We start from the raw sequence: 144,179 nt of genomic DNA, 5'->3' as shown, positions 1-144,179 counted from the left end.
TATACCATGCCACTTCCAGCGAACTTGCCACACATTCGAACAGTATAATATTGTGCCTTACTTCATACAGAAAGACTGCTCACCGGTGATTATTATTATTATTATTAACGAATTTTGTACCGCGCACAGTTACCCAGGGGCATCCCAGCGCTTATAGAGACCTAGAGCGAGCTGCACATGCAGTGCAAAAGAGCTTAAGTTATACCGGGAATAGATAGGTTTTTAAATGTTTGCGGAACCTGAGAAGATTTGGTTCAGAACGTAATGAGAGTGGGAGGGAGTTCCAGGCCCGCGCTGTATGGATGGAAAAGCTCCTGCCGCCTGAGCGAGCTCTCCTAACTCTCTTTGTCTGAAGGAGGTGTTTGTTGTCAGAGCGTAGGGCTATTGTAGGCGGATGAAAGCTGAAACGCATCAGATAATCACCCGCCACTTTTTATGTTGCCTTTTAAAAAAAGCGCCTGCTGTTCTTGGAATCCAGGTGTGCAGTGCGACTTCCTTTGAAGTTCAAGTGGCGGGATGATCCCATTACATATTTGTCAACACTGCTCTGCAGGGTCCTGGGTTTCCTTAAACAGTGCAAATTTCCTCTCTTTCTCTCTCTCCCTCCCTCTCTCTCTCTCTCTCTCTCTCTCTCTCTATATATATATATATATATATATATATATATATATATATATTTAAAAGTAACTTTAAAGCATAACAGGTATACAAGTGCAGCGTATTTACAAGTGAAGTGACCTGCAGCTGACTTTTAGATGATGTCCATGTGGGATGCAGTGGCCCCTGTTGCTTGTGGATGAGGAGTCCCTGTAAGGGGCAAACATCAGCTTCTCTCTGAAGGGGGGGGGGGGGCTAGGCTGCTGCCTGAGTCTTGAAGGTGACCCTTCTCTTGACGTCAAAGGGAATTAACAGTTTCTGAGAGATGATAGGGAGCTTATCGCTCTCATCAGTATTTTTTTGACAGTTCCCTAAGCTTTCGAACTTGTGATGAGGATCCTCTGACATGGGCCTTCTGACCTAACTTGAACTAATCATTGAAATTAGTTAGTCTGAAAGAATAATGTGAATATTTTTTTTTCACTAAAACATATTAAACACTGGTCTTGGCGTACAAAAGAGAGCTAGCTTGGAGCAGTGGCGCTGCCCCAACCATATGAATGACTGGAGTGAGATTGACATTTCACCATGAAATATATGTTTATGGCAAAACACAATCGGTAACTGGTCACTGGCACCATTATTACATATAGTATGTGTGTGTCCAAAACTGCTTAAAATATGTTGCATACTATTGAAACACTTAGGGGCATATTACCAAGGGTGGCGATAGGCAATTATCGCCGATTTAGCGGCCGTTTTCGGCAGGGCCGGACTGGCTACCGGGCAGTTGTGTGTGCTGCCGAGCAGGGGGATGATTTCTCCGTGGTATGGGCGTATTTCGTTGATGGGGACCTGCGTGCGCTTTGAAAAAAAAAAAGCAAAACGAATTTCGTTTTGCACACATAGGTCCCCATCAACGAAAGCATCCCCTTGCTCGGCAGCACACACAACTGCCCGGTAGCCTGTCCAGCCCTGGTTTTCGGCCTCTAAGTGGCGATAATTCTATTGCTCTATTAGCAAGCTGTCGCTAACTGATGTTAGCGACAGCTTTTAGGCGATAGCGAGCGGATTGGGGCCCGCTTTGCATGTCAGCGATATTTATCGCTAATGACATGCAAAGTGGGCGTACCCAACCAGTTAGCGACTGAAAGCAGTCACTAACGTCGCTATCGCCTATTAGCAAGGCAGGCGTAGCGATGGAAATATTCCCGCTATCGCCAAAAACCAACGCCTGCTCAGACCAGTTCTTAGCCATGTTATCCAATGGGAGGTGGATAACATGGCTAAGAGCATTTTGTCGCTAATGCGGGAATATCGCTGTATTCTCAGCGATATTCACGCATTTCGCCGCTATCGCTGGATATTTTAGAACAATGGAGAAAAACGTTGCTAATAGCATGTTTTCTCAGCTAACATATCCAGCGATAGACAGCGATAAAAAAAATCGTCGCTAAGCCTATTTAGCGATAAATATCGCTATTTGTTGGTAATATGCCCGTTATTTCTTAATGCTGGGGTAAGATCGACTCGTCATGCTCCTATTCTTTGTTTAGCAGGCAAGTCGATTCCACTGCTATGGTAACGGACAATGGGGCATAATATCAAGCCCCTCATCGCTGCGTCATCGGCACTTTTCTGCCGATAACGCAGCGATATTTGCATCGCCCTATTATCAAGGTAGCGTTAAGTCAATTAACGTGACTTAAAGCCATGTTAATTGACTTAACGCTCCCTTGGTAATGGGGCCCCTTTCACGATAAACTCATCGTGAAAGGGGGCGTGCAGTGGGTGTTGCGGTGGGCGTTCCACCGCAACACCCATTCACTTCGACGCTGCCACATATTATCAGGAGAGGCGATAATAGGTGTCATCGCCGAATTTAAGAACAGGAAAGACCTGTTCTTAAGGTGGCGAAACGAGGAGAAATGCTTCATTTCTCCTCGTTTTTGCTTTTTCCATGTGTGCTGCCTTGTGCAGCACACATGGAAAAAGTAAAATTCCAAGGCTTGTTTATGTACAGGAAGGTGTCTCTTCCTGTACATAAACAAACCTCTTTTGAAAAATGCCAATTTGTAACTTACATGTGTGCTGCATGAAGCAGCACACATGTAAGTTACAAAATGGCATTGAAGATTTGTTTATGTGCAGGGAGGAACACCTTCCTGTACATAAACAAACCTTCCCTGCCTGCGCTAGCGTTAAGTTGTAAAACATATTGCCATCACAGGGGGAAACGCTAGGCTGCACCATATCCTTGGTAATATGGTGCAGCCGAGCATTTCCGAAGTGGCGAAGAGAGGCTTTAAGCCAAGGCGGCTAACACCTCTCTTCGCCACTTTGTTGGTAATATGCCCCAATGTTTCTAGCTATTGCGTAAAAACTCTTGATATCGGCTAAATAATGGTTACTTTAAAGAATCATGATTCAACACGTTGTGCTACGGTAGCTGACATTTACACGATTTAGTGCATACGCTGCAATGTCAATGGGTCCTGAGAGGAATTATGAAAATACTGATATATACACACAGCTTATTTACACACTACGGTCATTATGAAAGGTTTAGGGGCAGATTTACAAGCCCCTTGCGACACTTTTGCGCCGCCGTTGAGTCACTTATGTGACGCAGCAGCGGTGTAAACAATGCGCCATGTTGTGACTTATTTACAACGTGACGCATCTAGGCAGATGCGTCACGTTGTAAAGCCCTGCGCCACATGAAACCTGCGTCAGGTTTCATGTGGGCGTTCTGTCGCAGGGTGGGCGTTCCCTCGCAGGAAAGCCCTGTAAAACTGGCGCAGTGAAATCTACAAGATTTCACTGAGTCAGTTTTACGACGCTGCTGCGTCCACACGCACCACATTGACAATGGGTGGCCCCTGTGCATTGCAGGAGTCGCGTCGCGCTTGCAACGTGACTAGAGCAATGCGCCTCTCATACACCACAAGATGCGTCACACATCTTCCCTTCTTTGCACCATGGTGTGCCGCATTGTAAATGCGACGCATCTGTGGTGGCGGAAGGAGGGAATTGCATGACGCATCTGTTCTGGCGCATCCCTGCTGATTTGCAGAGATGCGCCAGAACATGTAAATATGCCCCTTATTGTCTATGCTGCTATGGTAATTTAATAGAAATAGAAACTACGATAACACTGATACACTTTCATAGTGTGTCTGAACAATGAATTAATTTTGTGTCAATTTTATGAATTATGATTCAGCCCTAGATAAGAGGTTTTAAAAATATATTGAGATACCTTACCACACATTTGCACTTTGAAATGTAATTATCTAGCTTATGTTTATATGTATTCCACAGTCTAATTGCACAATGTTGTTTAAGGTAGCTGGTTTTAATATATGGTTCTGAATATAACTGTCATTTATTACAGATATTATTGCTACTGTATGAATCAGAAGTTTTCAAGAGGCTTCAAAGTTTCGATATGGCATCCAATCATGGACATGTTCATTTGTATAGGAGTTTACTGTCTAAAAGAAATGGGCTAGTGCCTTTTATATACTGATTTGTTTTTTAAAGTTCTGATTGCAATGATTTTTGTTAATCAAGCAAAAAATAATCAGTTCATTCAGTAGTCACGGGCACCAAGAGCAAGGCATTAGTACTGCCAAAACAGAGGAAGTGTGCTATGCAGGCTGAGGATTGTCACTAGTAACCAAGCCCTTCTTCTGTGCACAATCGTGTTTCACAATGTCACAATTAGTGATTAGAGCACTCGAATTGAACAAGAGAACGGAACACAACCAATGATGCTGAAATACCCCCGTCAGCCACATCGCAACAGGCTTGGTTGTTTGGTGTATTGTCATCCACTGTCCACACGCACTGTCTAATCACGTGCAGTGATCACCAGTGACTTTCCTTTTGTCTGTCCTCAGTCACTGTGTAATATCCTGCTGTGGAGCAAAGGCACTTAGATTCAGTCGTACAAAGCACAAAGGCACATAAACACACGTGCACATGCAATTACATACCCATGTAATAAACACATAAGCTACCCACAAATAATCACACATGTAAAAGACATACACAGGTGGCTTGGAGGCCAAAATAGAAGAGATATGTTCATGCACACACTTTTGCTCGGATTGCTTATAACGTTGACTTGAGCAAAATCGTTTTCTTTATCAAAATTTGCGGAGCTGACAAACTACACAAGATCGCACACATGCACATTTAAATGCCCTCACAAAAATGAATATCCGGACAAAAAAATCGTGTAAATACATTTTAGTGAAGTAATTTGTAGCAGACCTTTGTTTGTCAGGTACTTCTATTACAAAACAAAACTGTTTTTTTTGTTTTGCTTGGTTTGTTTTCAGCGATTTTCATTTGTAAATGTTTGTGAACTTCACAACGTGTGCACGTTTGCACACTCCTCCATAGCCTGCTGTGTTCTTAGCGGAATGCACATGTTGATTTGTGTTCCTCCTGCTCCTAATGCCTCAAGATCTCCCCAGCATTAGCCGTACTGCCATTGGCCAACACATCTCCAATCAGCAAGGCGTACTTTGTGTCACATAATACTCCCAGTGAAAACATATTGCCATATTATAATGTCCCTGACTCATACCTCCTGAAATATATCTTTGTTTAGGGGGATCATAAAAGTTTTATTTATATTACATTTTAATCATTTACATAAAATTGAAAGAAGAAGAGAGAGAAATTTAGAAGTTATGACATACTAATTTACAAGAGTTGCTGGAAAACAGCAGTTTGTTTGCAAGATCCAGGGTCAGACACTGGGATATTTTTAATAAAGTTATTCTCACGTGTGGCAGGCGATGGCAGCTGGGCGCTCCCGGAAGGTGGTTTCAGGATACACCTTCTGCACATGGACAGGGAAGGTGGCTCCGATCAGGAGATCCCCAGACCTTGAGTATCCTGCCGCCTTAGGAGCATGAAGGTGGCAGCCGCGCGGCGGCGGCGCGGTTAGCGCAGCGCACACTGCCAGATAGCAGAGAGTAAGACCGCATCGCAGCAGCATCTGGTTGACAACAAGGCTCGAGACAACAAGGCTTCAGAGGGTCTGTCAAAGGTCCAAGTGGAGAAGAAGACACTTTGAGAAGCTCAGAATCGACGTCAGTTCTTTGGATGGAAGGAGTTGCACTAAAGTGCAAAGATCACACCGTTTGCTTTCTTCACCCACATCAAGCAGAGCCCTGAAAATTCAGAACCAGCTGCCTCCTCTTACACGATAGTGACACTACCACATGGATCACAATTTGACGCCAGTCACTGGTGCTCAGCGAGCTACTGCTTTATAGGCCTCCTGCCTGGATGCTGCAGGCCAGTGGGGAGGTGCAGAAGTTCGACTAATTGTCCCCTTTGGGAGGCTCTAAAAAGCACAGTGGTTGGAGGATCTCCTGAGGTGGATATGTTTAGAAGGCGGGGGGGCGGAGGGGGGGGGGAGAGGAGTGTGAGTGGAGGGCATTCGACTCCCATGTCAGCAGCTGCCCAGCGGTGGAGGGTGGTGCTAAGGGATGCAATTGACTAAATTAAACTAGCAGAATTGTGCTCCACGTTTAAATTGCCTTTTTTTTCCATATACCAAACAGGCATAGCATATACACAAAAATCAACAGTAACTGCATGCAACTGGTGGGCAGATTCCACGAACCGAGAACAGCACTAAGCAGTGTATCTCAAGGCACAAACAAGTCACCTTCCTCGTAAACATTTGGTGATGCAGTTTCACAATTTTTTATTTTTGCAAATGTCGTGGCTCACACGTACTCACATATATTTCGTGTTTGGATTGACCATAATTAGTGATTTTTACATTAATAGTTACACAGAGCCAGAACATGTTCTCATTATGTTAGCCATAGTCATCGTAGGCCTCAATTTAAAAGCTTCATATTAAATGAAATGCTGTGGTTTGGCTTGCTGTGCACAATCCTCTTATTTCAGGAGTCAGGTTTCAGTCCCATACTTATTAAAGTTTATTGTTGTTTTTAAGTTTCGCATGAAGGCCATCCTAAGTATCGTTTTAATGAGTAGAACAGTAAGTCTCCCAGAAGTGGGTCTCCTGCACGCTGTGTCACTGGAACCAAGATGTACCTGGCTGATGACCCCATAACTAGGGCGAAACCATACCAGGGTTGCTTGATGATTTTTGGGTCAAGGAGGACCTGTTTTAGCAGTTTGGCTGCACTGTTTATATTGGAGCAGGGTCAAGAATGATTTGTATTTAGTTGTATCGAAATACAATGCAACACATTTTCCTTGTTAGCCACACCGGCCACACATTTCAAACGGTGCACTTTGGTGCTAAGAAGGAGAGTGCATTGTATTAGATTGATTGCGCTGCTCCGAGGGCAGCCTCGAACTTGTGCTTCCCTGGGGTCAGGGCATTTAAGTGAAATACAGAGCAGCTTTGAAGAGGCCTTCACCTTCAAGAGTGGTGAGAGATCCCTTTGCAGGTGGGTGCAGTGAGTATTTGCACCCACCTGCAAGGGGATGTCTAGGTCACCTCCTCCAGTCGGCTGCCATCAGGGGGCGCACTGACATTGTGCTACTTTTTAGGTGGTACACTGTCAGCACGCCTCCTGACAGCTTCTTCACCTTTGTGCCCATGTCTATAATATGGTGCAAATGCTAAGAGATCCCCCATGCAAATGAGGAACTCCCTCTGATGATAGCACTGGTGCTATATGTGCACCAACGCTATCTGTGTTACAGAAGGGCCCGCACAAGCGTCTGCAGCCTCGTCTGTAATACCAAAGTGCCCCGGGGTCACACAAAGCTGACACAAATGCCTGTTGTGTCCCCTGGGCACTTCTTATAATACAGCCCATGATGTGCAAAATAAAAATGGATTGGGATGTAGCCCAACTTTACCGGTGACTGAGATTGACTCCAGCATTCCTTCCATCACTTTTTTATACTTGAAAAGCTTTGTTTGTCCTCAGTCTTTCGCTGAAGTCTGTGGAGAAAAAATCCTGCCTTGTATGACATCTATGAAGGGCATGGGACTGAAATGTAATATTATGTCATGAGAGGATGGATAACACCGAGCGCTTTGCTAATGTTTAATTTTGATTGGTTCATTATTTATGAAACTGTGCTGAGTATCTCATTTTTTTAATTTCATGTTTTAGGCGTGTACCAATGACTCTAGTTTACTTGCTTCTGTCCACCCTTGGAGTTGAATATCCCATTCACACTATTGAGACCCTAATCTTCTTTTATGTTTGCTCATAGAGTTAGTTTATCAAGCAAGCACATATCTTTTTTTTCCTGACTGGAACCTTCACTTAGTTCTGTCTTTGAAGCTATATTTGCTGACAACTGCTGCGCATGAATTTCTCTGAATTTACCCCAAACTTTAGTTGAACATGAGGGAGTTTCCTTCACTGGAACCAAATCTTTTGTCATAACTTGACTTCACATTTGTCACATTATAATAGTTTATGCTGAAATCAAATACATATTGATTTGTTACTAAACCGATTGATTTGCGTTTGTAACTTTACTCATTAGCTAATAAAACCTTTGTGGTTTGCAAATTCACTACTCTGTCGACAGTGTGGGGGCAAAATGTGCTTCACTTGCATTGATATATTATTGAACTGTTGATGTTCAAGTCAAAGATCCAGCCTTCTATCATAGCTAAAGTCTAAGGATTTGCTCTATACTTTGCAAGGTTCAAACTCTGTCCTTTGCCCTCTGTCACATTCCCCTTCCTATTCCTCACTATTTGCAAATTGAGGCACCACTTCAGGGAAGACACTCAGAGCAAGGAACCTTCTCTCTCTTTTTTTCTTGACCTCTATATAGAAAACATTACCTATTAAATATGAAGCTACTCACAATTCACTCAGGTTTCATTTACTTTTTGCCAGCAATGCTCTGTTCCATGATGCAAGGCCTATTGTTTTTTTAAAAAATGTGGGTTTCTTTTCTTTGGCTATTCCAAAGTAACTGGATATTAATGATCATATAAGGGAGAGAAATGTTGCGGGGTCCCACATTGACCATTTCTCTTGGAGGTCCCTTTGAGAGTGTATTTGGCCTTAAGGTAGTTGGGGGTGTCTGGCTATTTTGGAAGGAAGGAAGGAAGAATGAGGCCTGGAGGAGAGTGGTGCTGAGTCTTGATTACTCCTTGTGCACTGTGTGAGCAGAAGGCTAATGACACTGTCTATAAAAAAGAAGTTAGAGGGGCATATTTGCTAATATTTCACTTGACGCAGGCCAGCAAGCAAAGTTGCCCTGCATGGCGTGAAAGGGATACAGCAAGGGAGATATCTACTAAGATATGGTGAATTTCTGCTTTCTCCTAGAACTGGGTCACTGTCTGCTGCCTATCGCCAATGAAGGTACCTTTGCATTATAATGCAAGGGTGACAACGTGACAGGAAATATTGTTTTTGTTTAGAATAAACACTTCCTTCACAAAAACAATACTTAGAGGCGTATTCCTCTTTCTATGTGTGCTGCAGATTTCAGTATGCTGAGAAAGAGGTATTAACAAGGAGAAATAATCATATTTTTCCTTGTTACACCTGCTCCAGCGAGGGGTAGCTTCTTGGCCTAATCTCAAATTTACTGATCTTAGTGAATCTGGAACTCCATCTCAAAACATGAGTTTGATGCATGGTAACACGCATGTTCCACCCAGGAAACACCTCCTGATGCAAAGTAACACAAGGCAGCGCTACGCGATGCCTTGATAACTTAGTACTTACAAAACTTCACCATCATTGGGGGCAGTGTTAGCCTCAATAGTACATGAGGCAATATACCCCCAAATTGCACCCAAACTCATAAGAAATAATCAACATTTTAAAATAATTAGCTCGCCGAGGTCAGCAGCAAATTGCAGACCATGCCAGTTTATTAAAATACTAAAAAGACATTACAGAAGGCACAATTATAGTTAGCCTCACTGAAGGCAAAATGATAATAGGGAATTAGCATAAAGCTCAGCCAAGTACAGCAGGAGGTCTGACATGAGATCAGCCTCTAAGGAAAATCTCAAAATTATTGAAACCAACAGATGTTCAATCTTTAGAGTCCGGGAAAGTAGCGGCTGTATCACCTTCAATATGTACCATCTTTTATAGGAAAATGTATAGCTAAAAACTTATTGTCAGCAGAAAAGGAGCTACATGTTTTACAGCACTAGCCAATCAAAATGCAGAAAAAATGTAACATTGCTCAGCACTGTCTCCCCAAATAATATAGTACTAAATGCACTTTTGACATCAGGTCAACAGATGTGACAGTGCAAATTTTGCTAAGCACAAAACAATGAAAACCTCAATCATGAATAGGTTTACATAGCCACATTTTGAGGAACCAGAAATGCCCTTGAATGTTGCAGTTTGATAGAAAGTTCAGATTTTGCTACAAAAAGCAGTTTCACTTGCATAGATTTTGAATGTGTGAGGACAAGGAGAAACAAACCACAGTCATATGCTGAAATCCAAGATGGAGCTGAGGCCTAGTTATGGACTAGTATAGCGATGGTAAAAAACGCCTTACTATAGTGTGCAAAACTACTCTAAAACATATGCAAATGTTAATTAATTAAAATCAACTCTAGCAATGCAGTGACGATGGCTCACATTTTGGTGGTGTGGAGGCCTACTGGAAGATGCTGGATTTTGGATTGTTCTTGCAGAAGCCTTCTAACGTTGCAGAAGCCCAGATCAAACTGCCAGTGTGAGGGTAAGTATTGGACCTGGCCATCTCTGTGTGTTCATGCTCAAAAATGTTTGCCTTCGCTCCTCTTATTTCTGCTCAGTTTGTTTTTCTGCCTTAGAACTCTGTGGACTTTACCGCTGCTAACCAGTGCTAAAGTGCTTGTGCTCACTCCCCTAAACATGGATTGATTGGCATACACATAATTTGCATATTTAATCTACTTGTAAGTCCCTTGTAAAGTGTTATACCATATAACCAGGGCCTGTAAATTAAATGCTACCAGTGGGCCTGAAGCACATATTGTGCCACCCACTTAAGTAGCAACTTAAAATATGTCACAGACCTGGCCTTGCAGCCTGAATGCAGAGCCACCCTACCATGTTGACTTTGCATTTAAATCCCCTTGCCAGGCCTTACATCCCCTTTTAATTACATTAGTCATCCCTAAGGTAGGCCCCAAGTAGTCAAAGTGGAAGGGTGGTGTACCATTAAAAGGTTGGATATGTGCTTATATGTTTTGCATGTCTTGGAACCGAAAAATGGCTAATTTCTTTTTCACCACAGTGAGGCCTATCCCTCCCATAGGACAGCATAGGGGACTCCTTATTACATTTAATGAGCTGTAATTTCTGATTTAGAGGCGGTGGATATGTCATGTTTGGTACCTATGGAGTAGTAATGATAAACCCTTGTTAATGGTAAATGTTTTGAAAATACCACTTTTACAAAGATGTCATTTTCATTCCCTTATCTCTTTTTGCCTGCAGCCTGTCTTGGGTCACATGACTGTGAAGGACTGGACTTTTAAGAACCAGCGGTGCCAGGGAACAACACCTGAAACCTTCGTAGGATACCTGTTCGGCGCACAAGTGACAGAGACACGGGACACTTCCTACGGCGTCAAAGATCAGCGTTTATTACTGCAGGGATGCAAAAGTCATGGGAAGTACAACAGTGTGTAGGTTCCAAGAGTCTGCTTCAAATTGCAAACGTGGATCGCTCCTTTTATACACATTTTCAGCATTCAATAACGTAACGAACAAAAGGTTACAACTCAGTTCCCACAATAAACTTAAAAGGGCTTCATTCATGGTGTCGGAAACCCGGAACATAATCACAGTAACATTTGTCGGTTCCCAACTGTAAAAGCACATTATCCTGCTGCTATGCACATTCCACTCTAGTTGTAAAAGGACGAGAGTAAGAGACAGGAACAGGTGCAAGGAAGTCAGACAACAGAAGAAGAAGGAGTGTGGAGGTAATATCGGAAGCGCAATCCCAGGATCAAAGGATTCGAGCCGAGCGCATGCAAGGCTGAAACAATAGGCCAACGTGGGAAGATTACCCAGCTGCGGAGCCATCTGTCTCTGCCGTGTAATCCCCCAGTCTTGGGAATCACAGGGTCATGAGGCGGACATTTGCCTGTTCGCTGACTACGCGAGGGCAAGAAACAAAATGGATGCCGTATCTAAAATGGAACCCGAGGGTTCAAATGAAGAAACCTGTAAATAAGACGAACCCTTCTAAGTAGCGTAGCGAAAATGCGTACACCTATTAATCTCGTCATTTACGGTTCATAGATACCACCCTCGCTAGCATCGTAACGGTTCTCATTGGTCCTCAGATGCTCCTTTTGCCCTCATGTAGGCAAGCACTAGTCGGAATCATAATCAATTTCGATATTCATCAGATCATTCAAGTGTTGCTGGAACATCATCTTATTCATCAATGTCTCGCCGGTAACAGATGGCCTTCTTATACACGTTGTAGCACAAAGGCCACATAAGGCAGGACCACACTGCACACAAAGACAACACGTGAACAGAAACGTCACAACAACCCCTATAATCATCAGAATTTTCCAACCCCAAGTTGACATCAGACCCCAAAACCATCCTAGAAGCGTCCAATCTCCCTCGTCCACGTGTATGGACTCTGAGATTTTATGCAACTTCGAGATGGCTTGATAAACCGTTGGAGCGTTATCAGGTATAAAAATGCAGCAGCTCGAATGGATGACCTTACACACACCACCTCTGTCTGCTAGTACTACGTCTAGAACCATACGGTTCTGTAGCGTCATAAGCCTATCCGCTTGAAGCTCTGCTGTCAGATTACCAAGGGCGCTTGCAGTTATGTTAGCAGTTGCTTCCACTACACGAGTTAACTGTCTCAGATTCCTGCTATTGACCATAGGGCCCCAAAATGGTAGGAAACCCTTAAAGAAATCTCCTGCTTCTTGACCGGCAGTATCTTCTTTACTAATGACACCTCTCACAACTCTAGTTTTGTGATAATCTGAGGCAACAGTGAAAGTCAGAGGCAAAAGATTCGCGATATAGCAGGTACCCGAGAAGTCATGAGGTAACCACGTATATGCGCGATCATAACATACAAAATAGGTACCCTTGGCAGTCAGAAAGACAGGGGAAGAGAGCATTGGTAAAACGTAAGTATCAACACAAGCACTCTTCCCAAGCTGAGCTCTCGGATTGCGACCAAGACCTTGCAGACAGAAATGACCGAGATGAGGTACGATCCAGATTGGAGATGAGCTCTTAAACTGCCTATCATTCACTGATGTACTATACTCGACCTCACTCAGATCCTTATAAGCTCGCACCTCTTCCTCTGGGATAAGTGTTGCGTCAAAAATATCTCTATTTAAATCTGCAATTGCTATCGCCAAAGACTTGTGGTACGGGCCAGGACCAAGGTCTGCAGAGCGAGGCTTTCGATGGGGGTAGGAATCTAGTGCACTACGGAACATGGTCTGGAATGCTCGAGCTGACCCCTGGGGGCTATAAGGAAGAACAAAATACGGAATACCCTTATCCATGGTATGTGGCATTAACCCACATACCCAACAAATGGTAGTGTTCATCACCAACTGATGCTGATGTAGAAGTTGAACAAAAGAATTGTTCATAAATTCCGCACGTCTGACCTGTTCATGTTGGGGCAGGAGATGAAAGGAATGTGGAGACATAGTGGAAACAGAACTCAAATCATGGGAAGGAGGAGTAGGTAAAGTAGAAGGCAGCAATGATTGAAAACCAAAATATACTCCACCCACCAGCAGCATAGAAACAGTTAGGAACAACATAAAAACCTGTAACAAAAAACATTTTTTTCGAAATGTCTTTGTGAGGGGGTGGGCGGTGGAGCCTGGTCTGACACAGGTACAACTAGTGGGCCCAAGAGGGTATCAAGGGAAGCAGAGTCGGCATAGGCAGGAATCCTTTTCAAAGAGGGTTTTATTTTAATTGGCACAGTATATGTTTTCCGTTGGCGGCTGGTTAGCCTTTCCCTCGCGAAGGCGGCAGGGTCGTAGGTGGTCCGGGCAGGATCCAGGGTGTCAGGGCCGGTGGTCCGGTCGTCCCCAGAAGGCAGCTCCGGCCGCAGCGAGGAAGGAAAGGAAACCGGAGGTTAGTGGCTGCTTTCTCTATGCTATGCAAGGACCAGGGGTGAGGGACACCAGTGCACTCGTGTGTTATATACAAAGGCAGACAAGTGCTCAGTCGGTGCTCGTGAGGTCGGGGCTAGGGGATGCGGTAACAGGGACACGCGTGCAGGATGCTTTACGTGCTAGGGGGTAGCGGACTTTGTCCCAACCAACCCGCCATACGCCCCCGTACCTGTTTGAGCCACACTCCTCCCGTGGGCGTGTGGCAGGGCGGAACGTGTCTCCTCGGCTCTCCTGGCCGCTGGCTTGCTTCTCCTGGGCTCCTCGAGGACTCTTCTTGTGGGCTCGTCAGGGAAGGTACAGCTGGGCTCGTCCGTGGTTCTCCTCCGCCGGGGTTACTCCTGGGAAACGCCTCGCGTCCTCTCGACTCGGGGCTCGCGTTCTCCGCCTCTTCCTCCGTCCAGGGCTCTTTTGAAGTTGCCTCTTCCTGTGCAGGGGGCGGGGCTACCGCGCCGGTCTCCCAGGCCTTAAAGGAGACGTGCTCAGCCTCCGGGTTCATAGGCCACCAGTATTCCGGGTCACCCGTCCTCCATTCCTCGGGGTCCGGATCGTCCTGGGGCTGCATGGGGGCAAGGGAAGAACGTAAACCAGGTGCGGTGGTCCACCAAGGGGTCATCGGCTCACCGTCCACGGGGTCAGTTGCCCCCGCCCCGTGACACACCTCCCCCCCTGGACTCTCCCGATCGGGGAGAGGCTGAACCCTTGACAAGAAGTCCGCATTCCCATTGTCCGTCCCCTTGCGGTGTACCACTGTAAAAGCATAGGGCTGGAGGGAGAGGAACCATCTCAGGACCCTGGGGTTGTGACTACCTTGTTGGTGCATCCAACGGAGAGGGGCATGGTCAGTATAAAGGATGAATGGCCGGCCCTCAAGGTAATATCTTAGCTTCTCTATCGCCCACTTGATGGCGAGACATTCCCTTTCAATGGTGGAATATTTTGTCTCCCTGGGGAATAGCTTGCGGCTGATGTACACTACCGGATGTTCCCTCCCGTCGGCCCCTGTTTGTGACAATACTGCTCCCACTCCGGTGTTAGAGGCATCAGTGGCCAATGAAAAAGGTTTGTCGAACTTAGGGGATATCAAGAGGGGGGCCGTGGTCATGGATCTTTTGAGCATGTGGAAGGCCTGTTGAGCCTCAGGGGAGGGAGAGGCTATGTCCCTGGGCCGGACGTCCTTCCTTAGCAAATCGGTAAGCGGAGCGGCCACTTCCGCGAAGTTGGGTATGAACCGCCTGTAATACCCTATGAGCCCTAAAAAGGCTCTCAGCTCCCTTTTTGTGGTTGGGTAGGTCACCGCTCTTATGGCTTGTACCTTGGCATCTTGGGGGGCTATCTGGCCGTCACCCAGAACGTATCCCAGATAATTCACCTTTGTGAACGCCACTCTGGATTTCCGGGAGTTGACATGTAGTCCGGCTTTATGTAGAGCCGCTAGCACTGCTCCTAGATGTTCAAGGTGCTCTTCCCAACTACCACTGAATATCACTATATCATCCAGATAGGCGGAACAGTAACGAAGGTGGGGCCTTAGGACTTGGTTCATCAGGCGCTGGAAGGTTGCGGGGGCCCCGTGGAGGCCGAAGGGTAGGACGGTGAACTCATACAACCCTTGATCCGTTACGAACGCCGTCTTCTTCCGGTCTTCCTCACGGAGGGGCACCTGCCAATACCCCTTCGTGAGGTCCAGGGTGGTTATGTAGACGGCGTCCCCGATCTTCTCGATCAGTTCGTCCACCCTTGGTATGGGGTATGTGTCAAAGGTGGATATGGTGTTCAATGCCCGAAAGTCCATGCAGAACCTCTTCGTCCCGTCAGGTTTGGGTATCATCACGATGGGCGAGGACCACTCGCTGGTCGAAGGCCGAATCACCCCCAAGTCCAGCATGGCTTGGATTTCCTTGTTCACCGCGGTTCTTCTTGCCTCGGGGATCCTGTAGGGTCTCTGTTTTACAGTCTTCCCGGGTTCAGTATTGATGTGATGCTCTACCAGCGAGGTTTTACCGGGGAGGTCCGAAAATATGTCCGAATAAGAACGTAGGGCTTGCCTCAGCGAGACTTCCTCTTCTTTGGTCAATGCGGGGTTCACTACCAGTTGGGGAATGGTCGACGTCTCCGCATGGAGGACTCCCCGGGGAGCCGGTCCCAACCACTCCTTCAGCATGTTGATGTGGTAGCTCTGGGTCTTCCTGGGGGTCAGTTGTAGGCGATACGTGGTGTCGCCGAGGGCTTCCACCACTTTGTAGGGACCCTGCCACTCCCCCTTGGATTTCCCGCTCATGGAGGGCATCAGGACCAGGGCCCATTTCCCCACCGCTATGCTTCTCAGTCTTTTTCCCCGATCGTAGTACCTTTTTTGTTCATGTTGTTTCTGTTCGAGGTTCGAGGAGGCGAGACCGCGTAGTTTCCCCAGTCTGCTCTTTAGGTGCCTGGTGTATTCGAGGACGGATTGCTGTTCCTGTATTTCCTCGGCTTCCCAAAGGTCCTTTGTGATCTCCAATAAGGTTCTGGGGTGCCTTCCATTCAACAGTTCAAACGAAGAACACCCCAAACTGCTCTGTTTTTGGGACCGTAAGACATAAAGGGCCAGGGGTAGCAGGCGATCCCAATCCGGTCCTTCTGCTGTCATCATCTTCTTTAAGACGTTCTTTAGGGACTGGTTATATCGCTCCACCAGTCCGTCGGTCTGGGGGTGATAAACCGACGTTTTCAGATGTTTAATGTTTAAGGCCTTGCAGACTTCCCTCATAAGCTTGGAGGTGAAGGGTGTCCCTTGGTCGGTCAGCACCTCTTTCGGGAAACCCACTCTAGCAAACAACTCCACAAACCGATCCGAGATGGCTGCGGTGGTGGGTGCCCTCAGGGGAAATGCCTCCACGAACCTAGTGGCATAATCCACGATGACCAAGGCGTAGACGTGTCCTTTTGCTGTTTTGGGCAGGGGCCCTATGAGGTCCATGCCGACTCTCTCAAAGGGAGTGCCCACGATGGGCAAGGGTCTAAGGGGCGCGGCACTCGGCCGGTTGGTGTTCCTTCGCTGACACACTTCGCAGTGGGAGCAGTATTCCTGGACCTCTTTGTATATGCCGGGCCAGAAGAAATACCTCAGGATGGTCTCTGTGGTTTTCTCCTTGCCCGTGTGTCCTGCAGTGAGGTGGGTGTGCGCATAAAAAAGTACTTGTTCCCGGAAGGAGCGGGGTACGACCAACTGGGGTTGGCAGTCCTCCCGGGGAAGTCGGTACAGGAGCCCGTTCCGTATGCTGAAAGTCGGGTACTCGGGGCGGTCTGGGCTTTGGGGAGCGTGAGCGCTTTCCCAGGCGTTAAACAGGGTCCTGTCTTCGGCTTGCGCGAAACGGAAACTGTGGTCCGTGGTCCAGGGCTCAGGAGCAATGTAATGCGAAAGGGGGTTAGTCCCTGACCCAGGGGACCGGTTTAGAGAGTCCCTGAACATCGAGAGGAAGTCGGGGTTATCCACTCCCACAATCACGTCTTCGGGTAGGGTGTCCACTACTCCCACCCTTACTGTGCAGGGGGCTTTCCCCTTGGGGGTGAGGGTGATGGTGGCCAGGGGGTAGGGCTTGACGTCGCCGTGAACACACCTGATGTGGACTACGGCGTCGGGGATGTACTGCCGTGGAGTGACCAGATGTTTCTGCACTACGGACTGTCTGCACCCTGAGTCTAACAGGGCCCTTATGCGCAAGCCATTCATCCACATACTCACATAAAATGAGGAGCCCATCTCCGAGGAATAGAGCACCGCTCTGGGCAAGTATCCGACCTCCATCGGTTCTTCCGGGGGCGGACGTTTCCGGGGACACAGCCTAGCGATATGGCCCCACTCGCCGCAGTCGTAACACTGAGGTCCTCTCATCAGGGGGGCTATCGGCCCCGGTGGTTTCATCCGACCGTAATCCCCACCGGTTTTCGGTTTCTTCTCCGTCTTTCCCGCCAAGGGTGTTTTCAGGGCCTTCTCGTGTTCCCACAGTAGAGCCTTGGGTTGGGCTCTAGCGAAGTTGGCGGCCATGTTGATGGCCTGTTCTATCCCCAGTCCGGAATGTTGCCTCAGCCACCTTTGTGAGGCATATGGAAGAGCTTCCATGAACTGCTCCAAGTACACCTTGTGTAGGATCTCCTCTTTGGTGCAAGTGTCTGGGGTGAGCCACTTGTCTGCGGCCATCTTGAGGCGGTAGAACAGGGTCTTTGGGTTTTCTCCCGGGATGCCACGCTCTTTCCTGAATTTGACTCGGTAGGCCTCCTGGTCCAGCCCCAAGTGGTCCAAGATCACCCCCTTTATAGCCGCATAGGGAGTGTTCCCCAAGGGATTCGCGGCCTGGTAGGCGGACTGTGCCTCCCCAGTCAGCAAAGGTGCCAGGAAAAACGGCCATTTGTCTTCGGGCCATCCCAACGCCCTCGCGGCCCTTTCAAAATTCATTAGAAATGCATCAGGGTCTTCCCCCTGCAGGTATTTCTGTAGGGCGATACCTGAGGGGTGGGGACTATGGATCCTTGGTTCGCTCGTAGGGGTCAAAGAAGGGGGGGGCCCGCTCTTCATGCTCTCCAGCTGGGTGGAGAAGGTGGACTTAAACAGGTCTCTGTCTGCCTGTGCGGAGGTCAGCTGCCTCTCCACTGCCCATTCCAGTTTTTCTTGTCCCTTGATGAGATGCTGGATGAGGGCGTCCATCTCAGTGTCACAGATGGACTGGTCTACCGATCCCACTTCTGACACCACTTGTGAGGGGGTGGGCGGTGGAGCCTGGTCTGACACAGGTACAACTAGTGGGCCCAAGAGGGTATCAAGGGAAGCAGAGTCGGCATAGGCAGGAATCCTTTTCAAAGAGGGTTTTATTTTAATTGGCACAGTATATGTTTTCCGTTGGCGGCTGGTTAGCCTTTCCCTCGCGAACGCGGCAGGGTCGTAGGTGGTCCGGGCAGGATCCAGGGTGTCAGGGCCGGTGGTCCGGTCGTCCCCAGAAGGCAGCTCCGGCCGCAGCGAGGAAGGAAAGGAAACCGGAGGTTAGTGGCTGCTTTCTCTATGCTATGCAAGGACCAGGGGTGAGGGACACCAGTGCACTCGTGTGTTATATACAAAGGCAGACAAGTGCTCAGTCGGTGCTCGTGAGGTCGGGGCTAGGGGATGCGGTAACAGGGACACGCGTGCAGGATGCTTTACGTGCTAGGGGGTAGCGGACTTTGTCCCAACCAACCCGCCATACGCCCCCGTACCTGTTTGAGCCACACTCCTCCCGTGGGCGTGTGGCAGGGCGGAACGTGTCTCCTCGGCTCTCCTGGCCGCTGGCTTGCTTCTCCTGGGCTCCTCGAGGACTCGTCTTGTGGGCTCGTCAGGGAAGGTACAGCTGGGCTCGTCCGTGGTTCTCCTCCGCCGGGGTTACTCCTGGGAAACGCCTCGCGTCCTCTCGACTCGGGGCTCGCGTTCTCCGCCTCTTCCTCCGTCCAGGGCTCTTTTGAAGTTGCCTCTTCCTGTGCAGGGGGCGGGGCTACCGCGCCGGTCTCCCAGGCCTTAAAGGAGACGTGCTCAGCCTCCGGGTTCATAGGCCACCAGTATTCCGGGTCACCCGTCCTCCATTCCTCGGGGTCCGGATCGTCCTGGGGCTGCATGGGGGCAAGGGAAGAACGTAAACCAGGTGCGGTGGTCCACCAAGGGGTCATCGGCTCACCGTCCATGGGGTCAGTTGCTCCCGCCCCGTGACAGTCTTGTACAATTTTGATCTTTGCGCCACCATTTTCTCAATTTCCAACAGCTTAGAAGACTTCATCTTCTAAAAACCGTCCGTGACGTTCTTGACGCACTTCGTTCTGAGTAGCGATTATCAATCCCCAGGAGTTCCCAGAAATTGACAAAAGTAATCGACCTAGTGTCAGATACCTGCTAAACAGGAGGAAGTACCCGCACGGCCCTACCGTTAACCCAGATGAAAAGGTTTTTAATCAAGAGTTCATTGAATTCAATATACGCCTCCTAGCTGTAAGGAAAAAAAAAGTACACAATATATATATATATATGTATATGTAATGTCCACAATTTTTATGGCAACAATAGAGGTGATGTAGATTCAAAAAATAAAAAACAGAATTTATTAGTCTGTTAGCGCGGTCGAAGAAAGTATCGACTTCTTCCGGGGCGAGTCTGCTCTTCAAACAGTGGATCAGACGGCAAAAGAGTGTTCGATTGTCCACGCAATTGTTCAGAACTTGAATTCTCCAATGCTGCTGAAAGAGGGTTAACCTCGGATGGTTCAACAGGGGTGTCGGGTTACTGTGTTATCTCCTACAAGCTGCGCGTCACTAAACGGCACGTAACTTAGAGGGACGTAAGTTTCAGACGAGCCGAATCCTTTTCTGATCCAACTATCTGCTGGCAATGGGAGCGGAATTTTCTTGGTGTGGGTGGCATGTACCCAATGTTTTCTCCCTTCCAGCCGAACCGCAGTCCTCGTTGCCAGCAACACCTTGGGAGAGGGGTTGGCCTAACGGCTAAGGCGCTCGACCTCGGACCTGAGGATCTGGGTTCGAGTCTCGGTAACGACGCCAAAAACACCCAGTGATTCTGGGCAAATCACTTAATCTTCCCGTGCCTAAAAAAAAAAAAAAAAAAAAAAAAATGAAAGTGTGTCCTCATGTAACGTAACTGGTGCTATGTAAAGCGCTCTGATAACTGATTCGGTTCTAGTTCGCGCTATATAAAACTCTGCAAAAAAAATAAAAAACACCTGGTAAGGTCCCACGAACCTTGGCTCAAGATTTCGTTTTCGGCCAAAGTTGCGGGTAAGAACCCAATCACCTGGTTGGAGCCGATGACCAGGACCCTCTGTTTGTGCCGGTAGAGCCTCAAAGACCTGTTGATGAATCAAACTCAATTTAGCAGTCAGATCATAGAGATAGTCAATTAACATTGGATATTCAAGTCTGTCAAATTCTTTAGGCCTCGGAACTCCCCAAATGTTCGCAGGACGGCCGAACACAATCTCATATGGGCTGAGCCCTACTCGAGAGTGCACAGTCGCCCTGGTCGATAAGAGAGCTAAAGGCAAAGCGTCGGGCCATGATAGACCAGTCGTTGCCTGGATTTTGGCAAGTTTCAGTTTCAGAGTGCCATTATATCTTTCCACTAAACCCGCAGACTGAGGATGATTAGCACTATGAAACTTCTGATTTATGGCAAGACCACGACATACACTCTTCATTACACTTCCCACAAACTCAATTCCGTTATCTGACCATACAATCCGTGGCATTCCATACCTGGGGAAATATTCTTTGAGTAGAACCTTTGCTGTGGACAGGGCAGTATTATCCTTTAGGGGGTAAGCCTCAATCCATCTGGAGAAAGCACAAACTACAACCAAGACGAACTTCAAATTATTGCATCTCTCCATGTGGATAAAGTCTAACTGAATAATTTCAAAGGGACATGTGGGAGGAGCAAAATGACCACGTGGAGTGGGGGTGCCCTTGCCAGGATATACATCAAACATACCATGCAATTTTTAACCACTCTCTCCGCACATTTAGTAATTCCATCATTCTTCCATACGGGCGACAGCAACTTACATATGCCTTTCGTATTAATGTGTGATGTACCATGAGCCATAGTAACAACAGCAAGCACGTATGCATCTGGTAACATCCATCTCTGCTTTTCCGACAAATCAACCCAACATCCATTCTCGTCTAACTTTCCCGTACTTTCTTTCCACTGAGTTTTTTCCATCTCGGTAGCTTCATTCTGTATCTTCTTCACACTCTCAACTGTGTCCTCACACCTACTAGTCTCCGCTGGCCATCTTACTGAACTCGCAACGTACATTCGATTTGTCAGATCTCTAGCCGTCTCCTTCGCAATCTCATCCGCAAACGCATTACCACGACCAACATCATCCGTCACCTTCCGATGCGCACTACATTTGATTATTGCCACCTCTTTAGGCAATGTAAGTGCGTCCAAAAGGTCATTCACAAGCTGTCCGTGCTGAATCTTCGTACCATGCGACGTCAAAAATCCTCTTTCTCTCCACAATCGACCAAAACTATGCGCCACACCAAAAGCATACTGGCTGTCTGTAAACACATTCACCCGCTTCCCTCTGGACAACACACACGCTCTCGTCAAGGCGATCAACTCAGCCGCTTGGGCCGAATTCTGACTCAATCTCGCAGATTCCACAACCGTACTCAATGTTACTACAGCATACGCAGTCGTCACATCACCATTTGGTAACTTAAAACATGAACCATCCACATACAAAGTACCATCGGGATCCACCAATGGAGTGTTTTTCAGGTCAATACGACCCTTCGTCTCCTCTTCAGTTCTCAAATAGCAATCATGTGGTGTTGCATCACTTAATTCCATGTCGATCGGCAACAATGTTGCTGGATTCAACACATTACACCGTTTTATCCGTATGTGACTTGCCAATAACGTCAACTCATATCCAGACAACCTTGCGCTCGTCAAATGTTGAGTTTTCGTTCGGTTCAAGAGAGTGTCGACTGCATGCGGGACCATCACCGTGAGCATATTATCCATGACCAGACCTGCGGACTGTCGAACGGACGCCGCAGCTGCCGCTGTTGCTCTCAAACAACTCGGCAAGGCTCTAGCTACTGGGTCTAAGGTCGAAGAAAAATATGCGCATGGACGCTGTTTGTCGCCAAATTGTTGTGTCAGAACACTCAACGCACAACCGTCCCTCTCGTGAACATAAAGTGTGAACGGCTTATTGTAATCAGGAGTACCCAACACAGGAGCCGAACACAACGCATCACGCAATTCAGAAAAACTTTTCTGACACTCTTCAGTCCATGGCAAAGGAGATGAAACATCCTTGCACGTAAGGGCTATCAATGGTTTCGCCGACAATGAAAAATTTGGAATCCATTGTCTGCAGTATGACGTAATACCTAGAAAGGCACGTACATCTCTCTGAGTCTTTGGCACAGTCATTCGAGCAATCGCTGCAATTCTCTCTGGGGTCAACCTTCTCCCATCCTTTGACAGTAAGTGACCTAAGTAGGTTACTTCTTGACAACAATATTGTAGCTTAGAAGGTGACACCTTGTGATGTAAGTCACATAGGTGCTGCAACAATGATACTGTAGCGGTTTTGCAAATAGCCTCTGTATCAGCTGCCACTAATAGGTCGTCAACGTATTGAACTAAGGCTGCGCCTGTCGGCAACACAAATGCATCAAGCTGACTTTTAAGTGCTTGGCTATAGATCGATGGACTCTCACAGTAGCCCTGTGGTGCGCGTTTAAATCTAAAACTGCGACCACCCAGTGAAAATCCGAATAGGTCTCTGCTTTCCTCAGCGATCGGAATACTAAAGAAAGCATTCTTTAGATCGATTACCGTGAACCAGGAGGCAGAAGCCGGAATCAGGGTCAACAAAGCTGTGATGTCAGGCACCACAGGAAACTGGGGAATCACGATTTTATTTACTTCTCGTAAATCAATTACAAAGCGGTACACAGGAGGTTTAGTTGGATCTGTGCGTTTCAAAATCGGTAACACAGGACTATTACACACATTGCCTCGAGTTTCTTCAATGACATCCTTTTCGATCAGGTCATGAATGATCGCTAATAGTGCTCGCTCACCCTCAAAAGAGATACGATACTGTGGTATACGTGGGAAACGCACATTCGATTTCAACTGAACCACATAAGGTGGGATGTTCAATAAGCCTACATCATTGGGACCAGTAGCCCATAACGACGCAGGAAGGGAACTCAATTCCGGTGGGAACTTATCGATTGATAAGTACATAGGAGAGATCGCTCTCTGACCTAATGTAAGCTCCACTCCCGCAGGAGAGCAGTACAAAGTCGCATATAACCGTTTTAACAAATCCAAGCCCAAAAGATTCTCACCACAACCAGTAGATAAAATCAATGGGGCCTCTAGCTCATGAGGACCAATCGTAAGGGACAAAGGGCTAGAGACAGGATTGCTAACAGGGGCGCCAGAGAATCCAATGGAAACATTTGTTAAGCCGGACAAAGGTGCGCCAGGGAGTTTCGAATGCATGATGGAACTTTTCGTCGCACCAGTGTCTAACAGAAAAGGCTCAACTACGCCAGATGTAGCAACTGCGATGTAAGGCCCACTCTGATCAACCGGAACTGATACTACTCCCTCTCTCTGTCGGTGGCTGTCCTAGTAGTGGTTACCTGCATCAATCTCATGTTCGACGTAATAATCGTCCACATGATACTGTGCTGATTTATCGGACCTCACATTTCGTTGGTCAAAAGAATTATTCGCGTCTGATGGGGTATGAGGGGGTTCATGATTTTGATTTTGAGGGGCACCGCGGCCTCTACCTCGGGGTGCTTGTTGAGGACCCCCACGACCCCCTCGTGCCGACACACCGTTAAGCCGGTCACGCAAAGCTGGACAATCATATTTTATATGGCCCTCTCTTCTACAATATGCACACTGATTATACCCAAGCGTAGATCTAAAGTCGGAGAAGTCAGATCGGGACTGCATCCTGGAAGATTGTAATTGTGGTCGATATTGCTGTTGCGAATCATTTTGATTTGAACGTGGAGGATACGCTTGCTGTAACAAAACCTTCGTTTTAAGCTCCTTCGTTTTCTTGTCTGAACGATCACTTTCTTCCTTTTCCCTATTCTTTTGAGATATATTATATTGAGCCGTCGCTAATATTTGAGCAGTAGTTGAAACCGCCCAAGCACTTTCTGAATTTTTCAATTTGTTGCATAGCTCAGGCAACAAATTCAATAGAAATTTATCAACAAATAACCGTTGGCCTCCCTCGGTGCCCATATCCTGACCACTATGATCGACAAATGCCTCTTCGAATCTGGTAAAGAAATCGGAGACACTCTCGTCCTTCTTTTGCTTACAAGCTGCTAATTTATCCCAATTTACCTTCATCGCTGGCATGAGCGTTTTCATAAGTGTAATAATTTCCTGAGGCAGATCCGTAATTAACTGCTCAGGCTTAGCCCCACCAACTTGTCGTCCATCTGCCGCTACTAGTGTAGCCCAGTCACCACCCAACTCAACTAAATGATTCTCTTGGCGAATTTTCGCCCAAATCGGTTGTGGTACGACATTGCCAAACAGCATGTCGATGTCCGCAAGATTCATAATAGTAGCGTCTACCAGTTGAGACAACTCCTTATAATAACCTGCCGGATTCTTGCGTGGATCAGGTAAAGATTGTTTCACCTGCAAAACTTCTGATCGCTTCCATGGGAGGTGTATCCAAACTCTCTGAAAGTATGGCAGAATCACAGGATTAGCTTGCGGAACACCTGGCATGTATACTGGCGGAATCTCTCTCACAGGATACTGACCAGAGTTCGCTTTCTGAGTATCGGAATCGTCATCAAACGACACTCGAGAAAACACTGTGCACCGTAAGGCTAATAATCGCTCTAATGCACGTCGTACATCTCCACCTACAATCATGCCGTTCGAAAATTGACTCTGAAGTTCAGTCATATCGGGCGGTACATTATCTAAATCATCATTATACCATTCTTCTCTCAAAAAGTTACACATTTCTTCAAACACAAATCTCTGAGTGGGCTCATTAAACTGAGAAAACGTATCAAAGACCACGCGCGGAGGGTAGTTAGCAGGGTGTCTTATCCATCTACGCGCCATAGTTATCAACGTGGCACTCTCCCTTCCACCAGGGATTTGACTGCGCCTCTGAGGAGTTTCAGAGACATCGGGTCGAAATAACGATCCAGAAAGTGGGGAGTAAAGAGTAGCGACAGTATTAGGGATACGATTACGAACAGAAGGAAAAAAAAGAACAGGAGCAACAACATTAGAAGTGAACGTAGGGACAGCAGAGGTAGCCGGGACGGCTGAGGTAACAGGAACAATTGACTGAGGAGGTACAGGCAAAGGAGCAGTAGGAATAGGACCAGGTGGTAGGACAAGCGCAGGACCAACAACAGGCTGACCAGCAGCCGCTGGAACTACAGGAGGAACTACAGGAGGAACTATAGGGGCTGTAGCACCCTGTGCATAAGGAGGTGGCGATTTCATCAAATACGCTAACAGAGGATCCTCCTTCGAGTCCTCTTCTGTCTTATCAAGACTAGTTGATAATACCGGATAACATTTGTCTATCCTCATGTGATGTAGTCTAGTGGAAACTTCTATTTCTTTTTCTTCTTTATCTCGCTGACATTGTTGTACAACTTGCATTATCAGGACGATACCTTCTTTACGATTCTTTTTAAGCTGTTTGATTTCTTTCTGTTTGGCCTCTTTACGCCACAACCGAAAGGAATCAAACATAGCTGGCCTAGCTTTCTTCTTAAATAATTTAGTTTCTAGATTATCTAAAATCTCCATTTCAAAACTTCCGTGTGGTGGCCAACTAAGGACACCATCCTTTCTCGTATAACGGACCCAACAGTCATTATATATAATAGGGCCCACACCATGTCGACTATAGAGCTCATATATCGGAGTTCCAACTGGAGGTATCGGACACGAGTCCTCCAACCGGGAATCCTTGTTGCAACATTTGAAGAAACCAATGAAACCATTACGGCTAGGCATCATGCACACTAACCAAGTATCAAACTTCAAGGGTTACCAAAGTACTAAATCTTCGTGAAAGACAAAACCCTCGGTTTTTGGCAATTGCAACTGTCAAATAACAACTAAGGACCAACAACTAAGCACCACAAATGCAATGGAACCATGCAAACAACTAAGCACCAACAACTAAGGACTGGGAGCGACCCACAAATACTTAACTGAGAGCTCGATGGCGTCACCAGGAAGGCCCCTCTATCGTCTCGCCATACAAAGGACTACGCCAGGCACCAAAACAGGTCGACAGTCAGGGCATCGATCCGTTGCAGCCGTCAGGAGGTGGGAATCTTCGCAGGAAAAATCTTTGGACCACTTATTTCGACAACAGGATCGATGAAGCGGGGTGCACCTTTTCCTCTGAGATTTCACACGAAGTTCCTCGCAATCGTCAGGATTTGGACCGGTACCGCTGATGTCGCCGAACGTTGGGCGCCAACTGAAGGACTGGACTTTTAAGAACCAGCGGTGCCAGGGAACAACACCTGAAACCTTCGTAGGATACCTGTTCGGCGCACAAGTGACAGAGACACGGGACACTTCCTTCGGCGTCAAAGATCAGCGTTTATTACTGCAGGGATGCAAAAGTCATGGGAAGTACAACAGTGTGTAGGTTCCAAGAATCTGCTTCAAATTGCAAACGTGGATCGCTCCTTTTATACACATTTTCAGCATTCAATAACGTAACGAACAAAAGGTTACAACTCAGTTCCCACAATAAACTTAAAAGGGCTTCATTCATGGTGTCGGAAACCCGGAACATAATCACAGTAACATTTGTCGGTTCCCAACTGTAAAAGCACATTATCCTGCTGCTATGCACATTCCACTCTAGTTGTAAAAGGACGAGAGTAAGAGACAGGAACAGGTGCAAGGAAGTCAGACAACAGAAGAAGAAGGAGTGTGGAGGTAATATCGGAAGCACAATCCCAGGATCAAAGGATTCGAGCCGAGCGCATGCAAGGCTGAAACAATAGGCCAACGTGGGACGATTACCCAGCTGCGGAGCCATCTGTCTCTGCCGTGTCATCCCCCAGTCTTGGGAATCACAGGGTCATGAGGCGGACATTTGCCTGTTCGCTGACTACGTGAGGGCAAGAAACAAAATGGATGCCGTATCTAAAATGGAACCCGAGGGTTCAAATGAAGAAACCTGTAAATAAGACGAACCCTTCTAAGTAGCGTAGCGAAAATGCGTACACCTATTAATCTCGTCATTTACGGTTCATAGATACCACCCTCGCTAGCATCGTAACGGTTCTCATTGGTCCTCAGACGCTCCTTTTGCCCTCATGTAGGCAAGCACTAGTCGGAATCATAATCAATTTCGATATTCATCAGATCATTCAAGTGTTACTGGAACATCATCTTATTCATCAATGTCTCGCCGGTAACAGATGGCCTTCTTATACACGTTGTAGCACAAAGGCCACATAAGGCAGGACCACACTGCACACAAAGACAACACGTGAACAGAAACGTCACAACAACCCCTATAATCATCAGAATTTTCCAACCCCAAGTTGACATCAGACCCCAAAACCATCCTAGAAGCGTCCAATCTCCCTCGTCCACGTGTATGGACTCTGAGATTTTATGCAACTTCGAGATGGCTTGATAAACCATTGGAGCGTTATCAGGTATAAAAATGCAGCAGCTCGAATTGATGACCTTACACACACCACCTCTGTCTGCTAGTACTACGTCTAGAACCATACGGTTCTGTAGCGTCATAAGCCTATCCGCTTGAAGCTCTGCTGTCAGATTACCAAGGGCGCTTGCAGTTATGTTAGCAGTTGCTTCCACTACACGAGTTAACTGTCTCAGATTCCTGCTATTGACCATAGGGCCCCAAAATGGTAGGAAACCCTTAAAGAAATCTCCTGCTTCTTGACCGGCAGTATCTTCTTTACTAATGACACCTCTCACAACTCTAGTATTGTGATAATCTGAGGCAACAGTGAAAGTCGGAGGCAAAAGATTTGCGATATAGCAGGTACCCGAGAAGTCATGAGGTAACCACGTATATGCGCGATCATAACATACAAAATAGGTACCCTTGGCAGTCAGAAAGACAGGGGAAGAGAGCATTGGTAAAACATAAGTATCAACACAAGCACTCTTCCCAAGCTGAGCTCTCGGATTGCGACCAAGACCTTGCAGACAGAAATGACCGAGATGAGGTACGATCCAGATTGGAGATGAGCTCTTAAACTGCCTATCATTCACTGATGTACTATACTCGACCTCACTCAGATCCTTATACGCTCGCACCTCTTTCTCTGGGATAAGTGTTGCGTCAAAAATATCTCTATTTAAATCTGCAATTGCTATCGCCAAAGACTTGTGGTACGGGCCAGGACCAAGGTCTGCAGAGCGAGGCTTTCGATGGGGGTAGGAATCTAGTGCACTACGGAACATGGTCTGGAATGCCTGAGCTGACCCCTGGGGGCTATAAGGAAGAACAAAATACGGAATACCCTTATCCATGGTATGTGGCATTAACCCACATACCCAACAATTGGTAGTGTTCATCACCAACTGATGCTGATGTAGAAGTTGAACAAAAGAATTGTTCATAAATTCCGCACGTCTGACCTGTTCATGTTGGGGCAGGAGATGAAAGGAATGTGGAGACATAGTGGAAACAGAACTCAAATCATGGGAAGGAGGAGTAGGTAAAGTAGAAGGCAGCAATGATTGAAAACCAAAATATACTCCACCCACCAGCAGCATAGAAACAGTTAGGAACAACATAAAAACCTGTAACAAAAAACATTTTTTTCGAAATGTCTTGTACAATTTTGATCTTTGCGCCACCATTTTCTCAATTTCCAACAGCTTAGAAGACTTCATCTTCTAAAAACCGTCCGTGACGTTCTTGACGCACTTCGTTCTGAGTAGCGATTATCAATCCCCAGGAGTTCCCAGAAATCGACAAAAGTAATCGACCTAGTGTCAAATACCTGCTAAACAGGAGGAAGTACCCGCACGGCCCTACGGTTAACCCAGATGAAAAGGTTTTTAATAAAGAGTTCATTGAATTCAAAATACGCCTCCTAGCTGTAAGGGAAAAAAAAGTACACAATATATATATATATGTATATGTAATGTCCACAATTTTTATGGCAACAATAGAGGTGATGTAGATTCAAAAAATAAAAAACAGAATTTATTAGTCTGTTAGCGCGGTCGAAGAAAGTATCGACTTCTTCCGGGGCGAGTCTGCTCTTCAAACAGTGGATCAGATGGCAAAAGAGTGTTCGATTGTCCACGCAATTGTTTAGAACTTGAATTCTCCAATGCTGCTGAAAGAGGGTTAACCTCGGATGGTTCAACAGGGGTGTCGGATCTTACTGTGTTATCTCCTACAAGATGCGCGTCACTAAACGGCACGTAACTTAGAGGGACGTATGTTTCAGACGAGCCGAATCCTTTTCTGATCCAACTATCTGCTGGCAATGGGAGCGGAACTTTCTTGGTATGGGTGGCATGTACCCAATGTTTTCTCCCTTCCAGCCGAACCGCAGTCCTCGTTGCCAGAAACACCTGGTAAGGTCCCACGAACCTTGGCTCAAGATTTCGTTTTCGTCCAAAGTTGCGGGTAAGAACCCAATCACCTGGTTGGAGCCGATGACCAGGACCCTCTGTTTGTGCCGGTAGAGCCTCAAAGACCTGTTGATGAATCAAACTCAATTTAGCAGTCAGATCATAGAGATAGTCAATTAACATTGGATATTCAAGTCTGTCAAATTCTTTAGGCCTCGGAACTCCCCAAATGTTCGCAGGACGGCCGAACACAATATCATATGGGCTGAGCCCTACTCGAGAGTGCACAGTCGCCCTGGTCGATAAGAGAGCTAAAGGCAAAGCGTCGGGCCATGATAGACCAGTCGTTGCCTGGATTTTGGCAAGTTTCAGTTTCAGAGTGCCATTATATCTTTCCACTAAACCCGCAGACTGAGGATGATTAGCACTATGAAACTTCTGATTTATGCCAAGACCACGACATACACTCTTCATTACACTTCCCACAAACTCACTTCCGTTATCTGACCATACAATCCGTGGCATTCCATACCTGGGGAAATATTCTTTGAGTAGAACCTTTGCTGTGGACAGGGCAGTGTTATCCTTTAGGGGGTAAGCCTCAATCCATCTGGAGAACGCACAAACTACAACCAAGACGAACTTCAAATTATTGCATCTCTCCATGTGGATAAAGTCTAACTGAATAATTTCAAAGGGACATGTGGGAGGAGCAAAATGACCACGTGGAGTGGGGGTGCCCTTGCCAGGATTATACATCAAACATACCATGCAATTTTTAACCACTCTCTCCGCACATTTAGTAATTCCATCATTCTTCCATACGGGCGACAGCAACTTACATATGCCTTTCGTATTAATGTGTGATGTACCATGAGCCATAGTAACAACAGCAAGCACGTATGCATCTGGTAACATCCATCTCTGCTTTTCCGACAAATCAACCCAACATCCATTCTCGTCTAACTTTCCCGTACTCTCTTTTCACTGAGTCTTTTCCATCTCGGTAGCTTCATTCTGTATCTTCTTCACACTCTCAACTGTGTCCTCACACATACTAGTCTCCGCTGGCCATCTTACTGAACTCGCAACGTACATTCGATTTGTCAGATCTCTAGCCGTCTCCTTCGCAATCTCATCCGCAAACGCATTACCGCGACCAACATCATCCGTCACCTTCCGATGCGCACTACATTTGATTATTGCCACCTCTTTAGGCAATGTAAGTGCGTCCAAAAGGTCATTCACAAGCTGTCCATGCTTAATCTTTGTACCATGCGACGTCAAAAATCCTCTTTCTCTCCACAATCGACCAAAACTATGCGCCACACCAAAAGCATACTGGCTGTCTGTAAACACATTCACCCGCTTCCCTCTGGACAACACACACGCTCTCGTCAAGGCGATCAACTCAGCCGCTTGGGCCGAATTCTGACTCAATCTCGCAGATTCCACAACCGTACTCAATGTTACTACAGCATACGCAGTCGTCACATCACCATTTGGTAACTTAAAACATGAACCATCCACATACAAAGTACCACCGGGATCCACCAATGGAGTGTTTTTCAGGTCAATACGACCCTTCGTCTCCTCTTCAGTTCTCAAATAGCAATCATGTGGTGTTACATCACTTAATTCCATGTCGATCGGCAACAATGTTGCTGGATTCAACACATTACACCGTTTTATCCGTATGTGACTTGCCAATAACGTCAACTCATATCCAGACAAAATAGCGCTCGTCAAATGTTGAGTTTTCGTTCGGTTCAAGAGAGTGTCGACTGCATGCGGGACCATCACCGTGAGCATATTATCCATGACCAGACCTGCGGACTGTCGAATGGACGCCGCAGCTGCCGCTGTTGCTCTCAAACAACTCGGCAAGGCTCTAGCTACTGGGTCTAAGGTCGAAGAAAAATATGCGCATGGACGCTGTTTGTCGCCAAATTGTTGTGTCAGAACACTCAATGCACAACCGTCCCTCTCGTGAACATAAAGTGTGAACGGCTTATTGTAATCAGGAGTACCCAACACAGGAGCCGAACACAACGCATCACGTAATTCAGAAAAACTTTTCTGACACTCTTCAGTCCATGGCAAAGGAGATGAAACATCCTTGCACGTAAGGGCTATCAATGGTTTCGCCGACAATGAAAAATTTGGAATCCATTGTCTGCAGTATGACGTAATACCTAGAAAGGCACGTACATCTCTCTGAGTCTTTGGCACAGTCATTCGAGCAATCGCTGCAATTCTCTCTGGGGTCAACCTTCTCCCATCCTTTGACAGTAAGTGACCTAAGTAGGTTACTTCTTGACAACAATATTGTAGCTTAGAAGGTGACACCTTGTGATGTAAGTCACATAGGTGCTGCAACAATGATACTGTAGCGGTTTTGCAAATAGCCTCTGTATCAGCTGCCACTAATAGGTCGTCAACGTATTGAACTAAGGCTGCGCCTGTCGGCAACACAAATGCATCAAGCTGACTTTTAAGTGCTTGGCTATAGATCGATGGACTCTCACAGTAGCCCTGTGGTGCGCGTTTAAATCTAAAACTGCGACCACCCAGTGAAAATCCGAATAGGTCTCTGCTTTCCTCAGCGATCGGAATACTAAAGAAAGCATTCTTTAGATCGATTACCGTGAACCAGGAGGCAGAAGCCGGAATCAGGGTCAACAAAGCTGTGATGTCAGGCACCACAGGAAACTGGGAAATCACGATTTTATTTACTTCTCGTAAATCAATTACAAAGCGGTACACAGGAGGTTTAGTTGGATCTGTGCGTTTCAAAATCGGTAACACAGGACTATTACACACATTGCCTCGAGTTTCTTCAATGACATCCTTTTCGATCAGGTCATAAATGATCGCTAATAGTGCTCGCTCACCCTCAAAAGAGATACGATACTGTGGTATACGTGGGAAACGCACATTCGATTTCAACTGAACCACATAAGCTGGGATGTTCAATAAGCCTACATCATTGGGACCAGTAGCCCATAACGACGCAGGAAGGGAACTCAATTCCGGTGGGAACTTATCGATTGATAAGTACATAGGAGAGATCGCTCTCTGACCTAATGTAAGCTCCACTCCCGCAGGAGAGCAGTACAAAGTCGCATATAACCGTTTTAACAAATCCAAGCCCATAAGATTCTCACCACAACCAGTAGATAAAATCAATGGGGCCTCTAGCTCATGAGGACCAATCGTAAGGGACAAAGGGCTAGAGACAGGATTGCTAACAGGGGCGCCAGAGAATCCAATGGAAACATTTGTTAAGCCGGACAAAGGTGCGCCAGGGAGTTTCGAATGCATGATGGAACTTTTCGTTGCACCAGTGTCTAACAGAAAAGGCTCAACTACGCCAGATGTAGCAACTGCGACGTAAGGCCCACTCTGATCAACCGGAACTGATACTTCTCCCTCTCTCTGTCGGTGGCTGTCCTAGTAGTGGTTACCTGCATCAATCTCATGTTCGACGTAATAATCGTCCACATGATACTGTGCTGATTTATCGGACCTCACATTTCGTTGGTCAAAATAATTATTCGCGTCTGATGGGGTATGAGGGCGTTCATGATTTTGATTTTGAGGGGCACCACGTCCTCTACCTCGGGGTGCTTGTTGAGGACCCCCACGACCCCCTCGTGCCGACACACCGTTAAGCCGGTCACGCAAAGCTGGACAATCATATTTTATATGGCCCTCTCTTCTACAATATGCACACTGATTATACCCAAGCGTAGATCTAAAGTCGGAGAAGTCAGATCGGGACTGCATCCTGGAAGATTGTAATTGTGGTCGATATTGCTGTTGCGAATCATTTTGATTTGAACGTGGAGGATACGCTTGCTGTAACAAAACCTTCGTTTTAAGCTCCTTCGTTTTCTTGTCTGAACGATCACTTTCTTCCTTTTCCCTATTCTCATAGTATTGAGCCGTCGCTAATATTTGAGCAGTAGTTGAAACCGCCCAAGCACTTTCTGAATTTTTCAATTTGTTGCATAGCTCAGGCAACAAATTCAATAGAAATTTATCAACAAATAACCGTTGGCCTCCCTCGGTGCCCATATCCTGACCACTATGATCGACAAATGCCTCTTCGAATCTGGTAAAGAAATCGGAGACACTCTCGTCCTTCTTTTGCTTACAAGCTGCTAATTTATTCTAATTTACCTTCATCGCTGGCATGAGCGTTTTCATAAGTGTAATAATTTTCTGAGGCAGATCCGTAATTAACTGCTCAGGCTTAGCCCCACCAACTTGTCGTCCATCTGCCGCTACTAGTGTAGCCCAGTCACCACCCAACTCAACTAAATGATTCTCTTGGCGAATTTTCGCCCAAATCGGTTGTGGTACGACATTGCCAAACAGCATGTCGATGTCCGCAAGATTCATAATAGTAGCGTCTACCAGTTGAGACAACTCCTTATAATAACCTGCCGGATTCTTGCGTGGATCAGGTAAAGATTGTTTCACCTGCAAAACTTCTGATCGCTTCCATGGGAGGTGTATCCAAACTCTCTGAAAGTATGGCAGAATCACAGGATTAGCTTGCGGATCACCTGGCATGTATACTGGCGGAACCTCTCTCATAGGATACTGACCAGAGTTCGCTTTCTGAGTATCGGAATCGTCATCAAACGACACTCGAGAAAACACTGTGCACCGTAAGGCTAATAATCGCTCTAATGCACGTCGTACATCTCCACCTACAATCATGCCGTTCGAAAATTGACTCTGAAGTTCAGTCATATCGGGCGGTACATTATCTAAATCATCATTATACCATTCTTCTCTCAAAAAGTTACACATTTCTTCAAACACAAATCTCTGAGTGGGCTCATTAAACTGAGAAAACGTATCAAAGACCACGCGCGGCGGGTAGTTAGCAGGGTGTCTTATCCATCTACGCGCCATAGTTACCAACGTGGCACTCTCCCTTCCACCAGGGATTTGACTGCGCCTCTGAGGAGTTTCAGAGACATCGGGTCGAAATAACGATCCAGAAAGTGGGGAGTAAAGAGTAGCGACAGTATTAGGGATACGATTACGAACAGAAGGAGAAAAAAGAACAGGAGCAACAACATTAGAAGTGAACGTAGGGACAGCAAAGGTAGCCGGGACGGCTGAGGTAACAGGAACAATTGACTGAGGAGGTACAGGCAAAGGAGCAGTAGGAATAGGACCAGGTGGTAGGACAAGCGCAGGACCAACAACAGGCTGACCAGCAGCCGCTGGAACTACAGGAGGAACTACGGAAGGAACTATAGGGGCTGTAGCACCCTGTGCATAAGGAGGTGGCGATTTCATCAAATACGCTAACAGAGGATCCTCCTTCGAGTCCTCTTCTGTCTTATCAAGACTAGTTGATAATACCGGATAACATTTGTCTATCCTCATGTGATGTAGTCTAGTGGAAACTTCTATTTCTTTTTCTTCTTTATCTGGCTGACATTGTTGTACAACTTGCATTATCGGGACGATACCTTCTTTACGATTCTTTTTAAGCTGTTTGATTTCTTTCTGTTTGGCCTCTTTACGCCACAACCGAAGGGAATCAAACATAGCTGGCCTAGCTTTCTTCTTAAATAATTTAGTTTCTAGATTATCTAAAATCTCCATTTCAAAACTTCCGTGTGGTGGCCAACTAAGGACACCATCCTTTCTCGTATAACGGACCCAACAGTCATTATATATAATAGGGCCCACACCCTGTCGACTATAGAGCTCATATATCGGAGTTCCAACTGGAGGTATCGGACACGAGTCCTCCAACCGGGAATCCTTGTTGCAACATTTGAAGAAACCAATGAAACCACTACGGCTAGGCATCATGCACACTAACCAAGTATCAAACTTCAAGGGTTACCAAAGTACTAAATCTTCGTGAAAGACAAAACCCTCGGTTTTTGGCAATTGCAACTGTCAAATAACAACTAAGGACCAACAACTAAGCACCACAAATGCAATGGAACCATGCAAACAACTAAGCACCAACAACTAAGGACTGGGAGCGACCCACAAATACTTAACTGAGAGCTCGATGGCGTCACCAGGAAGGCCCGTCTATCGTCTCGCCATACAAAGGACTCCGCCAGGCACCAAAACAGGTCGACAGTCAGGGCATCGATCCGTTGCAGCCGTCAGGAGGCGGGAATCTTCGCGGGAAAAATCTTTGGACCACTTATTTCGACAACAGGATCGATGAAGCGGGGTGCACCTTTTCCTCTGAGATTTCACACAAAGTTCCTCGCAATCGTCAGGATTTGGACCGGTACCGCTGATGTCGCCCCACGTTGGGCGCCAACTGAAGGACTGGACTTTTAAGAACCAGCGGTGCCAGGGAACAACACCTGAAACCTTCGTAGGATACCTGTTCGGCGCACAAGTGACAGAGACATGGGACACTTCCTTCGGTGTCAAAGATCAGCGTTTATTACTGCAGGGATGCAAAAGTCATGGGAAGTACAACAGTGTGTAGGTTCCAAGAGTCTGCTTCAAATTGCAAACGTGGATCGCTCCTTTTATACACATTTTCAGCATTCAATAACGTAACGAACAAAAGGTTACAACTCAGTTCCCACAATAAACTTAAAAGGGCTTCATTCATGGTGTCGGAAACCCGGAACATAATCACAGTAACATTTGTCGGTTCCCAACTGTAAAAGCACATTATCCTGCTGCTATGCACATTCCACTCTAGTTGTAAAAGGACGAGAGTAAGAGACAGGAACAGGTGCAAGGAAGTCAGACAACAGAAGAAGAAGGAGTGTGGAGGTAATATCGGAAGCGCAAACCCAGGATCAAAGGATTCGAGCCGAGCGCATGCAAGGCTGAAACAATAGGCCAACGTGGGAAGATTACCCAGCTGCGGAGCCATCTGTCTCTGCCGTGTCATCCCCCAGTCTTGGGAATCACAGGGTCATGAGGCGGACATTTGCCTGTTCGCTGACTACGTGAGGGCAAGAAACAAAATGGATGCCGTATCTAAAATGGAACCCGAGGGTTCAAATGAAGAAACCTGTAAATAAGACGAACCCTTCTAAGTAGCGTAGCGAAAATGCGTACACCTATTAATCTCGTCATTTACGGTTCATAGATACCACCCTCGCTAGCATCGTAACGGTTCTCATTGGTCCTCAACTGGGTGCAGATGACAGTTAGACTTGGTGAATTCCTCCCAGAATCACACAATAGAGGTATTAGGTGTGCCTTAATGGGCCATCACTGGCAGGATAGAGGACGGAGCCGAGAACAGCCTCACTTGCACCTGAGGAGGCTGTGTCCCTATCTACTCACAATAGGCCTAACAACCCTGTATTGTCACTGCAGCCAGCTTGGAGCCAGGGTAGGGGAGTCACAAAATTCTAACAACTTCAGAGAACCTTTCCAGGAATTTCTCCTACCTTCCAGAAGAAGAGCACTGGGGTATAAAATAGGATCTTCAGTTCACTATTTGACAAGTGGAAAGGCTCCTAGAGGGCTGCTTGTTGCTGTGACCTGCTGTGCATTTTGCCAGACTGATTCTGTAATTAGAAGGACTGCGTTGTTGCCTGGAGCCTGACTTGATTACTCAGAGGCCAGCCCTGCAGTTGAGCCCTGATTTTTCACCTGCACGAAGGATTGGCAGAAGTGACTCCAAGTTCCTGTTTAATGATCTCCTGTTTAGAGCCACTGGGATATAACAGGCTTCACCATCCTGAACCTGCACCACTCCTCTCCTGGACCCTTAGTTATGGTGCTAAAGGTGCTAAAGGTGCCAATTTCCAAACCTAGGGACTTAGACAAAATTAGGCCTAAAAGTGCTTCGAGAACCAAGAGAAGACTGCAACCAACCTGCTCCCCTAACTACCCAAGGTGCATTGCCGGTCCAATTGGCTTCACGGCTTCTCCTGCTACGTTCTACTCTGCATCAGCAAAACCCTTTCAGAGGTCCTTCCTCAAAGGGGTATCTGACCTCATGGCACTGTGTTTGGCTACGGCCTTCTGCCTCATCCTGATGGAGAGTTTCGACTTCCATTTTGAGGACTAAGTTCAAAGGTAAAAATCTTCACCCTGGCACGTTCCATGGCCATCCAACAACGGCACTCCCTCCTGTGACCCTCCTGCAGCCTTGACCCACTGAACTTCTACCTTGACAGACATTTTTCTTCAGAAAAAGTTCTAAGTCGGATGGCTCTGTCCGGGCCCAATCCACTTCTTGTATCCGAGCCACGCTCAATCATGGGTAGCCTCAACTTTTGACTTTGACCTGGGCTTGCTCAAACGGATGTCTGCAGTTGACACTTTGATCTTTTTGGCACTAGATTTTACTAAAAACGTTTCAAATTCATAACTCCTCCTCTCACGATTTGATTTTTTTGGTTTTGGATTCAAATAATTTATTATAATGTACTCTATTCTTCTGAATTGGTATTTGTTTTGTCATGTGTTTTCACTTTATTACTGTTCGTGAGCTGCATAAATCTTGACACATTGCCTCTAAGATAACCTGACTGCTTTTTCTGCCCTATTCATCCACAAATAATTGTGGCTGTTGCTTGACAAGGGCTTGTACCCCAGTCATCCAACTACCCAATTTCTCACATTGGTATTCTATGGTGCGGATCAGGACTTGTGTTTGTGCAGTGGCACACTGTGGTTTGTGTTTCACAGAAATCCCATATAAATAATTTCAGAGTGATCCCTTTTCTAAATGTAAGTGCCCTATCTTCTTTTTGCACCATTGATATGGATTCTTGAAACATTTACACCCGCAGCAGGGCTGATCTGCTGAAACTCTGCAAACAGATGGGACAGAAAGCAGACAAGGATGTTACCAAGCTGGATATCAATGAAACTTCATGGCCTTCGAGGAGGTATACAGATTGCAGGCCACCTCAGAGGAGGATAAGGTGGATGGCAATGAGGAGGAGGGAGCCCAAACAAAGGATGAAAAGAGAGAGGATAAAGCTCAGGGTCTTGAGCTGCCAGGAGAGACCAAATTAGCTCCAGCAGATGACAGGACACCCTGAGTGCCCATGTTGGAGCTAGGCGCAGTGTTTTTGACAGGGGCCTGACCCCAGAGGAACTGGAGTATAGGAGGGAAGAGATGAAGTTCGAGCTGGAGCTGGCCAAGCTAAGGATGGAGGAGAAAAGAATGGCACATTAACTCAAATTCAAGGAGCTGGACTAAAATAAATGGTGGCAGCATACCAGCAGTGCCCCCATGAGAGGTGAGGGTCTACCTATCCAAATACCAGAAGCCCAGTTATGTGCTGGGAGATGTTATAGATAAATGGTTCTGAGCTTATGGGGTAGCTCCGAGGGAACAAAAGGTCCCACTGGAGTAACAAGGCGGGCAGTTTATGGAGGTACATGCCCCAGGTGGAGAGGGACATATTCCTAAAATTAGAGGTGGAGTACTAGACCAAGTATACGCCCATGAAGGCTATTCTTCTTACCAAATTTGGCCTGAACCCTTAGAATCATAAACAGAAGTTTTGGGGCACCCAGAAACTCAAAACCAGTCCTGGGTGGACTTCCTTGACTATTGCAGCAAGGCACTAAAGGGCTCAGTGAGGGACAGCAAGGTGGATCATTTCACCTGGTGTACAATTTAATCTTGAGGGAGCACTTGCTCAGTAACTGTAGCTACTCCAACACCTGTTATATAGGAAGCTTGCTGAGGAGGCGGACCTCTGGATCAGCAGCAAAGTGCCTATAAATGTACCTGTGGGTGAACCACAAGTTTTACGTTTTTTAAGTTTATTTTTTACTTTGCATAGTTATTTAAAAACATTGAAACATTACTTAAAAAAGAAAGCAAAAATATGTTAAGGTTGTTATTTTACAATCGTAAAAACCATGAACCAGGGACCACAATTACTATACAGGAAAATTTAGCTATACAGGCTATGACAAGGTTCATTTGTGCACAAGATAAAGTGCAGTGCATTCGCTGTTCCTAGCTGGTACTGGACGTGGGCGTGTTAATCAAGCCCTTTAGTCTGTATTGTTCTTTTTGTTTGTTCCTGCTCAGTACATTTTTGTTCCAGAAAAGGGCTAATGCTCTATCCTTTAATGGGGGCCAGTTCTGGATTATAAATTAGTTAGTTGCATCACTAAAGTTTCTTCCTTGTTTGGCTTACTTATATGGCGATTTCAATATTAAGTGTTTTTCGTTCGGCAAGGAAGGTGAATCCGGTACCCCCCAATAGAGTGAGGTAGAAAGGTCTCATGGTAAGGGGGAAGGAAAGGGTTCCCATGTCCCCTATAAAAAGTAGGAAGGAGGGTCTAGTGGGCGGTGCCCAGGGATTCCCATTTCCAACATCACTGCTTTCATTGTTTTAAGCTGGGACACAAGCAGGGGGACTCTGGCTGTCCAAAGAAACAGGGGTGGACGTTGCGACCTTAGGGCTAGATGATAGATTATCCCCTAATCTCACTAACTTCAGGGTGAACTCAGAGATTAGACAGGAGATCCCTGACAGTGGAAATCGCCAATTCCACCAGGTCAAGGTGAATGGGGTCCTTGTCACTGCTTTGAGGGACACAGAAGCAAGCCAGACCATGGTAGTGGAGAGGCTGGTTTGCCCAGAACAAAACACAGATCAGGTGTGTAGTATAACTCAGGCCCAGTGGCAGGTCTTTGTTCACCTATGGCCCTGGTATCCCTGGAGTGGGTTGGGGGGTGACCCAGAGAAGGGTCATAGTTAGTCCTCAGACACCCATTGAATGTATTCTGGGGAAGGAGTTGCCACAGGTGAGAGAAGAGCTAGGCGGCCACCTAGGGCAACCTGAAAGCTTATGTATTTGGGCACAGAGGCTCAGATGGAGGCTCAGATGGAGGAGCAGGGGGAGGAAGGACTCACCCCTGGCTCCTGTGCAGCCTAAGGATACAGATCCTGGGCTGAGTGACCAGTCTCAAGCTACTATCCTTGGACTGGTAGGAGGGAGCGTGGAAAAAGGGTTCCTAACACTGGGGCTGTTGCCCCCACTCTGCAAAACCTCAGAAGAGAGAGATAATGAGGTGGACTGAGGCCTGGCTCTTGACACTGAGAGCTGTCAGTGACCTCTGTTGGTTGCTGTCCTTATGGGCATAATTTTCCTTGGGCTGGGACAGAAGCCTGATCCAAGGGGTGACATGGGCCACATCACTTTTTGGCCACAGTGGTACTGTCTGCGTAGTGGGATGCATCTGTGAGCAAATTAAGGTTAAATACTGCATATATGGGGTCCACCACTGAGGAGAAGGGTTCCCCATGGGTCATTTCAGTGGCTCAGGAGAGTGTGGGCATAGAACTGGCACAGGCCTCTGCAGTAGGGGGCTTGTGTCCATGTTCTATCATCTAAACTAAGCATGGGCTGAAAATTTGTTCCACTCGCGGAATTTGCGGATTTTCCGCGATTTCGCGATCCGCGAATCTCTCGAAATCGCAATAAAATCCGCGAATCAGCGGGGACGAATCTTCAGCCAAGCACTTACAGGGTTACAGCAGCAGGTGCAAAAGTTGAACCTAATTTCTTTGTAACCTTTTACAAAAGGGTTACAAAGAAATTAACTTCAACTTGGGCACCTGCTGCTAAGTGCTTCCTGGCGCCTCGTTGCCTACTTGCAACTATTCTCTGACCCTGCTCTGACCCTTGAAGCAGGGTCAGAGAATAGTTACAAGTAGGCAATGAGGCGCCTGTCACGAAAATTAAACCTCAACAGGAAGCACTGACAGATATAAAAACAAGCATTTGCAATGCAATAGGTCTCGCATTAGGAACGTTTGAGCTATTGGTCTGGTAAATGACATTTTTTTTAATTTATGTGTTGGTTTTGAAAATAGCTAAATTAATAGCTTTGTCATTTACAATGCCAATAGTTTCGCAAATGTGACACCTATAGCATTTGTAATGCAACATGTTTTGTATTTACGTGACTTAGCTGTATTGATATTACAAATTACAATGGCTTTTAATTTTTTTAAATAACTAATACTTAAATAAAAGTGATTTTAGTTATAATGGCAATAGCTTAAACTTTTGTAAATAACTTTTGTGAAGAATATGTTCAGTGTATTTTATTGTGACGAAAATCCAAGAACAGAAGTGAAATATTAACATCTTTTTGTGACATTTGTAATAAAGTTTGAAACATTGAGAGAACATATTTGAACCAGTTGTTGTTGAATAGTTGCGCAGATTGATGCTGGGGTGGCGCTGAGTGGTGCTGTGGTGGTGCTGAGTGGTGCTGTGGTGATGCTGAGTGGTGCTGTGGTGGTGCTGAGTGGTGCTGTGGTGGTGCTGAGTGATACTGGGATGGTGCTGAGTGATGCTGGGGTGGTGCTGAGTGGTGCTGTGGTGGTGCTGAGTGAGGCTGTGGTGGTGCTGAGTGATGCTGTGGTGGTGCTGAGTGGTGCTGTGGTGGTGCTGAGTGATAATGTGGTGGTGCTGAGTGATGCTGTGAAGGTGCTGAGTGATGCTGTGGTGGCGCTGAGTGGTGCTGTGGTGGTGCTGATTGGTGCTGTGGTGGTGCTGAGTGATGCTGTGGTGGTGCTGAGTGATGCTGTGGTGGTGCTGAGTGGTGCTGTGGTGGTGCTGAGTGATAATGTGGTGGCGCTGAGTGATGCTGTAGTGGCGCTGAGTGATGCTGTGGTGGCGCTGAGTGGTGCTGTGGTGGTGCTGAGTGATAATGTGGTGGTGCTGAGTGATGCTGGGGTAGCGCTGAGTGATGATGCGGTGATGCAGAGGGCAGAAAGGCACAAAAAGCAGTCTAACAGAGGACAGAAGGGCAGAATAACAAGGGAAAAACAAGTCTAACAGAGGGCAGAAGAGCACAAAAAAACTAGTCTAACGGGGCAGAAAGGCACAAAAACGAGTCTAACAGAGGGCATAAGGGCACAAAAAACGAGTCTAACAGAGGGCAGAAGGGCACAAAAACAAGGGAATAACAGAGGGCAGAAGGGCACAAAAAACTAGTCTAACAGAGGACAGAAGGGCAGAAAAACAAGGGAAAATGAGTCTAACAGAGGGCAGAAGGGCACAAAAAACAAGGGCAAAACAAATCTAACAGAGGGCAGAAGGGCAGAAAAACAAGGGAAAAACGAGTCTAACAGAGGGCAGAAGGGCACAAAAAACGAGTCTAACAGGGGGCGGAATGAATCCCGCCCGGCGTGTTTGTCCACGAAGATGCCACCTTTTTGTGCAATACCTCTTCTCAACTGGAGTACGTTCTACTGTCTAATCAGTAAGTGCTCCCTCGTTGGCTAAATGTATAGGGGCAGATTTACAATAACTGGCGCATCCCCAGGGATGCGCCAGTTATTGTGCGCCGCAGCTCCACCACCCATGGTGCGCCGCATTTACAATGCGGCGCACCATGTGGCAAAAACGGCAAAGATGCATCACGCATCTGTACCGTAAAAGCAGCGCATTGCTGGAGCTGCGTCGCGCTTGCGACGCAGCTCCAGCAATGCTCTGGGGGGCCCTATCTCCCCAATGCCGACCGACGTGGTTGAACGATATCCGGCAAACGAAAGAAGCGAGGGGACACGGCGGAAAGTATTCCTATTCAGAATGGTGTCCGTTGTGGAAGTAATAAAGTGCCCCAGCGTCAATATACCATAAAAACTGAAGAATTTGAATAGAAAAAGAAGTAAGAATACCGGTTTTGAAAATAGTGGCAACTTGAAGGACCACTAAGTCTTAGAACAGTCTGGAAACAACATTAGCGCATCCTCATAGGTGCACACCCGGCTGTTCTCCGTGCCCCCCTACAAAAATAAGATTGTGAATGGCCCCTGGAAAGCCCATGTCCTGATGAGGCCCATAGTCAGAGGGCTGAAACGCGTCGACAGTTCTACAATGACACCCGATATGAAATTATAAAAGTGTTGGTAGAATAAACAAAAGAGAGTACACTAAAATACTGAGGTGGAAGTATTGCACCTTGTGCACTCCATTGGTTTACGGGTGATCTGTGTTTAAAGGAATGCCATTTATAATTTTACAAAGCATCCTTTCCCTGTGAATGTATAGGGCAAAAAGGTCCAATAGGTGATTTGACCTACAATGTATAATATGTGTATATATGTATAATATGTGTTTTGTGTGTATATATTTATGTAATTTTCTGTATATTTGTTTGTGGATGGACAAAAAGAGATAGCACTTTAAGCATAAAAAATGAAAAAATAAAATTGATATATGCTTTAAAGAAGAATTGCTTGGTTAAGCGTGCTGGACTACACTAGGGTATAGGCTGTCTTTGTAAAATAGATGCATTGATTGTTCTTTATGAGTTATTGAAGGTAGGACTAATTCATGTTTTTCCTGCTACAAATTGAGTGAGTATTGATCCCCTGGTATCACAGTTTTTTTCTATAGTTTTGTATTTTTACCCAGTTGCCATTGGGTTATTTTGGGTTCCCCCCCCTATATTGTATGACTATCTCCCCAATGCTGCATCAAGCCTTGCGCCTGCTTCAATTCTTGTAGATCTCACTCAGCCACTTTTAGGAGGCGTTCTTGCACAGGAACGCCCTCCCCTGCGCCAGAACACCTCCTGATGGCGCAGGGCTTTACAACCTGACGCATCTCTCAGATGCGCACGTTGTTAATACCCAGCACCATGGCGCATCTTTTGTGCTGCCACTGCATCACAAAAGGTCTCGGTAGAGGGTGGCAGTGGTGAACCAGAGGGTGGCAGTGATGAACTAGAGGGTGACAGTGATGAACCAGAGGGTGGCAGGGGTGAACCAGTGGGTGACAGTGCTGAACCAGATGGTGGCAGTGCTGAACCAGAGGGTGGCAGGGGTGAACCAGAGGGTGGCAGTGATGAACCAGAGGGTGGCAGTGGTGAACCAGAGGGTGGCAGTGGTGAACCAGAGGGTGGCATGGGTGAACCAGAGGGTGGCAGTGGTGAATCAGAGAGTGGCAGTGGTGAACCAGAGGGTGGGAGTGGTGAACCAGAGGGTGGCAGTGGTGAACCAGAGGGTGACAGTTCTGTACCAGAGGGTGGCAGGGGCGAACCAGAGGGTGCTGTGATGAACAAGAGGGTGGCCGTGGTGAACCAGAGGGTGGCAGGGGTGAACCAGAGGGTGGCAGTGGTGAACCAGAGGGTGGCAGTGGTGAACCAGAAGGTGGCAGTGCTGAACCAGAGGGTGACAGTGGTTAACCAGAGGGTGGCAGTGGTGAACCAGAGGTGCTGTGATGAACCAGAGGGTGGCAGTCGTGAACCAGAGGGTGGCGTGGTGAACCAGAGGGTGACAGTGCTGTACCAGAGGGTGGCAGGGGTGAACCAGAGGTGCTGTGATGAACCAGAGGGTGGCAGTCGAGAACCAGAGGGTGGCAGTGGTGAACCAGAGAGTGACAGTGCTGTACCAGAGGGTGGCAGGGGTGAACCAGAGGGTGCTGTGATGAATCAGAGGGTGGCAGTGGTGAACCAGAGGGTGGCAGGGGTGAACCAGAGGGTGGCAGTGGTGAACCAGAGGGTGGCACTGCTGAACCAGAGGGTGACAGTGGTTATCCAGAGGGTGGCAGTGGTGAACCAGAGGTGCTGTGATGAACCAGAGGGTGGCTGTCGTGAACCAGAGGGTGGCAGTGGTGAACAAGAGGGTGACAGTGCTGAACCAGAGGGTGGCAGGGGTGAACCAGAGAGTGGCAGTGCTGAACCAGAGGGTGGCAGTGGTGAAACAGAGGATGGCAGGGGTGAACCAGAGGGTGGCAGGGATGAACCAGAGGGTGGCAGTGGTGAACCAGAGGGCGGCAGTGATGAACCAGAGGGTGGCAGTGGTGAACCAGAGGGTGCTGGGCCCATACACGACCGCATGGGTAACTTCGCCATGTAAGCGGCCCGCAAACACGCAAAAAGCCCCGCAAACAATGAAAAAACCCCGCAAACACGCAAAAAACTCTGCGAACACGCAAAAAAACAAAAATCCGCTAATTCACACGAATTCGCGGATTTTGCGGATTGCAAATTCGATTTCGCGCGAATTCGCGGTACGCGAATTTGCAAATGTCGCCCATACTTAATCTAAACAGGCAGGTCCATCAAGTTATTGATTAGTCTTTCCTTGCTTTAGGCTGGAGGAGGGACATGCTACACCCGGTTGTCTCTGCAATGTCATCCCAAACGTTTTGCATTTCCTCTTCCTATTCCTGCTAAATTAATTTTTGCAGGCCTTAGGACTCTGTGCACATTACCACTGCTAACCAGTGCTAAAGGGCTTGTGCTCACTCCCTTAAAAATGATTTGACTGGCATATACCTAATTGAGATCTTTAATTTACTTGTAAGTCGCTTGTAGAGTGGTATACCATATACCCAGGGCCTGTAAATTAAGTGCTACCAGTGGGCCTAGAGCACCTATTGTGCCCTTACTTCAGTAGCACCCTTAAACATGACCCAGGACGGCCACTGTAGCCTGAAAGCAGTGTTTCATTGCCATGTCATCTTCGCATTTAAACCCCTTTGCCAGGAATTACAATCCCCTCTTATTACATGTAAGCCACCCCTAAGATAGGCCCTATGTAGATGAAAGGGCACGGTGCTTAGTAATTAAAAGGTTGGGCATGTACCTTTAAGTTTTACATGTCATGTTAGTGAAACACACTTGCATTTGTTTTTCACTACTCTGAGTCCTACCCCTGCAATAGGATAACATTGGGGACTCAATATTACATTTAATAAGATGTAATTCCTAATTAAGAGTAGGTAGATATGTCATGCTTGGTACCTATGGGATCATAATGATTAACCTTCTAATGGTAAAGTCAGATTTTTCATGAAAATTTGGAATGACACTTTTTGAAAGTGTTTAAACACTGGGTTACGTCCAGTATGGGTAGCCAGAATGGACGTAGGAATCGTTTTAAAAAAAATATGATCCGGTCACCTTATTTAGAGTACTGCTATTTATTTTAACAGATTACGGACCAATAGATGTACTTTATCTTAGTCCTGGCTATTTCTTTGCCATTTATTCAAACTTCTTTTTTAAATATTTTCTAACATTTAGATGCATGCCAGAACATAAATCGATACATTTGTTAATCCTACCAGATGAATACATAAAATGAAAATGAATATTTGTGGAAACGAATAGAATGAATCTCATTATTAAACCAATTAATCAACAAATACAATAAATCTCATTAATCAAAAGTGCAAAAGTCACATTACACCAACAATTTGTCAAAGTTCATATTTTATAGGAACTCTCTTTTAGCACCTATTTTAATGATGTTTTTGGAGTTCTCTCTAAAAGCACTCAGAAAAATGGGGGGAAGATGGAGAAAGCATTAAATAAATTAGACAAAAACAGGAAACAGCACTCAGAAAAATGGGGGGAAACGACGGCAGTAGAAAACAGTAAAAAATAAGGCACAAGCAGGAGAAAGCACTCAGAAAGACCGGGGAAAAGAAAGAGAAAACAGGAAAAAAGAGAAGAAAGCAGGAGAAAGCTCTCAAAAAACAAGGAGTAAGCAGGAACAAATGAGTCAAAAGCAGGAGCAAGCACTCCAAAAAATGGGGGAAATGAAGGAGAAAACAGGAAAAAATAAGGCAAAAGCAGAAGAATGCACTCAAAAAAATGGGGGAAGGTAGGAGAAAGCAGTGAAAAGTGAGACAAAAGCAGGAGAAAGCACTCAGAGAAACACGGAGGAAGCAGAGTGGTGCAGCTGGGTCTAGGATCTGTTCAATGGGGTTGTGCTTCAGCCACCTTTAAGTAAGTCCTTGGGGTGATTATCAAGATTAGTGGTGGATGCCCTGGAGAATGATGGAGCTAGTGACACTTAATGGTTGGAGTATGAAGTCACAGTTTGTAATGTCACCTTGGGCTGTGTATCTGAGAGGAACGGTTCCTTGAAAATGGAGAAATATGTGTCTTTGAAAGCTGTGTGTGAAGCCATATGGGACAGGAAGAAAGTGTTGAGTGCTGATGAGAAAGTGGGAGGATACGTGAAATTATCAAATTAACTTTTTGTCAACAATAATTTGCTTCTTGAGGTGTAAGACTTTTCCTCCTGTTGGGGTAAGAGAGCAATTAGTAAATCTTGCTCACAAAGTTCACCAAAGAATTTGAAAAAATAAGGTTACCCTGCTATTATTGGTGGCCATACATGGATGTGATAGTTGAGAGAATGGCAAGTCACTCTTGGGAGAATAGGCTGAGTTATAAATCATTGAAAGGAAGGAGCTAAACGAGGAAGTTTAGGAAGAGGTGGGCTTTGATATTGTGGGACCTGTTGGTGTGAGGAGCTCAACAAGGTATTCACTAGTACTGATGAGATGCTCTCTATATGGCTGGAAGTGGGGGTTTCTCTGAATACTACTTCATCAACGGTGATGAAGTTTTTGACTGATGTATATTCTAGAGAGGTACATTCTAGGTGTATACTGGAGTGCAGTTGACATCTAAAGAGGTGGAGAGGTTTCTGGTTGAGGGAGGTATACTTTATAAAAGGTGTGCCATGGTCAACCACTGATACTTAAACATCCTCCCATAGACAATAATGGATCATAGAGATCTCCCTATGGTATAGTGTAGGGAAAATTAAAAATGTCCATTAAACATGCCTTTTTGCTAAATATTGATGTAAGTTATTGTTTGCATTGGAGGGTAGAAGAAAAACAATTCAGAGCACTATCAGCTGAATTTTTTATTAAAAATGAAATCAATTTAAATATATTAAAATACATTAAAATAATATTTGAACAGAAAGTCCCACTTTAATATTATGTATTGACAAATAATAAAAGTGATGTACAGAATTCGTTAAAACTGATTTAATTATATTTTAATTAAAATTCTTTTTTACATTTAAAACGGATATTAGAGTATAATAAATAAAAGCTTTTTATCATTACATTATGTGTATCAGTATTATCAACTATTGTAAATAACTTCATTATTTAAAATAAAAAATAAAAAATTATAAAATATTATTACCTATGAGGTTTTATTTTAGAACCCTCCTGCCAATATTTTCTATATGAGGCTGTTGCAGTATTTGGCCATGTGTGGTTCTCGACTTACTCCATCTTTCAGCTGAAGTACTTTCAATACTGTTTAGGGTCCTTTTGGCTGTGGTAACTTTTAAAATGCAGCCTGTAAATAGGAATGGTGTCAATGTTTTTGCAGGTGGGGGTCAGTGCCACCTTAAAACCCTCCTTAACCCCCTTAACCTCTCCATAATTCTCCTCAAATCCTACCCATTTTGTAGTAGGTAGAGCCGATTTGTTAACGACTCCCGTGGTTCTTCACACATTTGGGGCCAGATGTACAAAGCTTTTTTTAGGTCGCAAATGGCCTGATTCACAGACTCAGGACATTTGCGACAGATAAAAAACTTTTTTTCATGTAAATAGTCCTATTTCGCGATTTGGTAACTTATTACCGATTCACAAAATGGGTTGTCAATTCGGTATTAGGCAGGGGTATGTTAAGGGCGTTCTTTTCTAATACTGACTTGCAATGGTATGTGTGAGTATTTTGCAACTGAAATGTGGTTGCAAAACATTTAGCGTTTTACCACCTACCTCAAGTAGGTGGTAACCCATGTGCAAATGAGAAGGGACCCCTTCCCCTTTGAGAACGTTTGTGCAAACTTCTTTTTAAGAGCAGACAATTTCCCATGAACCACTGCCTACTCTTAAAAAATAAAAGAAAACTTATCATTTTTCTTTTTGAAACGCGGCCCATTTTCCTTTAAGCAAAATGGCTGCATTTAAAAGAACCAATAAAAATGCTTTATTTAAAAGCAATCACAGACATGGTGGTCAGCTGACCCCAAAAGACCACCATCGCTGTGATTTTAGCGGTGCACAATGGGTCACAAACAAGACCTACCTCATGAATATTAATGAGGTAGGTCTTTTGTGACCTATTAGGAATCACAAAATATATTAAAGACACATCAATACATGTGTATTTGTGGTTACCAAATAGCGAATCACGAAAAAATCGATATTTGGTAATTGCTAAGCCAAACCTAAAATGTATCTGGCCCTTAGTACTATGTAGTAAACATATGTTTGAGGACCTCCCATAGAAAAGATGTGTGAGGTGGAGATGGAAATTTGCAATTGTAAATTTGTGAGTAGCATTTTGTAGTGCTTTACGACTAATATTGTAGTACTGCTAACGTACTACAAAATGCAGCTTGTAAATAGATGTAAGATATGTTACATAATGTGTAAGGGTAAATAGAACTTATAGATCATTGACGAAATTCTTGAACATTTGGTATGTTTTGCTATTTTGAAATATTTGTGATATATCATTTACCTGTCAATTACTTACTGGCACCATGTTCAATTTTCTCCTTGAGCCATGCTAGAGCCATGGTGGCCTCTGCCTCAATATATTTTGACTTTCTTTTTTCATCATTGTGGAAGCAACCAGTGCTTAATTTTTCATGGTGGTAGACACTTGCATTCATGTTTGGGGATAATGACTTACTTTTCATCATCAGAAATTCACATAGAGCAAGAAAGAGGAATGTAGAAATGGAAGAAAGATGTGAAAGATGGGATAACAGTGACAAAAGAGCGAAAGCACAGCTCGAAAAGAACCTACAAAGGTGAGATAAAGAAAAATGGAGTACATGGCGATGGAAGAAAGAGTAATGAGATGGAATCAAAGTTATGGCACCTTAGCTTTCGACAACTTGCGTAATCGGTAGCCTGGTTCAAGGACTCCTAAGAAAACCTTTGAGTTTCTACATTTATGTTTATTTGTTACAACATAAAAACCAGAAATACCTGTCTGCTTGTACTGAAGCTACTCCCACTGCTTCTGGAGAGAAGACCTTGCGCCACTGCCCAGCGGCTCTTCCTAAGCTCCAGGGCGGCATGAGTCCAGCAGCTTCCCTCGCACTCTTCCCGTGGCAATTGCCCCTCCTCAGAGCCTACGGTACCACAAAGACAACCGAGAACAACTCGGTAAGACACATGAGAGTTGGGGAGGGGGCGGTTCTTAATTCACTAAGGTGGCGGTGAGCTCAGGGGGACCTAGCGATCAGCATGACTAGCAGCCCCCATGTTCTCCAACAAACTTCCTGATCGCTCTTATTACATTTCACTTTTATTTTTACAGGAAGATCAGATCATTTGACAGTAAACTAAAATGAAATTGTTTGAGTTTCTGTGTTTCAATGTACAAATATAGAGCATAGTTACAATGAGATTATATGTCTATGAATAGAATGATTTGATGTATAGTTTTGTACAACAGCACATGTGTTGTGAATATTTATATTTATATTTCACAACTCGATTCCTCGTAAGGATGTAGACGGCACTTGAGGTATGATTTCACCAAGCTATTGTTTATTTCACATTTTCATGTAAATTAATAGATCATCCATGCGTTCTGGCTGCCTTTCACAGCCTTGTTCATGATGATATGTGCCATTAATTAGATTCATTATATACATTTCATTTAGAACAGAGATAGAAAGGGGGAGAGCAGCAGGTGGAAGTGCATACCAAAGAGACAGTAAAGTTTTGCGCCATCTTTAAACATGCAAATGCAGTAACATTTTAAATGTAATTCACAGCCAATGGTAAACAATAAAAGACAATATTTGTCTAGAAAGTTTAGAAAAATAATAAAAATTGCCTTGTTTACACTACATTTAATGAATTTACACAAGGAATAAATGTCCATAAGGAGAGACATTACATTTATTTGATGCTTGTAATTACATATAGTCATACAGTCTAAAGTGCTCTAATAAAGGTGCTGTGCACAAATTTAATTTAGCAAGTGCCAATAATAAGAAAAGAAACGAAAAAACATCATTTAAAGTGCTCCATGCTATTTATAAAATACATCTTAAGCCTTGCCCAAATATACCTATTACTGTGGGCCTTTAAATATACTCTACATTCCACCAATGATCTAAAGAGGAATATCATGTTCAATAAAATCTCTACAACCTATCTAGGTTGTGAGTAGTGACCTTAATGGATGCTTACAAGTGTCCAATTACACGCATCTCTAAAGCATTCTTTTTAAAAGAACACTATGGTCCTAGGTCCTAGATTGGTCAGGCTGTTCGCCTATATTCAAACTATATTTTCTCTAATAATAGATCAGATAATGTATTTGGTTATCCAATTGCATGTATAATGCACATAAAATGAGTAGAGATAAAAAAGGGGATAACTGTATAAAAGGGATTCAGTAAGGCTTCTTAGGTCTTATTGTGTTCAAAATGACTAATGCTACCCTCTCAAAAATAACCTACAATTACAGAAAACAAGATTATGGTCTTCTTCGTGTAAGAAGAGTTTATCAGGATGGGGCTAGTATAGGCACCAGTATTCCTCATCAATATTGAAGCCATTTTGCTCCATACTATCTAGTTCCAGTATGTAGCTGTGATTATATATATATTTATATGATGTTTCCTACTGTCTCGAGGGTGTACCTTGCTTCAATCAAACTGTTTTATAGTCACAAAGGTCTATAGCTTTAGTGAATAATGCCAGAATATATAATAATATTTCTGTTCCTTGTTGTCAAATGTAAAGGAGATCCTCTGCAGGGCAGTTTAGCATTTGTTATGAATGTTATCCTCATCGCTACTAAATACAATCAGTTCAGTAAAATCAAGGAGAAAACAGCGATGTATTATTAACCCTATGAAAAAGTGCTATGAGGAAAAGACCTGTTCAATCTGTTCTCTGAACTACATCAAACAGGCCAAACTACTGCACAATCAAGAAAGGGTAGTTTAGGCATGGCAGCAATAAAAAAGGGAGGCTAAGTGAGGGATAGAAAAGTAAGAGAGGAATGCCAGTTATAAAAGCCAACAAGATAAAGGAAAGTTGAAAGAAGGGATCGTTGTTAGGGGTGGTAGGAAGAGGCTTTGAGATTACGAGGGGACACTGAGGGTAAGTAAGGTTGGATTATTAGAGGAAGTTTGGGAAGGAAAATGGTGGTAAAATAAGAAATTTTGATTAAAGGAGTAGATGGTGTAGTGGCACAAAAGAAGAGGACAGAGGCAATAGGTAAGGTGTGATGAGGTAAAATGGGGTTAGGGTTTAGATAGGGTAGGAAACGTTGGGGAATATATCGGTGACAGAATGGATACGGAAGGGTAAAGAAATAGAAAGAGTACATAGAAAGTGAAATATTGCTAGAAAGGCTTGTAGGGGGGTAACTTGAAAAAGGTAGGTGGAGTGTGGCAAAGTATGCCAAGATGAAGCTTAGACATGGCATGAGAATGTACATAGGTTATAGGGAATGAACAGTTAGTAGGACACAGTAGATTAGCAGAGAGGGCAAGGTAGGGTGAGATGGAGTACAATGAAGTGGTGAGGCAGGATAGATTCGTTGAAGTGGTGAGAGGAAGGTCAGTCGAGGAATGGAATCATTGAACAAGTCAGGTTTTCTACAGAATAAGCATTGCTGTTCTACAGTAAATGCATGTTCATTCTACACCATAGCGAAGCAGAATATGAACACAAGAAAATTACATCTAAATTAATGAGGATTGTATATTGCCAGAATTCTCTCAATAAAGCCTATTCTGCTTATAGTACTTTGAAATACCTTAAAGTAAATTAAATGATGAGCACAGAACATCAATCTACATTTCTGGTTGCTTTCCTCCCCATTAAATGTCCCTTTGTATTCAAATCTGGTCTTATCAGGATGATGTAGCACTTTGGAAAAAATATGCATAAAAGCATAGTGAGAGTTGATGACTGGATAGCAAAAACTTCCATTGCCACTGTGTACTTTCCCTTTGTGCTGAGATAGGCTGGGATAAAAGAGAACCAGATGCTGAGGAAGGCAAGCATGCTGAACGTGATAAACTGAGCCTCGTTGAAACTGTCTGGCAATTTTCTAGCTAGGAAGGCCACAATGAAACTGATGAGTGCCAGTAAACCAAGATATCCCAGCATGCACCAGAAAGCAAAAGGAGACCCCTCATTACATTCAATAATTATTTTTCCAAGTTCAGAGTGGATGTTGTGTTCTGAGAAAGGGGGTGACAGAAATAGCCAGCAAACACAAAGAAGTATCTGAATAAGCGTGCCAACACATAAGGCCAAGTAAGATAGTTTATTGTCAGTCAACTTCTTTAAGCTACTGTTGGGAGTACTTGCACTGAAGGCTATGACGACCATGATGGTTTTGGCCAAAATGCAAGAAACACAAAGAGCAAATGTGATTCCAAAGGCTGCTTGTCGTAGAAAGCATTTCACTGGAGTTGGATAGCCAATAAAAACCAATGAACAGAGAAAGCACAGAAAGAGGGACAACAGCAAGAGGTAGCTGAGGGAGCGGTTATTTGCTTTGACAACAGGTGTATTTCTGAAATGGATGAAGACTCCCAAGATGCTTAATGGAATCAATGATAAGAAAATGCCAGCTACGGAGAGCATAGACCCCAAAATGTCTTCAAAAGTCAGGAACTCTACGGATTTTGCAATACAGAGATTTTGTTTCTGATTAGGCCAAAGGCTTAATGGGCACTTAATGCATTCTGTGGAATCTGCAAAATAAAATAATTAAACTTTTAGGAAAATTTGTTCCAAATGGTATAACCTTTGCATGGTTTAAAGCACTCATCATTTTATGTTGTACTTACTCTACCTGTTTGATTGGAAATTTCCCCTGCAGCACATGGGACACACTGGAAACAACAGACAGGTTCTCCACGCCTTGTAACTTTTCGAAAACCAGAAAGGCAGCTAGGACTGCATATAGAGTCAGGAACCTAAACACAGAAATCAGATAATATAATGACTGTCATCTGACATATTTGTTTTATAGACATTCAGGTCATGCAACTCTTACAATTCCTTCCCATTATACATCTGTCATAAATGTGTATGTAGCTATTGTGATTCTTATGTAACATTATTATATATAGGTGCGCGTGATGCAAAAAAAAGTATATTTTCCAACATATAAGGACAACCTAAGTCAATATGATCTATAGTGAACCTACATTACCTTTGCAAACCTTACCAAAAATTGGAAAATAAAACCTGCCCACATTTAACCAAAGTAGCTCCACCTTTTAAATCATGTCAGTGACAGTCAATCTATCCCAATATGTATTGATCAAGCAATTAAAGATTACAGGGAACAAATGGTTCCAGGTGACTGTACCTGAGTGTATCCTGGAGCCCAATGGATAGCACTTTCCTTTATGATGAGGGTCTCTCCCAATGGGGCTGCAGAATCGTAGCTTCCTACCTTCACAAAGGCAATTGTGCCATCAGCATCCATTTGCCAATTTACAACATCGTACTGAGCATGGGGGTTGCCACTCTTATCAAAATTCAATGTGTCACCTGCTTTCGTCTTAACAACTACATTCTTTACATAGTGGAGAACCTGCATTACAGAAAGGATGGAAATGCATAGCATAGTCAAACCTAAGTATAATTAAGGCGTTATTGTTTTCAGATATGAGGATAGTGTCAGAATTCTGATCATTGACATTACACATTTGCCAAAGTTGGAGATGAAGAGCTTCTTCCATCATTGAAGATACCCTCCTGAGTGAGGTGAACGCTATGGAAATACGCATAACATAAAGACATGATATAAAAAAGACATGACATGACATAACATAACATTAATGAAAGTGATTGTTAATACACATTACAAAGTATATCACAACGTCCATTCTACATGCTACAAGACAAAGCTATGAGGTACGCAGGAGGCAGTATCCTGTATCATGTTTTATGTTAAGGGCAGTAGCAGTCGGTCGTCCCGCGAAGTGGTGGGGTGGAGCAGGGGCGTAGCTAGAGCTTGTGGTGCCCGGGGCTATCCTTCAGATTGCCGCCCCCTGGGGGGGTGCTGGGGAAAAAGGACGGTGAGCACCTGAAAGAGGTCCGAGAGACACGTAGTATCTTCGCTAATAGTTACCTTGAAAATAATTCCTGCGGTGTGAGGCACGCTCATTGCCCCTGGGTCCTCCCCAACTTAAGTCTTACTCAGGCACTGCAGACACCTGTTGATGCCGCATCGGGCAGCAGCAGGAAGTCACATGACGTGCGGTGCTTCTGCGCAGCACTGGCCTGTTGCGACGGCCTTTATAATTTATTTGGGTACACTGTCAGTAGCATGGCCCTTCACGGTGGGCCCCTGCAGCTTGCACCACCCATTGCCCCACCAGTGCTGTCAGTGACAGTACCAGCACAACTAATAACCCTCTCACTTCTACAAGCGTGAACATTCTGAATACGCCAGGCCACCCAAAGGTATACGAATGACACTAGTGGCAGACATTATTCATTTTTAATATATGTTCAACTATTAAACACTGTTTGCTTATCTCAACATTTGATAAACAGCACCACCACTGTTAGAGCCGGTATTGAGAATAAAGTGCAGTGCAGTGCACCTGAAATCTCCGGCTCAAATTAAGCACTGTGTTAGCAAGAATGAATGACGGGCAGAGGGGAGAAACAGGGATGGTGAGGTGGGGGTGGGGTTGGAGGAGCAGACAGGCAGGGAAACAGGGAGAAGGAGGCCTACAGATATGGGGAGAGGGACGTAGATGGGGAGAGACAGATGGAGGTTGAAAGACAGACATGAGAAAAGACAAGCAAAGAGGGGGCAGACTGGCAGGGAGAGGCAAACAGTGGAATCAGATAAAGTTGGACAGAGGTTGAAGATATATACCGGGGACATATACAGATGAACTGAGAGGGAGAGGCAGGCAGAGTAGGAAAGAGTGGTCAGAGAGGAGGCAAAGAGAGTGAAGCGAATGACAGACAGAGGGGAAGAGGCAGATAGAGATTATGAAGTCAGGTTTAAGTTAAGTAGGGAGATAGAAAAAAAAGGCAGATAGAAAGACAAAAGAAGAACTCAGGCATAAACAGAGAGAGAAAAATAAAAAGGGTTAAAGAAAGTAAGACAGGCTGTAGAGGAGACACAGACAAAGAAAGGTAGAGAAAAGACAGTGAAGGATAGAGGCAGTCAGCTATGGGGAGTGATAGATGGAGTTAGAGAAACTCGATGATGCAGATGGGGGCAACACATGCAGACACGGAGAATGGTGGAGTGGACAGGCAGAAAGACAGACAAAGAAGACTGACAGTGCGAATGAGAATGAAAGACAGAAAGAGATAGACACATTTAGAGGGAAAGAAATGGACAGAAAGACAATCAGAAACAGTGACAGACAGAACTAGAGAGGGGGAGACAGGTAGAAAGGAAGTCAGAAACAAAGGGGCATAAACAAAGACAGATAGGGAGTCAGACAGGTGGAAAGTAAGCAGACAGAGGGAAAGAGATAGGCAGGTACTTATATCAGCGGATATGGCAGACAGGCAGTCAACAGTAGAAGAAGAAGAAAGGCAACTAGGAAAAAATACAAACAGTGAGACAGAGATGAAAGATAGACAGAAAGGGGGAAACGGAGAAGCATAGAGGTAGGCTGGCATACAGACAGAAAAAGAGAGCTTGGGACAGATGTCAAGGGATAGGCAGGTAGGAAATCATGCTGTCATGAGAGATACACATACTAATTTATTTATTTTATCTATACTAATATAATAAAGAGAGAGCCCAAACCTTTGAGGCGGGTAATCTCAGGAACCACAGCACCAATCACAACACCCAATACAGCGTTGGAAAGGGCAGTTGCAGCAGAAGGACATAGGCTATGCAGACGCCCACCATATACATTTAAAAGGTAAAAGAACCGTGACAGCAAAGTAGTCCCTTGTGGGCGTGTCTGCTTTGTGCTGTGGGCGTGTGCTGGGGGCGTGACAAACGCTGGGGGCGTGTGGTACGTTCCGCCCTTCATGCCATGTCTCATATCGTGTGCTGTGCGCGTGTGCTGGGGGCGTGGGCGTGTGCGGGGCGCGGGGTTACGGAATAAAAAAAGCGAGCGTTGTGCCCAATATTTCATTGTTTTTTCTTCCCAGGTTCTGTACATTCCAGCTCCAGGTGTCCACCCAGCTCCCTTTAAATACTCCTGCACCCCTTAATCATAACCCACCCTTACTCCTTAAAATACCTCAACACCCTTAAACACTAACCCATCATAACCCCATAAATATACCCTGTACCCCAAAACCCAAACCTATCCCTAAACCCTAAAAATACCCCTGTACACCAAAACCCAAACCTAGCATTGAACGCTATAAATACCCCTGTACCTCAAAACCCAAACATACCCCTGAACCCTAAAAATACCCCTGTACCCCAAAACACAAACCTAGCCCTGAACCCTAAAAATACCCCTGTACCCCAAATCCCAAACCTACCCCTGAACCCTAAAATACCCCTGTACCCCAAAACCCAAACCTACCCAGGAACCTTAAAAATACCCCTGTACCCCAAAACCCAAACCTAGCCCTGAACCATAAAAAAACCCTGTACCCCAAAACCCAAACCTACCCCTGAACACTAAAGTACCCCTGTACCCCAAAACCCAAACCTAGCCCTGAACCCTAAAAATACCCCTGTACCCCAATACCCAAACCTAGCCCTGAACCCTTAAAATACCCCTGTACCCCAAAACCCAAACCTACCCCTGAACCCTAAAAATACCCCTATACCCCAAAACCCAAACCTAGCCCTGAACCCTAAAAATACCCCTGTACCCCAAAACCCATACCTATCCCTAAACACTAAATTACCCCTGTACCCCATAACCCAAAACTATATCTGAACCCTTAAAATACCCAAACACTCCAAAACATATACCTCAGTACCCCTAAACTGATACCCCTATACCCATACTTACCTATCCAAACATAAAAAAAAAACATTCTTATACCATTCATGCATTTACAACGAATTTCGTTGTAAATGAATGCGTGGTAAAAGCATATAAAATGTAATACCATGCTTCATAATGGCATTGCGGAGTCATGGTACTTTCGTAATGAAAGTATGCGGAGTGATGGTATGCAGAAAGGAAGTTGCGGAATAATGGGTGTTTACCCTCCCCCGGTAAGTACATTGGTGGCACGGCGGCCCACATCTCCAGCAACATACTCATATTTTTTCACCACCCATTTGAAAAATGCACAGGTCTCTCTCATTGATGGCCAGCACCGACATACACTTTTAGACACACCACCCGCCACAAGTTCTAGAATTGCGAACTTTAGAGCTGGGGAGCTACGTACGAATCTCGGCATCAGCTCAACATCCTGTGATTCCAGGCAAATCGCTTTGTCTCCCCGTGCCTACCACAAATGAATGTGTTCTTCTGTCATGTAAATTGTGCTCATGCCATGTTGTCGAGTTTGCGCTCTATAACGTTGCAAGGAAAAATCAAGTAAAAAAACTCGAGTTCACACACTACTGAACGCGCACTCTTAAGTGCATCTGCAGTGCACTGTGAATCGGAGCGTTTCACAGGCCTGTCACAGATAAGAAATGCTATCAAAACAAAATCCTACAAAACAATGTACTACTGGCCGGCAGCAATTCATACCCGGACAACGTCGGGACGGGCTGCTAGTTTTATTTATAAAGTTTTATATAGCGCGAACAAGATCCCGAAGGATATCAGAGCGCTTTAAATAAAGGATGGAAGCTTGCCCCACAGTCCTACCCCAATAACCCCACATGTCATGGTACAGGGTTGAAAGGCGTTTAGGGCTCCCACTGTTTTGTTTACTACCAAGGAGCAGTGGTAGCGCCCGCCACAACGTTTTGTGATTCGACTCTCGAGTGTCTTGTGACTTCGCTTTACATCACACTTTGTGCTAACGGTGTCTAACAGTGCAAATAAAAGTTAAATCTTTCCCTACATGCGTCAAGTTAAGGGACATTTTGTGTTACTTTGCTTGAGTTAAACACCCGCTGCTGACATCCGTGGTCCACTCACACCAGAAGTTGAGATCGAACCCCAGCAAAGCTGGCTCAGCCTATCTTCCTTCTGGGGGAGGTAAATATAGTACCAGTAAATAAGATATTAGCAGCGTCGGATTTGTATATTGCTAATCCACGGCAGACACTCTACAGCAAGAGTTCGTTAGTGTTCATCCGTCTCTTTTCATTGGCATGACAACTGCAGGGAAACAGTTAATGTTCATGTCTGGAGTGCAGGGGTCTGGAAAGAGGGGTGTCATTCCCTCTGGGATCCTGCAACCCGAGGCCGGCAGGTGCGCCTGAAACGCCTGAAACACCTCAAACTGCGCACGGACATTTGATATGTTAAGTCTGGAACAGTCCGTTCATCACGACGTGGACAGGGTTGTGCCTGTGCCCACCTCGTGCGGGGCGCATCACGGCCATTAATGTATGTATGTAGTATGTAGTATACTTGTAAAGCGCACAGCTGCCCCAGCAACGGGGCGTCCCGGCGCTGTATAACTCTGGGGAACCCGTCCTGGCTTTCCCTGTGGGATGGTCCCTTGCTGGGAGTCCCCAAGGTGGAGCCAGGCATTCCCAGAATTGGTGGGGCCGTTGTGGAGATTAGGCAAGCTAATGCCCAGAGTTGCCGAGTGGAACCCCTGATTAGAGTAAGCACCAAAGCGAGAATTATCAAGTCCGCTGACCAAGGTCCACGACCCTGCCGCGTCGGGAATTGAACCCTGGTCCCAGGCTGACTTCTGCTCTCGGGCCTGCCGCCTCTAACCAGTGAGCCACACTACTCCACGATGGAGCAGTGGGTTAATTGTACGCAGGCACAAGACATGAATGCAGAGTTAATTCCCCGTATGGGCAGGTGTTCATTTTGGCACCGGGCGATTTTCTCTGTCGCAGCAGCCTTAGTACCTCGACACGTTTGGGAATGTTTTCAAACCCCACATGTTATGTTTGAGTTCTGGCTAAAGTCATTCTCGATAACACAGGTTTTACAAACAGAGGACCCTTCCCTCTGACCTCACAATTGAAACACGACTAAATATCACACAGAAAAGCCGCCCAATCAGGGGCGTAACACAGCCCCCTCAGAGCTACTGATTTAGGAGGTATGCCACTGCCCTCAATTCAACTACAGCCGGCTTGCTTGTTGGAGCCATTATATAGCTTTTGGGGAATCAGTGTAAATTACACACCACCGAAGGTGGAACAGGCTGCCAAGAAAAGAAAATGATTTGCAAGCTTCGGAATATAGGGCTTGGGAATGTAAGCAGAATAACATTTTACCGATACACAACATCACACCACTTTGATAGGCTTGTGGGTGATTTTTATTAATGAGATCAGTGATGGCGCTGTTTTAAAAAAAGTCAATCTTTTATTCCTCGTAATATCCTCTGGTCTAGATGACCGCACTGCCATTCATTCTGATCGTCCAGGATTATGTGATGATGTCATTTTGGGCCTACCATCTTATAAACATCCATCAATTTACCTCCATGGTCTTCGAAATCCAGTTTGCTGGCCCTGCCCTCGCACGTAACCTAGGCTTCATCCTGGACTCCTCCCTCTCGATGACCAGACAAGTCAACGCCGTCTCAACATCTTGCTTCAACATCCTACGCATGCTCAAAAAAATCTTCCGTTGGATCCCCACCGAAACAAGAAAGACGGTCACTCACGCACTGGTCACAAGCCGACTAGACTACGGAAGCGCCCTTTACGCCGGAACCACAGCCAAACTACAGAAAAAACTCCATCGCATCCAAAACGCCTCAGCCAGACTCATATTGGACATCCCTCGGCAAGCTTACATTTCCGGCCACCTGAAAGACCTCCACTGGCTCCCCGTCAACAAGAGAATAATGTTCCGTCTCCGCACCCACGCACACAAAGCCCTCTACGACCTAGGACCAGAATGCCTCAACACGCGAATGTCCTTCTACACCCCCTCCCGCCAACTACGATCGTCCAATCAAGCCCTCGCCGCAATTCCGCGCATCCATAGATCCACCATGGGGGGAAGATCCTTCTCCTACTTAGCGGCCAAAACCTGGAATTCTCTCCCCACCCACCTCCGCCTTACACAGAACCACTTCTCCTTCAGAAAGTAAAGCACCCCCCTCCCTCAAGCGCCTTGAGACCCTCTGGGTGAGTAGTGCGCTATACAAATTCTGGAACTTGAACTCCTTTCACACACACCCTAAATTTTCCCCCGACGTTCTGCTTCCTGCAGTGATGATCCCACCCCCTCTGTTTCCTGGGAAGGAAAGCCACAGCCTTTCAGGGCAATGATTCAGATGGAAGGTATGCGCGTCCTCATGACATGCGCTGCTGCCTGCTGCCCAGCGCTTGACTTGCTCTTCAAACGGCGGGTGGCCGCACTGCACTGGCCTGTTGTTGCGGCCTTTATATTTTATTTGGGTACACTGACTGACAGTAGTGTCAGTGAGTGTCCTCAAATAAATGATAAAGGCCGCCGCAACGGGCTAGTGCAGCGATGCCACCGTGAGTGACCGCCCTCACAATAGTGCCGCCTGGGGCGGACCGCCACCCCCCCTAGCTACGCCGCTGGGGTGGAGAGCACTTACTTGCTCTGACGGCTGCCGGCTTGCTCCCAATCCTCGCCGTCCAGACTTCCAGGATCTGCTGCACACTGTGCAGGCTCCCAAGTGCTAATCGCAGTGCTTCTCTTTTGCTGGGAATAATATTAACAGCAGAAGAGCAGCGCTGGGATTGATCTGAGCTGTTTCAGTGCTCCGACAGTGCCTGGAAGCCTAGGTTGGCTCTCACCCAGCTGTAAAACACAGCTCAGGTGGGAGAAATGCTAAGGGCACATGACCGTTGTGCCCGGCCCCTGAGGGCTGGCCAAACAGTTATGCACACTTTGCAATGCCTACCACTCTCCCCTCCTCCCTGGTGCTGCAGCTACAACATCAGTGTGCATGGCCCTACGCCTCCCTCGGTCTGCAGGTGGAAAAATAAAATGATAATAAAAATGTTTTATTAGCATTTTAGTTTTGTCGGTTGTCTCTGCAGGGGGGTGACTTTCCTACACTATAACGAAGGTGCCTCCCCAGGTTAAGGACCAAATAATTACCTTCAAAACAAGCTAGAACACTATGGTTTTCAGGGCAATTCTATATCAAACAGTAATACATTTTGGAATTGGAACAAAAATGTTGCATGCATGTGGGTTGTCACATTTCATTGTTTGAAACCAAATTGCGCTATGTGTGCCCCAAAATCTAGTACTTTAATATCATGAATTAATCTCTAAAGAGCTGCACAAAGCAAAAAACTGCGTAAATCTGAAGATGTTATAAAACATCTGTTTCTCTACTCAGAAGGAAGATGCTACTAAAGTGAAGAATGTGTTGAGAATACAGAGTAGCTCTTGTATTGTTGTCAGAAAATGTGTTTTTGACAATTTTATCACCTATGCTCATGTGTTATTTAGATCTAGATTGTTATAGTATGTGTGATGTTAGCGTGGTATATTTTTGGATTTATGGCTTGTTGAATTATATTATATACAAAGGCAACTGCAATGCAGACTGTTGTGATTGTGTATCAGGAAGGAGAAACTCTCACTGATCTAAAGCAGGGGAAGGCAGGGGCATAGAGGATAGAAGTTGATGTTTGAAAGCTGGCGGAAGGGCGATTGTTGAATATGGTAAGCATTTCATTGTTCTTGGGTCTGTATGCTCACTCACATGGCCTAGCTCCAGCCAATGAAAGCATTTGAGAGGGAGGTGTACAAACATATCTGTTTATAGCATTCTTGGTCAGAGGTAGAAATTGATGGTTATTTCAGGGTATGCTACTCTGCCACATACACTCGTTGACACCCTGCTTTATATGTGCAGTCTTCTGACCCCAGTGCTGATGGTTGCTGTGATGCTGTGAGCCAAGTCTTACCTCAGTGGCTAAGTGTTCGAATGGCTTTGGAACACATACAGGGCCGATTTATCAAGGGCTTGTGTTGCCCTTGTGTCAAGCAAGGTTTTGCAAGGATAACGAAAGCCTGTAAATGAGGTTCACTATGCCACTCAGAGCCACCTTGTATAGCATAGTAAATCTAGAGTAAAGCAAGACAGTGCAAGTTGCTGCCTTGCGTTACTCTGCCCTGGGAAGGTGTTCCATGGGTAGATATGTGGGGTTTTTGTGCATTCCCAGATTGACTAATACTAGTAAACATGGGAATGTATCAAAATGGTATGCTGTCCCAAGGAAGGTATAACGTTTTTCCTCCTTGCACAACACACATAGAAAGAGTAAAAAGTCTCAGAGGATTGTTTTGTGCAGGAAGGTGTCCTTTTTGCACAAAAACAAACCTGACTGTAGCAGAGGCATGGTGCAAGCTTGCTTACATTGGTGTTTGGCACTCACAACTGTGCAAGTGCAGAGGGAGAGCAGGAATGTGCCATATTTTTGGAGATATGGCACATTCCACCATTTTCAAGTTTTCTTGCTGTGTTACATTGCGCCAAATATTGGTGTATCTGCCCCTGAGAGTCTAAGAGAGACAGATTCCAGCATTTGATGGAGAATGTGGGAATCCTACAACCATCCTGTTGACTGTATCACTGCGTTCTTTACTCAAGATTTTGAGATAAACCTGTTTCTTCTCTACTTTGTAACTCTCCTGTATACATGACCATGTAGGTCAAATCTAGTATTTTTCCACATCTTTGTGAATGACAAATTGGAATAAAGTGCCAAACCTGTATCTGTATTGAGTACTGTTAAACCACCTTTATGTTTTCTCTTACATGCACCTCCAACATTGTCTACTCCTTTCACTGTGATAGTCCTACACCTTTACACGCTATTCCATTCTTGATTATTGCCACATAATCTCTCTCTTTATATCTTAGAATTCAATTTGAAAGCATTAATTTTACATTTTCTTTCCTTGATTTTGACTAGTTTCCCTGCACACAAGCATCATCTACTTTCAAATAAATTTAAATTGTGTACAGTTTAGCAATTGTTTGTCTTGTGTTTTCTGATTAAAGGCAGCATTTTTTTTAAATAGTCCATTAAATTTAATTAGAAATAAAAAATAAATGAACAGTTGCTTTATCAATAGGAAAGAATCTGGTGGAGAGGCATGTTGATCCAGACAATCAAGGCAATGAAATATTCAATTTTAGATCACAGAAAATGAAGACGGTGTAGTGTACCAGACGAAGAAACAGACTCCAAGCACTGGTATGAGAACTTGATTCTTTATTGCCTAGTTCTCTTAAGTAGTAAGTGAGTCCCCTCTAATGCCTTTCTCAATCCTCCCAATTCCTCCCCTAGGTCCTTCCTACAATGTTTTGGCCCACCCCATGGAGGGACCATATGGCCACTGGTTCATCCAGCAGGGCCCTAGTGCCCTGTCCTGACCCTTTGCCTGGTACAATTCTATATCTCTTCTCCCCCCCCCAATTTAATGAGAATAATCGGTCACTGGTTTCTGGTGCTTAGCACCGGCACTTAATTGGCAACACTAGCACTTATGCAATCTGCCACTTGGTGGCATTATTTTCCAAATTTAGAGATGAGCACAACTACTGTTGTTGATTAATTCAATATACATTTAAAATGACTAATTCCTGCTGCACAACCAATTCTTATGGCTTTGGGGGCCTGGAATAGTCTAAAATGTCACACTTGCAGGTTTGTGATGATTAGTTCTGTTGGTACGGTAATTGGCAGCACTGGCAGGGTAATGGATAGTGAAAGCAGCAGTGGTCTCCTGACGAGGGCCCTGCCACTTATTTTTTTACAAATTAGGCATGGTATAAGCCATGTTGGTTTGTGGGGAATTCTCCATGACCATTGCAGTGCAACTTCTCCAGCGCATGTCGTATCCATGTGAGGTGTGTGAGGTCTGACACTGTCACTATTTCCTCTGATGTGTAATTTTCTTCCGGTTCACCCAGTACCACCTTTTCTGGGACATATATTTTGAAATGGGATATGTTGAAAGTTACTGTCTTGGCATCTTCTGCAGAGGTGACCACAGTTTCTTTTCTTTCTATTATCTGGAGAGGTTTGCTGGCAAATCGTGTGTCCATTTTTCTTCTTCTTCTCCTGTTTGATAAGCCCTAGTCTCCTTCCCTGAGGTTTGAGTTTTGAGCCCTACCATAAGTATATGTGTATTTCTTCATGCTTTCATTTGATGCTTCGCTTTGGCACACAATCCTTCCCTCTCTATGGCTCGGCTCTCCTTCCAACTCCTTCCAACTGAGGATTCTACTGTGTACTTCTCTCACTAGCATAATGGTTCCTAGACATTTCCCAGTAGTGTTCTGAGGCATTTTCCTATATGCTCCCAGTCCCTAATTTAAGGCAAGGTGCCATTCTCATCTGTCATGTTCAAGATCATGGAGAGTTCTCTTCAGTGTGGCTATAAACCCCTCACCATTTCCATTTGCTTGAGTGATCTTCTGATATTTAAAATTCAGGCGTGTTATGAATGTCGCAAAGTCATGCCCATAGATTAGAGCCCCGTTGTCAGTCTTGACCACCTCCAGTATCAATCACGCCACAAACACTTCATCTTGGACCGTATTGATGACCTTGATCTGGTGGACATTATTTGCAGAGATATCAGAAATCTGGAGTATTCATCCATAATGACAATGATGTACTTTCCAGACTGCAGCGGGCCAAAACAATCAACCACAACCTGGCACCAGGCGTCGTTTGGTAATGCAGACATCTGCGGGGTTGGGGACTGAGCTCCTTGACTGATGACTTTGCAATGGTGGCATTCCATTTAGTGTGTTCTCAATAATCTGGTCGAAGTAGGGGGATCAGACCCTCTCCCTCAGAGTCATCTGTGTTGCAACTATGCCTCTATGGCCTTCATGTGGCCGGTTCAAGAGCCCCTGATGCAGGTTCTTGGGTATGACAATGTGCTTCTCTCTTAAGATGACTACACATTTCTCCACTGATAGCTCATCCTTGATGTGTCTGTAAGAGATCGGTTTCTTTGAGTCCACCACAGTTGGAAACACGTCTATATGTCTCTACTAATTTTTTATTAGGATCCTTTTGACTTTCCAGAGGGTGGCATCTTCTGCAGTGGCATCTGCAATGGTGTCTAATGATACGGCAGGAGGTGGGGCATGGTATATTACAAAGGGGAGGTATTCTTCTGCTGGTGTTGGTCTTATGTGGTTAGATGCAATGGGGTGTTTTGACAGCAGAATTCTCTGCCTTACCTGGCTTGTGGACAATGGTGTGTGTTTATTCCTGGAGGCCCAGTACTCACCACTCGATTCAGGGTGGCATGTTCTATCGGGGAGTGTCCAAAGATTGCCAGAAGGGCTTGATAGTTAATTGCTATGATGAACTGTTTGTCATATATGAAAATGTGGAAGTGTTCATCTGCCCATACTACTGCCAGGCTCTCTTTTTCAGGTTGAGAGTAGGCTCTTTCTGTGTTAGTCAGACTTTGGGTTGCCTATGCTATAATGTGGCATCCTTTCTCACCTTTGCAATGTCACAACAGTATCATTCCCAGTCCAACAAGGCTGACATCCACTGTGATCTCTGTGTGGAATATGGGGTTGAAATAATTGAGGTTAGTTGTGTAACCTGCTTTGTGTTTGATTTCTGCGAAAGTCTTCTCGCACTCCAAGATCCACTAGATGATCTGACCTTGTTTTGTCCGTTTTCAGAGTGGGTGGCGACTGATCTTGGCTGATTATGGCCTTGTCCTTTATGTATCAGCTGCAGTATCTGACCATTACTAGAAATGACCGAATGTTACTCACTTCCCTTGGGCTGGGTGTCTTATTTAGTGCCTTTATCTTGTCTGAGTCTCTCCTCATAACTCGCCTCATAACCCCCCTTGAAAATATGTGTCCACCGAAAACTAGATTGGGTTTGTGAAATTCACAAATTTCTACATTGAGTGTTAGCTTGGAGTTCTGGAGAGCCTGACACGTGTGACCCAGTGGCTTGTTATGGGCCTCCATCATGGCCCAAAAAAGTAGAATATTGTCACTAGAACATAGAGCGTTTAGTTTTGCACACATCTCAAGATGGCTTCTTGAAACATTTCCATTACTGACAATATGCCAAAACGTAGACATTTTATATCCGAACAGTTCTTGGTGAGTTGTGATGTACCTAGAGTCTTTGTGTAGCTCTAGTAGGTGAAACCCCCATTTTGAGGTCCAGTTTGGAGAAGACCATGGCCCCATTTAATTGTGTGCTCACATGACTGATGTGTGGCCCGGTATATCTCACCTGCTTAATAGCCATGTTAGACAGCCTCATGTCTACACAGAGGTGTACTTTCCGATCTGTATTCTGCTTTGGCACTACAAACACCTGGGACTCCCACGGTGTCTGCCATTTTGATCTTTCAATGGTGTCGATGTCCAAGAGGCCATTCATCCTTCGCAGCTCTCTGAAAGTGGAATGGCACCTTACGGTGGTGTTGCACTGCTGGTTTCACCTGCTCACCAATGTGCAACTGGACTTTAAAGTTTGCCATATTTCAGATATCTAAGCATTATTGGATGCTTGCTTCAACCTTGTAGAGGATGGCCACAAATTTCAGTTGTTCTGCCGCGTGTAGGCTTAGACAACTGTCTGCCATTGTGGACCCATCAATCCCATGAATGTCAGTCTCCACTGACCTGTCTAGGTATGTGAGCTTTGTTTTGAAATTTCCAAGACATGGCATGAGATTTTTGGCCATCCATTGTGTACACTCTCTCGTCAGCTCGCCTTATCTTTGGAAAAGGGTTCATTTTGGCATATTTTGTGACACAGATGTAAGTAGAAATGGCCCATTAACAAGGATGAACTGGCCATGATGGCTCCCCATTTGAATGTGTAGCTGGGGGTATTTTTCCTTCCTTTCTTGGCCTGACTCCACAAAGGTATTTTTGTCAATGTCTCGTGATATTGATGAGATTGCAAACATGATTCTTGTAATCATAAGCAATGTGATATGGATGTGACTCGGGAAGTAGTGCAGGAACTTGGGGAGCTAGAGGACCAGTTATTTTTCTCTCTTAGTCCCATTGAATGATGCTGATATGTTAAATCTTTTACTCTCCCCACCACCACAGTTCAGACCCAGACACAAGCAAATCAGTCTGGGCCCTGTTCATCATGTTGTCACTGGATTCAAGCTATTCTCGCTGAGGAGGGGTGTTACCACGAACTGGTCCCAGGATGCTTTTTTCCAGTCCAGGGAAGACCTGGCTCTGCAGTTCAGCCTGGACTGGGTGAATACTGATTTGCATATGGCTGGGTCTAAACTGGGATGGTGAAGTGAGCTAAAAAACTATGATTTATTCAAACCTGATCTGTGACTGAAGGTGAGTGTCTGAAATGTTTCAGCGCTCCGTCCGTCATCTCCTTTTGTTTGCTTTGTTTGCCCTAAGTTGGCAGGGTATGCCCAGGTGTGGGTTCCTGGCTCTATTTGCCATTGGATTCAAGCTACCCTGGTTGATGAGGGGTCTTACCCCAAAACTGGACCCAGGAAGCTTTTGTCCAGTCCAGGGAAGATCTAGCTTTGCAGTTTGGTCTGGGCTGTTCCCAGGAGGAACAGGGTCAAGTCTGATTTGCATATGGCTGGGTCTGAACTGGGATGGCGAAGTGAGCTAAAGAACGATGATGGTATCAACCCAGATCTGTGACTGGGGTGAGTGTCTGAAATGTTGCAGCGCTACATCCGGCATCTCCTTGTGTGCTTTTATCTTAGCTTAGTCATTTGCTTGTGGCAGCTCTTCCATGTTGTCCTGAGAGTAGCTCTTCTTCAGCAGTCATCAACAAAGAGATTCAGATTGACCCCCTTTGATGATTCAAATATGAAGGGAGTCTTCAGTCATGAAATTGTCAAAGTCGCAGTTTTGCACTAGACAATTGAGGCAGTTGATAAAGTCCCCCATTGGCTAGTTCTTTTGTTCTGATGTTACATTTTTTGTTGAGTGCTTCACTTACTTCATGGTAGGTCATCAACTGCTCTGATGGCAATTTTTTGATTTTCTGACTGATGCCTTTGCTTACTACATTATTTAATGCTATTAATTTGTTCCTTGGCTGTTTCATTTGACCCCTTTATGAAATCTTCAAAATGACTCAGTTTTACTTGCATTCGCAATCCCAAATTCCTACCTGTGCGGAGGGATAAGTGATCTGGTGAACATAAATGTATTGCCCCATATATCATGTGTGGTGATTCTGTGTTTTGCACAGTTTTGGAAGTGATAAACATTCTGTGACATATTTGGTCACTAATTCCACTAATTGTCTAGATTCTTCTGTTTTTAGTCTTCTGCTTGCATTTATTTTCTTTTGTTTCACACTTTCTACGAATGCCTTTCCCTTCAAAATTTGCTCAAAATGATGCTTGCCTGTGTCCTGGTCCTTCCTGAGCTTTTAAAATGGCTGCCCCCATTGAGTTCTATGGGAAGTGCCTGACTTCGAAATCAGCACCAGAGTGCCTACATCTCACAAGATTTCTGTGATCTCATCCTGCGAAACTATAGTCTTGTGAATGGTCCCGTTCACTTTGAGCTGCAGTTATGTGCAATGCATTGCTTACCTTAGGTTTTCTTTTCTTGCATCAGGGTCCCACACTATCTGCCTGGGGTCAATGGCACAAAGCTTATAAGTTGCACTCAGGAGGCAGTCATGCCACTTTTATTTGCTTGTATGGGGTCGGGGTGAGGACCCCAATGTCACCCTTCAGAACAGTAGGGCTGTAGTCCCAGTGTCCCTTCTTCCTTGCCTGTAAGTGACTACTGTTGTGGTCCCAGTCTTGCACACAAGAGTGTCTGGGCTCCGGTCCCCATTCCACATCTTCTTGGCTTGCAGGCGGCTGGGCTTGGTCTCCTTGTTGCTTGAGCCCTGCTTCATCGCCTGGTGTAGTGTACCAAACTAAGAAATGGACTCCAGCCATTGGTATGAGAGCTTGCTTCTTTATTTCTTGGTTGTCTTAACTAGTATGTGTGCCACCTTTCATACTGTTTACAGCAGAGTTCTAGTGCACTGTCCTGACCTTTTGCCTGCTACGATTCTACGGATGGTCCAGTAAATTCCATCAACTACACAGATTGCTGTATGAGGCAGAAAATGGGAGTGTATTTACCCTTCTAACTAAAGTTCAAAACATATTTCACAGACTTTTAAGAGTATGTATATAAAGAAGAGTGTATTCATAAACAAACTTTGATGGACTAATATGACACAGGGCCACACGTTTGGAATGGGGGCTTCCTTCTTTTACAGATGCAATTGTCTGATTGCAGTATAATTGTCAAGCAGAGATAAGAAATGCAAAATGTATTGAATTATAGGATGCAATGTAAAATTCTAAAACGGATCTTATTATACATAACTCCCCCTGAATATATTACTGGCTAATGGCCCCACCATTATCTAACTCTATTTAACTGTACTTTCACATTTTATTGCAGCTTTTATAATCATTCAAGGATGAAAAAAGGGCATAATTTCGCTTTGTTACAACATCCTGAACAAAGTACACTCCTATAATTAGAGTTTCTGATCTGTCCTGTGTACAATTAGACCATTACAGTCCTCAAACTATGTCCAAGACACTGAAGCGATATGTCTTTAATTGCCTCGCTCTTTAAATGTTCTCTAATAATCTTCTTAACAAACTGCAATGCAATTTTTTAGATGTTACACTTCTCTGAAACAACACTATCACACTGGACTGGCCAAAATGTCCAAAATGGCAGCTACATAATACCATTGCTCCGGCATCAGGTTCCTGTTATACACCACAGCTGTCATCCCCGAGAGCCCTGAGGTTAAACCGAATCTGTTTAAGGACTGAGCTGCCTCGGGGAAGAGCCCCGGATATAGGGCGGTCCAGCACCAATGAGTGTTACAACCACTGAGAGCTGTGAACTTTTCCAAGGGTGGGGCACAGCCATCGCAGGGTAGGGAGGTTGAGGTTCAGCCACCCACAGCAATGGATGGAGGAGATCCAAAGCCGACAGTATCAAGAGGGAACAGCAGAGATGGAGCTTCAGAAAGACTGATAGCAATTCGTTTTTCCTTTCCTCCAAATGGGGTGGGGGCTCCCAGCCTAGAGAACGGAGACCACACGACCTATGCTCAGCATTGGAGACCTCACTCTTTGTGGGAGCATGGTAGGACTCATGACGAAAATGTAATGAGTGAGTGGTGGAGGCAGAATATTGGCTGGATCAACTACAATTAAGCCTACCTTTTCTCAGGCCAGGGAGCCCCCAAACAAGGTGCTGGAGGCCATGTAGTTTGCAGGCCACATCGGAGGCCTCACTCTCTCTTGGGCGAGGTGGAACTCACTAGGGCAGTGGAGAGGTAATGAAAGGCCCCTTTCATTTCCAGTACCCCTGTAGACCCCAAAATGCCAAGTGCCAAGGGGCCCACTGGCTGTGTTGGCATCAAGCCCTACAACTACATCAGCCATTTCATTTGCAACACCCTCCTACCTTAGTAGCATGGGGTGCCGTGAACCCACCCCCTTCCATTGCTGGGAAGAGATGCCACGCTTGGCCCAGTGAGCCCATTCAGTGGTCAAAGGGGTGCATGTGCTGCTCAGCATAGCAGGCATATCACAGGCTATTACAAGCGGGTGCACACTACCTTTTTTACTGTCACCCCTTCTCACAAGAAAACTTTGCATCGTGGTGCGTAGAAAAACCCCCAGGCCAGTCTAGTGCCCAGACTGCTCCGCTGCAACCTCCACCCTTCCATTTGAGCTGGACAAAGTGGAAGCAATTCTGAAGGCGATAGAGACATGCCCCACATCTCCGGAGACCAAGGTGCACTCTTCTGCTACTGACTTAATACTCTTGAGCCACTACCATTGCAAACTATCAGAGAAGGTTAATCATGCCCCAAACCATAGATCTTCATACCCATATGGAGTAACCTACTTATCAGGTGTGGTTCCTGACAGATTTTGCAAAAGACTTGAAGGGCTGCTCCTGCTGCAGCAATATGAGAGCCTCCCAGAGGATGAAGTAGGCTGCCTCATGGAAGAATTCTTGGAGGCACAGCTTTGTGAGCAGGTTCTCCACCAGGAACTTACACTATGTTTCTCTGTGGAGAGGGTGCATAGGGTACCCACCTGCCGACCCCACCTGGGGAGCTACTGCATCCATCAGTCACCAAAATACTTCGATACAAGGATTGTGACAATATAAATAGGAGAGCCAGACAATCTACAACTATCCTCTGGGACAACCATTAGCACTTCATATTTGCAGACTATATACTAGTCGTTCACCAACTGAGAGCCTCCTTCCTGAAGGTCAAAAGAAAACTCAGGGAACTGAAGGGCATATTATCAAGGGGGTTTATTTCCGCTTTTTTTGGCTTTAAAAGTCAAGAAAGCGGAGATAAAATTATCTCCCTATTACCTAGCTGTCGCTACCACCAGTTAGCGACAGCTAGTAGGAGATAGCGACCATCTTGGGCCCAACTTTGCATGTCAGTGATATTTATCACTAATGACATGCAAAGTGGGCGTGCCAAGATGTTAGCGACTGGAAACAGTCGCTAACATTGCTATCTCCTATTACTAACTTTTGGAGATATTCGCGCTAAGCGCAAATATCTCCAAAAGCTAACACCTGCCCTGAGCAGTTCTTAGCCATGTTATCCAATGGGAGGTGGATAACATGGCTAAGAGCATTAGCTCGGTAATGCATGAATATCGCTGACGTTTCAGCGATATTCATGCACTGCGGCCGTTTTTTATCGCATTTGCGATAAACCTTGGTAATACCAAGGTTTATCTGCGATAAAAATCGCCGCAGCTCAGCGGTTAAATTTTGTCTCTAACCAAGCAATAGCGATAATTATCGCTATTGCTTGGTAATATGCCCCTGATATTGAAATATGCCTTATCTTTCCCAGTAAGGATTAAAATATGGTGGGTCAACAGACCCATTTCTTTAAAGATCCAGCAAAGGCCACCACAGAAAGAAGAGATACAGCTGACCTCAACCTGACTAGCTGACCTCAACCTCACTCAATTTAGTGACAGCCCATCGCACAACTTGGACTAGACCCTGGCTCTTATAATCTCCAATCCCAACTCCACCCAGCTGGAATCAATTGCCCCGTGTGACTGGTCGAATCATCACTATATCACCTTCCTCATCTTAGAACGATAGAACACCAAAAGATTCCAACCCAAGAAACAGAGGCACTGGTAAAGATTGCTACAAACGTGGATGAGCGCATATCCTGTAGCAATCTGTCCCTGCCTCCTCATACTTCATTTCTGACACCCACAAACTTACTGAGCACTACAACAACTCCATGCTGAACATTTTGGATGCAATTGCCCCCTTCAACTAAAAAGAAGGTCCAACAAAGACTCCAAAGCATGGTTCAACGATAGCCTAAACTCAGACAGACGCGACCTGAGAGTAGCAGAACACTCATAGAGATTCTCTCCATCTATTGAACTCCTTAAGTTTTTGAGATTGAGAAGGAGTCTGTACAACAACCACATCAGTACTGCAAAAGCAACCATCTTCAGACGCCAACTGGACAAAGCCAGAAAATGCCCTAAAATGCTGTTTGATCGGACTTAACTTCAATCCAATAACACTACAACTCAATCACCACTCATCTCCAGTCCACAACTAAAACTGAAAGGACTTTGCCGCCTTCTTCTTTGGAAACTATAACAAGGTCGAATCTGATCTGAGGTCTGTCCTGATTGATCTATCATTCTTACCAGACTCCTCCCTACCCCCACAGCCCCATCTAGTTGCATATCACGCCGCTAAAAAAAATTTTCTTTGGAGCCAATTGTCACCGTTCATGATACATCCATTCTTAACATTCTTTCTCAAATCGCTCCAATCACTTCACCAGTCCCCTTCTCTACAATTTCTTCAAATAGGTGATAAGGTCACTAGATCCACTGCCTCCCTACTTCAAGGTGAGATACCTGACTGTTTAAAGTCTGGTTTTGCCTATTCTCAAAAAACTATGGCTGACCCAGAGGTTCTATATAACTTCCGCCCAATAACAAACATCCCTACTCTGGCAACCCTCCTTGAGAAATGTGTTCATGTACAACTGTGTAACCACATTGAGGAATTCCAGCTTCTTGATCAATTCCATTCGGTCTTCCGTCAGGGCCACAGCACCGAAACAGCCATCACTCATATAGTCGATGACGCTCTTAAAATGCTTCACCGGAACGAATCCTGCCTATTAATCCTACTCAACCTCTCACTGACACTGTAAAACATGATGATCTCCTGTACCTTCTGGAACATAGGATGGGGCTCTCCAGCTCGGTACTAAAATTGTGTGCCTCTTTTATCCATAACAGAACACAGAGAGTTAAAACCAATCAAACCCTCTCAAATTCCAGTCCATGCACACTGGGTGTTCCGCAAGGGTCCTCTCTCTCACGTACACTCTTCAACCTATTCCTTGAACCTCCTACCTAAATCCTCAAAGCATCTATCATTTAGTATCACATGTATTCAGATGACACCCACTTGCACATGCAAATCTATTCTCCTGACGATATCAAGACACTTAACAGAACCCAGCACAAAACCCAGAACTGGTTGACCTTCAACCATCTCAAACTGAACACTGTCAAAACGGAATTCCTCCTTATCTCCCCACCCAATCAAGACCCCATAGTGGAGAAATATATGAAAAATGTGTCCGCTCTCAGCTGCACACCACATATCATAGACTCTACGAGATCTCTGGGAATAGTGCTGGATAAGAACTTGAACATGCAGGATCACATCAGCGCATATAACAAAGGAGCAAACTTCCAATTGAGCATCCTAGGGAAGTTAAAACCCTTCTCCCCCCCCCCCCCCCCCCGATGACATCAGGTCTGCTGTGCAAGCATTAGTCATCTCACGGCTGGAATATGGCAGTGCAACCCTCTGCAATCTACAGAGGTACAGACTGGCCCCTCTTAGGGCATCTGTGAATGCTGCTGCCAGACTCATCATATGCTCCAAGAAAAGCAACCACAATTCCTCGGATTTGAAATCTTGAAATTGGTTACCATTTGATGAAAGGATATAACACAAACTTGCCTCTAAGACCCATAAAGCCCTTCATTTCAACTTTCTGTACCTCGCAAAAAAGCTAGAACTTTCAGGTGGTGCGCCTTACTCCAGGAGCTCCAGTACCTTGTTGTTTAAACCAAAAGAATTAAGAAAATGAAAACTTACAATTGATCCTTCTCAGGTATTGCCCAGAGAATCTTTAACTCCCTGCCTACGGAAGCTAGACTGATTCTATAAACAGTGTCCTTCAAAAAGGAAGTGAAAACTTTACTGATGAGTACTTTTCTGAGCTAGAAGTTTAGCCTCAGCCTTTCATCATATCAGCCTATAACTGACAGGCCCTCCTAGCCCAACCGCCTGCTCCTCCTCATTTATTGTCACAACAACTCTTTTTGTTGTGTTCTACTTACATGTTCTTTTGCCTTCCTTGTCATGTCCCTCCAGAACAGGTACAAAATGGCTGTCACTCTGTGATGGATAGCACCACAGCTTTCCGTGACCCTGAGACGCAAACATCCAAATACTATGGGGAGGTTTCTGATGATGTGAGGCCCCCACCTCAATCTCCTCAGAGGATACTGCCCCTCCCATGTGACTTAACAGACTGCGGATGTTCTAGTCTGACCTTGCTGCTCCAGGGTCAATCCCCATTTTCTTCTGAACCACCGTCTGGCTGACTAGTTAATTCGACCTCAGGGGCAGCCTAACTTGCCTTCACGCTAGCCTGGATGATGTTGTTTTCCATCGGTACCCTTGAGATCTGAGTACAATACTTTGACACAACCAGAATCTCAGCAGCTAGTTATCCAAAAGGACCAAGATTAGTCTCTACGGGAACCCCTTAAGGAACTCATGCGTCCCAGTTGAGGAGAGCCCAGCCCATCCTATCTCCAAATGTAGCAACACACCCCACCCTGTTCCCCTACTGGGGAGGCTCATTTAAGCTTTGGACAACAGCTGTCAAGCTTTTTCTCTATTGCCTTTGACCTAAATGTTTTTCAATTTTGTTTTTTGTGCAAGATTTTACTAATATGAGTGGCATATCCCTCCAAACACACTTTTTGTCCCAATCTACACCAAAGCCTCACACAGCCAGATGAAGGAGAATCACAAACTTCCAGGTCGGGACTTAGTGGGTACTTAAGCGATCTAATGGCCCCCACACAAATCTTTCAGATACATTCCTGGAGCATTAGAGGAATGCAGACTCCGGCCCGACCGCTATAAAATTCATGCACATCTATCACAGAAACACCATATAGCGCTTCTGCAGTAATGACACATAACCCACCCAGAAGCTGAACATCTCTAGAAAAGATGGAGGGAGCAGGTATATATGCAGTGGGGCCCTCATTGTGATGCGGGCAGGTGCCCCCTTCTAAGTTGAGACCCAGAATATTGACCTCAAAGGCCACTTCATTCTCCTATAGGCCACCCCGACAGTCAAGCCCTCGTAGTAGGCAGAAAGAATTGCCCACACTTTAACCAGCCCAGCTTTTACTACGATTTCTCCTTCTACAAGCGCAATGGGCACATCTTCCATGTATTCTTGGAGGGTAATTTAATTACATGCTATACGTCTCACTAGACCGGTCCCACTCACTACTGACCACATCTTGCACTATCCACACAGCACATATCCTGACCACCTGTCTTCAGATTTGGGCCCTCTAAGATCCTTGGAGAGAGCTACATCTGGGCCTCAAATTTTATTCTCATTGATTCTTGGCAAATGGTATATACATCGGATTATAGATTTGACTAGACAGAATCGTATTTTGGTGGAGCTCTGCCTTTCAATACATGGGCTGAGATCTATCAGATCACAATGCCTTGTTGTTAGGACTTCATTGGGGAAGGACCCGCTCCCCAATTCCGATGTCGAAGTTACAACCATTGACTCTTGAGGACAGGACAGGATTTTCGAGGAAACATTGCCCACCCAGATAGTCTAATACTTTGAGCACAATGAGGGATTTTATTACCCTCCATCTATTGAATTGGAGGACGTTAATGTTGTCATTCAGGGTCCTGCATCTGAACAGTCCTAGGTAAACACAGAATTATCTGTGAAAGGTTTCGCGGGCGGAGTGGTACTATATTGCAGAGGAGTGTCTAGTGGTTGATGAACCCCGCATGGCGTCCTCACCTACCTTGGATGCAAAAAGACATTGCCAAGTAGGTGTAAAAGACAGTGCTGTTTGGATTATGTGTCCTACATTGCCAGATTCCTCTCTGAGGGATACAGGTCTGGTCTCCTTCTGACCTGGCTAATTAGAAATTACTTCAAGCAACCTTCCTTGACATTTGTCAGATGATTGGACAATACTCTTCTTTACTCGCAGATTGAAATACACAAAAGACCTTTCTGTCCTGCTACATGATGCTGTATTCCCCTCCTCCAAGGGTCCTGGAGAGAGAAAACCAGTCAATTCTTGACTGGGTTTTCCACCCTGTTATAGCAGCACCGGAGCGGGCCATTATGCTAGAAAGACAGATCCTTCAAATATCTTGGCATCAAAATCTTCCACAATTAACCAGATCTGTCAGATGAGAATCTTACAGCAGCAGTATTCTCCCTGAAGACCCAAGTCTCCTTTGAGAAATCTTCACCATTATCCTTCAAAGGCTGCTTAGCTGTGGCAAAAATGGTGATGCTCTCCCACCTCTGATAGTTATGTGGGTATGTCAACTTATTTATCACTTTTAGTACTGGTGCTGCGTCTAATAAGGGTAGTCAATCCTTGTGTTAAATATGAGTTACGGCGGGTTTGTGAATCCCCCCTAGGCGCGCCTAGGGGGGTTCACAAACCCGCCATAACTCATACTCCCACCTCTGATGCCACTTTGCTAATATTCCGGTGATCCCTCATCAAACGACGTTCCAAGACTTGGATAAATTGCTAGGAGATCGTATATGACACAACTGCCGATGGAGGCTAGCTAAGTGAAATTGCAGCTCCCATTGGATTGCCCTGAATTTTGAGCTATATTATTTAGCAGCCCAGCTGCAGCGGCTTGCCCAAAGGTTGGTGTGGCATGGATTGGAGGAAACGGGGACATCTATACCCCATTGAGTCAGATGAAAATTACTGTTGCTGGCCGCAACAGTAGTGTGCTTACCAAGAGGGGAGGGCTCCCCAGTTTGACATAAGTAGCTCTATAGTGTTATCTAGGGGCCATTGGCTGACCCAGAACTATTCCTTCTATGTTCCTTTTATTCCCCTATAATGCCTCACCATGGGCAAAGGCATTCTCTCCAAACAAGACCTGCAATTATGGGACAGTGCAGTCCTCAGTACTCCCGGTCATATGTTTCAAAGCGGGCAACTGCAAATGTTTGATGACTTACAAACACAATACAAAGTACATCCAAACCAAATCTACACATATGGTTCCATTTGCAGGCTCATGGGGCACCAAAGGCAAGTAGAAGCCACTGAACAGAACACAAACGTCTTTGTTGATTGTCTATATACATTAGGTAATGAATAGAGACTTGGTCACTAGGGTACTTATGACTCATACTCGGGTCTCTCTACAATGCTTATAGGAAACATATGAGGCCAAGTTCAGCAGAGCTTTGCAAGAAAAAGAGTGGGTGTGGGCTCTGGCCTACCCCTGCAAGATATCCCGTGAATGCTGGTCTTCAACCTGCTACAGTTTTAAGTCCTTCATAGAGCTTACCTCTCATTCTCATGTTTTTATTGTGTATTCCCAGCTGCCCCAGACACCTGTGCCCATTGTGGTTTCTTAGCAGCCGACCTCAAACATATGCCATGGGACTGCCTCACTCTCTTTCACTTTTGGCAAGAGTTCTCCTAACACTCTGGAACCACAGGCTGACTCCAGGGCCAGACTAGGAACCAAAACCAGCACTGGAAAAGTGCTCATCCAGCCCCCTGGGAGTTGGGGTAGCGGCCGAGCTGTTTGCCAGGGCCGGTTTTGGATGATTTTGTTACAGGGGCCGATATTGCAGCTATGCTGCAAAAAAGGCCCTGTAACAAAAACTGCCCCCCCTGGGACCCAAAACCAGCCCCCACCATGGCGGCCCACCATGGAAACACCCACTGCCTGCTACAGCCAGTCCAGCCCTGGCTGACTCTCATTAGATATTTTGAAGGTAGGAGCCTTGAGATCTTTAAAAGGCCGAGAAAACACAAAACTGAATTATGCTTTATTGATCTGTTACTCACACTAATGAAATGGGCAATAATGCTGAATGAATTAAGAATTCTACCCCTCCCAGTGGTGCAGCTTGAAGAGTAGAGGTGAGGCGATGGGCTGAGGCAAAGGTGGCAGCCCAGCACAGAGAGGAGACTAAGGGTCTATGTAGATGACTTGTAGCCCACAAGTGGGATACACTCCTATCTCAATTTACAAAGAACACCACAATTCTCCCTCCACATGGTACTAGATCAGCAAACCACTGTCCTTGAATCCCTCGAGGGTTGTAGTTACTAGATATATCCTTTCACCTCATGGGTGTGTTAGAAGACCTTCCCTCCCCCACCCCACCTAGATCCGAGCATTCCCCCACTGCCGCAGAAGATGACACTCTAGTCCCAGGTTAGCAGGCCCAACTATATACCTTCCCCTCCCTTTAGCTTCCCCCTACCAAGTTCTCCATAGTTCCACCTTCACTCTCCCTAGAGGAGGATGTTCTCATACACACAAAGTATAAGTTATTTTAGTGGCTGAACTCTCCCTCCATTATTATCTATTGCTTACTCATTATAGCATTCAGGCAACGAAGGACACTTTGAGACCAACCCACAGCCCAAAATCCTCAATATGGGGTGAGATGTATGTAAATTTACATGTAAAAAATGAAAGAAAAAATATTTTTAAAAATCACACACATTCAGTTTTATTGCAAATGGAAAAATCAATCAATTTTCTTCAGTTTCAATCCCACGATAGCCTTCAACACTAAAGACCCCTCTTCTCTTTTTTCTCTTGACCACACTAACTAGCCATCATGACCTAGCACATAAAAGTCTTCCCTTTTCTCTCCAATCTCCCATTTAGATTTCCGACACTTAAAAAAGTCACTCCTAACCCTGTATCAATGGCCCTCACACTGGTCTGTGTCAGACACCCTCTCCTTTGTTCATCTCACATATTACCTCTCAGTTGACACTATCCTTTGTTTTCTGTTTTACAACTTTACCCCCCACCTACAGTAATGCGGTACAAACTGCAGCACCATTCAGACATTGGAAACCACATTAATATGCTACCCCTTTACAACAAGGTCCTATTCTTTCCATCACCAACATCTGGAACTTTTCTAACGGATGGCATCCACTTTCCCTTGATGTTCTAAAATTCATCTCAACAGCCAGTAACCCTGTTCTTTTCAGAAAATCTATTCCAATGGAGACCATTATTACCAACACAGCTATAAAAGGATAATTTAAATACATTAATATATGTTAGATAGGTTCAAATATACCGTTTAGCACAGTCAAACAGCTATACAACTAATACTGGACTACTGTAATAATCTTCTAGATTGCCTCCAAGATAAGATTGTAAATGTTGTTGCCTGAAATATGTACAACTAATCTAAGCATAATTAAACCTCTGCCACCACGCCAGCTGACTTTCCCCCAACACCTGTGGACTACACAAGCGACTGACACTTGTTTCCAAAGCTGTGAATGACCTGGCTTCAAACTATCTCTACTATCTAAGTAGACACCTACTTGAAATCAAAGATCCATCAACGTTGACTTTATAGTTATGGGGACGCAAATCAAAGACTACTCACCCCAGCTGATCTGCCGTGAAGGGAACGGCCCTGGGTTGCTGCTCTTCCTCCCAATCCGCCGTGAGGGAAACGGCTTCCATCAGCGCTCTGCCTGCCCGCTCGCTGTGAGGTGAGCGGCTGGAGCGGACAACATTTCCCAGCAGCCCTCAGTGGCGCCTTACGTGGCGTGCTGGAAATCACGCTCCGAGGCGGGATAAAAAGCAACCAGGCCTCCCGCACCGCTGGACACACGCGGGCGTGCCCGGGCGAAGCCCGTCATCGCCAGGAAGAGGCAGGGCAGGACCACCCCCCTTTTCATCTACCATCTTGGATTCCCTCCCAGGTGCTGTTAAGTGATATTGAAATTATCCTCCTAAGAGGTAGAGTTGCTTAGTGGTGTTTACCAGGTGAAACACTCTGCGTGGTGCGGAACGAGTTGTGACTTGCTCATTCATACTATATTTACCACCGCAACTTCTATCAGTCTACAGACTTTGTCCTGAGTGTCCGGACTTTGTATTGCACTTGCACTTTTGCATCATCCTTTTTACTTGGAGTTTTTACCATTTGCTGCTGATCACTTTTTATTGTATCTTGTAAGGATTGTAATTACGGTTGTCTGGATTCCCTATTTTAGTCATTTTAGTACTGTGCACCCCTGCCCTGTCCTGCATCTTTGCACACTGCACGCTGCACTTTTTTACTGTTGTACACTATATTAAGATATTGGCTAATAACTTAGAGGGCTATTATTCCTGTTGATTTGCAGTATTTTTAAGGTGCTTACTGTACAATTGTCATGAGTAAACGGAAAGTGACCACTGGGAAAAGTGTGGTCGGTACATTAGATGCCTTCATTTTGAGGGCGGAATCCGCCCTTATGCATAAAATCCAAATGACGGAACTTAGACTTTCTTTACACCCACAGTCCCCAATGGGTAGACTTTCCCTAACTCCAGTAATTCCCGGCCCCCCTTTGTGAAATAGCCAGGTTGGCCCACAGATAGCTTAAGCCCATCCTTACTATTACCCCCGACTATTACGATAAATTTGGATCCAGGTCCCCCAATAGAGCATGAACCCACCCCACTGGAACCTAAGGTGACCACTAGAGGGCAATTGGATAAGCTTAAATCAGCCAGCAACAACGATTTCACCACCACAAAAAAACAAGCATTTGCAATGCAATAGGTCTTGCATTAGGAAAGTTTAAGCTATTGATGTTGTAAATGACAAATTTTGTATTTATGTGTTGGTTTTGAAAATAGCTAAAATAATAGCTTTGTCATTTACAATTCCAATGGTTTTAACTTTCGCAAAGTGGTAGAGTGAGGGCGTGTGGGTGGTAGAGTGGTAGAGTGGTAGAGTGAGGGGGTAGAGTGAGGGCATGAGGGCGGTAGAGTGGTAGAGTGAGGGCGGTAGAGTGAGGGCCGTAGAGCGGTAGAGCGAGGGCGTTAGAGTAATGGCGTGAGGGCGGTAAAGTGGTAGAGTAAGGGCGGTAGAGTGGTAGAGTGAGGGCGTGAGGGCGGTAGAGTGGTAGAGTGAGGGGGTAGAGTGAGGGCGTGAGGGCGGAAGAGTGAGGGCGGTAGAGTGGTAGAGTGAGGGCAGTAGAGTGGTAGAGTGAGGGCGGTATAGTGAGGGCAGTAGAGTGGTAGAGTGAGGGTGTGAGGGTAGTAGAGCGGTAGAGTGAGGGTGGTAGAGTGAGGGCGTAAGGGCGGAAGAGTGGTAGAGTGAGGGAGGTAGAGTGGAGGCGGTAGAGTGGTAGAGTGAGGGCCGTAGAGTGAGGGCCGTAGAGCGGTAGAGGGAGGGTGGTAGAGTGATGGTGTGAGGGCGGTAGAGTGGTAGGGTGAGGGCAGTAGAGTGAGGGCGGTAGAGTGGTAGAGTGAGGGCTTGAGGGCGGTAGAGTGGTAGAGTGAGGGGGTAGAGTGAGGGCCGTAGAGTGAGGGCGGTAGAGTGGTAGAGTGAGGGCGGTAGAGTGGTAGAGTGAGGGCAGTAGAGTGAGGGCGGTAGAGTGGTAGAGTGAGGGTGTGAGGGTAGCAGAGCGGTAGAGTGAGGGCGGTAGAGGGAGGACGTGAGGGCGGTAGAGTGGTAGAGTGAGGGCGGTAGAGTGGCGGCGGTAGAGTTGTGGTAAATATTTTAGTAATTTACCTTGATCGGAATTTCTATTATATCAATAAGGTCAAGCATGAAGAGCAGAGTCCGTGGTTGTTAGAATTCAGGGTCTTTATTCAGTAACTCGAGTTAAGGGAGAGCTCCATCACCTAAGGAGGCTCGGGAATGGTCTCTACTTTAATCACAGAAAACATGGCATTTATACACAAAAAAGAGGAAGGAGCTTCCCTTGGATAATGTTCAGTTAGAAAAAATGTGGCAATCATACTGAGATCATGGCAGTAGCGACGTAACTGTGTCATAATCATGAGGAAGTCATGGCAGAGGCAGAGAGTTGAGAAATAACCCTAGACTGGTTCCTTAGATAAGAAATAGAGAAATGGTCGTGACAGGATGTCTGGTGTCATGTGTTTAGCAAACAGGAGCTGGTTTCTCAGAATTGGCCGTGTGTCTTGGTAAACGAGGGCTTATTTCTCGGAATCGGTCTGACCATGAGCGGGGGTGGTTACAACGGGGGCTCGTTTCTTGGAATCGGCTTGACCATAAGAATGTGCAGTTGCAGTTTGAGGAAGAGATGTGTTTGCATGCAACCTTACGGTAATGTGCCCGAATTTACTAGTTACCGTCATGATGAGCTCGGGACGTGGAAGAGAGGGTGTATAATGGGACATACATAACGATAATATTATATTTTCCACAGAGTGGTAGAGTGAGGGCGGTAGAGTGAGATGGTAGAGTGAGGACGGTAGAGTGGTAGAGTGAGGGCGGTAGCGTGGTAGAGTGAGGGTGGTAGAGGGAGGGCGGTAGAATGGTAGAGTGAGGACGGTAGAGTGGTAGTGTGAGGGCGGTAGAGTGTTAGAGTGAGGGAGATAGAGTGGTAGAGTGAGGGCAGTAGAGTGAGGGCGGTAGAGTGGTAGAATGAGGGTGGTAGAGTGGTAGAGTGAGGGCAGTAACGTGGTAGAGTGAGGGCGGTAGAGTGGTAGAGCGAGGGCTATAGAGTGAGGGCATGAGGGCGGTAGAGTGAGGGCGGTAGAGTGAGGGCAATAAAATGGTAGAGTGAGGGCAGTAGAGTGAGGGCGGTAGAGTGGTAGAGTGAGGGCAGTAGAGTGAGGGCTGTAGAGTGGTAGAGTGAGGGCGGTAGAGTGGTAGAGTGAGGGTGGTAGAGTCAGGGCGGTAGAGTGGTAGAGTGAAGGCGGTATAGTGAGGGTGGTAGAGTGGTAAAGTGAGGGTGGTAGAGTGGTACAGTGAGGGCGGTAGAGTGAGGGCGGTAGAGTGGTAGAGTGAGGGCAGTATAGTGAGGGCGGTAGAGTGGTAGAGTGAGGGCGGTACAGTGAGGGCAGTAGAGTGAGAGCGTGAGGGCGGGAGAGTGGTAGAGGGGGGGGCGGTAGAGTGAGGGCAGTAGAGTGGTAAAGTGAGGGCGGTAGAGTGGTAGAGTGAGGGCGGTAGAGTGGTAGAGTGAGGGCGGTAGAGTGAGGGCGGTAGAGTTGTAGAGTGAGAGCGGTAGAGTTGTAGAGTGAGGGAGGTAGAGTGGTAGAGTGAGGGCGGTAGAGTGGTAGAGTGAGGGCAGTAGAGTGGTAGAGTGGGGGCGGTAGAGTGTGGGTGGTAATGGTGTAGAATGAGGGCAGTAGAGTGGTAGAGTAAGGGCGGTAGAGTGGTAGAGTGAGGGCGGTTGAGTGAGGGTGGTAGAGTGGTAGAGTGAGGGCGGTAGAGTGGTAGAGTGAGGGCGGTAGAGCAGTAGAGTGAGGGCGGTAGAGCGGTAGAGTGAGGACGGTAGAGTGGTAGAGTAAGGGCGGTGGAGTAAGGGGGGTAGAGTGGTAGAGTGAGGGCGGTAGAGTGGTAGAGTGAGGGCGGTAGAGTGAGGGCGGTAGAGCGGTAGAGTGAGGGCGGTAGAGCGATAGAGTGAGGGCGGTAGAGTGAGGGCGGTAGAGCGGTAGAGTGAGGGCAGTAGAGAGATAGAGTGAGGGCGGTAGAGTGGTAGGAGCATTACATCTGTAGCCTAACAGATGAAGACGTGCTGAATCCATTAGGAACAGTGTCAGAAAAACAATATTTTAGACAGCTAGGGATTAGTTACAACGACTATCAGTCCTATGGTCAGGGTGGTGGTGGTGGGGGGGATGGTTATACGGATTATTGAATGTATTACTTGTTTACTGTATTAAGCCTGAAATTCAATCCTAGTTGTGTGCTCTGGTTCCCCGAGTGAGAACAAACTGGCAGATTGCTCTGGGATGGAAGTAATAGAAAATTATTATGCGTTTATGTGGAAGAGGCAGCAGTGGGAAGGGCAGGCAGAGTCTTTCCACTTCAATGTGAGGACGTTTGTAAACAACAGAGGAGGCTGTGGACGCTTTTTTTCTTGAGAAATAAAGCCGGTTCCTTTAAAACCAAAAAAAAGCACGCAGAAATATGATCCTCAGTGGTGTGTTCGGTCCTCCTCCCCTAAAACCTAAAGGGCAGACAGGGGTAATCTTTATGGGAAAGCAAGGGGTCACGGATACAGCCCAGATGGGTTGGCTGCCCTCTGCTACTTTTAAACTGTTAAATGTTGTAAGAAACCATGGAGAAGAAATCTAGAGTGGAAGCCCAACCACCGCCCTTCTCACAGAAATAGCATGTTTTACGTAATTTCCAACTCACGTGGATAGCAGGAATACATATTTGAAAGGTTGCTTCTGCACTAAAAGAGAAACAATTTGTTTCCCACACAGCCACGTCAAAACATGCAAACAAGTCCCCTAAAAAAAAAAACCTTCAGCATAGATAACTAGGTTTTAGTGAGACGTACTGGAAACCATAGAATGGCAGAGGAAAGGCAGCGCTTGGAGGGGGGCTGGGCAAACATGCCAGCATTCCGATTCGCGAGCAGATGGTCATGTTTATGACCTGCGGAGTGCGTGAAGTGGCTGGTCGCAAATGGAATCAGAGCGGCCGCGGTTGCATTGATGTTCTTGTCTTGTCTTGCTTTGTGGGAGGGGTAGGGGGAGCGAATTCATGTGCCTGCGCCTGGCTCACATGAACTGTACGCGATCCGCAGTTGGGCTGACTTTTCGGAAGCCTTACTATAAATCTCGCCTACCATGCCTACGGGATGGAATAGACGAGACTTAAAAAGGGGCCGTAGGTGTACTAATTCAAAGTTGGCTCAGGGTTCCCATGGCAGGCCCTCTCCACCTGTCTCATCCATAAGTGTTGATAGTGAGGGCACTTTACCTCCTATGAACCAGACCATGGTAGGACAATTATCTATGGCCACGGAGGATGGGAACTTCTGGACAAGGCTAGAAACCATGCTATCCACATTATTAGACCCTATGTTTAAGAAAATAAGTGCAATAGAAGAGAGGCTTCCCCAACTAGAGGGAATTACCAGTTGCAACCCTCTGCCCACCCTGGCAGTGAGTCCACCCATCAACATAGTTGATCCAGCAAGGTTCGGAAAAGAAGATACCAGGGAGGGGGCAGAGGGAGGGGCTACTACAAGAATTACAGACAACAGTGAGGCACATAAAATGACCAGAGGTAATAGTAACGGGCCTAGTGGCCCTGACATGGGGGCTGTTTCCTGCCAGCCCCTCAGAAGAGAAGGATCACTTTGGCCTGACAGGGAAAAGGGGCTTGAGAGATGGGATAATTATAGCCAGAATCTCCCAACAATAAACCTCCCTCCAGAATTAACCCCATACGTAGTGGTACTAGGGAACGTACCACCGCTCACAACCGGGGTTAATAAAGATTTTGTACAATTAAAGAACAAACTCACTCACTGGTATTCTCATAACTCAAAAAATATTTTAATGGCACGCAGGGTCAACTGGATAGGGAGCTCATGTAAAATGGACAGTGGGGATTGCGTCATTGTACATTTTTACAACCCTTACACGGCTGGGCACATTTTATCCAGGGATTATAAATTTAACCCACCAAAGGGCTCTTATATGAAGGGTCTCCCACTGGTGTACTTTTATAACCCAGCCCGCTGTAAGGAGATACCAGAGCTGGGCTACAGGGAACGTCAACTTGGAGGATGGTCGAATATACGAGGCCCTCTGCAACAGCTACCCACCCCAGCTCACGCTGTACGGGAAGTCGAGGGACAGTTTTATAACCCCTTAACATTGGAGCTGGAAAACAGATTCGCAGCTCTATCTGGGTTGGAAAATTGTGAATGACTGCGGGCTCCTGTAGCCTCTGTTCCTCCATCAATTGGATTTTCACAGCCTCATATGGATCCAGGCTTGGTGTATGCTGACGTGAGGCCCAACAATTTTTTATCTTGGAATGTCGCTGGTCTGGCCAATACATTCTAAGATCCATGCTGGGTATGTTTTGTGAAACAATACACCATAATTAGTCTACAGGAAACATGGACAGTGGATTGTAACCTTTTCTTAGAAGGCTACAAGGAATTCTTTGTCCCGGCCACTTCTTCGGCGTGTGGCAGGCCAAGGGATGGCCTGGTTACCTATATCCCAGTGGCTGTAGATTGTAAATTGCAGGCGATTTCAACCCCACATTGGGGAATCCTGACACTTTCAGCAAAAAGGGGGGCCACTAGATGGGGAATCCTCAACTTTTATAACTCGGTGGCCGGTTTGCCAGGAGAATGTAACATCGTCAACTTGGCCGGATTCATCAAAAAATCTATGGGCCCAGGTTCTTATAACTTCCTTGTCTCTAGGGATTTTAATATTTACCCTTGTGGTAGCCCCTCAACTACCTGCATTTCTGAGTTAGGCTGCCCCACCGTATGTCAGGTTTTCACTTTGAACATCACCCCCAAGGGGATGTGCTGAACGATATGTTTAACGATTTCGACATGGTGGTTACGATGTCTCTGAACAACCCACTTACCAAGTTCCAGTGGCAGACTGAAACCAACAGACGGTAAACGCAGACTTAAGTGGTCTCAAATAGCTCCTGACATCTTTTATAACAAGGTGAAGTTATCCTGTGCCCATGAACTGGAACTTTGCACATCTGAGAGATCTACCCCGGACAAAGTCCTTGGTGCCTACAAAGGATTAGCAACAAAATTAGGGGAACTGTTATGTGTGCCGGGTGGTGGCATTGCCACAATGGGCCTAGATGGTTTGACTCCCACTGCTCCAAATCAGCTAAGCGGCTGAGGGAAGCTCTGGCAGCCAAACCGAGAATTCAATCTGAAGTGCGAGCATGTAGAACAGACTACAAGTTAGCCTTGGCTAAACGTAGGGGAACCTTAAAAGAAGAAGCCTGGCAAGAGCTAATAGACTCCAGTACTCTGAGGAATAGCTCTAGGTTCTGGAATGCTGTGAATGGGCCCCGGTTCCATAAGGATGGTGGGGATGGTGAGGATGGCCTGGTGGCCCATATCACAGAGGAGGAGTGGGTACTTCATTTCGAATCAATGTTTGACTGCCTGCTCGAGCTCAATCAAAGTGAACCCAGGGTGAGAAAGGATGCCGTGATCTGCTTCGATAGGAGTGAGATCATGGAAGGGATCCTAGGGCTGACTATTAGCAGGGCTCCGGGCCCCGATGGAATCCCTCGACTTATTTAAATCGGACCCCTCGTTTTGGGCCCCGATCTTAGAGTCTTTATTTAACGCTGCGGCTAAGATCCGGTGTCCGCGGTCCTGGGTTTCCTCCACTATAGTTCCAGTTTTTAAAAAGGGTAACAGGAATAGCACTCACTGATATAGACCCATTTCGCTTATCGACTCAATGGTTAAAGTGGTGGGTCAGGTTCTTTTAAAAAGGTTAACTGCATGGGCGAATAAGAATAGGATTTTATTGGATGCCCAATATGGCTTTCGGCAGGGTTGTTCTACCGTTGCCCAATGTCTGAACCTGTACATGGTCTTGAGCAAATACACAGTTGCGCATTCTGGTACGATCAGCCTTGCCTTCATGGATCTGTCACCTGCCTGTGACTGTGTCAACAGGTCGAAGCTTTGGCAGTCCATGGGGGCAATGGGGGTGGAAGACAGTATTGTCAACTTTCTTGAGGAACTCCATACCCCGACCACAGCTAATGTTAGGTACTCTCAGGATTTAAAGGTCACCAAGGACATTGATATCAAGAAAGGAGTTAGGCTGGGCTGCATCTTAGCACCATTCTTATTGACCTTTTACATTAACGACCTAGAAAGTGTGCTGCTGGCTACTGGGGCTGATTTCCCCTATGTAGGACGGCTGGGTATTCCTGTTCTGCTTTACGCAGATGACGCCGTCCTACTATCAAGAACTGAACTGGGCCAACAAACCCTCTTAACTGCTATCTTGGGATTCATGACTGACCGGGACCTAACCATTAACAACTCAAAGTCCTATGTCATGAAAGTAGGGAAACAGACCAAGAGGAATATCCAGTTTAAATCAGGTAACGATAAAATTCCCCGTACAAGTGTTTTCTCTTACCTAGGGGTCTTACTAGATGACCAATTAAAATGGGACCTATTGATACACAGGAAAAAGGGGGATCTGGCCAGGGTCAATGCGGCAATTTTTAATTTCGCCTCGAAAATGGGGAGCAAGCTGACAGGAGCCATGCTACAAGTTTATCAAGCTAAAAGCGTAGCGATAGCAACTTACGGTAGTGAGATCTGGGGCCACGCAAATATACAATCTCTCCAGGTTATGGAAAACAGGTTTTTAAAAAAATGATTGTGTGACCCACAAGGAACCTCGAATCTGGTTGTTCATGAGGAATTGGGGGTATCCTACATAAGTGACACTCTGGCCCTGCGCCCCTTGATATTTTAGTTAAAATGTTGGCTTAATGATGATTTAGCTTTTACTAAAGTGATCTTGAAAGAGTCCTTGTCACTGACAATATGGCTCGCATCCCCTGGCTTTGCTATGTTAAAAGGGGGCTTGAACAGCTTGGGCTGGGGTCCTATTCTCTAACCCAGATACAATTGCAAAAAGTGACGTGGAACCAATAAGAATAGCTTTTTTGAACCAAAGGCGATTGGATCGGGATATAGAAGAGGTTCAGAAACCGAGTGTCGGAGCATATATCCCATTAATCAAATCGCCTCTGGCTGAACCATATCTCATGGGTTCCCTGTCCTCACACGAGAAATTTTTATTGTGAAGGTTCCGGTTGAATCTTTTCCATTTATTACTGGCTAGACTCAAGGGGTCCTCAAGAGGTCAACTGTTAGCTTCCTATGGCTGCGACGTAAAGTCTCCATAGGACCTGCTCCACTTCATGTATTTATGTAACCTGTATGCTGTCCCCAGAAAGTATTAATTAGTTCCCATTTTAAAGAAAAATTATTTTAGCCAAATTACGCCAGCACTTATGTTTCTGCAAATGTTGAAGGATGAATGTATCTTTTTTATTGTAGGATTTTTAAAAGCAACAGTGAGATCTAGGCACTTTATGGACGTTTAGCATATTTAAGTAGACTTGTTTCTGAACGATATACGCTACAGACATAGAGCAAGTTCTTTTATTCTCTATTTCATGGTATTAATTAAATATTTATCCTTCTTAAGCATGTATTTTTCGGAAATGTATGGGTTTTTATTGCAAATGAAAACCGAATAAAGTTATTATTGATATTGATTGATAGTTACACCTATATCGCCATGTATCATTTGGTCCGACAACCTTCTGAAGCTTACCTTTAGAATTATAACTTCCTGCAACCAGGGCTTTTTCTTTTTTCCTCAAAGTAATGCTGCCTAGTCATCATCTGCAACTCAGAATTATTGAATGCCAACCTCCCATTTCCCAGTTCTGTACCTACTTGTCATGCCTGTATGTTCCATTAGTAAGATATGAAAATAGTATTTGATATGTGCTTCTGCACTGATTACTATTATGCAATAGGCTCGAGTCATACTTAGAACAATTCTGCCAGTTATCTAAAATATGTTAACAACCTCACTCTTACTTGGCTATGTACCGCTTTATAAAATGTTTCTGCCTGAAACCATAATTCAAATAAATCAATAAATATTTAAATACATAAATAAATGTTAAGAAAATATACATATAACTAACCAAATGTCAATCTTTATTTCTGCTTCAGCCTAAATTCTTACTTGCCATGGTTCAAAATCCACTAAATCTGCACAATTCCTGGGACTAAAAGGACTTCCGTCATTTTTGCAGGAAACCAGATCCTGTAAAGCTGTGGCGATGGCATATACTGCCATGTAGGTGCTGTAGGCGATCCCCTGGTATGTGGCATTGAAAAGCGTGGGAAGGTTGCTCAGATTCTCATGTCCTGTGCACAATTTTATGTTGCTAACCCTGGAACCCAAATGATTCAGATGATCAGACCAGACACATCCAAAACTATCTTCCCAGAATTCCCGAATGAAAACATCATCAGCATATTTTGAAGGATTGACATTTCTGAGATGCTGGTCAAATCCTGGCATTTCACCACTGTGGATGGCAAACCCAATGGTGCCAGTGAGGATGTCCGAGTACTTCTTTACAGACAAGAGGGCAGATGTGGACCAGTTCTCGCTGGCGATGAAAACCTTCCCAGTCACATTCTGCCTCACCATCTCATCCACAATGATGACCATATCTGTATCAGAGCAAAAGACCACAATGGCTGTGGCGGTTGAATCTCTAATCACCTGGGAGATGTGAAAGGCATTCCTGTCAGCCCTGCTGAGGATTATGTTCTCAGAGAAAGCAACACAAGCACCAGCTGCCATGAGCTCTTGCTTAATTATTTGAATACCCTGTTGACCATAATCACTGTCTTCAGCCAGGAGACCTACCCAAGTCCATCCAAAATACATTACCATCTGAGCGAGACCGCGAGACTGGAAGTCATCACTAGGGATGGTCCGGAAAAAAGAAGGGAACTGGTTCCGGTCACTCAAGAGTGGATTAGTTGAAAAATAACTGACCTGTAGATGAAAATCAAGGACATTTATCAAAAGATCAGCATGATCAGAGAAATGAAAATGATTCAACAGAATTTCGGCAAATGAGTGTTGAATAACCTTAGCCAAAATGCATTAAGGACTTACGTTGTCCTTGTGTGCAGCAAGTCGTTGCAAGACAACACAAATCCTGACCTGGGATTCACTAAGCCAGGCAAAGCGTGGTTTGGTAAATACAAATTGACACAACAAAATCAATAGTGCTGCTTTGCATTATTTTGCATCAGGGAGGCTTTCCATGGGTGGAGAATGGGTGTTCCAGGCATCCACCCATGGATTTTGACACGGTCGAAGAATTATCAAGATTAGTAAACCTTGGATTGCCCCAAAATGGTCTACCACCCAGGCCCAGGTGTAACAAGGAGAAATATATGTATTTCTCCTTGTTGCTTCCTTTTTCTATGTTTAATGCATTCCATAACACACATTGAGAAAGAATATTATATTTAAGGATTGTTTTTGCACAGAAAGGGTTATACATTTTCCTAATCTGTCTTTTTAAAATTGTGATTTATATTTACAAGTGAGTTTTTTCTTTGGAATTAGCTATGAAACCTTTTCAGTTAAAAGAGTTTTAGCATCCTGCCACTGCACTGACTAACCACACTACATTTTAAGCATGTCACATTTTTTCACATTAATCACTTAGACCTTGCGGGTTCCAAAGCACTACTTATAGGTGACTTCATTAAAGTAGAAATTAGGTTGTGACATAGGCCTGCTGTAGTTTTGGCTCACAGCAGTTCAGGGCTCCACCAACATGCCAGAAGAAATGCTCCCACATGCGGATGGGATAAATGTACAATGCAGTCCACGTGTGAATACTAAACTTTATGCCACTGGTAAAATCCAGGCTCTATGTTACTTTGTCCTTATTAAAATGTTAATAATGCAAAAGAGGTAGCTAATTTTGTATCATGTTTAGGGTACAGTTTAGAAGTACCACCATGCCCAAAGTCAAATTTGCCAGCAGGATCAAGTCAAAAACAATGGGGGGAGGGGTCACTTAAAATGACACGCTTTACTACACCCATGTATATTTACACATACAAAGTCCCTAATCAAGTGCAAATGAATTAGCTCACATATTTATTTTATCTGCATGGAAAATATTTTAAACTAATGAGCAACTTTTTCCCATACACATTCGAAGGCTGTGTCCTTGACAGGAACAAATCTCCAATCGAATCCATGGTGGAAATGTGTGCGTTCAAATGTTTGTGTATACCAACAACTGACATTTTTCTCATTGATCATCTGCTTCATAAGATATACTCATCCTGTAACACCCAGTTCTCACCCCTAGATTCTGATTCACTCCTTTACCGTTGTAATATGAATGAATGTCTTATTACGTATGGTAATCCTCATTACTCCGGGTCCCGTAGTCCTCGACACCTTCAACACTAATGAGATGGATCCATCTCCTGACAGAAAAAAAGAAAAGAAGGAATGCTGGACCTACCCCCACCCTTCCCCCCCTCCCGCCGGGAGTACAAAAGGGTACAGGTCCCAGCATTCCCTCTGAAATACCAAGCCCGAAGATGTAGGCCGGCACAAAGGGAGGGAGGGAGGGAGGGAAGTCATGAAGGTGTCGAGGACTACGGGACCCGGAGTAATGAGGATTACCATACGTAATAAGACATTACCCCCAGGTCCCTCCGTCCTCGACACATTCAACACTAATGAGACATACCAAAGCCGCAACCCGGCCTACATCACAAAGAAAAAAGCACAACAAACCACCAGGACAACACAGAACCAGAGATTTATTGGAGACAAAGAAATCAAGGGCGAACACAACCCAACACCCCCAAAGCAAAACCACCCTCCTCACCCAGCAAATTGGGAAGGCGATAATGCCGGATGAAAGTATTGGGAGAAGCCCAAGTGGCCGCTCTACAAATGTCAGACAGAGGAACACCCCGAACCTCAGCCCAAGAAGCAGCCACCCCCCGAGTGGAACGACCCTGAACACCCACCGGAGGAGGGGAACCAGAAAGGGAGTAGGCCAAAGAAATGACCTGCTTCAGCCAGCGACCAATCGAGACAGAGGAAGCCCTACGCCCCCGGGAAGCAGCCCCAAAGGAGACAAACAGGGAATCAGAAACCCGAAAAGCAGCCGTGCGCTCCAAATACACCCGAAGAGCCCGGCACACATCCAGCAAGGACCAACAAGTACCCCCCGGGGAATCAAAACCAGGGCCCAAAGCAGGCAAGACCAACTCCTGGGACCGATGAAACTGAGACGCGACCTTCGGAACGAAGGAGGAGTCAAGGCGAAGAACCACACCACCCTCCGAAAAGGACAAGAAGGGCTCACGAGCCATCAAGGCCCCCAACTCCCCAAGGCGCCGAGCAGAGGTTATGGCCACCAGGAACACAACCTTCAAGGTGACAAACTTCAAGGCCACGTCCGACAAGGGCTCAAAAGGAGTATCAAGTAAAACCCGAAGGACCAAAGGCAAATCCCACAAAGGAAACGAAGGCCTGGACACAGGACGAGAAAGGGAAAACCCACGCAGGAGACGAGAAACCAAGTCCTCATCATCTGACAGCGTACCCCAAGGGGAACGGAACGCCCGCACAGCCGCCCACTGCGCACGCAAAGTGGACACCGCCCAGCCCTTCTCGAAACCATCCCACAAAAACTGAAGCACAGCCTGCAAGGGACATAACAAAGGGGAAAGGCCCAGCCCCGCACACCAACGAGAGAAATTACCCCAATGACGATCATAAGACCGCAGGGTAGAAGGCCTACGGGAACCCTGAAGAGCCACAGCTAAATGTTCAGGGAAGCCACGTCGCCGCCACCCCTGCCTCTCAACCTCCACACCGACAGCCGCAACCGGAGAAGAGACAGGGACGGAGACGAACGCAGGGGAGAAGGGGACAGGGGGAGAAACCAAGGGCCCTGGACCGCCAGCAGACGAACCGTCGGAAACCAAGACCTCCGAGGCCAAAAGGGCAGGACCACAATCACCTCCCGAGACTCCAGGCACAGGCGCGCCAGAAACCGAGGAATCAGCGCCAGGGGAGGAAAGGCATAAAGCAGGCGAGATGGCCAAGGGATCGACAGGGCATCCACCCCCCAACAACCCTCCTGCTGAAACCGGGAGCAGAAGCGAGGAAGCAGAGCATTCTGCCGGGAGGCAAAGAGGTCCAGAAAGGGACACCCAAACCTCACGCACACAAGCCGAAACGCAGCCCGAGAGAGAGACAACTCCAACGACCCCGGAAAGCAGCGGCTCAGGGCATCCGCCACAAAGTTGTCCACTCCCCGAATGTGAACCGCCGTCAGAGACAGAAGGTGACCCTCCGCCCAACAGAACAGGTGAACCACCACAGCATTCAGGGAGGCCGAACGGACCCCACCTTGATGGTTCAGATACGCCACGGTCACCGCATTGTCCGACCGAACCAAAACGTTGCGACCCAGAAGCAGGGACCGAAACCCCAGCACAGCTCGACAAACAGCCGACAGCTCCCGCCAATTGGAGGAACGACGACACTCCAGAACAGACCAGCGACCCTGAAGGGACCGAGACCCCAAAGTCGCCCCCCAACCCAGAGAGCTGGCATCCGTCATCAAGACCAGAGAAGGGGAAGGCTGCAGAGGAAGACCCCGGGACAGATGCAACCGCGTGGACCACCAAAGGAGAGTCAGGAGAACCACAGGAGAAACCGACAGCAGGAACTCCAGATTCCCAGACACAGGATTCCAGTGGGACAGAAGATACCCCCACAGAGGGCGCAGACGGAACCGAGCCCAAGCCACCGTAAAAACAGTCGCCGCCATCAGACCCATAAGCCGCAACCAGAGGCGCACCGGAAAACAACCCCCCGCCCGAAACAGCCGGGCCAGAGACACCAGGGTCCGGATACGAGGGACAGGCAGGAACACACGGTTGAGGTTCGTACGAAACCGGGCCCCAATGAACACCAAGTCCTGAGACGGGGACAACTGACACTTCGGGAAGTTGATCAAAAACCCGTGCAGACTCAATGCAGAGCAAACCATCTCCCTGGCCTCCACCAACAGGTCCCGGGACGGAGCATGGATTAACCAATCGTCCAAGTAGGGATACACCATCACCCCCTGGAGATGAAGCCAAGCGACCAAAGGAGCCACCACCTTCGTAAAGACCCTCGGGGCTGACCTCAGACCGAAGGGCAACACCTGGAACTGGAAGTGACGCCCCTGAACACAAAACCGCAGGAAGCGACGGGACCGAGGATGCACCGGCACGTGGTAGTAGGCATCCTGCAAATCCAGAGTACACATGAAGTGACCCGGAAGCACCAAAGGAATCACCCGCTGCAGAGTCTCCATGCGAAAGGGAATCTTCAGAACCCACCGGTTCATAACTCTCAAATCCAGTACCAGGCGGTAACCCCCCGTAACCTTGGGTACAAGAAAGATCAGGGAATAAATGCCCGACCCCACCTCCACCGGAGGGACCTCCTGAATGGCCCCCTTTAGAAGAAGAGCCTCCACCCCTTGAGAGAGATGACTCCTTTTGGACCGGCAAGCAGGCAAGGGAGTGGGGCGTACACCGGAGTCTGGAGGGGGAACAGAGAACTCCACCACATAACCCTCGCGGAGGACGTCCAACACCCAAGCGTCTGAACAGGACTGAACCCAGGCATCCAGGAAGAAGTGCAGCCGCCCTCCTACCAACAACCCAGGAACCACAGCCAAAGAGTCAGGAACGAGGCTTAGCAGGAGGAGGGGACCTAGCCTTACGATCCCGACCCCGACCCCGACCAGAAGCAAACCTCCCCTGGCCCTTCCGAAACTGCCTACGAGAGGAAGGGCGGAAGAAAGGCTTAGGCTTAAAGGGAGCAGGAGCAGCAGGAGAAGCCTTAAAAGAAGAAGAGTGCTTCTTTTCCTTAAAGAGTTTGTGCAACTTGTCCTCCAACTCCCCCCCAAACAGCATAGAACCCTGGAAGGGCAAACGCAAAGCACAAGCCTTCTGCGCAGAGTCAGTCTTCCAGTCTTTTAGAACAGGACTGCGGCGAGCAGCCACACAAGCACCACCAGAGAGGGCAGCCGCCCGCACTACGTCAAAAGAGACGTCAGAAAGAAGCTCCACCTGGCGCTCAATCTGGCCAAGAAGAGTAGAACAGTCCGTGGCATCATCCATCGAGCGATAGAGGGACTTAAGGTCAGAAATCAGAGATTGCGCCACATAAGTGCCATAAACACCAGCCCTCAAGGCCAGATGGGAGCCAGCATACACCTTCCGGAGAGCACCGTCGGCCTTCTTGTCCACAGGGTCCTTCAGCACAGCGTCCTCCGACAAGGAAGTGCGACCCACCAAACTAGCCACAAAGGAGTCAATGGGGATCGAGTCCGGGAGCTCCGTAGCCATATCCTGCAGGGGGTAGAGGCGGGCCATAAATCGGGGAACCAGAATACGATCCGGATCAGCCCACTCTCGCTTCAGAACATCCTTAATAAAGGGGTGCACCGGGACATCCACCGTGGCAGAACTCTGGAACTGGCGCAGCAAAGAACCACCAGACGTACTGGGAGTCGCCACATCCGTGAAACCCAAGTTCTCCTTGACATGCTGCAGAATTTCAGGCAGAGCGTCCTTGTCAACATACTTCCCTTGAGATCAGCATCCCCAGCCATCGCCGACTCATCAGCAGAGGAATCAGACGACACAGGAGCAGAGGCCGCCCCCTTGCCACGAGCCCTGCCAGCACCCATCTCCGTGATGGTTTCACGAATCAAGCGCTTCAAGCGCGCATCATCACCCCCACCACGACGCCGGGACCTGGCAGGAGAAGGAGAGCGCGAGGAACTGGAGGAAGAAGAGGAAGACCTCTCCCTATGGTGCCTCTTCCTCGAACATTTGCCCATCCTCCAAAGTGCAAAAACACCCACAGCACGAATGAAAATGCACACAGTAGCAGAAAGAACCAAAAACCGCTATGCGGTACTCACCACTGCCCCGAGTTTTAAACCCTCGAGAAAACCACCGGGACAGCAGCGCCTGACCCCCTCAGGACGGAAGTCAGGCAGCGGAAACCGGAAGGCATCACCCAGATCAGCCAATCCGGTCGCACACAGGAGGCCACGCCCCCCAGTAAGCCCGGCAGACCAGGAGGAGCGGCCATCGGGCGAGCGCCGAGCCCACGCGGGACCAGGACACCACGCGCGGCCACCAGAAGCGCGAGCAGCCCCCCGCCACTCCCCCCAAGCCAGGCAGGGGGGGAGAGGACCAGGAATCCAGATAACAGAAACCAAAAGGTAAGTCCAGCGCGGGAGCGTCGTCAAGCTCCTCGCGCTTCCAATCCAACTGTCAGAATGACAGAAAAAAAGAACAGAGGGAATGCTGGGACCTGTACCCTTTTGTACTCCCGGCGGGAGGGGGGAAGGGTGGGGGTAGGTCCAGCATTCCTTCTTTTCTTTTTTTCTGTCAGGAGATGGATCCATCTAATTAGTGTTGAAGGTGTCGAGGACGGAGGGACCTGGGGGTAATGGATTGATTTTTTCAAACTCCAATTTGCACACTCAAAAATCACGCCATTTGCGCACCAAAGTTGACCTTTGCTGAGCAAATGAACTTGTGAATCGGGTCTTCAGTTTTCAGTATTCATCTGTTGTTGACACAAAGCGCGAGAAAAAATCTGCAGGAAGGCAAAATATTACCTGTTGACCATTGACAAACAAGCACTTTGCCTGGAGTTGTTCTCCCTCTCGGTACACCTGCTCACCAACACTCTTTGGACCAGATCTACAACACTTTCTATAGCTCGCAAATGGAAAATTGGTACAAATCCTATTCTGCAAGTTGATAACCAATTACTGACTCACAAAAAAAGGTTTGCGAGTCACTATTAGTAAGGGGCATGCCAAGGGCGTCCCATCCTAATAGCGAGTCGCACTTCTTTGTGCGATTGTTTTGCGACTGCAATTGCAGTCGCAATACACCTACAGTTTACCACCTACTTCAAGTTGGTGTGTGGTCAAAGTAACCATAGTCAAAGAAAAGAATTGAGAGTCAAGATAATAAAAGTCCCTTAAAGTGCAAATGTGCCAAGCTCTGGTGACCCAAAAAGCCCTTGAGTATCACAAAATGTGATTAAGAGATATTAAGGCTCACCATATACTGTATAGTCAGGTGGGTATGATAGTCCTAGACGAGGTTGCTCCTAGGAAGCTGATGTAAATGAATGATCACAATAGACCACAATGTATTCCTGAAAATAGAAATACAATAATATAGTTTGTAGTTCGTACCGTCCCCATAAATAAGCCAAGTTCCTAATACAAATAGATAAACGGACAAGATTATCTATACGTCCCATTCTCATTTGGGTAAGTTGCGTTCCAAAAGCACTTAACCACTTTAGTGCTCAACTTAAAGGTATAGTTCTGCATGGAAAGTGTAAGCAAAGTGTATAAGCAACACTTCCAAACCCCAGGTATTTTTCAAAAACAACAAAGAAGGGATGAACAACAGCGAACGCAAGGTGGTCCCTTAAGGACTTATTTGTAACTGTGAGAGACTGGCTAATACCTGAGTAAACTTGGCACTCAAATCCAATTGGAATGGTGGTTCGAGTCCCCCGAATTAGCTGAGATGTAAGATTTGAGAAAGTCGAGGTGTCTGCTGATCCTGGACCCCTGTGTTTAAAAGGAAGTCTTCAGATAAATGCGGGTGTCTTAAAGAACATATATATTCTTTTTAAAATGTCAAAAAAAATTCATTATAATTGGATGCAACCCTCCTTCTGCTGATACCGATAATTTTCATCTTCCCCCCGTTTATTATGAGCCAATATGGAATTGGCTGATGACCAGCTGGAAAAGGCAAATATCTAAGCTGTGATAGCTTTTGGGTAAGACATGCATGTGTGTCGACGTGTCCAACACGTTGAAGAATCATGTGGGACAACAGTCAGCACCTTCAACTGTCTCACGACATTACTTGACCGGATTCGAAAACCTGATAACGGGACATGGGAGGGAGAGGGGCAGTTATGATAAACAGTGATCCCTCCTCCCGCTGATGCCCTGGGCAAAGGGTGGTCAGTGTCAACCTCCACCTTCTGACAGACGTTCGCACACCACCCCGGAGTCACCTGCTCCCCAAGGTGCTAAATAATTAAGTACCACCAGGTTACACATAATGCCTTAAGGGAACTGCAAGGCGGAGGGGGGTCAGCGCGCTCGGGATGATAACCGGCGTGTAGAATGGTTGTAACAGAGTTTGTACAATACGGTACCTGGAAATGGCCAAATAATATATGATTACCAGAAGTGAAAATATAATTTAACAGCAGGCGGAAAACTCGAACTTCCCCGCAATCTCACGTACCTCTGATAGGGTCTCCGTACTCCACCGCTCCTCCCCATGGATTACTGGAAGCGGGGGTATACTGGTGTACGCCATATTTAAAGAAGAGTGTACCGGCGCTGGGAGGCGGTCACGTGGTACCGTGACTGAGCCCATCGTGATCCCAAGAAATCCCATATCTACAAGGCGGCCATCTTTGAATATAGTGAGAGACAGAGTGTCTCATATGTATAGTAATGCAACACGTCGCATTGCGTCGACGGTTTGGTAGGTCGACAAATTTTAAATAAGATAAAAAGGGATATTCCCTTATTACCGATAATTATATGTGTTAAATCAGTAATAGTAACGTTTGGTACGATCCTACCTATTTGGTTGTGTTAGTTTAAGTACGAACGTACCTATTTGATTCTGTTAGGTTATAAGACCATATAATGTTAAAAGGGAAGCACGATATGGTCATATCGTGTTTCCACAACAAAAACAAGTGTGTGTTATGTCTAATCTATTCCCAGAAATACAAATGGAAAGAGCGAGGTCAAGGCAGACCTAGGCGGCCATCATGGAGTGGACCAAAGTATGCACGGAATATATATAAGATGCAAATATCAGTATAATATATTCAATCCTACAAAGTAAAGTCAAGCTAGAAACACTACAAGAACCGAACCCAGTGTTGATTTATCCCAAATAATTGTGACAGAAATGAAGTGCAGATATAATCCAAAATAAGATTATGTTTTCGGTGCAAACAACAGAGAGAGATTGACAGGAAGAATAAAGTACCACACAAAAATGTTTCCCAACAGGAAAAGACACCCCTAAAAAACGGTACATGGCACATATATCACGAAAACATTCCTATGTGTGGAAAACAGACATTACAGTACAAAAATAACAATGCCATAAAAACAAGTATTACACACAGTGGGCAAGGGCAGAATGAAAGAAGTCTGTTACGGCAATTTGTTTCTTACAGTGTAACACAGTGTACTTCCTTCTATTCAATCTAGCCTTCTATTCATCCCCTGCACACGGTGGGAACAAACCTCCAACATAATTTATACATTCAGTTCTTGACATCAGAGGCATTAGCGAGTAGGGAAGGTGACAGTGGTGATAGTATTATTATTTTATACCAGACAGTAATGGAGCTCTTTGTCAGTGTTATGCCCCCTTTGCGTTGCTCGCAAGCGGCAAATCCACTTCGCTTCTCTCTGCCTAACCGCTAGTTCTCGGTCACCCCCTCTCTTGTCCTGTGGTATGTGATCAATTCCATGGAACTAAAAGGAGGTGTCCTCTGGATGTTTTTCATCATAATGTGAACTTACTGGGTAGCGTTTATCTTTGCCAATGATCGCCCTTCGGTGTTCTTGAATTCTTAGTTTCAAAGGGCGGATGGTGCTCCCCACATAGATAATATTACAACTACATCCCAATACGTAAATTACGTGTGTGGTGTTACAGTTGATGAAGCTGTTTATTTTGTAATTTTTCGATGTGTTGTACATAAAGTTGGTGGTTTTATTTAGGCCTGAATTGCAGACAATGCACGACCCACAAGTGTAAAAGCCCAAAGGTTTAGATGGAAACCATGATTCACGTGGGGTAGTTATGTAACTTTGACATAGATCATCCCTAAGGGATCTGCTCTTTTTATATGAGATGAGTGGTCTGTTAGGTATTAGGTCACGTAGGCCAGGGGCATTTTTCAAAATTTCCCAGTGCTTTCTAAGTACATTATGGACTTTTTTACTGTTGGAATTATATTGGGTTGTGAAAGTAATGCTACGGTCCATTTTTTTATTGTTAGTGGGGTTGACATGAGATGTAGTCAGTAGAGTGTCTTCCCTACGTAAATTCTTTGCTTTTCGTATTGCTTATCGACCACTTTCTGATTGTAGCCCCTCTTGAGAAACCTGTTTTCCGCAGTGATCAGATTTTGGGCATAGGTGTTTTCCTCGCTGCAGTTTCTGCGCAGTCTCACCATCTCGCCGTATGGTATATTGTTAATTACAGAGTGAGGGTGGGCACTGTCCGCATGCAATACCGCATTACATGAGGTTTCCTTCCTGTATAAGCTGCTTTGTACCACACCCTCCTTGACATAAAAACAAATGTCCAGGAAGTTGATGGTTTCTTTACTGTGTGTCATAGTCAGTTTTACGTTGTGTTTATTGGTATTGAGATACATGTGGAATTGTAATAAAGATTCCACAGAACCAGACCAAAGGACAATGATATCGTCAATGTACCTCCCCCAGAACACGATATGTTCGGTCCAGGAGGAGGCACATTTGTTCCGTGCATGCATCTTTTCAAAATGGCCCATGAACAGGCAGGCATACGATGGTGCAGCCTTAGAACCCATAGCCGTGCCACGGGTCTGATGGTACCAGACAGAATCATGTAAAAAGTAGTTGTTGTTAAGGATTATGTCAGTCATGTCCAGTATCATATTGTTGAAGTCATGCTTGTCAGCTGGTTCCCTGTCCAGGAAAGATTGTAATGCCTCCATACCTATGTCTCTATGTATACAGGTATATAGGCTTTCAACGTCAAATGTGATGAAGGAAAGTTCATCTGACCACTGAAAGTTGTTCAACTTAGTTAGAATGTCTTTACTGTCCTTTATGTATGAGGGAAGAGCCACCACATGTTTTTGTAGATGGAGATCCACGAATTCTGAGATTTTCTCCGTTGGAGACCCAATTCCAGAAATGATAGGGCGTCCTGGTGTAAAGGCCCCCCCCTTGTGGACTTTGGGCAAGATGTATATGCAGGGGAATCTTGGCTTAGTCACCCTAAGATATTTTAGTTCGCCCTCAGATAAAAGGCCAGTTTCTTTCCATTCTAGCAATTTGGCTGTTATCATGCCAGTTACTCCATTGATGGGATTGTGGGGAATGCGTCTATAGCAGCTTGTATTACTGAGTTGGCGATTAATCTCGGTCATGTAGTCACAGAGATTCATAACCACCACATTACCGCCCTTATCTGCCTCTTTAATGACAATTGTTTTGTCAGCCTTAAGCCTCTCAAGGGCCTGTCGCTGTTTGGCGGCAATGTTGTGGTTAGGAATGACGGAGAGTGCTCCTGTATCCTCCAATTTGTGTAGATCTGCAGACACCCTTTCGTAAAAGGTGTCAATATTTGGGTGATAATTAAAGGTAGGAGTGAAAGTAGACTTGCATCTGAGGTGACTGTCCATACTGTAGTCCTGTTCTATTTCCAAATCCCTCAACATAGTAGTCATGTCCTGTTCATGTTCTTCATCCAGGTTGTATAACAATAGGGCAGTCCGAATATCAGCCACTGTGTGTGGAACTAGTGGGTTAGCCTCTCTCTGTGGTGGAAACCTCGGTGTCTGGCGTGAGAAAAAGTCTTTTAATTTCAAGAGTCTAATGAATTTGAAGAGATCAATATGTACATTAGTCATATCACCATACTGAGCTGGGCAAAAATTAAGACCTTTACTCAGAACAGCCAGTTCATTTTCATCAAGCACTTTATTCGACAAATTAACAATCTTTAAATCAGCAGTACAATCTGAGACACAAGTTTCTTGGGTGGGAATAGACACAGGTATCATTTCTGTTTGGTTCCCATCCCTGTTTTGGGTATTGTTCCCGTTTCTGTACCTGGCCTTTGCCCGCCTTCCGCCCCTCCTTGTCTTGGTAATGCCCTCGGGGGTTTGGGTTGGTCTTTTTTTTGTTGCAGACGACTGCTCGTGCGTATTTTGGCTAGCTCCTTCTGAAAGGAGGAGGCCCCCTCTCCTAAAGGGAGCTCGGTTATTGAATTAGACCTGGTACTATTCACAGATGCGGTGGATGCACCACTTTCAGATCGCGCATCCTCACTTATCTCCCTTTCCTCACGCACTCTCTTTCTTTCTTCTGCCCCTTGAACCTGATCAAATTTCTTGGCGAACGTGTATATTCGTCCGTCTCTATAGTCCCTATCATCTCGCCTTATTTTTTTCAATTTTTTTTCCTTTAGATAGATTTGATGTTCCTCCATAACTTTTTTTAGTATAGCAAAGTTCTTTTCTATGAGGTCTTTTGGTTCCAACCCATTAATTTCCGTTATCAGTGCATCAATTTCGGCCATCAGTTTATCACCTTTTTCTTGGGCATGACAAATCAGTATCCTCATCATGACCTCTGAGGCGTGTTCTAAATTGCCCTCCCACTCTTTGAGTAGATCCTCTCCTAGATCTTCAAATGTTGGGAATAATAGGATTCTCAGGCCCCTAGGGACTTTTTTGTTAGATAAGTATTGGGTGAGGGTAGCCCCATCCCACCAGCGTGATAGTTCTAGTTTTTTCAAACGCTCTAGTTTGAGGAATAGGGTTTTTAAACTGGGTTTACGGGTTTCAGCCGAATTAGGTGTCTCGTTTGATCTATTGGGACCAAAAAGGTTGAGAGCCATTTCCTCCCTCCCATCTCCAAAGTGAGGCATTCTAGTACGAGCAGTTGTTACGAATGAAGTAGAGTGCAAAACAGTCAATTCCTAAGAATATAAACAATAAACCAAAGCACACAGCAGCTGACCAAGGTTTCGCACATCAACTTTGTCTGTTTCGAAAAGTATTTGGTGGTGCAGCTACTCTCGCCATCCGCTGCCGAGGATGTTTGTCAGAGCAATAGTACAAGAGAGTAGAGAGGCGCACTCAATAAAGTCAAAAGCACAAAAAGTTCATTAAATGTGTAAATCTTCTGTTCTTTTCTTAAATATATTCTTTATTTTCCTTTTGCATACAACGGCACAGCCAACACGTTTCATTCCCATTCGTGCCTAGGGAATTTCATCAGGGCTGCAAGAAGATATTGACATACATAAGTATTTGATTTCCCTTATGTTTAAATATACATATAAAATGACATATGTCAAAACTAGTTTAATAAACGTTTTTACAAAAAATTAAAAAGTCTAAAAAGACAAGCCAATAGATCCAAACATATTCGAGAGATTTTACTATCTGCCAAGTGGCAAAATTTAACTGTCTCCTTATGGATGCAAGTACACCCTCACCGGTACTTTGCTACCACAAGGCCAGTTCAAGCCATAACGCTTGACGCTGGATACAAACACCAAACTGTGCCTATTGGAGAGAAAGGCACTTGGGAGGATTCAAGCAATTGTGACATGCAAAAGTGCTTGTTATGTCGAAAAAGATGGTGTGTGGTCAAAGTAACCATAGTCAAAGAAAATAATTGAGAGTCAAGATAATAAAAGTCCCTTAAACTGCAAATGTGCCAAGCTGTGGTGACCCAAAAAGCCCTTGAGTATCACAAAATGTGATTAAGAGATATTAAGGCTCACCATATACTGTATAGTCAGGTGGGTACGATAGTCCTAGATGAGGTTGCTCCTAGGAAGCTGATGTAAATGAATGATCACAATAGACCACAATGTATTCCTGAAAATAGAAATACAATAATATAGTTTGTAGTTCGTACCGTCCCCATAAATAAGCCAAGTTCCTAATACAAATAGATAAACGGACAAGATTATCTATACGTCCCATTCTCATTTGGGTAAGTTGCGTTCCAAAAGCACTTGACCACTTTAGTGCTCAACTTAAAGGTATAGTTCTGCATGGAAAGTGTAAGCAAAGTGTATAAGCAACACTTCCAAACCCCAGGTATTTTTCAAAACAACAAAGAAGGGATGAACAACAGCGAACGCAAGGTGGTCCCTTAAGGACTTATTTGTAACTGTGAGAGACTGGCTAATACCTGAGTAAACTTGGCACTCAAATCCAATTGGAATGGTGGTTCGAGTCCCCCGAATTAGCTGAGATGTAAGATTTGAGAAAGTCGAGGTGTCTGTTGATCCTGGACCCCTGTGTTTAAAAGGAAGTCTTCAGATAAATGCGGGTGTCTTAAAGAACATATATATTCTTTTTAAAATGTCAGAAAATATTCATTATAATTGGATGCAACCCTCCTTCTGCTGATACCGATAATTTTCATCTTCCCCCCCGTTTATTACGAGCCAATATGGAATTGGCTGATGACCAGCTGGAAAAGGCAAATATCTAAGCTGTGATAGCTTTTGGGTAAGACATGCATGTGTGTCGACGTGTCCAACACGTTGAAGAATCATGTGGGACAACAGTCAGCACCTTCAACTGTCTCACGACATTACTTGACCGGATTCGAAAACCTGATAACGGGACATGGGAGGGAGAGGGGCAGTTATGATAAACAGTGATCCCTCCTCCCGCTGATGCCCTGGGCAAAGGGTGGTCAGTGTCAACCTCCACCTTCTGACAGACGTTCGCACACCACCCCGGAGTCACCTGCTCCCCAAGGTGCTAAATAATCAAGTACCACCAGGTTACACATAATACCTTAAGGGAACTGCAAGGCGGAGGGGGGTCAGCGCGCTCGGGATGATAACCGGCGTGTAGAATGGTTGTAACAGAGTTTGTACAATACGGTACCTGGAAATGGCCAAATAATATATGATTACCAGAAGTGAAAATATAATTTAACAGTAGGCGGAAAACTCGAACTTCCCCGCAATCTCACGTACCTCTGATAGGGTCTCCGTACTCCACCGCTCCTCCCCATGGATTACTGGAAGCGGGGGTATACTGGTGTACGCCATATTTAAAGAAGAGTGTACCGGCGCTGGGAGGCGGTCACGTGGTACCGTGACTGAGCCCATCGTGATCCCAAGAAATCCCATATCTACAAGGCGGCCATCTTTGAATATAGTGAGAGACAGAGTGTCTCATATGTATAGTAATGCAACACGTCGCATTGCGTCGACGGTTTGGTAGGTCGACAAATTTTAAATAAGATAAAAAGGGATATTCCCTTATTACCGATAATTATATGTGTTAAATCAGTAATAGTAACGTTTGGTACGATCCTACCTATTTGGTTGTGTTAGGTTAAGTACGAACGTACCTATTTGATTGTGTTAGGTTATAAGACCATATAATGTTAAAAGGGAAGCACGATATGGTCATATCGTGTTTCCACAACAAAAACAAGTGTGTGTTATGTCTAATCTATTCCCAGAAATACAAATGGAAAGAACGAGGTCAAGGCAGACCTAGGCGGCCATCATGGAGTGGTCCAAAGTATGCACGGAATATATATAAGATGCAAATATCAGTATAATATATTCAATCCTACAAAGTAAAGTCAAGCTAGAAACACTACAAGAACCGAACCCAGTGTTGATTTATCCCAAATAATTGTGACAGAAATGAAGTGCAGATATAATCCAAAATAAGATTATGTTTTCGGTGCAAACAACAGAGAGAGATTGACAGGAAGAATAAAGTACCACACAAAAATGTTTCCCAACAGGAAAAGACACCCCTAAAAAAGTGAGTGCTAGCCATTCCCAATGGGCTGCAAATTTCGACCTACCTCATGAATATTGATGAGGCAGGACATTTGCGAAACCATTAGGAATCGCAAACAGTGTCTGAGATACTGTTGTACAATCCATTTTGTGAGTCTCAAATTGCGAGTCACAATTTGCGACTCGCAAAATGAAATGGTCAGACATCTGGCCATTGGAGCAGACACTACATAGATGATACTTGTCCTGGGGAAAGATAAACATTTCCAATATTTTACTGCAAAGTGTCAAGTGAAGCACCGACCACAGTAAAACCAATGTGTTTACTGTTGAACTGTTTTTAGCTTAGCTCTGTACACTAATCCATCTCAAACTAAAGGGAAATCAATTGTGCACAAGAGTAATACATTTTTTCTAAAAAGAGCATTCATTCCTTGATCTCCAATCAGAACCACTAAAACTTATTTCAAGCACTTCAAAAATGTAATGCATTTTCTGCTGATATATGCCAATAAGGTGGTTTGATTTCAAGTAGCTTATCACATCCTAATCATCTGTTCCAATTTACCCTATAATACATTGAATGGAAGTTTTAGGGGAAGATCAAAAGGTAGGGGTAGTAGTATTAACCATTAAGATAATCCAATAAATCAGACATCTTAGTGTGTTAGGGGTTATTTAGTTAGGAGTATGGGTGAATTTCATATGGCCAAGCAGCTCGACATGCAAACATCCTGTAATATTCTCATTTACTGTAGATCTGTAGTTTAGTCTCTGTCATTCACTCTTACTACCTCAGTCTTTCATACAGTGACACAGGTGCAACATTGCTCAGTCACACTCACTCATCTATCACTATTTCGTATTTTTATTTCTGCTCTAACCAATAATGCACAGACTTCCTGCTACCCTTGGATAAGGGATAACCGTTTGTTGGATCACACCCAGGACACATCTTCTTGGGATTCAAAAGGCTGGAATCTCATATTGATCATTGATCAGAAAAATGGTGAATGCACAAACCAATGCTTGTGTTTAACTGTCTTCTGCGGAAAAAGCAAACTTCACAATGGCATGAGACCCTATCACGTAGGGGACATTGACTGTCCAGTGCGTGTTAAAGCTAGTAGGATTCACAAAAAGACTTACCTGGGGGATCCTGTACAGCCCTAACACTTGAGCCATTAGCATAGAACGTGTGGACCCAGAGTCACCTACAACACCCACCAGCGGCGGTTTCTCCTTGCACCGGTAGTTTGCAATGGTCTCCTCTTGCCCTGTCAGCATCCACGTTGTTCCTTCGAGCACCCTCCGCAGTGCCCTGCAGGAGTCATAAATCCCAAATCCCAGGGTGATGTTGGGCAGCAGGTCTGCGTTATTGTTGATCTCCTCCAAGGCAAAGATCATGCCCTGCAGCCACTGATAAACTAAGGATGTAAACCTATAATATTGTAAAAGATAAATATTTCAGAGAAAAGGGCAAATAAAATGTTTGTAATGAAGTCAAAGACAGGTTATGTAGACTCTGTGCAAAATACTGAGACAGAACTCAAGAGTAGTCATGTGCAGACACTGCCACACACACCTCTTCCAATTCACTTCAATTCTGATTTTCTAGAGTAGTTGTTTCTGGAAACGTACCTCAATCTTGGCTTGCGGGAACCCATCTAACCCTCACCCACTTACTCAGAGCTCTGTTAACGGGTGTGAGAAATTGGGTTGTTCATTGAAGGGGGAGCCCTTCACAAACAGCAGCCAAAATACTTTTCAGGGTGAACCAAAAAAGTTCACTGAATTAACCTGTGCTTAACCCTCTTGTAGCTTGGCACAAAATCAAACAAGCTCAAATTAAAGCCAATGTGTAAAGTATTTATGCAGCACTCAAACAGTGATAAAGAAACACAAAGTGCGAAAAATCCCAATCTAATTTAGAAAAATAGAGTCAAATGTTTTAAACTATTTGACACCAAAATGACAAAAATCCAGAGGAACCGGAGATATGTAATTTTAAAGATTTAAAATAAGCATAGCACTTAAAAGCACAAAGCACCGCCTACAGTTATCTGGTCATGTAAGAAAGTCATAAGTTCTGGTGAACTGTGATGGAGTGCGAGCCATATTCAGGGACCGGACTTGTCCCACTGAAAAGGTAACGCTCTGAATTCCAGCGTGAAGACTTCTATTCACGGTGGAGGGGACTGCGAGAAGCAGGGAGAGTATCTCAGATGGTCCTCGATATAGCACGAAGATCTTGTCAGGAGTTGCGGATGACGCTGCTGAAGCTTCACTTTGGCAGTCACCGCAGGCTGACAATATTGTAGTGCGAAGTCAGTCATCACTGGTGGTAGCTGTAGGACGAAGCAGTCAGCACAATCTTGGTGTGAACTGGCCCAAATGAGGTACTGAAGAGCCGAAAACCAGTATTTCTCGTATTTCTCCGTTTTCTCGTCTAGGAGGAGCTCAACTGATGCCCCACCAAGGATCAATAACCTGTGAGGCACCTCCTGGGGATCAGGAGTTCACACCAGTGGAGGTCAGCAGAGCTCAGTCAGGTCTAGTGCAGCAGATCAGCTGGGCCTCTGGAGTATGTTGTCTCCTTGTAGCTCAGAACATGAAGCAAGCTAACTAACCATTCAGGTAGCCTGGGATGAAGGGTACATGTCCAGCCCCCCGTCTCAGACAGCTGGGTAGGCCTCAAGCAGCAGCAGGTCAGTCTTCTGGCTGCAGGGCAGTCCTTCCTCTGTAGTATCCTCTAGACCAAGAGCATACTGAAGAGTGGGGCTGAGAATCCTATTTTTATACCTGGTGCCCACTATGAAGTGCAAGAAACATCCAGAGTCTTCCACCGACAAAAGTCTTTTATATTTCTTGCCTCCCTGTCCTGGTCACAGTCTGTCTGTAGGCACAATAGGCTACTGTGATATACTTTGCCTGTAAGCTGATGACAACTTCGCCCTCTCATCAGGTCAGGATGGCCCAGCCTGCCAACACCCAGACCCTGTACTCTGTGGCTGTCTGGGAGGAATACGGCTACACATAGTCATGTGACTCGGGATACAGGCTGCAAACACCGAGGGCCTCATGCATCAAACCAAATACCGGTCGCAAACAGGCAGATTCTCAGAATCCGCCTCTTTGCCACCGGTATTTTTGCATTCGGGATGCATCATCCCAAATGCAAAAATCGCAATTTAAGGAATCTCTAAATTGCGATTCCTTAAATTGCGATTGCATTTAAGGAATCCCAAATTGAGATTCCTTACATGCAATGCATGAAAGTTAAAAAATTAGTGATTTCACTAATAGGAGTAGCAAATTACCATGAAGTTGAACTTCATGGTAATTTGCAAAAACATTGAAAAATGCAAAAAAGTACATTTTTCAAAGTTTCAGGTTGCGCATACACATGCCCTTAGGGCATGTGTGTGTGCACCATATGTGCAGAGATCAATTTCAGGGGTGCAACAGGGTGTCATTTTGACACCCTTGCATCCTTGATATTGCATGAGCAATTTGCGAGTACCTACTGGTGCTCGCAAATTGCTCATGCAATCTCCAATTCATTCCTATGGGTCTGCAGGCCCGTAGGAATGAATGGGACATTATTCCTTAATTGCGACTAGCAATTAAGGAATGTTTAGGAATCGCTATTTTTATATGGATTCCTACATGCATAGGCTTTTGCGATTCCTAAATAGCGATTCCTTAAAAATCGCTATTTAGGAATTGCAAAAGCATTAGTTGATGCATGTGCCAGCAAATGGATAGGACAGGAAAATGCCAACTTCCTAAAAGTATTATTTTTACAATATTAATTAAAATGCAACTTTACAATGTAAAAGGGTTTGAAATAGCAATTCATCAGACACCAAACATGACATTCCTACCTGTTCCCAAACAAAAATTATAGTTTATTAAATGTAATTAGTAAATCCACTCTTATCCTATGGGAGAGGTAGCCCTCACAGTAGTGAAAAAGCTAATTTGGCAGTTTTTCCACTACCATGACATGTAAAACTTAAAATACATGTACCTATGGGCTAATTAGGGCCTACTCTCGGAGTGACTGATATGTATTAAAAATGGAGTATTAGACCCAGCTTTATTTTGCCATGTCAAAATTGTAGTTTGAACCTATACACACAGGCTGCAATGGCAGGTCTGACACATGTTTTAAAGGGCTACTTATGTGGGTGGCATAATATATGCTGCTTGCCCATTAGTGGCATTTAATTTAAAGGCCTTGGGTACCTGTAAAACCATTTTACTAGGTACTTATAAATGACTTAAATGTGAAATGGAGTGTCAGCTAATTTTACCATGTTTAAAGGAGAGAGCACAAGCACTTTAGCACTGATTAACAGTGGGAAAGTGCACATAGTCCTAAAGCCAAAAACAATGGGTTAACAAATGGGAGAGGGTAAAGCAAAAGGTTTGTGGATGATTTTGCAGAGTCCAACAATGAACCTTAATCTTGAACAACACTAACACTTCAGGACCCATTGTGATGGGGGTGGATCGCCACTGCCTGACCAGTGGTGGCAATCTGCCTGTCATAACTACCCGCCCATCATTTACCCCCCCGCCATATTACCATGGTGGGGGATACCGCGGCGGACGGAAAGTACGTCCGCCGCTTTTCTGCCGGTCAGCAATCTGCACGATTGCCAGGCAAGCAGAAAATGCCCACAATATGGTGGCAGTGCCTTGCAGGTAGGTATGCCTTTCCATGACTGAGACTTCGCCATGGAAAGGCATAGGGTAATTCACTTTGGGGGCCTGTTGTGGGCCCCCGGAGGGGGGTGGGGGTCTGCACTTGGGGCGTTTCTATGGTACCCACTTTATTGCCTTGCACAAGGTGGCAGGCACCGCGGGGTGCCTGTCACGTTGTGCATGGCAATGCCCAACATGCCACTTTATCATTGCGAAAAATGCAACGACAGTGCCCACACCAACCAGATTCTCAAACAGTTATTTTAAGAGTCAAACCAAAAAATTCATTTTAGTTTGTCTGGGTACTTTTATTTATACCCCTCCGATTTGCAAAATTCTTTTCATAAACTTTTTATCTGATTTATGAATGAAAAAAGATACATATATACATTCAAATTTGAATGTATATATGTTTCTTTTTTCATTCATAAATGAGATAAAAAGTTTATAAAAGAATTGTGCAAATCGGAGAGGTATAAATAAAAGTACCCAGACAAACTAAAATGAATTTTTTGGTTTGACTCTTAAAAATAACTGTTTGAGAATCTGGTTGGTGTGGGCCCTGTCGTTGCATTTTTCTGATTGATAAGGTCCAGCCCACTCCAATGTTTTAGGACCTAACTCCTTAGCTTTAGAAACTTTATCATTGCGGCGGGTGCTGCTTACAGCATCGCCGGCCGCATTGATAAAGATGCTGGATGCGACTGCCAGGGTGGGAGTCACCGCCTAATTGGCATCGCGGGACCGCCGCTCCTCTGGCGGTTGGTCCCATTTTCCGATATGGTGGTGTGCGGACAAAGTCCGCCCGCCATCTTAATGGGGCCCTTCATCCGTTGTGCACCCTACAAAAATAGTCGACCTCCTTTACTCGCTTACTGAGACAGACACAAAGGTAACATAATACTGGCACAGCAGATACCACCCACTGCATGCTTTCACTGAGACCTCAAATCAGCTCTGAAATGTGACATCACAACTAGTGTTGTGCAAAAATAATGTAATTTGCTTTCTCGTAATATTTTACATTTCTGCAAAATTATGTGAAATTCACATTTGATAATTCACACTATATTTTAGTGCAAAATGAGCTCTCACATCAGTTTTTGATGTGTGGTGCAACAAAACAAAAGCTACTTGTATTTTGTTTTCCTGTGCATTGGCAATAGATTGTTCCAGGAATGGCACGTTTATTGTACATTTTTACTGCAAATGTGAAGTATTTATGTACAATAGCAGAATGGCATCATTTTGGGAAATATTGTGTATGAAGCATAAAGTGAAATTCTCAAATCTATGCACATTACACTGGCTTAATAAACATTTTGCCCAGGCGTAGTCATAATGCAGAGCTTCAGCTGCTCTTCAGCTTCCACGCGCTTCTCTATGGATATCCAAATGAAGGTCCGCCTGCATTTTTTTCTCCACTAAAGTATGCGAATGCTGAACCTGTTTATAGAGGGTCCCCAGTTAGGGGATGTTTGTCATTATAACAGGAAAAGGAAACACATATTACTAATCTGGTACCTATTTACCTCTAACCTTGTGTTCTGGAATGTTATGTTGTGTTATGTTATGTTAGTTTGGTTTATTACGCGCTCGACTCACCCCCAAAGGGGTATCTCGGCGCGGAACGTGGAGTGCAAAGCGTGCTACTCTCAACAAAGCACTTCTATGATTCAGCAGGGGTGGTTATCACTATATAAATGCAATTTACGATAAAAATTGCAATATTGCATTATTTAAATTCCTTGAGGCCATTCAATAGATTATGACTGTGGTCTTTTTCAGTCTGCCGCTGACCCTGAGCACAGCCCAGGGCTGTGTATATGCCACAATAGTGGGAGCTCTTTTAAATGTCAATGCAGGCTGTATTTGCAGAAGAGGCAGCTGCCCCATTAGGGCGGAGGAGCGTCGCCCCCTGCTGCCAGTGCAGGAAAACTGAAAAATAAAATGGTAATAAAATGAATTGCCTTTTTATTTTTCACTGCTCTCAGCCCAAGAGTGTTTAGGGGCAGGGAATTGTTGCTGCCTGACATCTGGGGAACTGTGCTCACTCCACCAGTTTACACTATGTATGTCACTTTGGCCGGCTGTCTTGCGACATCCAGATTGAAATGCGCAGTGTAATCCTCACCACCTAGCTGTCTTAGCTGGGTTGAGAGAGCAAGTACAGGCCCCTGTGCCTGCTTCAGCATCGAGGTGGCCTGCTCCATCCAATCCTAGCACTCCTCTCATGCTGCTCATAGCATGAGAGCAGTGTTGGCATTTGGAGAGGTTAGCTGAGGCTCCAGGAGGGTTCGAGCAGACTGTAGAGGAGGCATGGGTAAATACGTTCAACTTTGGATTTTAAATTTTTTGGCCCACTGACAGGCACTGTGGGAAAACTCCATTGCCTCAACCTTAATTCCAGAGCTTTCACTCATGGCCTGTTACAAAATCTGTTAACGAGCCATGATTGAGGGCTTTGGAATGTGAGCCCAAAGGCATTGTGATGTATAACAGTACCTGCCATGGGGCTTTGACACGTGGCGGGACGACTCTCCACTGTCGAGGGTCACCGCCCGCCACTGATTTCCACATGTGTAAAATGGGCTTGATAAAATTATTCTACTGGTGGTCACTGGTTGGCCAGCACCAAATTATTGTGCACAGTCAGGCTTCATCCATGTCTTCACAATAACAAAACCAGTCATTGGAGAAGTGACACAGGAAGAAGGGATCGGGACACAGCATGTTGTTGGCCAGCCGCACTCCCTCCTGTATGTGTTGCAGTCTTCTTCCATGCATGCAGTTTCAATCATATGAACAACACGTATGATTGTGAGTGCACTATCACCCACTGTTCATTCACCTACAGTTTATGTGCACCACGCAATTACTGGTAGTAACTCCACTGTGCGTTATCTGTCCCTATTTACATCTATTCCACGTGGAGAAACTCGAGCAGATGTGACCCTCTCTCATAGAAGTATAAAACGTGCTTGTCCCTCGCATGCTTTCTTGAGACATTAAAGCTACCTAGGTGGAGCGGGAATGTCGAGAAATGAGTAACTAAACCATACAAGCATTGGCAAAGCCAATAGGTCTGTCTAATGTTTGCCACCACATTTAATTTGTTTAAAAAAACATTCACAAATACTGTTCCGATGCCTTGCATGGACAGGTGCATGCACAGAAGCTATTTATCACACCAAAGCCTGTCCTGTTGGATTTACCGATGCTGGGGAAAAAGCACAACAGTTGTAGCTTTTAGCTTAGAATGAATTTCGAAAATAAAGAAATGGACATGACAAACAATACTTCTTGCATACAGTGTGCTTCCGGATGGACTGCATCACTAGCTTGTTTTTATTGTGATATAAGGCGATGATAAATATAATTTTAGATTCCCCTGTCCCCTTTATTTAGCTTTTGGGTGTAAACAGCTAAAACAAGGGTTAAATAAAGGGCTGGGGCTCTGGCGAGCTACAAACATTTTAAATTGAGTGGGAATGGAACATCTTTATTGAGTTTGAAAGTTGGTCAGGGAACAATAAATTCGTCCAGCTGTTACTAACGTGTTAGTTTACATTTTATAATGTACAAATCATATTTTTCCCCTTTCACATATTTGTTTATGTGCGTTTTTTATATATTTTTTTTATGGAAGTGATCCCGAAATAAATGTTATTGTCTGACTGGAAGGTGGACACACATTTTTCCCTGTGTCTTTGCACTTGCTTTTATTTTTTAATGTATTAAATATAGCGTTATAACGAAACATATGCAAATTATGCCTTTGCACCCTTGCCATGCATTTAAAAAAAATAATAATAATAATTTATAGAATAAGAGATATGACGCAGAATCTGCATCAGCTGCTCAAATTCATCAGTTCAAAGTAAAAGCCACAGTCAAACTTGTCAGAAAACCGAAGTGAGAGGAAAGCAATTTACCCCCTCCTGATCACAGAGTCCCCACACCAGCGAGCTCACCGCCAAAGAGATAATTCTACAACTCTAAATAGCACAGGGGCACATGCACTGTGACATGATCACTCCAGGAGGCCTGAAAATGTTCTGCTCTGCAATGTTTCTTCAGATAAAGGCCTGAAGCCAGCTGCATCCTAACCGCAAACATTCGTTTAAACTCTGATCTACACAACAAACAGCATTCTATCCAAAGATTATTAGCCAGTCTGTACCACTTTAGGTTGACTTTGCTCTACCTTGGGCCTAGAATGTGTGTGCAGTCAGAGACGGGTCTATAGAGCGACCCATGGAGAACCCGGTGAACACTGCAAGGTGAGTGAGTGAGAGGAAGACTTTCCTTAACTCAAACAGACAGTTATAGTGTCAGCACTTAAGGGGAACTAAACAGCTGTATATGCTTACCAATTTGAAAAAACTGGGTGACAGGAACTTACACAACTCTAAAGAGGCGGTAGGCACAGATGCTGGATAAAATAGCAAGTTATCAAAAAGATATATTTTAATGCACTGCAATATGTGTTGTGAAGATGATCTTACGTGTGGCAGGTGACGGGGGCTGGCTGCTCCTGGAAGGTGGTTTCCGTATATACCCTATCCGCGTGAAAGGGGAAGGTGGCCCCAATCAGGAGATCCCCTGTCCTCGAGTACCCGGCCGCCTTCGGGGTGCGCAGGTGGCAGCCAGGAAGCGCCGTCTGGGCAGCAGGCACCGGGAGCAGGCAGAGAGTCAGCAGGTAAAGCAGAGACATATGTCGGAAGTACAGACTGGAGAGACTCAGGGGGGACATTATCTGGGGGCGCCTGTGACACTGCCGTGCTGTTGATCGGAATGTGCTATAAAACGTGTTTCTATTTTGTCCTACAGCACAGATGTAGACCAGAAAAGCATAGTGCACGGATCTGTGGACCTTTCTCAGTCACTTAGACATAGGAGACAGCGATGTGCACAAGATCACACAGTGTCAGTGTTTGAACAAGAGTCAAGGGCAGGGTATTTAAGACAAGGACTGGCTTCCGTCTTAATTGAAGCAGCACGACAACAGCGTGACGTCACTCTCTAGTTGAGCACGTGATGCCGTATAGAATGGTGAATCTCACAGCCCAGAGACAAGTCGAGTAGTTTGTTCCACTGCGGGCCGACGATCACATGGCGCGTCCTACAAGGGTGCCTACGGCTTCTGCAGCAGCTTCCTGGACCCCCATTCAGCACAGAGAGAACGGGCGGAAGAGCCTGCCGAGCCGGGAGCATCGGCGCTTTATAAACCTCCTACATGGATGCGGCAGGCCGGTGGGGAGAGGCTCACATTAGACTAATTGTCCCTTTGGGATATCCTAGTTAACGGCGCAGCGGAAGGAGGGCAGCCAGAGAGGACTCGGTGGGGGGTGGGGGGTGGGGGGGGGGGGGGAGCACACCGCTGCTACATTGCCAGGAGTTGGGGCCGGAGGAGTTGTGTAAAAGACGAAAGTTAAGCTGGTCGAATGTGCCTTTTCAGGTGGAGTTTGCTGGCGGACAGACAGGCCACACAGATCAATCAAGCACGTCTTTAGTCAGTCAGACCGTGTTGTCTTTATTCAATTTTTAAACACAACAAAAGAACAATTATTCCATGCATTAGACAATAAAACATCAGCTGAGTTAATAAACGCTCCGCACACTTAGCACAAGAGGATCAAAAACCATTCGAAGATTATACAATAGGTAATACATATCTGCATTTACAGGTTCAAAATACTTTAGGTAGAATAGAAAGGGAAAGTGAATATGCATGCATTGCTAACAATTATTAAAACACCAGGGGCCATATTTATGGCCATATTTATTACTTGGCCATCAGGCCTGTTGGCCATATGCAAATCAGTCTGACCCTGTGCCTCATGGGAACAGTCCAGCCCGAACTGCCAAGCCATGTCTTCCGAACTGCCAAGCCATGTATTCCCTGGACCGGAAACAAACATCCTGGGTCCAGTTTCAGGTTCATAACCCTCATCAGCCAGGCTATCTTGAATCCAGTGGCAAAGTGAGCAAGGGACCCACATCTGGCCATACCCTGCCAACTTAGGGCGAACAAAGCGATACTAAAGGGGATGATGGACGGAGCGTTTGAGCAAATCAAATACTCACCCCAGTCAACTGATCTGGGTTTAATCCATCATCATTCTTTAGCTCACTCGGCCACCCCAGTTCAGACATGGCCATATGCAAATCAGTCTGACCCTGTGCCTCATGGGAACAGTCCAGCATGAACTGCCAAGCCATGTCTTCCCTGGACCGGAAACAAGCATCCTGGGACCGGTTTTAGGTTCATAACCCTGATCAGGCAGGCTATCTTGAATCCAGTGGCAAAGTGAACAAGGGACCCATGTCTGGGCATACCCTGCCAACTTAGGGCGAACAAAGCGATACCAAAGGGGATGATAAACTGAGGTGGTAGAGTGAGCTAAAGAATGATGATGGATTAAACCCAGATCAGTTGACTGGGGGTGAGTGTTTGATTTGCGCAAACACTCCGTCCATCATACCCTTCGGTATCCCAATATTTTATAACAGACATGTAACTTGCAAAGAAGTCCCGCTCGTTTGGCCTTGCCCCATATACATTAGCAGGATGGTCTATCTTTCTGCCCTTTTCCAAGAATAATGGACAGCATACGGAAAGCACTCCAGCATGTTTCATGCTCAGTGGCAAAGTTACAGACATACAAAGTCACTGAAGACATTTCTTCAGGTCCTTCACAAAGCTGTCGTGTTGGAGAGCACTTACTGATTAGCCATCAGCAAGTTGTCCAGCCAAGAACAGGTATTAGACAAAACTGTGGAAATAAGGAGAAAGCACTCCTTCTTAGCCATGACCATGCCCACGAAGTTAGGCTGATAAATGCTTCACAGAAGTGGAGCTTCAACTCAGGCACCTGCTTTCCTTATGTCTGAAAGTGCTTCATGTTGAGGTTTAATTTTTGTGACAGGAGCATAGTTCCTGAATAAATCCTGCCATGCATATTAGGCCAAATCTAAATAACTACATGAGGTTTTGAGAAAATGAAGGGTGCAATCACCTATATGAAGGATTACAGTGATCTTTTCATTGTGGAAATGAGGAGAAAGCACAACTTCTTAGAAATTACCATTCATGCCCATTAAGTTAGGCTGATAAATGCATTACGGAAGTGGAGCTACAGCTCACGCACCTGCTTTCCATTTATCAGCAAGTGCTTCCTGTAGAAATTCACTTATTGTGACGTGGGCATCATGCCAGGATGAATCCTGCCCTGCATATTTAGCCATTAAGAGGCCACCATTTTGTCCCATACCTGTACTCGATTGGAGTACGTTCTGAAGGCTAATAAGTAAGTGTTCTCTCCTTGGGTAAATGCATAATGCACCTCCCACACTACAGCTGCATGAAGGACCTGAAGAAATGTCTCCTGTGAACTTGTGTTTCTGTAATTTTGCCACTGAGCGGAAAACGCGCTGGGGTGCTTTCAGTAAGCTGTCCATCATTGTGGGAAAGGGACATTTCTGAGAGTCCTTCACGCAGATGTAGTGTAAGAGATGCACCATACTTTACCCGTAGAGAGAGCACTTACTGATTAGCCATCAGAAAGTACCCCATTCAAGTACATGTGTTGCACAAAACGTTCACCGTTTATTGGCTAAATATGCAGGGCAGGATTAATTCTGGCACAATGTTTGTGTCACTAGAAGTAAAGCTCAACAGGAAGCACTTACAGATAAAAGGAAAGCAGGTGCTTGAGTTGAAGCTCCACTTCTGTACCACATTCATTAGCCTAACTTTGTGGGCATGGTCACGGCTAAAAAGGTGTGCTCTCTCCTCATTTCCATCAAGGAAAGACCGAGGTAATCCTTGTTGGAGGTGGTTGCACCCTTGCTTTTCTCGAGCACAAAACCTCATGCAGTTCCTGTGACCAGGAGGTTCTTTCTCTTCATCTGCTGCTAGACAAGAGATCGTGTGCTGACCTTTTATAATGAACACAAAACAATGAACCTGGCTCCGTACTACTGTACACTCCTACTACTCATGGAGTCACGAACAGTCAACTCTTTTATCTGTCTGAATTGAATTTTTATTAGACCATTCCTGTATCTTTAAAAGTTAATCAAAACAATTTTGGACTGAAAAAGAAACATAGGTTTATCAAATTCTTTCAAATATTTGCCTAAAAAGTTACCAAGGATCCCAGTCTTATATTTTTTACCCAAAGTACATAAGAGATTAAATAAACCCCCGGGCAGGCCAATAGTGTCCGGGAGTGATTCTCTATTAGAGCCCATTTCCAAATACGTGGATTTTTTTCTTAAACCCTTCTTGACCGAGGTACCTTCTTATGTGCGTGACATGGCTGATTTTATCAATAAGATTGAAGGCCATGAATTTGATGAGTTCACCCAATGGATAGTGTCGTTTGACGTCACCTAATTATACATGCAGATACCACAAGATGAGGCACTTCAAGTGAGAAAGACCTTGTCCCCATAGGGTACCCTTACAGTTTATTCTTCAACTAGTAGAGGTCACCTTAAAGAAAAATGATTTCAGATTTGATGATTCTTTTATTATTCAGATCAAAGGATCAGCTATGGGCTGTCTGTTTGCACCAGAAATGGCGATTCTCTTTATGGCCAAATATGAGGATAGATTTATTTTTAACAACAATTTTATTTATTTATTTATTTCGCATACTTTTAGAGCGCAGACCTGTCACCCAGAGGGCATCCTGGCGCTTTGATCAGAGAGCCCCCGCACAAGACCAGAGCAAACGCGCAGCCATTACTTGGGGAAAAGATGAGTCTTTAAGGCTTTCCTGAATGGAAGATAGTCCTTGCAGCTCCTGAGAGTGAGTGGGAGAGAATTCCACAATTTGGCTGCCGCCACTCTAAATGAGCGGCCGCCCATCCTCACTCTTTGAAACCTAGGCACCACCAGAAGGTGAGCCGATGACGACCGCAGAAGCCGTGGGGCAGAATACCATGCAAACATGTTTTGTAGCGGGATGGGGCCTAAGAGGTGTGCCGCTCTAAATACCAAACAGGCCGCTTTGAATTGGACCCGTAGTTCTACCGGGAGCCAGTGCAGGTCACGAAGCGCAAGAGTAGAAGAGCTAGATCCATTTAAACAACATATAGCGCAATGGTTGCGCTACATAGATGACATCTGGTGCTTGTGGAATGGGTCTAAGGAAGTGTTGGAAAGTTTCTATCGCTGGCTAAACACCTGCCAACAGGATATAAAATTTACATTGACCAAGAGTAATACAAAGCTGATGCTTTTGGACATTGAAGTGGCGCCTAATGATAAAAAGTTAACAACTAATTTGCATAGAAAGGCAACTGATAAAAATACCATCCTTCACCATACTTGTGCTCATCCTAGGAGATTGAAAGAAAATCTTCCGTATGGACAACTATTAAGAATATGTGAGAACTGTTCATCAAAATCAGATTTTGAACACCATGCAGCGCTATTTAAAGAACAGATGATCCTTCGTGGGTACCCAAAAAAGCTCTTGAAGCACTCAATAAAGAGTGCGTGGTACATGCCTTGTGAAGATCTTTTACTAAAGAAGGAGAAACCACCATTGGAACGCATGATTTGTGCGACCACGTTTGGTCCGGATACAAACAGATTCAGGCAAGTTATAATGAAAAATTGGCATTTGCTTGACAATTTAGAATGCAGCTTTCCAAAAAGCCCTGTTCGCAATTAGAAAAAAACAAGAGTATTGGTCAACAACTAGAACAAGCAGACATCTTTCTCATCCAAAATAAACAGTCTTTAGGATCGCAATGGCAATGAAAACCTGTTGAGGGTCATCATAAATGTGGAACGTGTGCAGTTGCGATTCAACCATTGAAGGTGTTGAATTTTCCCATAATGGTACCAAATGGCGCCATTCAGAATTCACTAATTGCAAATCAAAAAACATAGTGTATGCAATTGTCTGCCCGTGTGCCTTATTATATATTGGCAAAACAAATCAACAAATAAATCAAAGCATCACGCAGCACCGCTCTAGGATTAAAAAAAAAGTGTTGACTGCCCCTATCGTGCAAAACTTTATTGACAATTCCCATACTGGGAAGGATTTTAAATAGACAGTTTTGTCTAGCTTTGAAACAAGTAAACGCTATTTACACATTGATGCTGCGTTTTTAAGAAAGGAAGCTTATCTCATTTTAAAATTTGATAGTGCCTCCACAGGATTGAACGGTATGACTGAATTATCTAGAGTATGGTGTATATACTACAAATCCCATGATGCAATTCTTGAGCATTTGCAAAAAGAGGGACTTTAGAGCATTTTGAGTGGGCAAAATCCCTTTTCCCATGAACAATAGCTCTCCAAACAGGAAGTGCTTTGGTTTGAGATGCCGAGTTGAGTCACAACCAGCATGGTGCACACGTTGAATATTCCTTCTCGTTTTTCAGTGAAAAGTAAGTTACTGTTTTGCCCCTGTGTTTTGTTTGGTTAAAAATTCCAATACTAAAAAACATACGACCGTATGCTTAAATGGGCTTACATTTGTACTTCTTATAGATAATTCCCGTGAGGGAAAGCAATCCTGTATTTGAGCAAAAGGATAGTCCATTGCATCCAAATTTTTTAATTGGTGAAGATGCGGTAAAGTAAGTCCGCTTGCTAATAGTGTTTTAAAGTGCTTCATGCATTTTGCCTGTTAGGATACATTGTTAAATGAGGACAATATCGTTTTTTAATTTGTAGAATAAAGTCTTCAAGGAACTCAGTCCTGCCCATACTCTGCAGGTTGTAAGTCGAGACTAGAAGTAGATATATTCAATACTTTGGTTCTTTCTTTTCAGAAATGTATACAGGCAAAGTTAAGGGAGCCTCGTAGGCAGTAACATAAACGATTTCAGTGGTAGAAAAGCCAAAAACTCTTAGAGTAAACGAGCTGGAGCGGCTGCTCCAAATCTAGAAAACAGGTGCACACTAAGTTAGTTACATGTACAAGGGAGAGAGTAAGTTCGGGTTGACGCTGTTTTTGCATCATTTATTTATTTTGACTTTTGTAGAATATCTCGTCCATTTATATGAAGCCCTGATGATAGTCCCAGTACTATTCGCCTGGGTCTTGAAACACGTTGGCATTTTGGGAGGTATTTAGTTAATTCTGAATGCGGCGAGTGTTGAAGGAAACTATTGGATAAAGGATTGATACACTATTCAGATATTCTTTTGACGCTGGAGCTGGAATAACATATGTGGTTCATAACATTGGATATGTTCAAGTTTATTACTAAATTTTGTATAAGATGTAAATTTTTCTAAAAATGTGTTTTGCATCAGATTAATGTATGAATTCATTTGCTCATTTTGTCATATTGCAAGCTGTTGCTAATATTTTTTTCACAGTTTCTAAGTCCAATTTTGTCTTTGAGTGTATGTTATTGTGAATTGTACATACGTGTAAGTTCATGTTCGAATTTGATAAGTCTATGTTTCTTTTTCAGTCCCCCAAAAATTGTTTGATTAACTTTTGAAGAAACAGGAATGGTCTAATAAAAATTCCATTTGGACAGATAAAAGAGTTGACTGTTGGTGACTCCATGAGTAGTAGGAGTGTACGGTAGTAGGAGCCGGGTTCATTGTTTTGTGTTCTGAAGTTTGAATAGCCCTACCTGGCCCCGGTCCTTTGGGCTTAACCCAATAGGTTTTTGACCTTTTATAACAGGCATGTAAACTTGCAGAGTATCTCCATTTGTTTGGCCTGCCCAATATACATTAGCAGGATGCAATCTCTTTCTACCCTTTTCCCAGAATGGTAGACAGCTTTCTAAAAGCACTCCAGCGTGTCTCCGGCCTAGTGGCAAAGTTTCAGACACACAAGGTCACTGACGGTATTTCTTCAGGCACCTCACAAAGCTGTAGTGTAGGAGATGTACTATACGTTTACCCATTGAGAGAGCACTTACTGATTAGCCATCAGAAAGTACTCCAGTCAAGTTCAGGTATTAGACAAAATGGTGAACTCTTCTTGCTAAATATGCAGGGCAGGAAATAATTCTGGCACTAATCTTGTGTCACAAAAATTAAACCTGAACAGGAAGCACTTACAGATGTAAGGAAAGAAGGTTCCAGAGTTGAAGCTCCACTTCTGTACCGCATTCCTCAGATTAACTTTGTGGGCTTGGTCATGGGTAACAAGGTGTGCTTTCCCCCCATTTCCACTGTGTAAAGATCACTGTAATCCTTGATAGAGGAGGTTGCATCCTTGCTTTTCTGCATGTGACGTGTCCTGTTATTCAGTGTTATTCAGTATATGCAATTGATGAATTTCGCTTGCTGTGATAAGCAAGATTTTTTAAACTGCTTTTAGTTTTCTAAACTGATTTAACTGCGTTATTTGCACTATTGCACTATGCTGCTAATAATAATCTCACCTGATTATTCAGACAAACAGGCATTGTACCCGACCTCTGGTGCCCGTCTGTAAGAGCGGGCCCGCTCTTACACATGGGCACCGCAGTTCGGGTACAATGCCTGGAACAAGGTTAGTGTACTAGCTGTTCTTGCAGATGATAAAAATGCTAGCTGGCGCAACAGCGCAGCGTGTGACGTATCCTGTTATTCAGTATGTGTTTTTGATGAAATTCTCCTGCTGCGAGAAGCACGTTTTTTTAACTGCTTTTAGTATATTAAACTGATTTAACTGCGTTATTTGCACTATTGCACTCTGCTGCTAATAATAACCTTACCTGATTTTAGACGAACAGTCATTGTACCAGACCTGGGGTGACCGTATATAAAAGTGGGCCTGCCTGGAGCAAGGCCAGCGTACTAGCTATTCTTGCCTGTAGACAATAAAGCTGCACGCTGGTGTGACCGCGTAATGTGTGTGACGTGTCCTATTATTCTGTGTTATTCGTGTATGTGATTGATGAATTTCGCTTGCTGCGATAAGCAAGTATTTTAAACTGCTTTTAGTATTTTAAACTGCTTTAACTGCGTTATTTGCACTATTGCACTCTGCTGCTAACAATAACCTCATCTGATTTTAGACATACAGGCATTGTACCCGAACTGCGGTGCCCATGTGTAAGAGCGGGCCCACCTGGAACAAGATCGGCGCGACTAGATGTTGTTGCCGGCAGACGATAAAACTGCACGCTGGCGCGACTGCACAGCGTGTGACACGTCCTGTTATTCTATGTTATTCAGTGTATGTGATTTATGAATTTTACTCGCTGCGATAAGCATGTATTTGGAACTGCTTTTAGTATTCTAAACTGCTTTAACTGTGTTATTTGTACTATTGCACTCCACTGCTAATAATAACCTCACCTGATTTTAGAGGAACAGGCCTTGTACCCACCTGCTTTGCCCCTATGTAAGAGCAGGCCCACCAAGAACAAGGTTGTTGTACTAGCTGTTTTTGCCTGAATGCTCTTGCAACAGCACCGCAGGCGTGCCAAAGGCAATCCCATCTGCGCTCGTCAGTGCCCGGATTGTGCATCGCCAGGACCCCTGCCCATTTCCCCCCCAAGCCTACACCAGGGAACAGTTTCTTGTACACAATAACGGTGAGTGCTGTAACCCCCTTCTATGGAAAGGTAAATGGGATAGCTTCAAATGTAACTTCTGTGACTTTTTCTTTTAGGGACAAATATAGCAAACAAACTAATTGGACAATCAAAAACCTTATAACAGCACCACCCTCTAACAGGGATACCTATCCAATAGGTGAAGATAATGGGATTTACTCAGATTCCCTAAAAAGGGACTCCCCGAAAGGAAGAAGTAATTCCCCCCATGACACTGTTGAAAATGCATTAAGGTGCATTCTATTGAATACCAGATCTCTGGTAAAGCATACATACGAGTTTGAATGCATGATGCAGATGTCTAATACAGACCTGGTTTTCCTGGTGGAAACCTGGCCTAATGATACTTCTGAGCCCGACTGGAACATTGCTCTACTAGAAGGCTATCAAATGGCCTGTGTAGACAGGAAAAGGGAAAAAAGGGGGGCATTGCTACAATATATCTTTCCTGCTTCAAAGCAACCATAGAGCCTTCCCAACAAATTGAAGCAGAGGCTACGTGCTATAATATCAAAATCAACAACACCTGGACTTTCCCTGGCCTACTTGTGATATCGCTGATGCCAGAAATGATGCTGGGAATGGCATCACGGCTCCTCGACTGCATGTCAGCCATGGGAATTTGGATGGCTCAAAATTGCCTTAAACTCAACTCCGGAAAAATGGAGGTTGTGTTCTTTCGCAATGACCCCAGCTTTTGAACCCCTGTCTGGTGGCCGGACACACTGGGTCCTCTTCCCACTCCCAACAAGAAGGTACAAAATCTGGGAGTTTGGATAGACAATAAACTTAGCTTTCAAGATCATGTGAATGTGGTGGCCTTATCTACTTCATATATCCTTAGATCCTGTAAAAAAATAATGCCATTCCTGCCCAAATACAGTATACAAACAGTTATCACTGTCCTAAACATGTCTAGGCTGTATTTTGCAACAACCTCTTCATCATCCTTCAGGAAGAGCTTATGGAAAAACTACAACTTCTACAGAATGCAGTGGGTAGAGTCCTTACCGTTATACCAAAATATGCCTCTATCTCGGCTGAGATTAGAAAGCTGCACTATTTGCCGGTAAGGAAATGTGTTCAGTTGAAAGTCCTGTGTGTGGTCTATAAAGCCCTTCAAGGAGCTGGTTCAGAGTATCTTAAACAACAATTTCATGGTATGTACTAAAAAGATCACTTAGTTCAGCAGAGGCAAAACTGGTATCGGTGCCCTGGGTACGAAAAGCCAGCTGGGGTGGCAGAAGGTTTGTGGCTTGTGCAGCTAAGGCCTGGAATGGTCTCCCGCTACATCTTAGCTGTATGACAAATTTTCTTGCATTTAAGAAGGCCTTAAAAACATGGATTTTCTCTGCTTAATTTCTGATTATAGTCTCTCTGTCTTTAGGCCTCTATAGGACTTCACGCAGCATCAGGAAACCTTTGGGTAACAGTTGCGCTCTACAAATTTCAATAAAATTAACATTAACGTTAACATTACTTCATTACCAGCCTCTGGGACAAAATCTACATGTGTAAATTCACTACAGTCTCTCTTGGAATCATGTATAGATTTCCCTACCTTCACAATATTAGGCAATTTTAACTTCCACCTCGAATACTATAACAATGGAGGTACAGCCACTTTACTGGACAACATGGCAGGATTTGGTCTGACTCAAATTATTTCAGAACCCACATACAAGGCTGGCCACACCTTGGATGGTGTCTTTACCAATAAACCTGATATCAAATTGGATAATATACTACCCCTATCGTGGACGTACCACAAAGCCACTTCTTTCAAAGTTCCAATCCCAGAGAGAAACATGTCCCTCATAAATAGGCCTCCCCTGGTTAAGTCTTGCACTTGGTACAGAAAAAAGAAGGGGGTTTGAAGAGGCACTTGATAGGAAGCGCCCTATGCTTGTTTCAGATAACAATTTTGCAGCTAACAATTTTGACAAATGGATTAGATCAGTAGCAGACCAGTTGGCTCCAGAAAATAAAGAAACAGATAAGAAATCAAGCCTCAGCACCTTGGTATAATTCAGATCTTAAAATCATTAAATCAAAATGTAGACGATTAGAATGTACATGGAGGGCTGACTATAGCAAGGAACACAAATTGGCCTCTAAATTAGCCCTAGAGGAGTACAAGGAAGCAATTAAAAAAACAAAATGAACTATTTCACAAACAAAATGGAGACAGCTAAGAACTCTTCCAGAGAGGTTTTTAAGACCGTCACTGTCCTGTCTAAGCTGCAATGGGATAACCAGTTGACTCCAGTCCAAGCCTTCTGCAATAAGATCACAAACTTCTTTCGAACTAAAGTACAATCAGTCTACAATGAACTTCTAGGAACAGCCTAAACTCAACAAAAAACAATAATAAAATTACTTATGAAAATCTAACCTTTAGCCACTTGCCCAGTTTCTCCCCCCTAACAGTAGGGAAAGTAAATGGCCTGCTGCTATTTACCAAATCAGGTTTTCCCACAGACCTGTGTCCCCCTGCTATATTACATCTGGTCTCAGACAAGATCAAACCCATCTAAACCCTCTCCTAAATAAGGTGATTAGTTATTTGATTTTCCCCTTGTCACGGAAAAAAGCATGAAGTAACCCTCTTCAGACCCCGCTGAAGTAAAAAATGACTGGCAAATATCATGGCAACCACTAGCGGCTACAATTTTAGGAAAAAAAGTCAGATTTGAACTGACTAAGTATCTAGATACCAATGACCTCCTAGACTCCACCCAACATGGCTTCAAACCGTGTCACTGGACAGAATCTGCCCTGATCATGGCCACAGAGGAGATTCAAAAACAGTTGGATGAGTGAGGAAGAGCCGTCCTTATCCTACTTGACTTATCAGCAGCGTTTGACACAGTTAGCTATTCGGTGCTAACGCTGCGGGCGAAGGCAATAGGTATTAAAGAGGCGGCTCTCATCGCACTCTCCTTTTTTCTCACATTTAGGGCGCAGAGGGTGTGCTGGGAAAACTTGAAGCCAGAGATATTTTGTTATATCAATCTTATATTATAAATAATATATTATTAAATAATGATTACTTTTTAAAAATGTAAATAATTATTTAATTGATAAGTATGTTAATTTTAACCCTCTGCTATCCAACACTTTCCCTACTGTTGTGCTCTCCAGAGTGGGAATAGTAATTTTCACCCCTACGCTATCCAACACTTTCCCTCCTGTTGCACTCTCGGGAGTGGAAATAGTAATTTATACCCCTACGCTATCCACCACTTTCCCTACTGTTGCACTTTCTGGAGAGGGAATAGTACATTATTCTCCTCCACTATCCAACACTTTCCCTAGTGTTACACTCACTGGAGTTGGAATAGTAATTTGTACCTCTCCGCTATCCAGAACTTTCCCTACTGTTGCACTTTCTGGAGTTTGAATAGTAATTTTTACCCCTTCGCTATCCAACACATTCTCTACTGCTGCACTCTCTGGAGTGGGAATAGTAATTTTTACCCCTATGCTATCCAACACTTTTCCTATTGTTGCACTCTCTGGAGTGGGAATAATAATTTTTACCCCTACGCTACCCAACACTTTCCCTATTGTTGCACTCTCTGGAGTGGGAATAGTAAATTATTCCCCTCCGCTATCCAACACTTTCCCTACTGTTCAGACCCTCCAGCTTATCGCGATTTCGCGTTTTGCAAAAAATCGCGAAATCGGCCGATCCGTGCAAATGCCGCGATATTTACACAAATGCCCGCGAAATCCGCCATTTCCGTGAGCCGCCAATTGAGCCGCCAATCAATGGAAAGGAGGAGGGTCCCGCAGCAGGCTGTGGTCTTTGCCGAGCAGCACTATCACTCTCAGCAGCTGAGAGCCCCATCTTCACCGCGCCAGCCCCATCTGAATCGTCCGTCCTCCCGCTATTCCTCACCCTCCTCGCTCCTCCTCCGGTGTTTCCCGCAGGTATTCGACCTCCACAGGTCGCGGTGGCCGCTGCCATCCACCCCGAGTACAGGCAGCCCTGCGGGTACCGGCCAGCCAACGCAGAGACGTAACGTCACACCCGCACCGCCATGTTGGATGAGGCAGGGCCCATCGGTGGCAGCAATAAGCATATTGACTTCACTGTGTGCGCACCTAAATTGTTCACAGCTCCGGGGCTATCTGCGTCACGCTGCGGGCACCAGATGGCTTGAACTGTAAGATCACAAATCACGCCCTTCCCCCATTTAAAGCTGTTTGAGCACAGGGGCTGCAGAGCACTCCATTCAAATGTCATGCATCTATTCTAGATCCTACAGCTTCCGAAGTCTATGGTCCATACCTGGGTAGCTGGTCCAGTGGTTTTATAAGAGGACAAAATATACATACAAGTGCAATGTAACTCACGTTTTAATATGAAAGCCTTTGGCCAGAGTTGGAAATGGAGAATAATTACTTTGGGGGTGGAAACCATAAATTGGAGGTCAGGGGTTGGCACCGAGAGGGACGTGGTGCCACCAGAGGGGGAATCTTGAAAACAGTCAACTTATACATTTATTTATTTTAAAGCTGCCACGATGAGATTTGCAACAAGGCCACATGTAACAGTAAATATTTTCTGGTATACTTAATTGGTCACAAAGGGCTTAGACTGCATTTTAAAATAAAAATACCTGCTGCAGAAATCTCGGTGTTGCCAACAATTTTCAGGGAAAAATAATAAAGGTAAGATAACGCTAGTGGTTAATGCACTTGTGGGTGAGATCAGTGTTCTGTCTACTCACAGTTTTGACTCAAAGTAGCGAAGAGGGTCAGGGGCGTAACTATACCTGAAATTCAAGGGGCAGGGGCTAAGACTCACAGCGAGGGACGACTCGAGCGCTGGTGGCAGCTGTTACAACAGCCATTTTTGGTGTTCTCCCCATATCCTCCTTCTCCATGAATTCCCACACTACCACTCTCCAACAGTGCACCTCATCTCTCCATAGCCTCTCTCTGACATACATTTCATACAGTCCACGCACACTGAGTAATTTTTATTTATTTTATTTTATTTCATGCATTTTTATTTAGCGCAGACTTTACCCAAAGGTGTCAGAGCGCTTTACAATAGAACAAAGTACGTTACATAAGGAGAGTGTTACATAATTTACATGTTACAAAAACAAACGAGCAGTCACACAAAAACACACAAAGCAAAAACACACTAGGATGACGATTGTCAGGGCATAGATCATAAATTTACCATAAAGAAAGGACTTCCATGAGGGACTTGAAGAAGGATGTATTAGTTCTGGAAGTGTCTTTGGAAGAGAAGAGATTTGAGGTCAGTTTTGAAGGTCCGGGTAGAGGTGGTGGTACGGAGTAATGGAGGTAGCGAGTTCCAGATTCTCACCGCATTGCCAGAGAAGGATCTTCTCCAGCCCCCAGCCCGGGAACACGGAAGCGGGAGCGGCACCCCGCCGGCAAGCGGGAGACAGCCGGCGAACAGCGAACAGGTACGTCCTTCACGCCGTACTTAATAAAAGTAGTTTTCCATTTTGTGGGGGCCCGCCGCACACGAGCCACGCGGCTGGCCCGGGGGGGCAAAAATCCATGTTTTTTAACTTTGTTGCACTGTACTGATCGATCCGGGCATTATTGTTTTTACATTATAACCAGCAGCACAATACTGGTCTAGATTTGGAGTGCTCAGAAGAACTGAACGTACATGGCCAAGATTAACATGCCTTTTAACCAAAACAAATGGGCTGAATTGTAAATAAACGAAATGTACATAGCTCTATGTTGGCAAATAACTCAAACAGTAAGATATCTGTGTTTGTTGTCGAAAAACCCCAAAATAAAATGCCGCTAAATGCCGCTAAATTTTCATGTTTGTGCCGCTAAATTTTCATTTTTGTGCCGCTAAATTTGCCAATCCATGCCGCTATATCCTGGGGGGTCTGACTGTTGCACTGACTGTAGTGGGAATAGTAAATATTACCTTTCCGCTATCCAGTACTTTCCCTACTGTTGCATTCTCTGGAGTGGGAATGGTAAATGTAACCCCTTTGCTATCCAACACTTTCCCTACTGTTGCACTCACTGGAGAGGGAATAGTATTTTTTACCCCTAGGCTATCCAACACGTTCCCTACTGTTGCACTCACTGGAGTGGGAATAGTAATTTTTACCCCAATGCTATCCAACACTTTCCCTACTGTTGCACTCCCTGGAGTGGGTATAGTAATTTTTACCCCTACGTTATCCAACACTTTCCCTAATGTTGCACACTCTGGAGAATGAATAGTACTTTTTACCCCTACGCTATTCAACACTTTCCCTACTGTTGCACTCACAATTGATACGTTACTAAAATAAGACTTTATAAGCGTTATTAAGTACATATTTTAAATAGTATACATATATATAAGTTTACTTATTTTTACATTATATGTATTAGTTATAATTTTAATTTTTTTTAAATAATTCTAACTATGTTTCTTTTAATTATACATAGTATTTACTTTATTTTACATTATTCTTTAAACATAAAAAACTAAATATTTAACAATGATAATTTTGTTAACTATTTTTTGGGGGATATTTTGTACTTACCTTTATGTAGATAGGACTTCGATATTCTGGACATCGATATTTCAGGTCTGATATTTGTGTTGTCGATATTCTTGTCATCGATATTCTGTCAGTGATTCCTCAGAAAATAAGACATTTAGAGGCAGTGTTTCCACACACAAGCCCCCAAGAAAAACACAGAATGTTAACAAGCGGCTTGCCAATTGGGAGAGCACCCCAGATAGAGAAGTGTACCTCTTGGGGTACAGTTTTCACTTCCATATATACCAGAACACATGGTATCCCTTCAGCAGCAGTAATATCAGATGTATTAGGACAAATACAGAATGATTATGGAGCAGAACCTGCTCTGAACTTAGGGATGAAACTGTTTGGACATTTTGCCCAGGTATCAACTCTTATATTAGCAAACATAAAAGGGAAGGCAGAAGCAGTGGCAATATGTCAATGCCTAAGGGATTTCACTCCTTTACAACAAGAAGGTGAATTACCAGGAATTATCGAAGAAACCTCTGCCGAATTAGGTAGGGATATTTTGGGAGCTAGAGTATTACACCTCAACTAATGGGTGAAACTGACATGAATAACACCACGCAAGCACCTAATTCTTCCAATAAGAAATGGGACAACAACAAAAAAAGAATAGAGAGAATAGATTACAATCAAGGAGTGGGTCTCCTCAATGGGAGCCCTCTGAAGGGATGTAAAACCTTAGGAATCATGATAACATTAAAAAACCTGACAGGTATCAGGATACTGATACAAGTTCCTCTTGTTCCTTTCAGGGTTCATCAAAGAACGGTCAGAACATGGACAAGAAGAATGAACAAAGCCTAGAGATATACATCACACTTCGTACTATATTATCAAAAAAAGAAGATAAACCAAAATCAAAACCTTACTTTAAAAAGAATAAGCTAACAGGTTTTAAAGTTAGACATGCCCAGAAATCTGAGGACTCAAGTTCTGAACGGGGAGTGGGCTCTGATGATGATAGACAGTGCAGCAGAAGTAACAATAGCTCACCAGAACCTGATGGAAATTCTGGTGACAGGGGAGTTAAATGAACACATCACAGTGGAACACCTGATACAAGGGTAAGTGTCCCACATCTATTACATGAGATAACACTGCAAATGGTGAGAGACAAACCCAGAAACATTAAGGGTCTCTTTTGGGAGAACCTGACCTTTGGATATGACATCTTTTTGGCTGAAAAAGATTAACTGCCTGAAATTGTTATTGATTGCCCAGAGAGACAAACTGTAATTTTGATGCCATTTTCTGAACTCGATCCAGTATATGTAAAACATACATATGGGCAGGAGTGGGAGGTAGCACGTGCTACAGCATTATATTGTAACCATGTAGGGTGGGATGCTGTGTAATCTCACCATGTCCTCCCAGTAAAAACGCCTACAACTCCACAGAGACAAAACCCTATTAAACAAGCAGTGAAAAAACAAGTCAGGGAGATGTTAGGTTGGCTTGAATACCAAGGTGAAATAGCGAATAGCACCTCTTCAATGAATATTCCTTTGTTTCCTGTAATGAAACCTCATAATTCATATAGTCTTGTTTTAGAATATAGATATCTGAATACGTGCACTAAAACATTTGCAGTACAGAATGCACACAGTGCCGCATTGATAGATAACATTGTGCAGAAGAAATACAAAACCACACTAAATAGCTCAAATGGATTTTTCTGCCAAAATACAGCACCTGAAAGCAGATATTCTACAGCATTCTCTGCGCTCAGTTCTCAGGTTCAATTTTGCAGACTTCCCAAAGGGTATAAGAATAGCCCAGGTGTTCTCAGCTACGGTAACCAAGGTACTTCAAAATTTAGAAGAGGAGGCATTGTCCTATGTGGATGATATTTGTCTAAGGGGTGGTGATTTGAAGGATCATTTTACCAGGGTGAGTAACATAATGTTTGGGTTTGCCTCTAAGGGCTAAAGATTTAACATTTAAAAATCAAAAATAGCCCACCTCAATGTCCTATTTTTCGGATGCAAGTTATCAAATGAAGGAAAAAGCCTTACAGCTAACTTTTTAGAAAAGTTTGCTCTGCTCCAAACTCCAAAATCCCTGCAAATCTTACTTTCCATATTGGAATTCCTAAATTTTGGCAGAACATACATTTTGGAATATGCAGAAAAAGTAAAACCTTTCTACGATCAGATCAGATCAGACCTGATTTTCAATCAGACATTGGACACAGGAACACACAGACATCCTATGTTCCTTACACGCTGACATGATAGCTTCCATACACTAACACACATGTGTAAATACCACAAATTTGGTGATCTGTGTAATCGCTGGTCAATCAGGATACACATACCTAACCTTCAATGAGGGTGAAACAGTACCCATAGCACACAAACCGCACTTCAACACAAACGCAGAAATGCATTTTGCTTCTAAATAGAAAATTCTGCTGTAGTGAGAGAAAGAGCACAGTCCCAGGGGAAAATAATAATTGTCATAACTCTGGTACCGGCCTGAGAGGCTGTTACAAAGGCAGGCGTTGCAGCCTTACATCCTAGATGGATACAATGGGCTAATTCTCTCACTGCAACAGATGTAGACTACACATTTGATTTTACACTAAAACACAAGCATTCCTGCAATATGAACAAGAATACCCTCTCCAGAATGAAATAATGGATCTAGATCAGTTCGAATACTTTATTTACACAGATGGTTTTCTCAGCCTGCCATAGGAAGTAAACAGCAATACAGTGCAGCTTGTGCAATCATATAAGTATGTATATGGGACAGCAAATTCCATCTGAGCAATATGAATACACAGTCTCTAGGAGATTGCACGGCACACTGGCAGAACTAAAAAACCTATTACTGGCACTAATACAAATGGATCAGGAATTCCCCACATTTATAGTGTGCGATTAGTTTTACTATGTCCAGTCTTACAATTAATATCTTCACCATTGGGTTCAGAATGGGTTTAAAAATTCGAACTTATTCACAATAAAGGATAAAATGCTTTGGGAACAAGTGGCAGATTTGTGAAAAGACTTGACGAGAGCTCACTCCTGCTGAGTCATCAACGTGATGGGGTTCACGTTGAAGGGAATTCTTTTGCTGATGAAGCAGCAAAAGGGGCTGTATGAACTGCTACTGTAGCTGCAATCATTTGTTCTATCATGATAATAGATGGACAGACAATGGTAGCTGTCAGTGCTTCATGCAAAAACAGCAAAGCCTTACCGAAAGGTTTTCCACTCAAGTACTCCTACAAGTTAGATGTAAAAAATATTCTGTATGCTCAAATTTCAGGAGTGCCAGATAGAGTAATACCAAACATAGGTTGCAGATTAGATTTATTCTAGCTGCACACAAGGGTCTGGGTTCTGCACACGTGTGGGTTACTGCGACTGTTTCATTTCTCAAACAACACTATTGGTGGCCAGGTTTAACAAAACAAACAAAAGCATTTGTTCTCAAATGTGAAATCTCCTAGCAGATGAAGGGCTCTTCCGTAACATGTCCAGTAAAAACTACTATTAATATCAGACATACCTCTCGTCTGTGTCTTTTTCGTACTACTGCGGCCCCGTACAATCTGATGGGCATATAATTACATCTTTGTGCCAGTGGATTTATGTTCTGGATTCCTGTGGGTTTGGCCTCAGCGCTCGGCTGACGCTCAAACTGTTATAAAAGATTTGTGAGTCTTCACAGGGATTTACGCAGTTGGCACATTCCATTCTGACCATAGCCCTGCATTTAGTTCTAGGGCTTACAAGGAAGCTATGAGAAGTTTTGGTGTTGCAATGCGGTACTCCTCTATGTACCATCCCAAGGAAAATTGGGTCAAGGAGTTGTAAAACTGTGACCTCAAAAATCTTTAACAGCAACAGTATTAGGTTTGGGTTGTAGTTGGTACGTAATTAATCAACTGGGAGGGATGAGGAATTTGCGTGTCCGTTTCTTTCCCCAAAGTATTCGCTTAGCAATCAACAAAAAAGGACACTTGTAACACTGCTCGACTTTCGGTTCAGTGCAAATAAGGAAACCCTCAGAGAGGTCAATGTATACTTGCGAGTAGCGGTATATTAGCTTCATCCGCCCGACATTGACACTCATGCAGTTATCATCGGGTTTTTCCTCTTGGTGTGTACTGCTAGCCTCATCCAGAGGCACCTCAAGTCTCGAGTGTAGTGTCCAGAGACAAAAGGACTTTCCCAAAAGGATTGAATAAAAATGAAAAAGAGTACCCAGAATTTTTTTTTAATATTGGGTAAACTTACATTATTAAAAAATTGTGAATACTCATTGGTAGACCAAGTTACGTGACTACATGGTATTACTAAAGTGGTTTTGTCGACATGTTTCAGCTCTATTGGGCAAGGCGGTCTGTAGAGCTTTCGTCAGGACTAACAGGGGATAATACAAACAAACATATATAAAACTACTCACACGAATTGTGCGGTAATCCCACAACCTTGTGCTGACTCTGCCTCCGGGGGCAGAGTCAGCACAAGGCAGGAGGAAGGACTCCATGCGGCTCTGTAGCGTCTGAAGGACCCCCGCAGGAAGTAGAAGTCGTAATAACAACAGATTGAGAAGAATACTCAAATCAATGTATTGAGTTGTGGGATTACCACACAATTCGTGTGAGTAGTTTTATATATGTTTGTTTGTATTATCCCCTGTTAGTCCTGACGAAAGCTCTACAGACCGCCTGGCCCAATAGAGCTGAAACATGTCGACAAAACCACTTTAGTAATACCATGTAGTCACGTAACTTGGTCTACCAATGAGTATTCACAATTTTTTAATAATGTAAGTTTACCCAATATTAAAAAAAAAAAAAATTCTGGGTACTCTTTTTCATTTTTATTCAATCCTTTTGGGAAAGTCCTTTTGTCTCTGGACACTACACTCGAGACTTGAGGTGCCTCTGGATGAGGCTAGCAGTACACACCAAGAGGAAAAACCCGATGATAACTGCATGAGTGTCAATGTGGGGCGGATGAAGCTAATATACCGCTACTCGCAAGTATACATTGACCTCTCTGAGGGTTTCCTTATTTGCACTGAACCGAAAGTCGAGCAGTGTTACAAGTGTCCTTTTTTGTTGATTGCTAAGTGGGTTGTAGTTGGGCCGATCACATTTATGGAGTCCAGAGGGAACTAAATAATATGCCAAGAAGTTCCCTTGGAGGGTCACCCCTTATGAGGTTCTATTTGGGATGAGAAAGTGGGTACCTGATCTTAATTATGAAAGCACTGTGGCCGATGAAAAACCTTTTGATATCAATAAATGTTTCACTGTTTTACCGGAACTTAGTGAATCCCGGGCACTACAAAGCAACATACAAGTAAAACGCACTGCCAATGGCGAAGTGAAGTCAGTAACGGCAAAAACTGCCTGGATCCCAAAGGTTGGGGATCTGGTCAGAGAAAAGATTGTGGACAAGAATTTGGGCCATCATACAGAAAGCCCGTACCTGTCCTGGCTGTTGAATGAACAAGAACTTCTTCTGCCTCTTGACGGCAAAAAAGAGAAAATCTTCTTCTCACTTGATCTGATCAAACCGCACTATCTGGCCGATCCTGAATAGCAGGCCACATGGGCTCCTGAGTAGCTGCTGCTCTCCTCTCGCTACCATACAGGAAGTTCAGATAGAAAGACGTATACTGATTTAAAATCGAACACCTTCCCTGCTGTAGCGCAAACTAGAGTTGGAATAGTGAATAATACTATTCCTAAGTCCAGCATGCCCCCAACAGCAAGTCATAGTAATGACTTGTGATGTAATGGTATGCATTCTAACAACCCGGTCTTTGTAACGATTACGTTGTAATTGCATGCGATGTATTCACATGCGTTGTGAGGTATATATTCAAAGAGACACCTACCAGTTCATCAAAACCTGCTGAGCTACCAAAGATAGATCAAAGTACATATGGTGCCGCTCGAGAGGAGGACATTGCTGGTGAGCTCGGGGGCATTGCTTTTGAACTTGCGGGACTGCGAGGACCAGCAGCCCGTGTTGTGTGACGCTGTGTGCTCTTCCGACCCCTCCCCCACGCCGGATTTAAAACTAGCGCCTCGCGGCCCCCGCTTCACGGGCGCCGCTCAAGAGGAGGACATTGCTGGTGAGCTCTGGGGCATTGCTTTTAAACTTGCGGGACTGCGAGGACCAGCAGCCTGTGTTGTGTGACGCTGTGTGCTCTTCCTGCCCTTCCCCACGCCGGATTTAAAACCAGCGCCTTGCGGCCCCTGATTCGCGGGAGCCGCTCGAGAGGAGGACATTGCTGGTGAGATCTGGGGCATTGCTTTTGAACTTGCGGGACTGCGAGGACGAGCAACCCGTGTTGTGTGACGCTGTGTGCTCTTCCCGCCCCTCCTACACGCTCTATATCCTCACGCATGCCTCCCGCTGCGCGGAACGCGCACAGGCGCGCGCTGGGGGAAGCCCAGGCCAAGGGTGAGCTTGTTTTAGCCCATTCTAGACCGGACCGGGCCATCCCCCTTGGATTTGCAGTTCCACGCTAAGGATAGACCTGGGCCTGCATAAATTACGGAAATCTCGAGACACTGGATCCGAGGAGAATGGCTGGTCGGGAGATGAGGAGTAAATCAACAATGCCGGGTGGCTCTACAGCAGGTACTTTGGACAAATTCATTGTTAGAGCCAGCTCTCTGTTATCCCATGAAATTACTATATTGGAGCGGAGGCTCTCGCAGGAAATCACTACTGCCAAGAGATCTTCACTGGGTTATATAGCGAATGCTAGAACACCTGAGAGGTGTGTGGACACAGCTATAATTGAACTTCTTGAGCGTGGTGATAATTTAATACCAAATGGATTTCCACCTGCAAGGGGCAGCGCACTATTGTGTAATGATGTTATTCTCCCAGTTATACCTGAGAGTAATCTGTCACTTAATGTCCCTGCTAACCTAACAACCGACAGTTCAGGAAAACCAAATACTAGGCAGATACGGGGGAATCGGGAGGGGGCGGTACCAAAAAGGAAACGCGCGGCTCAAAAATCTAACGGGAGAAAGGCAAAACTCGCTAAGCAATCGAGATGCCCGGTACCCAAAGGTAGGGCCACTGTAGGCACTAGTGAGCCTACCGCCCCCCTAGTGGCAAGTTCGCCCATTTTAATCCCAGGTGACCCAAATACTAGTATTACAATATCGTCAGGAAGTGATCTGTCAATTACAAGTGTGGGTGCACTCTTGAAGATCTTACTTAACCCCCTAGAAGCTAGACTTGCTAATATTGAAAGTAGGTTGTCAAACATAGAGAAAGCTACAACAGCTGCTGCTGATGGCCTGAATATGGTTAAGAAGAATATGGAAAGTGGAGGAAAAGAGAAGAGTGGGGGGGGGGGGCGCATATAGCCAACACTCATTCTACATTAAATCTGAGCCCCGCACTGCAGTGTATTCCCACTAGGAACTCCTGTCCCCTGCCACAAGTTAATGTCCCGACAGTAGCCAAGACGCCCGATCCACCTGTTGAGCAAAAAGCATATGAGGGTAGCATTTATGGAAAAAACCTCACACTAGATTTGCCCCCTGAAGCAAGCTCCCTTGTAGTTGTCTTAGTGGGAGTCCCTGTGCTCGAGGCCTCGGCCAGAGAATCTTTTGTATCACTTAAAAATAAGGTAGTCAGCTGGCTGAATAAAAACAGACCCCTCCCCCCTCAAATATCGAGTGAGATCCTGATGGTAAGAAGGCTCCCATGGGTAGGCAATATTACTAAAAAGATTAGTGGTGACTGTGTCCTGGTTAATTTTAGTGGCCCTAGAACTCTTTCCCATATATGCGCTTGGCCGTATCGTGACTCTGATACTATCATCCAGTCCCTCCCACTGTTCTTCTTCTACCCACCAGGTCTACCGGGTGACAACTGGGGGGCGGAGGAGGGATGGGTAAGAGTGGAAGCCAAGGGGGGGAACAGGGGGAACATGGACAGGAAGGGCAATATGCATGTCCCTGATATTTTTTAAAATCATAATCGCTATAGTTGCCTCGACATGGTGATTGACTACACCGTAAAAATTTGGGGGCTGGTGATTGCACGGAAATGGAGGGTTGCAACTGTATGCTCATTCAGCCCAGTGGGAGGCCCATACATGATCAAGTGGTCAGGTTTTGAGGTAGCAATCAGATAGAGAGTAACAACTTGAGGCGATTGCCTTGCCTACTACCTGATACTATTGGCCAGTCTAGCTCAGATGATGGCCCATACATTGCACCTATTGTGCAGGGCATGCAGGAAACGGTGAAATTAAATATAATTGGTCCCATGGGGGGAACCGTTAATAATACAAACCCAGGCTCTCTACTTATACTGTCTTGGAATCTGGCAGGGCTGGCTAATAAGATGGACTGACCAGAGTGGGGATCGTTCATAGACAAGAACGATGTATGTCTTTTTCAGGAAACATGGGCCAGAGAGGATGAAACCCGCATCAGTTACGCCTCTTTTTTTGTTCCGGCACGGTGGGGGGGCAAGGGACGACCGTCGGGGGGCCTTGCTGTCTGGGTGGGTTCCCACCTGGGCTCCAAGGCCAAGCCCCTGAATACACTATCTGAGGATGTCCAGTGCATGCTGTTGGAGTGGCCTAATGCCTCCAAGCTCGCACTGGTTAACGTGTATTCTAGACCGGCGAATCTAGAACTATTGAGGAATTGTCCCTATTCCTAAGTTCCATCCCCAGCGGCACTCCGTTTGTGGTCGGGTGTGACTTGAAATGTCACTTAGAGCCACTATCGGGCTTGATGGATGGGGTAGCTGTGGACGAAGACGATCATTGGGCCATACCGACAACGGCCGCTCAATCCCCCAGATCATGGACACCATTAGCTATAGAAATTACGGCACTAACGCTCAAGCACTCAATCAGGGCCTGTAATGGACGTGTGCAATCTGATATCCCCCCAAAATGCACATTTAATAAACTAGGGCAGGAGTCGTGCCTGGATTACATATTGGTCGAAACCCGCTCTTGGCCTAAGGTGATCGACTTTACGGTCATTGTAAGAAATGACAGTGACCATAATGCACTAAACTTGGAAATATTTTCCCCTGGTATTGTTAAAAAGAATTTTAATGGTAATGATCTACCTGATTCGAGTTTGACCCTATCTAACGATAGGCGTAGAGTCAAGTGGGCTAAACTAGTTACTCATCCAGAGAAGGTTTTCGAGCTCTATGCCCGAATCGTCCCTGTATTCGAAGAAGTTAGCACTCTAATTATGCATCCCCATTCCCCTGATATGCATCATAAGCTCTGGGTTTTGCATGGTTAGCCAACCAATAAGCTGGAAGAGGTGTTTAATCCCAGTGTTACAAAGCGGCTGACCAAGGGTAATAGAGTTTCAGGGTACAAAGCCGCTGGTAGAAAGGCGAAGGCCGATTTAGTATCTGCCTTAAAACAGAATATTGATAAATCAGTCATAAAAGCCTGGAGATCTGACTATAAGTACCTAGTTCAATTGGCGAAGGAGGAATGGGATCGTGATAATTGGACGAACCTAACTAATGCCTTTGCAGTCAGAGACTCGCGTAAATTTTGGTCAATTGTAAACACGGGGTCTGATGGGCCATTGGCGGCCGTCGAGGCAAATATAGCCGCCAATGTGTGGGAGGACCACTTCCGGGCTCTGTACGCAGTGGGCAATGCCGATTTGGAAGGGGATCCAGGGGGGGTGTTGTTAAACCCCACCCCACAACCTGCTGGCGATGACTTTACTGTGGAGGAGGTCTGTGCTGCAATATCTAAATTTGCAGCGGGAAAAGCACCGGGGCTGGACAAACTCCCGGGCGACCTCTTTAAGCATGAACCCACAATATGGGCTCCATATTTGTTAGTCATCTATAATGCAGTTCTGAGAGGCAACGCGGTACCTGGTACTTGGCTGGGCGCAGAGATTGTCCCTATCTATAAGAAGGGCTCTTCTCTGCTCCCAGCCAACTACAGGCCTATCAGCCTGATCGACGTGCCGCAAAAGATTTGTGGGAGGCTGATGTGAGATCGCCTCCAGGACTGGATGGAGGAGAATTCCATATTGAGTCCCTATCAGGCAGGGTTCAGAAAGAATATATCCACAGTTGATGACATTTTTCGCCTGTCTTTGTTATTTTGGAAAACTGTCAGGATCGAAGGGGGGGGTTTATACACGGTCTTTGTGGACTTACGTGCGGCCTTCGACTTGGTCCCAAGAGGCAAGCTCTGGTCTGTGCTCACTGAGCTGGGCATCCCACCCCATCTCCTGAACATCTTAATACTGCTCCATGAGGAGAATTTTGCACGTGTAAGGTGTGGGAGGAATGGTCTGTTCTCTTCTAAATTCCCCGTTGACAGGGGGGTAAGACAGGGGTGCGTTTTAACACCCACTCTATTTTGCCTCTACGTCAACGGGGTAATTGCCCATTTAAATGGGATAGCGAACACCGATGCCCCTAAGCTTGCCGGCAGCAGGGTACCTGTGATCATGTTTGCAAACGACACCCTGCTGCTGTCGAAATCCCCAAAGGGGATTCAACGTGTGTTGGAGGGTTTTGAGGCACTTTGTGTGGAGCGGGGGCTAGAAATTAATGCCCTTAAAACTAAATTCATGATTTTTAATTCCCCACCAACTACGCGCCCAAACCTGAGCATAGGTACCAATAGGCTGGAAAGGGTTCAGATTTTGATTATTTGGGGGTGACTTTAAACGAAAGTATTACCTGGGCTCCTCATCAAATCAAATATCAACTCAAATTGGCCCAATCAATAGGGGGTATCTTTAAGCTTTCCAATACTTCCACAATTAAAACTATTGGCCCACCCATTTAGATTTATAAAACACAGGCAAGGGGGGCAGTGACTTATGGTGGTGAACTCTGGGGCCATGTGTGTAGACCCGAGATTGTTATCACAGAAAATAAATTTCTTAGGCAACTACTAACCCTGCCTTCTAGTACTCCCTTGTTACCACTGAGGCTCGATATGGGCCTCAGACCAATAGACGTTGTCCTGGGACTTAAACCATTAACATTCTGGTGAAGGCTCTGGACTACGCCGGAGCTCCTTACTTATAGACAGGAACTCTTAGACATCCTAAGTCTACCAAATGCGGGGAAAATTTCTTGGCTCAATTATATAAAAAATGAATTGGGAAAGTTGGGGGTCCAGCAAAAGTGGACTGACCCGGAGGCAGCCT

At 45.1% G+C, this 144,179-nt stretch overlaps 1 protein-coding gene across 1 annotated transcript; it reads right to left on the bottom strand.

Moving 5' to 3' along the window:
- Positions 1 to 53,492: 53,492 nt before the first annotated feature.
- LOC144797919 (extracellular calcium-sensing receptor-like) lies at positions 53,493 to 117,445 on the bottom strand. The gene is made up of 6 exons (XM_078668720.1): positions 117,397 to 117,445; positions 109,325 to 109,616; positions 91,668 to 92,495; positions 55,033 to 55,260; positions 54,511 to 54,634; positions 53,493 to 54,409 (listed from the first exon to the last, which is right to left on the bottom strand). The coding sequence occupies exons 2-6, from the start codon at positions 109,580 to 109,582 to the stop codon at positions 53,493 to 53,495; spliced, it is 2,355 nt and encodes a 784-aa protein (XP_078524846.1). The 5' UTR covers positions 109,583 to 109,616; positions 117,397 to 117,445.
- Between the last annotated feature and the right edge of the window lie 26,734 nt (positions 117,446 to 144,179).

Source organism: Lissotriton helveticus, chromosome 12 (assembly GCF_964261635.1).
Source record: "Lissotriton helveticus chromosome 12, aLisHel1.1, whole genome shotgun sequence".
In the NCBI taxonomy this organism is placed as follows: domain Eukaryota; kingdom Metazoa; phylum Chordata; class Amphibia; order Caudata; family Salamandridae; genus Lissotriton; species Lissotriton helveticus.
The sequence above is the reverse complement of the archived record's forward strand: the minus strand, read 5'-3'. Positions and strand labels throughout refer to the sequence as shown.

Coding starts and splice junctions, on each gene's coding strand:
- LOC144797919 (XM_078668720.1), bottom strand. CDS start 109,582: ATGATCTTTGCCTTGGAGGAGATCAACAATAACGCAGACCTGCTGCCC. Junction 54,635..55,032: donor GGGCTCCAGGATACACTCAG/GTACAGTCACCT, acceptor TTCTGTGTTTAG/GTTCCTGACTCTATATGCAG. Junction 54,410..54,510: donor GGAAATTTCCAATCAAACAG/GTAGAGTAAGTA, acceptor TTTATTTTGCAG/ATTCCACAGAATGCATTAAG.